The sequence below is a fragment of the Microtus pennsylvanicus genome, chromosome 1 (assembly GCF_037038515.1).
Source record: "Microtus pennsylvanicus isolate mMicPen1 chromosome 1, mMicPen1.hap1, whole genome shotgun sequence".
Classification (NCBI taxonomy): domain Eukaryota; kingdom Metazoa; phylum Chordata; class Mammalia; order Rodentia; family Cricetidae; genus Microtus; species Microtus pennsylvanicus.
This window is the reverse complement of record NC_134579.1, coordinates 92,516,508-92,659,163: the sequence shown is the minus strand read 5'-3', so window position 1 is coordinate 92,659,163 and position 142,656 is coordinate 92,516,508. Positions and strand designations below refer to the sequence as shown.

The window sequence follows — 142,656 nt, the reverse complement described above, 5'->3', positions numbered from 1 at the left end:
ACTTTCTAACTGCTGGGATTGCAGGACTGCACCGTCACATACAACTTACAATGTCTTAGGATATTATTGACATATTCTAAAGTTTTCTGGCTTGGGAGAGACTCCTCAACCCTAGACTAATCAATTTTGAGGAAGACAGAGTTTTCTAGCAGGAGTATGGCTTTCATCTACAAGCAAACCAATCCTGTTTATACTCCCAACAACTTCCTTACCTAACTCTCACATGCGAGGTGGTATTCTCTTCACTCGCGCTACCCAGGGTCCGGTACTGGACAGTTAGAATCACACCTACACTCAACCCAGCCGAATCACTCCAATCCCCAGTGCTAAGGAGCTTACACTTTCCTGGTTTGCTTTTCCAATTAAGTCTCTGTCTCGGGTTCTCCCCCTATTATACCCCTCTCTTTGAGAGCTCAGGTTAGACTAGAACTTCCTATAGAGCCAGGGAGACTGGGAACTCCTGACTCTCCTGTCTCAGCCTCTTGTGTGCATTTCCACTCGAGACTGCTTCATTCTTCTCTTCTCCTCTTTGAGCCAAAGCTGGGGCTTTCCCTTGGTCATGCCTGGCATTCAGCAACTTCCACGCTGCATGGAATACAAGTCTTCTTTCTAAGCCTCAACCTGGCACCCTCCAGACACTTTAAGGGCTAATAACAATTAATACTGACGGCCAATGTCTTGGAGACAAGTTCTAGGCATGCTTGTGAGGAATTATTAGATTAGCATAACAGAAGTGACACCTCTGACATGTGGTGACACCATTCCATGGGATGAGGTCCTAAAGTAAATAAGGAACAACCCGCACTGAGCATGAGCATCATTTCCTGACTGCAGACGCAGTGTGACTAGCTGTCTCAAACCCTTGTTACTATGATTTCCCCACCATGATGGACTTCCCTTGAACTATGAGCCAAAATAAGCCCTCCCTCATTTAAGGTACTTCTTGTCACCTATTTTTTTTAACAGAGCAATGAGGCTGAAACTAATACAGAAAATTGTATCAGGAGTGGAGATGCTGCTGTAATAAACCTGACCATGTGGTTCTTAGGCTTTTTCAACTGGTTTGTGGAAAGGACCTGGGAGAGTTTGTACCTGTGGGCCACAGAGGCATGGACTGCAGCAAGCATTCTGGTGGCAGCCTATAAAGCAAAAGTGCTAACAGAAACACAGATAAGCGGGGAGGAGAAGGACTCTATCAGGAACCGGGCTGAGGGGAATTTGTGTGGTATTGTGGTAAAGAATCTGTGTGCAATCTGCTCTTGTCCTGAGAACTTCCATGAGGCCAAATTTGAAGATGGACTAATTTGTTTGGCAGAAGAAATCTCAAGACAGGCTAGCATTCAGGCGACAGTATGGCCACTGTTAGCTACTCTCATCCAGGTCTTCAGTGAAAGAAAGCAAAAGCGATGAAGCAAGATATTAAAGATGTGCTGTTTGGAAAGGAAAGGAGTGTGAGAAAATCTAACCTCCTGGACAAAGTATGGCTAAAAGGGACTGTGACTGTTATGGAGATTATATCATTAATGAGAGACCAAGTGAGCCTGGTTTACAGAGTGAGTTCCAGGACATTGGCTACACAGACAAACCCTGTCTCAAAAAAATAAGACAGAGATAGATAGATAGATAGATAGATAGATAGATAGATAGATAGATAGATAGATAGATAGATAGAGAACAAGTTCTTTGTACTAGGAAAACCAAAGCACTGTCCTGAGGCAAGAAAGCAACAGTTGGAGGTTCCCTTGTGAAATTACAATCCATCTGAGAGACGAGCGCCCAAGCTGAAGTGCACACTGTGATCATCCAGGTCCCCTACTCCTAAAAAGCAGATACCTGGGGAAGTGTTTCCCCAAGGTCAACCTGCAGAAGCTGATGCTAGTGCCATCCTAGAGGACAAAGCTCCATCATGAGCTTGCAGAAGTTGGTAGCATCATTCATGTGGTACTGGTTTTACAGGCATGAAACATGCAAAACTGAAGGACACATTAGGTTTTGTATCAGTTCTAGAGAGTCACTAAAGCAGGCAATGTATGGCAGGATAGGATTCCTTTAAGGTAGTGGTTCTCAGATTTCCTGATGCTTTGACCCTTTAATACAGTTTAGTACTGTATTAAAGTATTTATGTAACCCCCACCATTAAATTATTGTTGTTGTTGCATCATAAATATCATAACTGTAATTTTGCTACTGTTATGAAGAACCATAATGTAAATATCTGTATTTTCTGATGGTCTTAGGTGACCCCTGTGAAAGGTTTGTTAGACCTCTAAATGGGTCAGGATCCACAGGTTGAGAACCGCTGCCTTAAGAAGACCTTTAGAATTCATTGTGTGGGAGGGAGAGATGGCTCAGTGGTTAAGAGCACCGGCTTGCCTTCTAGGGCACCCACATGGCCGCTCACAACTGTCTGTAACTCCAGGTCCAGGACCCAGCACCCTCACACAGACACACGTGCAGGCAAAACGCCAACGCACATGAAAGAAAGAAAGGAAGGAAGGAAGGAAGGAAGGAAGGAAGGAAGGAAGGAAGAAAGATAGATAGATAGATTGATAGATCATTGTGTGACACTGTGAAGCCAGAACATGAGAGAGGGTTTGATGCTGGAGGAAAAGCTTGAGGGAGTGTGGCTGCCTCAGTCTTTTGGAACTCAGATGATTCCGTCACAGTCCCAGAAGCCAGACACAGAGCTAGAGGGGTTGGAGTTTCTCTTCCTATGTTTTCGTCTTTCTTTGGTTGATCATTCATTGCTACATCCTGATTCTTCACTTAAAAAGGGAATGTCACTCTTTACCTTTATAGATCTTAACTAATTTTTGTTTTCTTGTGTGTGTGTGTGTGTGTGTGTGTGTGTGTGTGTGTGTGTGTGTTGTTGGGGGAATATTTCAGGTGTGTGACTTTTGTTTACACTGCCTTTGTTTAATTCTGTGAAGCTGTGTTTCTGTGCCTGTCTAAAACACTTGAGGGTCCTAATAAAGAGATGAATGGTCGGGGCTGGAGAGATGGCTCAGAGGTTAAGAGCATTGCCTGCTCTTCCAAAGGTCCTGAGTTCAATTCCCAGCAACCACATGGTGGCTCATAACCATCTGTAATGGGGTCTGGTGCCCTCTTCTGGCCTGCAGGCATACACACAGACAGAATATTGTATACATAATAAATAAATAAATAAATAAATAAATAAATAAATAAATAAATATTTTAAAAAAAGAGATGAATGGTCAATAGTGAGGCAGGAGCAAGGGTAGGCAGGGCTGATAGGCAGAGAGTATATATAGAAGGAGAACTCTGAGCAGAGGAGAATGAAGAGCAAGAGAACAAGGAGAGGAGGACATCAGGGGCCAGCCCAGCCAGGCACAGAGTAAGAAATAAAGAAAGGTATACAAACTCAGGCTCTCAGCATGCATGGCCAGCACTTTCTACCTAGGTCCTGGGATCCAAACTCAGGCTCTCAGCATGCATGGCCAGCACTTTACTCAAAATGTTGCTGCCAGTGTTTGTTTTATGCCATAGGCACACATATTTGGTCCTGACTTGGTCCCCAGTGAGTTGTGCTGTTTGGGAGAAGTTATAGAACTTTTAGAATGTGGAGCCTTGCTAGGGGAAGTGTGTAACTGGGGGAGAGCTTTGAGAGTCTGGCCATTTGCAGTGTCCCTCCCATTCTGGACTCTCCCTTTGTAACCCTAAGCCCCAAACACTCTTTCCTCCATAAGTTGCTTTTGGTCATACATGGTATCACTGCAACATAAAAGTTATTTTGTGTTTTTAAGGCATGGTTTCTCTGTAGCTTTGGAGCCTGTCCTGGAACTAGCTCTTGTAGACCAGGCTGGCCTTGAACTTATAGAGATCCACCTCCTCTGCCTCCCAAGTGCTGGGATTAAAGGTGTGTGCCACCACCACTTGATTTTGCAACAGAAAAGTAACTGACTGCAAGGTGTTGAGTTGACAAGGGACTGAGTTGTGATGGTCAAGACCATCAGATTGACAGTATCTACAATCATTTCGGAGACAAGCCATTCAGCTTGCATGGGAGGGATTATCTAGATCAGGTTAACCACTCTAAAGGTGGGGAGACTGACCTTAGCTGTGGGTGGCACCATTCAATGGACTGGGGTCCTCGGGTGAATAGAAATGAGAAAGTGAACTGAGCGTCACCATCCATCTCCCCTTGCTCACAGTGGATGAAATGTACCAGCTGTCTCAAGCTCCTGTCATCATAAACTGCCCGCCACAGCAAACTGCATCCTGGAACTATGGTTCAAAACAAACCACTGTTGTGTCAAGTTGGTTCTTGTTGGTATTTTGTGATTGGAAATGAGAAAATTAACCAATATGGCATCCTACCTCCAACATGGGCATTCTTCATATACTTCGGGTATCTAGGAAAGGGGCTGGTTGAATATGTGACAGAAGATAAGCCAAATGTCTAACTCACCTTGATGAAGAGTGGAAGACAGAAAATTAAATCCTCTCACCACTGAGCATGTCTTCCTGTTTGGGGAGACTCTTTTGGTGTGAGGATACTGAATGGACATGACCACTAGGGTTGAAGGTCTCGGTCAGCATTGCCCGGACAAAACAGCCACCTAAGAGCAAAGATGAGGCGCTGTCACTATGAAAGAGCACTGATGGCAGAAACCAGAGATCTGTTAGCATGTTGCAAGCCAGTCCTCCACATGATTAAGCTATTTTAAGTCGACTATATGCACGTCAAGACTAGGGAGTAGGTGTGAATTGGTTAGTTTTATGTCAGCTTGACACAGGCCAGAGATATTTGGGAACAAAGACTCTCCATTGAGAAAATGCTTCTATAAGATTTGCCTGTAGGCAAGTCTATGGTGCATTTTCTTGAGTAAATGATTGATGTGGGGGTGGGGGACAGATAACTGCAAGTAGAGCCACCCCTGGGCAGGTGGTCTTGTGTTGTGTCAGAAAGCAGGCTGAGCAAGCCATGGAAAGCCAGCCCATAAGCAGTCATTCTCCCACGGCTTCTACTTCAGTCTTGCCCTGCTTGACTTCCTGTCCTGACTTCTCTCAGTAATGGACTATTACCTGGAACCATAAGATGAAATAAATCTTTTCCTCTGCTTTTGGTCATGGTATTTTACTGCAGCAACAGAAAGCCTTAACTTAGACATGGTGCAGTTAGAAGGGCAGATTTAGAGCACACTGGTTAAGTGCAGTGTTACATGGGTGTCAGAGTACCTGCTCATCACGGCCGTAATGGCTGGAGGGTTTCTCTAAGCAGACTGAAAAGCATGTGGAAAAGCAAGTTCAAAAGGGAAGAAGTGAGCTAGGGATACAGCTGAATTGGTTGCCTATAATGTATGAGTTCCGGGTTCAGTCTTGTGCTGGCTAGCTTTATGTCAACTTGGCATGGCTAGAGTCGTCTGAGAGGAAGGAAGCTCATTTGAGAAAATGCCTTCTTAAGATTGAGCTGAAGACAAACCTGTAGGGCATTTTCTTAATTAGTGGTTGATGGAGGGGAGCCAAATCCATTGTGGGTGGTGCCACCCCTGGGTTGGTGATCTGAGTGCTACAAGAAAGCAGGTTGAGTGAGCCGTGAAGGCAAGCCAGTAAGCAGCACCCCTCCATGGTGTCTGCATCAGCCCCTGCCTCTAGGTTTCTGCCCTGCTTGAGTTCCTTCCCTGTCATACTTTGATTATGGACTATGATGTGAAACTATAAGCTGAAAAAATCCTATCTTCTCTAACTTGCTTTGGATCGTAGTGTTTTATAATAGCAATAGAAATCCTAAAATAAATCCCCAGGCCAAAAATTCTAAATGTAGTGGCCTATGCCTGGAATCCCACCACTTGAGGAGATGAGGCAGAAGAATTGGGAGTTTTGAGTGCAAAGATACATAAAGTCCTGACTTGAAATAAAAATAAAAATTAGGGCACTGGAGAAATGGCTCAGTGGTTAAGAGCACTTGACTGCTCTTCCAGAGGAACCAAGTTCAATTCTCAGCACCCACACGGCAGCTCACAACCATCTGTAACTCCAGTTTTAGGGATTTCAACAGCTGCACCAGGCATACTCATGATGTACGGATTTACATGCAGGCAAAACATCCATGTGCATTAAATAAATAAATATTAAAAACAAATAAGTTGGGCGGTGGTGGCACACACCTTTAATCCCAGCAGTCAGGAAGCAGAGGCAGGTAGATCTCTGAGCTCAAGGCCATCCTAGTCTACAGAGTGAGTTTCAAGATAGCCAGAGATACACAGAGAAACCCTGTCTTGAACAACCAAAATAAATAAATAAATAAATAAATAAGAAATAAATCACCATGTTAAGAATTTATAAAAACATCCATAGACTGATTTTCTTATTTAAAAAAAAATAAAAATTTAGGGAAGGGCTGGAGAGATGGCTCAGCGGTTAAGGGCATTGCCTGCTCTTCCAAAGGTCCTGAGTTCAATTCCCAGCAACCACATGGTGGCTCACAACCGTCTGTAATGAGAGCTGGTGCCCTCTTCTGGCATACACACAGACAGAATATTGTATACATAATAAATAAATAAATAAATAAATAAATAAATATTTAGGGAAATGTGAAGATGTGATTAAAGAGTAAACAGAAAATTTATATTGCTCTGAAAACTACTTGTTTAGGGTTAGTCTTGAAATCACATGCCTGTATCCCTAACCACTGAGAGGTGGAGGCAGGAGAACCAGGACTTGAAGGTCATCTTTGGCTACAAGTCAGCTTTAGCTCTATGAAACCATGTGTCAAAATCAACCATAAAATAAGATAAAAATAAAAAACAAAAAACAAACAACAAGCATTCACTACTAAAAGTTCTCTCTGTGGAGAGTCAAGCGGCCCTTTTACTGCCACCAGACTACACTGTCCTCATCATAGTCCTGCTGTTCTGGACATGTACAAACACAGGGAGGACGCTAGCAAATGCAGAGGACCACAGCCACGGTTACAGACCTGTTCCCATGCTGACCACTTCAGCCGGGATGCACTGGCCGAGGACCACAGCCACGGTTACAGACCTGTTCCCATGCTGACCACTTCAGCCGGGATGCACTGGCCGAGGACCACAGCCACGGTTACAGACCTGTTCCCATGCTGACCACTTCAGCCGGGATGCACTGGCCGAGGACCACAGCCACGGTTACAGACCTGTTCCCATGCTGACCACTTCAGCCGGGATGCACTGGCCGAGGACCACAGCCACGGTTACAGACCTGTTCCCATGCTGACCACTTCAGCCGGGATGCACTGGCCGAGGACCATAGCCACAGTTACAGACCTGTTCCCATACTGACCACTTCAGCCGGGATGCACTGGCCGAGGACCACAGCCACGGTTACAGACCTGTTCCCATGCTGACCACTTCAGCCGGGATGCACTGGCTGAGGACCACAACCATGGTTACAGACCTGTTCCCATGCTGACCATTGACCTTGGAAAGCATCTCCCCTAAACAAGACAGGACTGGTGAGATCTAGATGACTCTTCAGCCATTCTCACCTAGGCCAAAGCAGGAGGGAAGCCTTGGACTGGTACAAACACAATGACATATTTGCATGCAGATTTATGTTATGATTTGTGTAACATTCTTGGGACACTACACATTCTTCTACAGTCTAAATAATAAAGCCATATGATGGTGGCACACATCTTGGTCCCAGCACTCAGGAGGCAGAGGCAGGAGGATCTCTGTGAGTTCAAGATCAGCTTGGTTACATACCAAGTTTCAGGACAACCAGGGCTCTGTTGCACAGAAACTCTGTCTTGAAAAACCAAGCCAAAAATAAATAAATAATAAGAGAGCAGTTGGCATTTGGGGGAGTTGAGCCTCATATTATCCTGGTTGAACCCCCAGGAATCTCCTCCTATCCAGGTGTTGGGATTACATGTATGTGCCAACATGGTCAGATTTAGCTTTCTGGAGACAAAGCCCAAGCTGCCCAGAAATTCATAGCAATCCTTCTGCACGGGCCCACAGAATACTAGCCTTAAAGACATACACCACTACATTTGACATACTATTTGTATCTTCAGTTGTACGGCATGTTCTAAAGCTTGCAGGCCTGGGAGATACCCTCCCTCCTAAGGGAGGTGGCTTTGGGGGCTAGTAAAGAGCTCTCTTCTGGGGCTGGAGAGATGGCTCAGTGGTTAAGAGCATTGCCTGCTCTTCCAAAGGTCCTGAGTTCAATTCCCAGCAACCACATGGTGGCTCACAACCATCTGAAATGAGATCTGATGTTCTCTTCTGGCCTGCAGGCAGACACACAACAGAATATTGTATACATACATACATACATACATAAATAGCTCTCTTCCAAGGAAATGCTTCTTATCTAACCAACCCATCCTGAAAACACATACCCCCAAACTACCTCATTTTATTCTTTTTTATTCTTTTTTTTACATTTTCTATTGATATTTATTGAGCTCTACATTTTTTTTCTGCTCCCCTCCCTGCCTCTCCCCTTCTCCCTCAGTCCTCCCCCAAGGTCCCCATGCTCCCAATTTACTCAGGAGATCTTGTCTTTTTATACTTTCTACTTCCCATGTAGATTAGATCTATGTATGTCTCTCTTAGAGTCCTCATTGTTGTCTAAGTTCTCTGGGATTCTGGTTTGTAGGCTGGCTTTCTTTGCTTTATGTTTAAGAACCACCTATGAGTGAGTACATGTGATAATTGTCTTTCTGTGTCTGGGTTACCTCACTCAAAATACCTCATTTTATTCTTACATTTGAACCAGTATTATTCTTCCCCCAAACTATCCAGTACCAAATGCCAAACAATTAGACATGTCTCCTACAACAGAACCCAACCTCAATTATTTCAATTTTCCAAGGCTATGCAGCTTATCTACCTTCAGAAATGACAATAAAGGTTCTGCCTCAGAACTCCCTATCACCCCACTTCTTGTGAGACCCTAGGTTAACTTGAAATTTATATAACCCAGGCTGAACTTCACTTGCGATTCTCTTGCCTCCTCCTCCTGGGCAAAGGGACCCACACCACCCCATGTAGCCCTTATTTTACTTTTGACACCAATATGCATCGATTTCCTTCCAATTGAAAATTTTTTTTTTGGATTTTTTCGAGACAGGGTTTCTCCGTAGCTTTTTGGTTCCTGTCCTGGAACTAGCTCTTGTAGACCAGGCTGGCCTCGAACTCACAGAGATCCGCCTGCCTCTGCCTCCCAAGTGCTGGGATTAAAGGCGTGTGCCACCACTGCCCTGCCGTGCACCACCACCGCCCGGCTGAAATATTTTATACCAGAAAGAAGCTGCTTAAAACTCAGGAAGTTCTAAACGGAGGTTACAGCTCAGGAAGTAACTTGTGAGTCTCAGAAAGTCCCCGAAACTGAACAGATGCACAGCTGCCACCACTGTCTCCCCACCTCATCCCCAAGGTTATATAAGCAGTAATGACTGCTGAGGGGACTCCCACCAGATGAGGGTCAGGAAGAGGCTCTTTGACCTGGTAAGCTGTCTGCAAGTCTTGCAGAGAGTTCCAGAGTTCCAGCTTTCCTGAGTCAACCATGTAAGAATGGGCTTGTCTTTGAGTTATCCCTGCTCCTGTAAGTAATCCCTCACCTATACTCCTATAAGTAACCCCAATAAACTCATTGGTTCACCAAGTTGGACTTAGATGGTATTATTACTTTGGTTATTTATTAGATTTATAGTTCCCTATTAGATGAAGGGATGTTTGTGTAGAATTAAGTAACACCCACTTTATTCAACCTTGGGCTTACTCTTTGTCCTGCCTGACATGTAACACCCTCTTCTCTGGGTGGAATTTTGGACATTGTAGCCATTTTCATTCCGAATTTCGTTCTGTTACTCTCGTGGATATAAATTCTCCACCATTCACATCTTTAGAGATCTGAGGGTTATCAAGGAAATGAGCTGGGAAGGACTCAGATGGTGAAAAAAGCCAGGGGTTTTAACACGTATCAAGAAGCATGACAAAAACTCAAAGGTTATGGGGTCTTTTCTCTGAAGGAAGATCCTAAGGGTGAATGGTAATGAGGGGAAATGACCCCTAAGGTCAGAGGTCCTCTGAGAAGAACAACCTCAGTCAGCACAGGTAGCACAGCTCAGCCTCCCAAAAGCAAAGCTGCATAACTGTCCTTAGAAAAGATGTGAGGGGGACCCGGAGATGACTCAGAGGTGGCGTGCTTGCTGCTCTTCCAGAAGGTACCAAGTTTACTTCCCACCATCAAAATTAGAATGTTTACAACTCCTGCTGCAGAGGACCAGTGTCCTCTTCTGGCCTCTGCAAGCATCCACACATACAGGGCAAGCACAAAGATATGCATGCACATGTATGTTCATGTGTATACACACATTTTTAAAAAAAGACATGAAGGCCAGGGGTATAACTCAGGGCACAGTACTCATCTAGTCTGTCTAAAGCCATGGATTTGATACTTTAAATCAACCAAATAAACTAAGTATGGTGGCTCATACCTGTTTTCCCAGCTCCTGGGGAGGCGGAGGCAGGAGGAGCAGGTCATCCTGTGCTACACTGCAGGGTTGAGGTCAGCCAGGGACACCGAGTCCCAATCTCAGAAAAGTTTAAAGAAAAATCAACAAAACAAAGGGGATGGCAAAGGGGTGCTCAGGATAGTATCAGAACCCAGATCTTCTGGCTGCTGTCCCTCCCCCCAAAATCAGGCCACACCCCCAGCAGAGACCAGCTGTGACCTGACAACTCACAGAGAGTTTGGTTCTCTCTGCCCCCACTGCAGCTAGAAGTGCAACCCCTCTGATGCCCAGACAGCCTTGAATTATAATTTTACTTTTATCTAGTACCTTCCTGTCTTACGACTCATGCCACATAGACTAGGTCACATGATGTGGAATTTATCACACACACCCCCCGAAAACTTGTAAGACCCCACACTGATCTCTGGAACTGAACTGTCTGTCTCTCGCCCTTCAGGGTCCCCATCATGCTATACACGGTGGCCCTTATGCTCCTGCACCTTAGGGTGCCATCATAGCTGCCTCTGTCGATGATCCAGTAAATCTCTATGAATCTCCTGTGACCCTGTCTTTATCTGTTATTATTTACAACAGGTAGCTGTGTCTAAGAATTACTAGAGGCAATTCACAGCTCTCTGAAAAATGCTATTCTAATTTGGCAACACCTAATTCATTCTGCCCTGACTTGCTTTCGCTCAGAAATACCAACAAAACTCTCCCTCAGGCATGTCTCCCATTGTATTCTTTTCTTTTCTTTCATCTTTTAAGAATCTAGATTAACCTGGAATTTATGGTATTCTCCACGCTGAACTGGATTCATGATTCTCCTCACTCCAAGGCCCTCACTGCCACAAGCAGCTTTCTCATCTTTCTTTGTCTCGTTCCTGTTTTCTGCCGCTTGATCGAACCCTCCGGTGTTCTTTTGGCCCTGCCTGACAAACAGCAATTGTCTCTCTGGTTCTGTGTCCGTATAACCATCTTCTTTGCGAGATGCAGTCTGGTGTCCAGCTGGGCCTGTGATGTCTTTATCATCTCATCTCCATGCGGGAATCAAGGAAAGGGAAGGGAAGATAGTAAGATAACCCCTGTGTCTAACCTACCTTCCTGAAGACTGAATGAGTAAAGAAAAGTAAACACTCCGAAGAAATCTCCTTGGCAGGGGAGATCCTAAGGGTGATCAGCTTCGATTGGCCAATGCTAATGAAGGGGTGTGGCCACGAGGGTTGCAGGTCCTCTTATCCAAGTGACCTAGTTCAGTATGGCCAACAAAACATAAACCTAGGAGCAAAGAGGAGGGATTGTAATTGAGAAAGGTCATTAATGATGGGTGACATTAACAGGTATGTCACAAGCCATCTCCTGATATTTTAAATTAAGCATTTATAAGATTAAGATATTTTAAATTAAGTATTTATAAGCCCAAGGAGTGGCTATTAGGCTTTCTGATTATTCCTTACAGGTCAAGTCCATTGCTCACAATGACTGAGGGATCACACATTTGTTAGAGGTCTGTGGCTGGTGGGATTTTCTATGTGGACTGAAAAGGGCTGAGAAAGACAGATGTAAAATGGAAATAGTGGGTTAGTGATGTAATTGAGTTTAGAGTGGTTATTTAGAAAGGTCCAATTCCTGGATTCTATCCTTAACACCACATAAATTGGGCATAGTAGTGCACTCCGCACTGGGGAGATAAAGGCAGGAAGATCAGAAGGTCGAGCTTATTCTTGGCACATGGAGCATTGATGGTTGGCTACTGGAGACACCGGAAAACATTTTAAATGAGGCTGCTCAGAGAGCATCTTGTCTCTGTTGTTAGAAATCATGGCTACCTGAAAAAGTCTCTAGCCATTCATGTGTCAAATGTCTGTAATTCCAGCATTTCGGAGACGGAATGAAGAGAATCAGGAGTTCAATGTCGTCCTAAGTTATGGGCCTGCCTGGGTTACATGCATGAGACCCTACAACAAAAGATAAGCCAACCAAAATTAATTTCTTAAAAAAGTGTGTTTGAGTGCAAGCTGCCCTCATGGCAATCCTCTATTTTCATAGTTTACAATGACTGAGTGGACATTCCAGCATCTGCAGAGGACCACAAGACCTTGCTGAAGGTCTATCCAGACAGCCCGCACCGCGGGGAAAGCGGCACTGCCAAGAAGAAGATGATGACGTGTAGCCATTTTCATCCAGGCCAGAGGGGAGCCGTTCTTCCAGCTAACCCTGCTGGAGATTTGAGACTGACAGTCGCGAGGCTTCATTCCCACGAAGAACTTTGTAACAACAGCGCAATGCCCTTGGCTTACCCCCACCCATTCCATCAGCCCCCTCTCCCTGCTTAAGTTTTTGAGACAGGATGCAGTTTAGCACAAGCTGGTCCCACACAGTCTGTGTAAAATCACCAGAAACTCCTAATCCTTCTGTTTCTATCCACAAGTGCCATGATGACGGTGTGAGCCGGCACCCCAGGCTTGGCACACTTTTGGAGCCCCTGGTCTACTCCTTGGTGTTGCAAAATTGGGCCCACAAAAAAACTTCTCCCAAGCCGGGCGGTGGTGGCGCACGCCTTTAATCCCAGCACTTGGGAGGCAGAGGCAGGCGGATCTCTGTGAGTTTGAGGCCAGCCTGGTCTACAAGACCTAGTTCTAGGACAGGCTCCAAAGCCACCCTGTCTCGAAAAACCAAAAAAAAAAAAATTCTCCCAAATATATATATATATATTTTGCTTGTTTGTTTGCCTGTTCTTTCTTTTGATAAGTAGAGCAGGGCTAGCTTATAAATCAAAGAAGAGCTAGCACGGTCACGGCCTGGAGCAACAAGACCTTAGTTCTCTACATTTTGAGGTACAAGCCTTTGACACATGAATGTTTATTTCAGTCCCTGCTAGAAGAGCCATTCCCCACCCTACCCCACCCCACCCCCGCTCACGATTTTTTTCTCTTCCCTTGCCTCCTCCTCTTCTTCTTCCTTTTCTTAAAAAAAAAAAAAAGGCTCTTTGAGAAGGACTCCAGGCTGGCACTAAAGTGTCGTCCAAGGTGGCCTTGAGCTCTTCATTTCTTTCTTGTAAGTATTGGGCCCGCGCCACCCTTTTGGGCTCCTTACTTACGATTTCTGAGTTTCTGAGTAGGGCAAAAGGATCACAAACAGTTAATTATTATTAAATATATACTACATAAACATGTATGGATTGCTACGAAATCGAAGCCAGGACAACACCTAGTAGATAACGCTTACTTCTGGGTACAGCAGAAGGCCAAGATGGAAGTCATGGTCAAAAAAAGGAGGCTAGACTTTCTTGAGGACAGCCTGGAAGGGCTGCAGGAGCTGAGGCCTGACTCCATCATTGCTTGGGGCCACCCCAAGAAAACCCTACTAGAAAGCTGGCCCCTAAATTTGGGCCAATACCGCTCCACCTAACCTCCCCCCATGCTGAGCCTGCAGCAAAACTGCCACGTGGGGGGAGGAGTGCGCGTGGCTGTTAGGGGTTTTCCACGCGGCAAGAGACACTTCCGGTTATAGCTTCCATCTGGGAGTACGGGTGCCGAGTAGGGCCTTGTTGCCCAGGCCCAGACACTACATTAGATTTAGGAAATCAAGGAGAATGGTGAAGTCCTGACCTCGTTCCCAGGCTCCCTAAATTGCTAAATCCTGAGAGAAACCTGTTGGCGAATGTATGCCCAGACCCCACCCCTTCTTTCTACTCTTTGAACAGAAAATCCGTATCTGACAGAAGAGGCTCTCACATGGCAGAGTAAAGGATGCTAGAAGGGAAGATGCTGAAAGATGACATCAGTGCTTATCAGCTAACAACCAAGCTGCTTAAAGCCAAGATAAACAAAGTATCAGAGCTCAGGCCAAGAAAAGATGTGCGTTCTGTAACTCGAGGGAAAGCCGGAGATAGCTATATTGATTTACTTAATATAACTTGAATCTTGTAATTTAGGTAACATCAGAATCTTCTTTATAAATTAAGGAGATATTATATATGATATATAATAAAACATTAGGAAATTACTAAACCAACATCATTTGAGAACACGCTGTTATAAACTGTACTTCAATAATTGCACAAATAAAATTCATCTATAAAGGGGGAATATTTGGGGATTATGGGAATATGAGCGTGAAAGTAAAGCTTTCCCAGGAAATTCGGCCTTGAACTTGCAAAATATCTGAGGATGACTTTGAACTTTTGATTCTTTTGCCTCTATTTCAGAAGTTTCAAGTTCACAGGCACGTACCTCAACACCAAGTTTATGTGTTCTCAAGGGGCTGGGAATTGAACCTAGGAGTTCTTGCATGCAACTGGGCTACATCCCCCAGTCCCTCAGTTACATTTTAATTAGCAGTCTTCTGATTGCCAATGGTGTTGAACAGTTTTCCCTGTTTGCTCGTCATTTGTACTTCATAGTTTGAGCACCAGATGCAATCCTGTTTGTCAGTTGTTGGGGTAATGAATGGATAGGGCCCTTTTGGAAAGTCCTAGGCAAATGCCTGGATTTTGAAGTCTCCCCTACAATATTAACCTCCTCTTATAACAGTTTCAGGGTTTAAGCCATACATAGGTTTTTTTCCCCTTTTTTAAAAAAAATCCATTTTGAGTCGATTTTTCATACAGGGTGATAGATAGGGATCTGCTTTCATTTTTCTATTTCTACCAGTTTTCTCAACACTATTTGTTGAAAGAGGTAGAGCTAGGAGGCTCAAGACTTCAAGATTGTCTTTGGCTACCTAGAAAACTTGTGGCTAACTTGGACTACCTTAGACTGTCTAAAAAATAAATATCATAAGGTAAATAAAATCAAGACAAAACAATAAAGCCCAACCACATAATACTAATACTTCAAGATAAAAGAGCAAAGACTATGGAGAATATTGAAAAGAAAGACCATACCAATATTTCCGCACCCCAAGTCACCCGGTGATGTTGAATGTTACTGGTGGCTCTACTACAAGTTCTGTAGTGAATAACACACTACCACAGGCTGAGCACACCATCACAAAAAGAAGTTTATTTTAGTTCACAGTTGAAGTTTAAGTTACAGGAACAACATTTGGGGCCTTTGTGCTGGCAGAGTTCCAAGGCTCCACAGCCATCATAATGGTGAGAGTCAGGAACAGGAGCGAGACGGCGGAACTGTCTTTTACAGCAATCTCCTGGAAAAAAAAATCAAAAACTGCATTAGTCTATTAATTGCATAAGTGGTTTAATCCATTCACAAGAGTAGATAATTAATCTCCTCTTAAAGGTCTCACCAAGTCTCATCGTTTAATCTCATAACAAGGATTAAATTTCAGCATGCATTTCATAAAGGGAAAACCATACTTCAGCTATACCAATTACTTTTATTATAGAACTGATGATCACAGATGGAGCTGGATTCCAGCTGGATGCAAGCCTTTTAGAAATCACTCTCCTTACACCCTCTCAAGAGACAATTACTGTAAAGTCTGGGACTGTAGCTCAGTGTGCAGAGGGCTTGCTTAGCACGCATGAAACCCTGGGTTCAGTCTTTGGCACTACATGAAATTGAGCTTGTTGGTACAGTCCTGTCATCTAGGCACTTGGGAAGTGGAGGCAGGAATATCAGGAGTTCAAAGGTCATCTTCAGCTATGTACTGAGATCTAGGGCACCCTGGGATACACTGGATCATAGACTGTCTCCGCAGGAAAAAAAAAAGATAATCACTCTTATCATGTGTGTATACATGTGTGCTCCAGTGTGCATGTGTGTGTATAGGACGGAGAACACCTTTGGGTGCTGCTTCTCAGGCACTGTCCATCTTAGTAGATTAAATTGCACTTTGCTTGTTTGTTTATTTTGTTTGTGTGCACATGTGCATATGGTGCACGTGTGGAGTTCAGAGGACAACTCGCTGACGTCACTTCTTTCTTCCCACTGTGTGGGTCCCAGGGATTGAACGCAGGATATCAGGCTTGGAAGCAAGTACTTTGACCTGCTAAATCAGCCACACTTCGCTTTATGAGCCCCTCATTGGCCTGAACTCACCAAGTAGGCTATTCTCACTGTGAAATCCCCAGGAATCCCTTTCACCACAATGCTGAGGTTTTAAGTATGTTCTACCATGTCCAGCTTTTATAAATGGGTTCTGCGACATGCAAACACAGATCCTTGGCTACTGAACTCAGGTCTTTGTACATCAAAGGCAGGGACTTTCTCCAATTGAGTCATCTACCTAGCCCGGGAAATCACTCTTTTAAAGTCAGGAGCTGGGCATGTTGGTACTCCCTTGTAATTCCAGCACTCAGAATTCTGAGGTATGAGGATTGAAATGTCAAGACCAGTCTGGGTTACATACTGAGTTTTGGGCCAATGTGGAATATATGAAAATCATTTCTCGATGATGATGATGACGACAACGATGATGATGATGGTGGTGGTGGTGGCGGTGCAAGTGGGGCAGAACTCAGTGGTAGAGTTCATGGAACTCTGAGCTTAGTCCTTAGCATTGTGAAAAATAAAGTGAGAAGCTGGGCATAACAGCGGTGCATTCCTGTAATCCTAGTACTTGAGAGGTGAAGGCAGGAGGCTCAGGAGTTCAAGGCCAGTCTGGGCTACATTGGGAATTCAAGACTTGCTGCAGTTACATAAGATTTTTGTCTCAAAAAACCAAAATAATAATAGTAGTAGTAGTAATAATAATGTCAGTAATATTTCCATGTTATTTTAACATTTTAATATGACTATATGTGCATAAATAACATACAATTTTGGCATATGTAAAAATTTGCATATGTGACACCATGCTGTTCTCTCTAAAGCTAAATTTGGAGTCAAACTGCTTGGATTTCAATTAAGTCTGCTAAGGATCTGTCTCTTTGCAGGGTGATGAAAATGTCTAAAATTATCCATGATAGTTTCACATTTCTCTGAATATACTAAATTCATTTTACAAGAGTGAATCATATAATATACATTAATCACAAATTATATAATATATATTATAACATATATATGTAATATATTGTAAAATACGCTAATTTTATATATCATATAATATATAAATTATACCTTAACAAAACTATTATCAAATAGATGCAAGTTTTTAGATCCCCAGAACCCACATAAATGCTGGGTGTGCACAGTGGCCCAGATGTAATTTCTGAACCAGAAGGCAGAGATACTATTCTCAGCATGCTAGCTAGTTTGACTTTCCATATCAGGGAGCTTCAGGTTTGATTGAGAGCCCTGCTTCAGCGAATAAGAGGAAGGGAAATCAAGGATGAGTCCTACAATACCTCAGGGCTTTACAAACATGTGTACACATGTGCACCCTCCTCCCCAAATAGGCACACATGCAAATAAACACACACACACACACACCCCACAGAAAAGGGAAAAATGGAAAATGATATGTGAAAAATCGAGTTGTACAATGTAGAAGTCATATGTCCTTGGGCTGAGTATTTGGCCCTATGTTCTTGACTATAAAATAGGATAATCACACTATCTCTATAGCATGTTTGTTATGAGGAATCAATGAGTAAAAACACTTAGGACAAGACGAGGGAGTAGGGTTGACATGACAGTGCTCAATAAACATAAACAATGAACATAGTTCCTGTCTTAGTGTTTGTATTGCTGTGAGAGACACCATGACCACAGCAACTCTTTATTTTTTTTATTGATTATGTTGCACTATATACATTTTTCTCTGCTCTGCCCTTCCTTTCTCTTCCCCTTCTACCCTCTCCCATGGTCCCCATGCTCCCAATTTACTCAGGAGATCTTGTCTTTTTCTACTTTCCATGTAGATTAGATCCGTGTGTGTCTCTCTTAGAGTCCTCATTGTTGTCTAGGTTCTCTGGGATTGTGAGTTGTAGGCTGGATTTTCTTTGCTTTATGTCTAAAAGCCACTTATGAGTGATTACATATGATAATTTTTTTTTCTGGATCTGGGTTACCTCATTCAATATGATATTTTTTAGATTAACCCATTTGTTATTTTTTTTTCTGCTGTGTAGTACTCTTTTGTGTAAGTACATTTTCCTTATCCATTCTTCAGTCGAGGGGCATTTAGGTTGTTTCCAGGTTCTGGCTATGACAAACAATGTTGCTATGAACATAGTTGAGCACATGCCCTTGTGGTACGATTGAGCATTCTTTGGGTATATACCCAAAAGTGGTATTGCTGGGTCTTGAGGAAGGTTGTTTCCTAATTTTCTGAGAAATTGCCATACTGATATCCAAAGGGGCTGTACCAGCTTGCATTCCTACCAGCAATGCAGGAGTGTTCCCTTTTCCCCACAACTTCTCCAGTATAAGTTGTCATCAGTGTTTTTGATCTTGGCCATTCTTACAGGTATAAGATGGAATCTCAGAGTTGTTTTGATTTGCATTTCTCTGATGACTAATGATGTTGAGCATTTCCTTAAGTGTCTTTCAGCCATTGTAGATTCCTCTGCTGAGAGTTCTCTGTTTAGGTCTGTACTCCATTTTTTATTGGATTATTTGTTCTACTGATGAGCAATTATTTGAGTTCTTTGTGTATTTTGGAAATCAGACCTCTGTTTGATGTGGGGTTGGTGAAGATCTTTTCCCATTCTGTAGGCTGTTATTTTGTCTTGTTGACTGTATCCTTTGCTTTACAGAAGCTTTTCCGTTTCAGGAGGTCCCATTTATTAATATTTCTCTCAGTGTCTGTGCTTCTGGGGTTATACGTAGGAAGTGGTCTCCTGTGTCAATGTGTTCAAGTGTACTTCCCACTTTCTCTTCTATAAGGTTCAGTGTGGCTGGCTTTATGTTGAGGTTTTTGATCCATTTGGACTTGAGTTTTGTGCATGGTGATAGATATGGGTCTATTTTCATTTTTCTACATGTTGATATCCAGTTATGCCATCACCATTTGTTAAATATGCTTTCTTTTTTCCATTTTATATTTTTTGCCTCTTTGTCAAAAATAGGGTGTTCATAGATGTGTGGATCAATATCTGGGTCTTCAATTTGGTTCCATTTGTCCTCCTATCTGTTCTAATGCCAATACCAGGCTGTTTTCAGTACTGTAGCTCTGTAGTAGAGTTTGAAGTCAGTGATTGTGATGCCTCCAGAAGTTCTTTTATTGTACAGGATTGTTTTGACTATCCTGGGTTTTTGCTTTTCCATATGAAACTGAGTACCGTTCTTTCAAGGTCTGTGAAGAATTTTCCACAGCAACTCTTATGGAGGAAACCATTTAATTGGGTGGCTTACAGTTTCAGAGGTTCAGTCCATTATCATCATGGTGGGACATAGCTGTATACATGCAGACATGGTACTAGAGAAGGAGCTGAGAGTCCTACATCTTGATCCACAGGCAACAGGAAGTGAATTGAGTGTCACACTGAGAAAAGCTTGAGCAAAGGAGACCTCAAAGCCCACCCCTACAGTGACACACTTCTTCCAACAAGACCACACCTACTCTAACAAAGCCATACCTAATAATGCCACTCCCTATCAGCTCATATGGCCAATTATATTCGAACCACAGGTGCATTGTGTTTTAGGGTTTTCCCTGTACTGATTCAACAACGTCCCTGATGATATATCAGGACTCGATACCTCTAATTGCTCAATAATATTCATTTACATTCATGGTCTTTGTCCCTTTTGTGATGGACATTGTCTTGGTTTCTTTTTCTGCTGTGATAAAATACTCTCAACAAAAGCAACTTAAGTATGAAAGAGTTTTTTTTTTCTGGCTCACAGTTTTGAGGTAGAGTCCATCATGGCAGTGACATCATAACAGCAGAAGTTTGAGATCGTTTGGTCACCTGCATCCACAGCCAAGAAGCAAAGAACAGGTCCAGTGAGATGGCAGTATAAAAGAGTGGCTGGAGGCAAGCCACACAGCCCGAGTTCAAGCCCCAGGACTCACACGGTAAAAGAGAGAGAACCAACTCAGAGAGAACTGACTCCCACAAACTGTCCTCGGGCATGCTCTCTGGGGTCTATGCTCAAACATATACAGGCATGTGAACACACACATGAGACCCCAGTTTCGATCCTTGGCACTGAGAACAAGAAAAGAAAGTGTTGCAGCAGAGAGCCATGAACACCTGCACTCAGCTCGCTTTCTTCTTGTCGTACACTCCAGCAATCCAGCCCAGAGAAAATGGTGCCACTCACAGACTCACGACATGACTCATCTAGATCATCCCTTAAGGACAGTCTCAGAGGCTAACTTTAATCCAGACAATCCCTTGCACGTGTACCTGGAGGTATAACTCTGAGATGATTCTAGATCCCATCAAGTTGACAACATTAATCATTACAGATATTGGCCCTTAAAAATTTTTTATTATAATACCAACAATAAATATTGTTACTACACACCATTAACTGCATACCCTTGGGTACCTGTGTTTTCTTTTCTTTTTCTTTTCTTTCTTTCTTTCTTTCTTTCTTTCTTTCTTTCTTCCTTTCTTTTCTTCTTTTTATGTTTTTATTTTTGGAGACAGGATTTCTCTGTAGCTTTGGAGCCTGTCCTGGAACTCACTCTGCTCACTCTGTAGACCAGGCTGGCCTTAAACTCACAGAGGTCCACCTGCCTCTGCCTCCTGAGTGCTGGTATTATAGATGTGTGCTGCTACCACCTGTCGTGGGCACCTGTATTTGTAGGGTACGTTCTGAGACAAGCTCTCTTGTAGCTGACTATGACCTGCCTCCATCTCTGATGTGTTTGGATGATTATGGGCATGTGCCACCATGACTGGGGTGATATTGTAATGTATCACCTAAGTGAATTTGGAGACAGACAACATGAGTCCTGTGAAATTTATATATCTGGAGACAAAGATTCAATAACGGACACAGAGATGGAGGAATCAGTAAAATAGAAACCCCCCCAGAGGAGTGTGTTGTCATGGAAACAGAGAGAGAAACATGCCTTATCAGTTTTGCAGCGGCCTCATGGAGGCTCAGTTACACTGATGTGCTGTGACTGCTCTCCTGTTTTTCCTTCGTTGCTTGTATATTAAAAACCACACTTTGCAGACAAGTGAGATCACTCAGCCAATAATGGCTCTTGCTGAACAAACCTAACAAGATGAGTTTGATTTCAAGAATCATGGTGGGAAGAGAAACTAGACGAAACAAAATCATTTTCTGACCTCCGCATGTGTGCTGCGGCACTCTGACTCCTCCCCCCCCCCCCCCCCCCCGCGTACATCATGCACGGTCACAAAAATAATGAGAAAATAGCCTGGAGCTGGAGGGATGGCTCAGTGGTTAGAAACGCTGACTATGCTTCCAGAGGACCTGAGTTTGGTTCTTGGCATCCACATGGCAGCTCATAACCATCTGTAACTCCAGTCCCAGGAGGACGCAGTGCTTTCTTCTGATTAGTCTAGACTAGCTGGTCAGCAATCCCCCAGGCTACACCTGTCTCTGCCCTTGACAAGTTCTGATATAACACATATGGCTGTACCCAGTGGCTTCTGTGGGGGGCTGGGGTCTGAACTCAGGTCTTTGTGCTTGAGCGACAAGCAATCTTACCTCCTAAGACCCAGGGCGGATTTCTGAATCTGAACTTCAAGCCATGAGTCATCTCGGGTGGTTGTGGTGGGGGTTCACAAGGAATAAAAAACAACTCTGATTTGATAACAATTGTAAAGTTGTCTCAAAAGCCAGAGGAATTTCCTTGAGATTAGATTCTCTTTGGAATCTGGCCAGCATTTCCCATTTTGCTATGGTCTGCAATGGATCAAAGTAAATTCAGCTCTATCTAGTTGAGCCAGGTCATGTAGACGAGTTTATTTTCATTATTTAGTTCAGCCTACCTACTGGACTTGCACTCTTTGATCCTCTTGCCTCCACCTCTCCTCTCAAGTGTTCACATGTAGGAATTCAATGGATAAACCATTATGGTGGGTGTTATTCTTTTTTTAAATTATAAGTCATTGTATATGCAATAGATTATCACTTCTAAAATTAGATTCTTTTAGGTGGCTGATTTCTCAAATTTAACCTACAAAGGTAGATCCTGAATATATGGTTTAACAATTAAGAGCTCTTGCAGAGGACTTCGGTTCAATGCACAGCCCCCCCATCGCAGATACCAATCCTCTGTAACTCCAGTCCCAGGGAATTCGATGTCCTCTTCTGGCCTCCACAGGCACACACGAAGACAAAGTGACAAAGTTAGTTTAGTAGACCAAAATCGATTTTTTAAAAAAAATACCGCTTAAAAAAAAATACTGCCTCTTCTTCCTCACCGCTTTCCCAGTCTCTTCTGCCCCCCCCCCCGGTTTCTTTCCTCTGCCCGTTTACCCTGCTCTTTCCTCAATAACTCTTTTTACCCTCTCTTGGTCTCCTTTCTAGTTAGGCTTTACCCACACTTACTCCCATTATGTCCATTACAGACTAGGAGGATCTGCACCTGAGTGAGAAATATGCAGTCTTTGTTTTTCCGAGTTTGGATCACATCGCTTACTATACTTTCTAGATCGAAGCTGCAGGCGCGATTTTTGGGAGCTTACAGAAGTCTACAGGAATAACTTGGGATGGTCAGAGAAGGACAAAGAACTGTCCACCTGAGTCAGGGAGTAAAGGCTTCCTGCACCGGAGCGGCGCCTCGCAAGCCCACCCCTGCTCGTCACGCCCACTCGGGGCGCGCCCGCACTGGATCAGCCAATCGTGTTCTTGCCGGGAAAAGGGGGCGGGGCAAGGATAACCCTCCCCTAACAGAGGTTCCCCGGTCTCGAGACAGGACTTCCGTCTGTTCTAGGGTTACTTCCGGCTCGGGGGAAGTAATCGCGGCGGACAGCGTCAGCGGAGAAGCAGAGGACGGCTGCTGTCCGCTCGCGGCGGCGATGGCGGGGGATGGCGAGAGCGACGCAGACGACGACTCGGCGGGGGCGGTGGGCGCGCCCCCTGCCATCGACTTCCCCGCGGAGGTCTCGGACCCCAAGTATGATGGTGAGACGGGGATGGCTCGCGCAGTCCCAGGGCTCGCTGTCCGCCTGGGTTCCCCCGCGCTAGTGGTCCCCGAGAGCCACCTGAGGCCCCAGGCCGCCTCGGTGTTCGAACTCGGGCCCAGACCTGGAGGGCACCGGGAGGCTGCGGACGGGCTGTCAAGGGTTAGATCAATATTTATTCCAAGAGCGTCTATGATCTAACCGCTTGTGGGCATTTATAGTCCTTGGCCTCCGTTCTGCGCCACTGTCCAGAGGCCGCATTTCACTTCCACGCCTTGACTTGTTTTTTTCGCCTCTGATTGTAATCTTTGTTCACTGCTAGTGGGAGACCTGCTTCGCGGATAACTAATGATTTCTCCTAGCGAGGCAGTGTGGGAACGCTTACATTTTCTTGAGGCTTTTAACACACGTAAATCAAATTATGTAAGCTAAGGTAAGCGGTGTTAAAAACATCCACGTAGGTCAAAGTTCTAGTATTCTACGAAGAGTGCAGAGGGTTGCTACCAGTTGCTTTGGCAGTGTTAAAAATGAAGTTGTGCTCTCGATAGTGGATACAGTGAGTAGTGTGCACACTTGCAGTTCAAACAGTTAGAAGGTGAGGAAGGTAAGGCTGGAGGATCAGGAGTTAAAGGCCAGCCTGAGCTTCATGTTGGGTTCCAGGCCACATTGCAGTACCTAAGACTGCGGCTCTAACAAAAAAGAATGATTGCAGCGGAGCAGGGACTGTTGCTCAGTGACAGAGGGGTGTTTTAGGACGAGTGAGATTCTGGGTTCATCTTCCAGCATTCGAGGAGGTTTTAACTGTATACTATCTCATAGAATAATTGCAAAGATTTACATATTCGGTTGAAGCTTGAAATAAGTATGTTGTAGTGGAGTTAAAGGTGTAAACCAAATGCAGGTTTCCCCATTTTCATTCTTAAATACTTCCTGTAATTGACCACAATGAGAAACGAAAACAGACCGTGCTGGTGACTCGGGTAGGCTTTATAGAGGACAGTTTGTAAGGTAACTTTTAAAATGGATATGCAGATTTTCCCACACACCAAGTGGTATTTATTGTAACTCAGCAAAGAAAGCATATGTCATGGGACAGGTCTCAGCCGTAAACATGCAAGTCTGTCTTTTCTGTGTCATGGTGATAAGGGCTTCTGCAAACCAGAGATTATTCTGGAAGGGAGTGATCTTGAACATGCTTTAAAACTTTTTTTTCCTTCTTCTGCTTACATATTGTCATTTCTTCTACAGAGGCTTAGAGTGCCCAGACACAGTTAATTTTTTAAAAATATATAAAGGTCTGTGGAACGTGCAGTATCACCTTGAATAGATGTAAGGCCAGTAGTTAAATGGCATTTCACAGGTAGTCTGGACGATTTGAAGAGGTCACACTGCTGGTTAATGGGAGAGTCAGAAAATTAAAAACCTCAATGTATCTTTGGCAGCTCATTGTAGGAATTCTAGAACCAACAACAGTCTTGGACCTAGTTACTTTAGGTGCTGTGTATGGGACAGAATGTGTTAATGAGATTGTTTTCCAAGTCGTTTTCTTTCAGGCGTCACCAGTTTTTCAAAAGTATTCTCTTGGATTAATCTTTCAAGCTGGTTTACCCGCGCGTGCGCGCGCGCACACATACACACACACACACACACACACACACACACACACACTTTTTTTTTTTAGACTGGGGATTGAATGTAGGGTCTTGAACAAGCCAGTCAAGTGCTCTGCCACTGACTTACCCTCCCAGCCAGCCCTCTGTCATTAAGTTGCCTATTGAATTCACTGCTGCCGGTCTGGTTTTGAACTTGCCATAGCCTCCCAAGAAGCTGGCCTTAAAGGACTGTACCACCAGGCTTGGCCCTTCTCTTACCGATGGGCTGTGTGGAGCATGTTTTCCTGAGATTGAATCTGATTATCTCTTTCTTGTATGTTTACCGACATCCTGCTGGCGAATGTCTGGAACTCTTTAATTCAGCTGCACCTGCATCTGACTTCCTGCTACTTTTGAGAACTTGGAGTCATTTTCTGTTTTAGTTGTTTGCTCTTCTCCTTGGGACTGAGACCAGGAAGTTGGAGCTTTTTTTTAAGTTGGAACTTTTTGGCCTCCCCCCCCCCCCACTAAGTCTGTTGTTTATTGGCCTTTTAAAAGTTATTTTTAACTGCGTATATGTATGTGAATCTGTGCGGGTATGTGCATGTGCGTGCAGGTGCCTGCAGAGGCCAGAGGCATGGACTCCTCCTGGAGCCGGACTGACAAGCAGTTCCGAGTCTCCTGATGTGGGTGCTGGGAACCAAATCCTGTTTTCTTTTTAACTGCCAAGTCATCGTACTAGCCTATATAGACCTTTTAAAAGTTGTTATTTTCTTAAATTATTTTATAGTATTTTACTAGCATTAGGGTTTCATGTATTCTAAGCTAGCCTCTAACTTGCTAGGCAGCCAAAGATAACCTTAAACTTTATGCGCCTCTTGCCTCGACCTCCCCATTGCTGGAATCACAGGTACATAAGTGTGATTGTGTCTAGTTTTATGTGCTGCTGGGGGCTGAACCCAGGGCTTTGTGTATGCTAGGCGAGCACTCTATCAACTAAGCCAGAACCTCAGCCATTTCTTAAGTTCTTTGTGTATGGTGTATGTATTTTGTTTGGTTTTGTTTTTTAGTTTTTCAAGACAGCGTTTCTCTTTGTGGATCTGGCAGTCCTGGAACTCACTCTGTAGATGAGGTTGGCCTCGAACTCACAGAGATTTGCCTGCCTCTGCCTCCCAAGTGCTAGATTAAAGACATACACCACCACTGGCCAGGCCTCTTAAGTTCTTAAAAATTGACTTGGTTATTTTTTTTTCATATTCAAAAGTAGAATTTTTATTTAGGCTGGTTGTGTAGCTCAAGCAGTAAGAGCATTTCATATCATGTTTGCAGCCCTAGAGCTAATCTAATTCCCATTCCCCCCAAAAAGACCTGAAAAATTAGACTTTCTCATTGCAGAAAAGAGGAAATAAGAAGTATAAAGAAACCTGAAGGTCAGTGGTGGCACTAACTAATCCAGCACTGGAGACAGAGACAGGAGGACTGCTCTAAGTTTGAGGCCACCCTGGTCCTCCAGCTTTCAGCGTCAACTCAAATTCATCTCCAGAAAAATCTTACGTCTTTTTGTTGTTGTTTAAGTATCTATATGTATGTGGTATGTGCGTTTGTGCGCATTCTTGTTCAATTGTGTGTGGGCTCAAGTGTCTTCCTCGTCACTTTTCACGCTTCACTGAAGTGTGTGCTCCTTCACTGAACCTGGAACTTGCAGACTTGGCTAGTCTAGCTAGCTGGGTTTCCTCAGGGGACCCCTGTGTCCTATTTGAGGCACTGGGATTGCAGGGGGTGTTGCTGAACCTGCTTGACTTAATGTGGGTGCTGGGGACCCACACTCCGGACCTGACGCTTACACAGTAGGCACATTATCCACTGAGCCATCTCCCCAGCCCCAGGAAACCTTTCCTAACCTGACTCACCGCAACTACGCTTTGACTCTGTTATCTCCCTTGGTTACTTCATTCTGTTGTCTTAATTAAAGCATGCTATTTGTCATTATAAGACACACTTACCAGTAATGTTTCCCTCTTCTTTTATTTTTAGAGTCTGATGTCCCAGCAGAACTCCAAGTGTTAAAAGAACCCCTCCAGCAGCCCACGTTCCCTTTCATAGTGGCAAACCAGCTACTGCTCGTCTCCTTGCTGGAACACTTGAGCCACGTTCATGAGCCAAACCCGCTTCATTCACAACAGGTGTTTAAATGTGAGTAAGACTACATGGGTGTTGTTAAGTAAAGCTTGTAAAAAATACTGCCTTTAGCTGTGTTTCTGAGAAGCAGCGGGTGCAAAATAAGTGTGAATGATTCCCCATTCCTTAAATTCATTTCAACTTTCCTTTGCGTAATTCCTTGTAAATATAAAATTGCATGTGATCCAATACATTAAAAAATGGTTTTGCAGCAATAATATAATATTCTTCTCATTCTTTAGCTTCAGGTGCTAATAATGTATCAGAGGCTGACCTTGAACTCCAACTCCCTCCACCTCCCAAGTACTGGAAGACCGACAGTGTGCTAGCACACCTAATTTATATGATTCAACTCAGGACTTCTTGTATACAGGCAGAGAATCCACCACCAACCCCAGACACTGCCTCAGTCCCTGACTGGAAGACTGGAGGAGTTCCATACCACGTTCTTGAAAATGTTGAATTTTGTTTTTCCTGTTTAAGATATTTGTATTTTAGAAACGTGAGCTCCAAAGTTTGCAGAATTATATGTTATGTTCCGGTTTTGTGTTATTGACCAAGACCAGCTTCTTTATCCTCAGCTGTAGATTCAAGTTCCTTTCCAAGTCCTAGATGTCCTCACTAAAGATAGATGTCTTTACGTGGTCTTCGAAAGTGGCTCGTTTGCCGGGCGGTGGTGGCGCACACCTTTAATCCTAGCACTCGGGAGACAGAGACAGGTGGATCTCTGAGTTTGAGGCCAGCCTGGTCTACAAGAGCTAGTTCAGGACAGACTCCAAAGCTACAAAGAAACCCTGTCTCGAAAAACCAGAAAAAAAAGTGGCATGTTTTAGTAGTTGAGGATATAATGTCATTTGAATAAAGAAATGGACATGAAGAATGAGTAAAATATTTGCTAACAAATCTTTCATGGTGTGCTTGATGATGATGTTTGTGTGTGAGTGTGGGTACATGTGTGTTACTGCTTTCATGTGGAGGTCAGGGTGGCTTTCAGCCGTTGGTTCTTCCTTCAACTGGGGATCAAGCTGAGTTTGACAGGTGTGCATGGGCAGAGCCCTCATGGCAGTATCTTCTATCTTGAATAAAGAGATCTCATACTGGAGCATGTAAGCAGCTTTGTGTGTGGAGGATGAAGCTTACAAAGGGGTGCTTTTAGCTCCAAAGTACTGCACTGCTGTGTTAGGTTCGTGGCTTTGAAAAGTTAGAATTTTACTATGAGAATCTTAACTTATAAAAAGCAGATCTGTGTAGCATGAATAATAAAAACCCAGAGACAGATATTGGGGTTCAACCTCAAGATCAGAGAAGCAAAGCAGCCAAGCCACTAGAGAGCTCTTACTGCCGTGAAATCATCGGGCTGAAAGAGAAGCCAGTTCCTGTCTCAGCTATCCTTACATACCTCTCTAGTGTTGGGATTAAAGGCGTGCACTACCACCGCCTGGCCTCTGGCTAACTGGAGTGACTGCTAGGATTAAAGGTGTGTGCAACCACTGCCTGGCTGACTAGTGTGGCTAGCTTTGCACTGACCTTCAGGCAAGCTTTATTTATTAAAAAACAAATTAAATATCACTACAAATTTGTGTGCACAGAATTTTTGTTGCTGTTTTTCTTCTCTACACAGGGATCTTACTCAGGGTATTGTGCATTCAAAGCTGGTGCGATACCACTTAACTACACCCCCAGCCTGATGTTAGTGTAGTTTTGAATGCCATCTATTGAGCCTTTTTAGATGACTGAAATTTGAAACATGTATATTTTAGCTAGGTGTGGTGGTACATACCTGTAATCCGAGCGTTTGGGAGGTAGAAGCGGGAAGGTTACGAGTTCAAGGGTTAAGGCTCTCCTTTATTACATAACACGTTTGAGGTAAGCCTGAGCTAAATGAGACACTTTCTCACTGGGCAGGGTGCTATTTAATTTTTTTCTTTAAAAAAGACCCTAATTTAATTTAGTAGTATGTTTGTTAGTTTGCAAAATTTTCCAAGAAAATGTTTTTTGATGAGAGTTGGTTCATTGCCATGAGGATCCTCTACAGTTACCTGTATTCCTTTTGGTTTGTTTTCTTCTGATGGTGCTGAACATCAAACCCAGGGCTTCATAATGGTTAGCTTTTACTACTGAGGTACATCCTCAACCCTATCTGTTTCTCTTTTTATCTCCTCTTCCTCTTCCTTACCCCTTTCTTCTTCTTCCCTCCCTCTTCTATCTTCTGTCTGCTGATTCTCTTTTCCCTCTCTCCTCCCTTTCTCCTCTCTTTCCTTCTGTCCCCTCTTCTTTTCTCTCGCCTTTCTCTCTGTCCCTTCCACCCTCTTCTTTCTTTCCTTTTAAAAATAAAATTATTTTTTATGTTTAGGGTTTTGCCTACATATGTGTCTGTGCGACATGTGGGTGCCTAGTGCCTGCCTGCAGAGGCCAGAAGATGGGCTGGAATCGAACCTAAGTCCTATGGAAAAGCAACCAGCACTCTTAACCACTGAGCCGGCTCTCTAGCCCTCTTTCTCCTCCTCCTCTTCTTTCTTTTTTTTCCTTCTCCTTCTCGTTCTCCCACCTCTACCAATTCCTTCTCCTCCTTTTTCTTTTTGGTTTGTCCAAACAGGGTCTTTCTTTGGCTACTGTCCTAGAACTTGCTCTGTAGACCAGGCTGGCCTTTAACTCACAGAGATCTGTCTGCTTCTGCCTCCCAAATGCTGGGGTTAAAGGCATATTTTGTTTTTTTTTAATAGTCTCATTGTGTATTTTTGGCTGGCCTGGAACTCACTGTGCAGATATGTAGACCAGGATGGCCTCATACCTCTTACTCACAGAGATCCACCTTCCTCTGCCTCTTGTTTGAAAGGGTCAAAGATGTTCGCCAGCACACCTTCCCTACCCTTTCTTCTTTGTGCCTCTCCCTGGCTTCTCTCCATTTTTCTTGTTTTCTCCCTCTTCCCCTGTTCCCTCTCCATCTTGACTTCTTTTTTTTCCCTCTCCCTCCTGTTCCATTTCCGGTGTGGTGTGAGCCACCATACTTGGTCCTGTCTGTATTTATGTACAAATTAAGGACATCTCTAGAGAAGCAACTTTTTCTGAGGCACCTGGTGCACAGTCTGTATATCTATCTGCGATGTCCCTTTGAAACAGGGTCTTGTTTAGCCCAGGCTAGCCTCAGACTTTCTGGGTGCTGATAGGTGACTGTGGACTGCAGATCCTCCTTTCTTACCAGCCTGCATGCTAGAGTCATGGGTTTGTCCACCTTGCCCTGCCTGCTGTCAATTTTTCTAATAAGAGCTTATCATATTTTTTATAGTACTCTGCCAGACTTTTATTAAGATGGGGCTGCTGTCTTCATTTACCTGCAGTGATGAGTTTAGCTCTCTGAGACTACACCACAACCGAGCCATCACTCATTTAATGAGGTCTGCCAAAGAGAGAGTCCGGCAGGTAAGCCCTCCCACGTGTGCTCTGTGTGACAAGTCAACTTGAGTCTTCCAAGAACCATATGTGGGGGCTGATGAGATGGCTCAGCTCTTAGGAACACTTGCACAGGACCCAGGTTTGGTTTTTAGCATCTCCATGGTGGTTCACCATTGGTAACTCTGTGGAGTGACCACCATGGGCACCAGGCACCAAATAAGGTAAGTGCATGTAGGCAAAAACACTCATATGCGTAAAATACATTAGAGAAGGAAGGAAGGAAAGAACACTGTGCTTTGTAGGGTGTGTGGCTCAGTGGCAGGGCATTTGCCTATTGTGCCTAGTGCTGTGTTGTATTTCCAGGGCTAAAAACAAAACAAAACAAAAAAGCAGTAGAGAAAGAGAACTATATGTGTGTATATATATATTTGGGGGTGGTTCAAGATAGGGTTTCTCTGTATAGTCTTGGCTGTCCTGGAACTCGCTCTGTAGACCAGCTGGCCTCAAATTCACAGAGATTCACCGCCTCTGCCTCCTGAGTGCTGGGATTAAAGGTGTGTGCCACCACTGCCCAGTTAGACCTGTATTTTTTTAAGCATTACTTAATTTTAATTGTATGAGTTGGTTCTTAAAAATAGAAACTTGGTCACGTTGACAGTATTAGTTCTTATTACCATTTTATGGGTGCTGGGGGAAAAAATGGAAGAAAATAGCCAAAACCCTATAACCTCATGACGCTTATGTTCTGATGCAGGGGGCAGTAACAATAAGCAAAATGAAAACAAATGTGGATGGCACATAGGTAGTGAAGGCGATCATGTGACTGCCAGGTACAACAGCCATGGCAGTCCTGCCTGGGAAAGTGGTCAAGCCCAGAGCTGAGAGACAGTCACCTGCAGGCGGGAGGAGGGGAATTTCAGACAGAGGTACATGTTAGCAAGAACTCTTGCTGGGTGTGTGCTGGGGGTAGTGTGCTGCTCAGTTCTACAAGGCTGCCTTGCATCTAGGTGGAGCAGGTAAAGGGAGGAGTGGAAGAGCATGGGGAGGGACTGTGGGGGTGTGGGATTGTTCCCTCCCCTCTCCTTCCTCACTGAATCCATTACAGGGGGCAACAGGCGGGGCAGTAGCAGCAGTACTATTGCCTGCTACTGTTTCCGTCTTTACTCTTTTTTTTGGACAGAATCTCACCCTGTAGCCCAGACAGTTTTAGAACTCTGTGTAGCCCATGCTGGCCTCAAATTCTCCACACTTCGCTTGAAGCCTCCTAAGTGATGGGATTACAAATATGAGTCATCACGGCCAGCTTGGAGTAGGATCTCGAGACCATTTGAATGGACACAGGAGTGGATACTGGAAACATTGCAGGATTTTAAGCAGAAGAACATTTTAACATGTTCACACCTGCTACTGTGATGGAAATAGATGGAGAGGCTCAAGGGCAGGGAGGCAGGTGCAAGGATATGGGCAAAAAGATGGGGGTGGCAGCAAATGGGGTGGTAGCTGTGGGGATGAGAATAGTCGATTTCTATATAGATTTTTGAAGCGATTCGGTTTTTACTCATGGAGCTCCTTACAAAAACGTTCTCAGCTCTGAAATATTTTTAACCATAAACTGTTAAGTAATACTAAAATGTTTTCAAGCTGTACATGTGGCTCAGTCCTGTAATCCCAGGACTCAGGCAGAGGCAAGAGGATTGCTGCAAGTTTGAGACTAGCTTGGTTTACATGGTGACTTCTAGACTAGCCACGACTACATCAATACCCTGTATCAGAAACAACAACAAAAGCAAGGAAAGGTTATTCTTATCCTGATGGCTCTCGTTTGAAATTCAAGCACCCAACAAGTTGTGGCGAGAAGATTCAGTCCAAGGCCAAGTTTTGCTATATAGTAAACCAGTTTCACAAAAAGCATAGTAAATAAGTAAAATGCTAGACCATGGTCTTGTTTTAGGTATGTGAGCATTTGGATTATTGTGATGTTGAATTTGATTCCTTGCTTGTCAGATGTTTCAAATGGTTCTTAGAGATCATTGTTTTGGTTTTAGGATCCTTGTGAAGATAAATCTTACATGAAGAAAATCAGGTATGTATCCAATACTTTTCCACAAACTAAACTAAATTAAAAGAAATCAAAATATTTTATAAATATTTCTTGCTGGGTGGTGCACACACCTTTAATCCCAGCACTCAAGAGGCCGAGGCTATCGCTGTGAGTCATTAGTGAGCTTTCTCTTTCTTGCTGAGAGGCAGGGTCTTCAGTAGCGACTCCTTCTGTCCTGTTTCTGCTGTGTCTAAAGCCTTGCTGCCGATTGCTGCTGGGATGCTGATTACTAAATGCAGTGAGCCCTCTTGCTATTTTTATTACACCCTTAATTCACCTAGCCATTTCCTTCCTAGGGGAAATTAGAAATGTCCTTTTAGCTGATTCTGTCTACCTTGCAGTTTACTGATCAATGAGTCCCAGCAGGTTGGCAAAACAGTGTGTATGGTTGATGGACACATCTTCACATTGATGCTCTGTTTGTACTTTCCTTTTAGATCCAGGGAGATAGCTTTTGAAGCACAGACCTCACGCTACTTAAACGAATTTGAAGAGCTTGCCATCTTAGGAAAAGGAGGATATGGAAGAGTGTACAAGGTTTGTTTTATTTTTATTTATTTATTTATTTATTTATTGCTGTTAGCTCATTTTAACCTATTATGCAGTAAGTTGTGTATTTTGAGAAGTTATTTTCATTTATTATGATTAGAAGTACACATAGATTCCTAAACCCATGTGTTATCATTTCCATTTATCATTTATCATTTGCAGGAAGTTAATAGGGGTCACTGAAAACCAACCCATCTGGAGCCATCCTCACCCCAGGAGATCTGTCCCAGCCCTTGTCTGTTCTCTGGGCACACTCTCCCCTGTCTTAGCTGAGGTTTCTGTGGCTGCAACGAAATACCATGGCCAAAGAGCAAGTTGGGGAGGGAAGGGTTTATTTATTTGGCTTACACTTCAGCATTGCTGTTCATCACTGAAGGAAGTCAGGGCTGATACAGAGGCCGTGGAGGGGAGCTGCTTACTGACTTGCTTCTCATGGCTTGCTCAGCCCACCTTGTAGAACTCAGAACCAGCAGCCCAAGGATGGCACCATCCACAACGGTCTGGGCCCTCCCCCATTGATCACTAAAAGAGAAAATACCTTACTACTGGATCTCATTGGGCATTTCCTCAGCTGATGCTCCTTCCTCTCCAATGACTCTAGCTTGTGTCAAGTTAACACACAAAACCACCCAATACATATAACAACATTAAAGAACAAACTTAATAAAAATATAGTTTAAGAATATTTTCAATTTAGTGTTTTCAACCCATAGGTTAAAGATTATTCAGCAGAATGATAAGGAATTGGCCTTACTCAAATTAGAAGTTGAAACTTGAAAACAATGTGCTGAGCCGGGTGGTGGTAGCACACACCTTTAATCTCAGCTCTTGAGAGGAAGAGGCAGGCAGATCTCTGTGAGTTCGAGGCCAGCCTGGTCCATAGAGCGAGTTCCAGGACAGTCAGAGCTAAAAAAAACCAAAACCAAAAAGAAGCCGTGCTGCCGCAGATACACCGCAGTTGGTAGCGCTCTTGCCTGGCATGCTCAAATCCCTGGGCCTGACCACCAGCACCACACAAATCCACAGTGTTGTATGCCAGGACACACAACAGGAGGATCAGAAGTTCAGAGTCATCCTTGGCTACATATGAGCTTGAGGCCAGCCTGGGCCACCTGAGACCGGGCTCAGAAAGAATGAAAAAGTTTGCGTTACTGAAAACATGCTGCTCTTCCATCTGGGACTGTGCGTACAGCTGTGCTAGCCTTCCACATCTTAGGCCGCAGCCTGGGCTTGGACAGTTTAGTTTGCCAAGGTCCTGCTCCAGAAGACTAGGGCTGATTCCCCCTTGTGGGAAGAATGGCTTAAGCCTTATTTGATCTTTGGCGGTTTGGGTTATCAAAGTTCACATGATGTAAATTCCTTTATTCGCTTGGATTTGTGATGGAATTTAATACTTTTTCTTTCTTCTGGCTCTTTAGGTCCGGAACAAACTAGATGGTCAGCATTATGCAATTAAGAAAATCCTAATTAACAGTGCAACGAAAACAGACTGTATGAAGGTGCGATTTTGGACAAGTGTGTGCAGGTTCACACACAGTTTGTGTGTGAGGGTGCCAGTGCCATGTGTGCTTGTGAGTGATGGTCCTTAGGCAATTTCCAGTCAAGGTCTCCCACTATACTGCAGCTGCTCACTAAGTGAGCAGGATTGGTGGGCCAGTGAACCCAGGGATCCTCATCTCAACCTCCTCAGGGTTGGGATTACAGGCATGGGACGTGCCCAGTTCTTTTTTATTATTATTATTATTTATGTAAATTCTGACCATCAAACTCAAGTCTTCCTCCTCGGCATATTGAGCACTTTACTGGCCAAGCTATCTCCTTAACCCTGAAAGTGGAGTTTCAGAAAATGATTTGAGCTGGCCCAGGCATGGTGGTGCTAAGCAGAGGTAGGAGGATCGGTTCAAAGTCTGCCTGTGTTATGAAACAAGTTGCAGGCTATATTGGATGTCTCAGATCCAATCATAAAACCCATCAAAAAATAATATGATTTGAGCTGGACTTGCTACATGAACCAGAAGTCTAAACTCAACCGGGAAGGTGAGATGGGATGATCACTGAGACTAGCCAGGGCTATATAATAAAACCTCATTGTTAAAAAAAAAAAAATATGGGGGAGGATGCCTAGCAAGTTGGGAATGTAATCCCACTTCTCAGGGTGAAGCTGGAGAATGGAAAATTCCAGGTCTACCAGGGCTTCAGAGTGAATTCATGTCTAGGTACCTTAGTGTAAGACCTTTTCTCAAAAAGTAGTGGGGAGGCTGGGGATAGAGCGCGGAACAGGAGTGCTTGCCTCCGTGTAAAAGGCTCTCGTTCTGCTATAGTGAGAGAGGGCAGCCCAGGAGGGAGTTAGGAGGGACACAATAGTTGTGTGATTTGTTTTGAAAGAGTTAGATCTGCATTTATACATATTTATTTGCTATAGTAGGTTTTATCAGTAAACATGAAAACTAAATTTTTATTTGATGTAATTTTAAAAGTTTTATATTTTTCTATTTTATTTCATGTGTTTGTTTTATTTTTGAGATTATGTCTCACTACGTAGACCAGGCTCGCCTCAAACTCAGCCTGCCTCTGTCTCCCAAATGCTAAGAATAATTCATGTGACAGACTGTGTACATGACTGTACATGAATGTGTGCCCACAGTGCTTGTGTGGGGTCAGAGAACAACTCATGGGAGTTGGTTCTCTTCCTTCTACCATGTGGATCCCAGGCACCGGATCCAGGTTATCAGGCTTGGCAGCACAGTGCCTTTGTCTTCTGAGCTGTTTCACTGGTGAAAAATTAATTTTCTAAGTACTTGGTTACCATACTGTGCAGCTTTTTCCTTGAAAGAATAGGTCTCGTACAGGACCATCTCTTAGAGACATGCTGTGTGGTCCTGGATAAATTTCCTTCTCTTCCACCTCACGGTGTCTGTTTAAATAACAGTGACAACCCCATCATGGCACAGCTGTCACCCAGTGCTCAGAATACTGAGCAGGAGGAGCCGCCAGGCTGGCGGCATTGTGAGTCACTATCAAAACAAACATAGAAGCAAACAAAACCACTTCCCAGAGGCTGGGGTGAAGTTCAGTGGAGAGAAGTTTCGTAGCATGCTCAAGGCTCTTAGATTCTCAGCAGCATTTTAGAAAAGGAAAAAAGATGAAGATAAGACAATCGGAGGAAGACTGGTGGTCTTGCTTGGTTGCAGTGGGGAGGGATGCAGGAATCAAATGAAGTATCAGGACATGACGTAGATGTGGAGTTGCTGGAACAATTGCTGTTTGGCTGGGCATGATGGTGCCTGCCTTTAAGAGGCAGGATTCAGCCCATGAGAAGCAGAGGCAAGACTATCTCTGTGAATTTGAAGCCAGCCTGAGTTACACAGTGAGGTCCAGGACAGCCAGCACTGTATAGAGAGATCCTGTCTCAAAAATAACAAAAAATTACTGTTTGTCTTACACAGGATTGTTCCTATTATTTCTATGTAGTTCATTTTCTTTTCTAGAAGAGTTACTATTTTTCTTCCAGGGCGAGTTGTATTGGGTAACCAGTAGCCAATAAAAAGCAATTCTAGCCGGGCGGTGGTGGCGCACGCCTTTAATCCCAGCACTCGGGAGGCAGAGGCAGGCGGATCTCTGTGAGTTCGAGGCCAGCCTGGTCTACAAGAGCTAGTTCCAGGACAGGAACCAAAAGCTACAGAGAAACCCTGTCTCGAAAAATCAAAAAAAAAAAAAAAAGCAATTCTAATTTTGTTTAGGTGCTCCGAGAAGTAAAGGTTCTGGCAGGTCTCCAGCACCCCAACATTGTTGGCTATCACACTGCGTGGATAGAGCACGTTCATGTGGTTCAGCCACAAGGTAAGTTGCTTTTGATTTCATTTATGTATTTTTTTTTTCTTGGAGAGGGGTTGTTTTTTGAGACAGGGTTTCTCTGTATAGCCCTAGCTGTTTTAGAACTCCCTATGTAGAACAGACTGGTCTTGAACTCACAGAGGTCTACCTGCCTCTGCTTCCTGAGTGCTGGGACTAAAAAGATTGTGCCACTATACCCAGCTTTTTAAAAAAGACTCGTTTTTGTTGTTGTTGTTGTTTTGTTTTATTTTAGATGGGATTTCTCTATCTAAATGTCCTGGATGTCCTGGAACTCACTTTGTAGACCAGGCTGGCCTCAAACTTACAGAAATCCACCTGCCTCTGCCTCCCAAGTGCTGAGATTAAAGGCGTATGCCACCACTGCCTGGCTAACAAAGACTTTCTAAGTTTTACTTTACTTTTTTGAGACAGAATCAGTGTAGCCCTGGCTAACCTTGAACTCATGGAGACCTACCTGCCTCTACCGCCCAAGTGTGGGGGTTAAAGACAGTGCCACCACATCTACTGCCTAGCTTATTTACTTTTAATTGTGTGTATAAGTATGTTTCTTTGTGGGGGAATGTACACACATGCTTATTGGTGCCCTTAGAGTCCAGAAGAGGGTATTGGATCCCTAGATCTGGAATTAGGAAGTTGTCAGCTACCTGACGTGGGTGCAGGGAACAGAAGTTCGGTTGTCCTTTGCAAAAGCAATATATACTCTTAACTGTTGAGCTGTCTCTGCAGCCCCTGGGTTGGTTTTTTGAGAGAGGATTTTACTATGTAGTCCTAAGTAGCCTGGTATTCTCTCCATGCTGGTCTCTAACTTCCTGTAGTTTTTCTGCCTATGCTCCTAGAGTGCTAGGGTTGCTAGCATGCCAGCATGCTTGGCTAAGGGAAGTAATGTTTGTCGATCATCCCTAGGCTAAAACTTGAAAATCCAAAAAGTTCCCAAATCTGAAACTTTTAGAACCTCATAAAAGTTTTGATGAAAGTTTCTGTCCCACCAGGTCCCACAGCCATTCAGTCCTAAGTAAACACACAGAGGCTTATATTAATTATAAACTGTTTGGCCTATTGCTTAGGCTTATTACTTATTGGCTGTTACTACTTAAATTAACCCACAACTTTGATCTATATTTAGCCATGTGGCTTGGTAACTTTTCTTAGTGAGGCACTCTCATCTTGCTTCCTCTGCATCTGGCTTGCAACTGCATCTCTGCCTTTTCTCTTCTCAGAGAAGACCTAGTCTGGTCACCTGCCTGTACTTCCTGCCTGGCTACTGGCCAGTCAGCATTTTATTAAACCAATATGAGTGACAAATCTTTACAGTGTACAAGAACATTATCCCACAGCATAAAAGCACACTTTTTTTTTTTTTAAGTTTTAGGATGGGAAAGCCCTCTGGTATTCTGTACATACATTCTACAAAATCTGAAGAGCTTTGGTCTCTACCTACTACTATGTGTACTCAATCTGTGCATGAATATCTAGTGAGCTTCTGTTCTTGAGCCAAATCTGCCCTGTCCTTGCATACACAGGTGGAGAATGGTTTTGTTTTTATTTACTTTAAATTTTTTTTGAGACAAGGTCTATACTGTTAACAAGCCCAAATTAGTCTCAAAATTAATTAGCTCAAGTTGGCCTTTAAATCAAGATCTTATCTCAGTCTCCTGAGGACTGAGATTACAAGCATATGCTTGTACACACACAGCATTAATTTCTTCTTAGTTTTGGTTTTGCTTTTTTGTCAGTGCTGAGGATTAAAGATGCTAGGCAAACAGTCTCCTATTGAGCTGTGTCCCCAGCCCCAGGTTTTTTACTTTTAAATCATCAGAAGGAGGGGCTTGGAGATGGTTCAGTTGGTAAAAATGCCTGCCATGTCAGCAAAAGGACCTGAGTTTGGATCCCTAGAAATCATGCAAACACACTGCAGTGTGCATCCCCTGTCCTAGCACTGGGGATCCCTGGAGACCGTAGGCCGGCCAGCCTCTCCAAGTTGATGAGGTCCAGATTCAATGAGAGACTTTGAATCAAAAAAGAAGGTAACGAATGAAAGACAATAAATAAGACGTTGATCTCTGTTCTCCATAGGCAAGTATAGCACACATGCACACTAACACCCACATGCACAGGTGCATACACTCACATAAAGCCACGTATCACCATACAGACACAACACACGAATGCAAGGAGCTGGCAGAAGAATATTTTATGGAAAAAAGTATGAAATTCAAATTATAGTTTAATCAAATTTATTAGAACATGAACTTATTTTAAAGATTTATTTTGTGTGTATGTATGTGTTTGAGTATATGTATGTTTATCATGTGTATGCAGTGCCCATGGAAGCCCAAAGAGGACTTCAGATGTCCTGAAACTGGATGGAGTGACCAGTTTGTAAGCTGCCTGATGTGGGCACTGGGAACTGAATTCAAGTCCTCAGTGGGAGCAGCAAGTGCCCTTCATTGCTGAGCCATCGCTCTGGCCCCAGCTTACTCACCTCTTGCCTGGAGTTGCTTTTCACCACAGCAGAACTACGTCTGAGTCCATGAGTCCTTCAACCTACTGTTTACTCTCAGATCTCTAGAACCGTGGTGATCTCAGTTACTGGGACTGTCTCTGCCTTACTGCGGTTTCTCCATCTCTTAGACTCACTCTGCTCCTTTTGACTTGCAGCTTCATGGGTGCTGTCTGTCTGTTTTAGCTCTGAATTTGACTGTACATCGAACATCATGGCTGCTTACAGATGTGTACAGCTGTTTGTGTTTATTTCTGTTTGGCAGGCAGAGCTCCCATTCAGCTGCCCTCTCTTGAAGTGCTAGCGGAGCACGAAGGAGACAGGTATGTGGATTGATGTTACTTGTGCACATAAACCATTGTTTTCTGTCACCTGCAATGACTTGCTTTTGTCACTGCTACTAGGAACTTGGGAGGAGTGTTGACTTACTTTCTGCTTATTTTCTCTTTGCTTTCTTTTTTTTGGTGGGGGGGAGGGTGGGAAGGTTGTTTTGTTTTGTTTTTGTTTTTCGAGACAGGGTTTCTCTGTAGCTTTGGAGCCTGTCCTGGAACTAGCTCCCGTAGACCAGGCTGGCCTTGAACTCACAGATACCCACCTCCCTCTGCCTCCGAAGTGCTGGAATTAAAGGCCTGCACTGCCACCACCTGGTTTTCTTTTCTTTTTTTTATTCTTTTGTAATTGTGTTTATTTTCCCTACAAAATACTAAATTACTTTCTCCTGTGACAGTTGTATTGACTTGACTTGACTTATTTGGTACAGGGTCTTGCTGTGCAGCTTAGACTGCTCATTACTTTGTAGCCCAGGGTAGCTTCAAATCCTCCTTCCTCAGCTTCCTGGGTCTTGGGATTATAGGTGTGGACCACCATTTCTGACCCTCCATTAATACTTTAAATCATAGTTAATCCTAGACATATTTGATACTCTTTTTTAAAATTTAAGACAGAGTTTTATGTAGCCCAAGCTTGCCTAGAACTAGCTGAGGATGACCTTGAACTACTGATCTCCTTCCTTCAGTTCCCAGTGCTTTGATGCTGGGAACTGAGATTACAGGCTTATGCCAAAAAGACCTGCCTGGTGCTATTTATTTAGACATTTGAACGGTTCATCCTGCTTAAAAGAATGGTTTAGATACTCTCGCCATTTATGTTCACTTTTGTGTTACTGTATTTTTACTTCTAGAGATCAAGGTGTCAAAGATAATGAAAGCAGCTCATCCATTATCTTTGCTGAACTCACTTCAGAAAAAGAAAACCCTCTTGGCAAATCTGACATTAAAAATGAGAATAACAACCTGGTGAGCTACACTGCCGATTTAGTGATCAGGAACAGCAGTGAATTCGGGTCGTCCGTTGAGCTCCAAGATAATGGCTTGACCGATTTGTCTATCGGACCAATTGTCAAGCGTCATCTGCCGCCGGGGCATAACTCGGACTTGGAAGGGAATTCTACATCCACAGATGAGTCTTCTGAAGGCCATTTGAGCCTGCTGGAGCAGACAGAGGTAACATGCTTTCCCCACTCACCGCTGTGTCAGGAGTTTGCCTGTGTGTAGCCTCCTTCTTCCTCGGCTGACTTCTGGTGGTGCTCCATCTTTCCTTGTGGTTTTCTTCTGTTTATCTCATGGACTTACTGTGCTCCCGTTAGCTGTAAGGTATTTCTCAGGTTTGGGTCCCCCATCTCCTCCTGCACACAGGGTTTCACGTAGCCCAGTCTGACTTGGAATGAGCTGTGTAGTCACAGATGACCTTGGACTTCTGATCCTCCTGCCCCCACCTCTAGAATGCTGGAATTCCAGGTGTTAATGCCAATCTGAGAATCAAGCCCAGGGCTTTGTGCTTGCTGGCAAGAACACTACTAACCCATTCTGGCCCTGCTGTAGCCTCAGTAGTTAGCTTTCCTCATTCACTTAGCTGCTAGTAACCTTTTACTCATCTTCCCATTGACCAGTGCATCCCTACATATTCTCAATGGTGTGCCCTGCCTGAAGTTGGAAGCTTCATTCACCATCTCTTTCCAGTACATGCTAGCATTATACCATAAATATAACATATATTCATGCAGAACAATTTTATATTTTTGGAGTGTGACTTTTGGTGACTCCTGTAAGATTACTAGGTTAGTTGTCAGCAAACTTTTACTGTGGTAAGTTTGCTAATATGTGTGTCAGACTCTCATCAGTATTGTTAGTATTTAGAGAACCAGAACATTAGGAGCTGGAGGGATAGCTCAGTTGTAAAACGCTTGCCATGTAAGCCTGACCTGAGTTTGATCCCTAGAACTTTTGGGTGTGGTGGTGCATACTTGTAATCCCATACTTTTAATGCCAGCGCTGGGGAGGTGAAGAGAGGTGGATCCCTAGCCAGCTAGTCTGTCCTAACTGGTAAACCCTGCCACCCCGGTCGGAGACCCTGTCTCTAAGAACAAGATGGACAGCTCCCAAGAAACAACACCCGAGATTGAATTCTGGCCTTCACATAGAAATGCATATGGTATGCACACATGAACATCCACAGACCCCTTGCATGCACACACAAAACTCGAACATTAATGGAGTCTACATGACAGATTACAATCTGTCAGAGTAGGACTGAAAATCTGTGTGTGTGTGTGTGTGTGTGTGTGTGTGCGCGCGCGCGCGCACTACTTTTTTCTTAGTGGAACATTTTCCTTAATGCTGAATTCAGTCATCTGCCATCAGCTTAATGTTCTCTCTTTAGCCAGACACTGTGCTCAGCTTAACCTTAGCTTAGGCTTGTCCCACTAGCTCTTGAAACTTAAATACCTATTTATTTTAATCTATGTTCTTGTTACCTCATCTCTCCATACTGCTCACGCCGCTTCCTCCACTCTGGCTTGTGACTCTGCCTTCTTCCCAGAGTTTTCTCTCTGTCCAGAAGCTATTGGCTGTTCAGCTTTTTATTATATCAATCACAGTACATTTTCACACAGTGTACAAATATCTAACAACAAGACACAATGTAAAGAGGCCAGCCGTCTTAGTTACTCTTTCATTGCTGTGATAAGACACCCTGACCAAGGCAACTCACAGAAGAAAAAGTTATTTGGGGCAAACAGTTTTATGGGGTTAGAGTCCAGGACCTTCATGGCAGGGAGCTCAGCTTTTTTTTTTTTTTTAAATAGTTTTTTTTTATACACTATATTCTGATTACCATTTCCCCTCTGCCAACTCCACACCCACCCATATGCATACCCTTTCTCTTTCTCTCAGAATACAAACAGGCATCTAAAAAAATAATAATAGGATGGGTGGTGGTGGCACACACCTTTAATCCCAACACTCTGGAGGGAGAGGCAGGCGGATCTCTGTGAGTTTGAGCCCAGCCTGGTCTACAGGAGCTAGTGCAGGACAGGCACTAAAGCTACAGAGAAACCCTGTCTCGAAAAACCAAATAATAATAATGATGATGATAATGATGTAACAAAATGAAAATAAGCAAACCAGAATAGGTTACTTAGGTTTCCTGCATGCAAAGCAAGCACTTTACCCACTGAGCGGCATCTCCAGCCTCAAGCTACACTGTGACTCCTGTAGGAGACTCTAGGCTGCAGTTAGTCATGGTGTTTTACCTAGAGTGGGCCAGTATTTGTTGACAAATGAAGATGGTGCGACTTGGCAGATGGGCGTATGCTGTGTATCTTCCAGGTTCGGTACCACCTGATGGTGCACATCCAGATGCAGCTGTGTGAGCTCTCCCTGTGGGACTGGATAGCCGAGAGGAACAAGCGGAGCCGGGAGTATGTAGATGAAGCTGCCTGTAAGTACTGTCTGTAAATCTGTTTCTTTCTGTATTTTTCAAAACCAGCTGTGAGTTTGACAATTATCTGTGATAAGTTGTTTGTTTGTATTGATGATGGTTGACGTTAGTTGTCAGCTTGACAGGATTTAGAATCACCTGGATTTGTCCAGCCACACCGACTGTGAATTTGAACTTGATTTTTCTCCCTTGAGTTGCTTCTCTCAAGGTACTTTATGATGGCAGCAGGAAAAGAAACAAAGACCATATTTAAATAGTAATATAGAGTTTAGGCCAATGATTTTGGATAGACTATTTTTGGTATTTTATGTGCCAAAATGTACGTATTTGTGCGGGTGCATGCACATTTGCGTGTTGTGGAGACCAGAGGTTGATTTTAGGTGTCTTCCTCAGTCATCCCCTACCTTATTTTTGGGACTGTGTCTTCACTAACCCTACAGCTCACTGATTTGTCTGGGTTGGCTGGCCAATGAGCTCCAAAGCTCTGCCTGTTTCAGAAAAGTAACCGACAGGTCCTTCCAAAACAGTAGTGTCCTTAGAGATGAGAGAAAACTGAATAGTTGTGTCCAGCCAGAGGAATTATGGGAATGATGGTTGGGATTACAGACATAAACCAGCCATGCCTGCCCTTGCTTTGAGCTCTTACTGTAGCCGTTGTGGTTGGGGGCTCATACCTTCCAGCCCAGGACTCGGGTTGAAATCAAAGGCTGTCCTGAGTTCCAGGCTACAGTATGAGACTCAACAATGACAGAAAAAGGGTTGGTGAGGAGGCTCAGTGGTAAGTGGGCTTCTCCTCTAAGCCTGACAATCTGAGGTGGATCCCTTGGAGAAAACTGACTCCACAAGTTGTCTCTGACCTTCACACCTGCTTTTGTCCCAAATAACTTTTTCTTCTGTGAGTTGCCTTGGTCAGGGTGTCTTATCACAGCAATGAAAGAGTAACTAAGACGGCTGGCCTCTTTACATTGTGTCTTGTTGTTAGATATTTGTACACTGTGTGAAAATGTACTGTGATTGATATAATAAATACACATAATTTAATATATATGTGTGTGTGTGTTTATATGTGTGTGTGCACATAAGTAAGGATTTAAAAATTAAAAGCACAACCCCTCCTCCTATTACCATGTTATTGAACTTGTTAGGGAAAGTTTAGACTGTATTCTTCATTATCCAGTCATTTTTAGCAGATCTGACAAGTGATGGATAGAAACTTCTGCCTTGAACAGAATTTATCTTCCTCACTTCCTTTTTGAGACAGGGTCTCACTGTGTAGCTCAGGTTGGTCCTCTTGTTACAACCTCCAGGTGTTACAGGATTATAAACCTGAGCTGCCGTGCCTCGGTAATTTGTGTTTTCTTACTCCAGTGTTTGTAATAATGCCTTAATCCAGTATGGACTAGGACAGTAAATTAGCCTTTGACACCAGCGTGTTAAGAGCCAAAGAAGACTGAAGCTGTAATTTGGTCACTCAATGCCTGGTAATTGTTTAGAAAGTCGCTAACAGTTCCTGGCTGAGCTTAGTACCTTTTTGGAAACATGGTGTCAGCACTGACTTTCAGTCTGTGATGTTTCTTCTTTGCTAGCAAAGAATCCTTCTTCCTTAATTCTATGTTTTAGACCATTTTGGAGTGTTTGAATGTTGAAGTGTCTAAAATTAATTTGTTGAGAACATTTAACATTTAAATGTTAATGTCATTTAATGAGTTCAGAGAAATAGGGATGAGACCATTTGTTCTTAAATTCCAGGTCCCTATGTTATGGCCAGTGTTGCAACAAAAATTTTTCAAGAATTGGTGGAAGGTGTCTTTTACATACATAACATGGGCATTGTCCACAGAGATCTGAAGGTAAGCCAGACGACCACACCTGTGAGCACAGCAATGGTGTCTCACAGGGGTGACTCGATGTGAGTTCATGGAGTACAATGAGGTGATGTACTCTCATCCTTCTGTTTAGGAGGTTTGTCATTTATTGTTTTGCTGTCTTGTAAATTGTTATTCCAGAGGCTCAGAACTCTTGACTGGAAGATGACTCAGTCAATAAAGTGTTTATTGGGTAAACATGAGGACCTGCCTTTGTATCTCCAGGATCTGCATAGAAAGCTGCGTGCAGCAGCCTGTGCCCGTAACCTCAGTGCTGGGGAAGCAGAGACAGACACGAGGACTCCTGGGTTTTTCTGGCCAGCTAGTCCAGGGGATTAGTTAAGAAAGATGCCCAATGTTAACTTTTGCCTCTGAATGCATAAGCATACTCGTGTGTACACACACCCTTCCAAAACAGTCCCCCATGCTTAAAAAGAAATCCTAAATTGAATTTGATTTGGTGTCATTTGAACCTTGACTTTGAAGTGTGAACACAGTAAGGCGTAGGGATAGTGATTACTAATATAATTGGTGATGGTAAATACACTCAGTGTCGGTAGAAGTGCAGCCTTAGAAATTAAAGTCTGTTTCAGGAAATGGTTTGTTTTAGGTTTTGTTGCTGTTTGTTTTTTCGAGACAAGGTTTCTCTGTGGCTTGGAACTAGCTCTTGTAGACCAGGCTGGCCTCTAACTCACAGAGATCCACCTGCCTGTCTTCCGAGTGCTGGGATTAAAGGTGTTTGACACTACTGCCCAGCTCTTTTTTTTTTCCATATTAAAAAAAAAAAAGTTGCTGCTGCTGGTTGTGGTAGTGCACACACCTTGAAGCCTAGTGCTTGGGAGGCAGAGGCAGGTGGATCTCTGAGTTTCAGGCCAGTCTGGTATACAGAGCAAGTTCCTGGACAGTTGGAGCTACACAAAGAAAAACCCTTTCTCAAATAAAAACAAAAATAACAACAGCAGCAATTCTTTTAGCATACACCTTTTATTCCAGCGCAGGAGGCTTAGGCAAGTCTAGAGCTTTTCAGGGCTCTGTATTGAGTCATGTCTCAAGGACCCAAACTAAAATCAAAACCCCAGGTCCTTCAAACCAAACCACACTGAAAATACAACTCTAGCAGACAGGAGGATCAGTTAGCTTGAGGTTAGCCTGGACTACTACCTTGTTGGAGTGGGCAGGCCCACTTGTTTGTCCTGGCTGCCCGGCTAGCTTAGCCCCAAAATAACCACACAGAAACTGTATTAATTAAATCACTGCTTGGCCCGTTAGCTCTAGTTTCTTATTGACTAATTCTTACATCTTAATTTAACCTATTTCTATTAATCTGTGTATTGCCACATGACAGTAGCTTATTGGGAAATATTCAGCATGTCTGTCTCTGGTGGCTCCATGGCGGCTCTCTGACTCTGCCTTCTTCCTCCCAGCATTCCATTTAATTTTCCCCACCTACCTGAGTTCTGCCCTGTCAAGGGCCCAAAGCAGTTTCTTTATTAACCAGTGAAAGCAACACAATGACAAAAAGACCTCCTACACCACTACCTCATCTCATAAAACCAAAAATAAATCACCCCACAAAAAAAAGAGAAAGCCCCATAGGAACTGTTTTAGTTTTATTTCATAAAAGACTATCAAGAAAAGACAAAATATACTTTCTTTTATGGCTGATAAATCTTAAAGCAATTAGCCCACTTTTCAAGCCAAATTTAAATCATGGGAAAGGCATCTAAATGAAACTTTAGAAGACAATGAGAGTTAACGTGCTGGTCACTTTAATTTTTTGGAAAGGGATTAAGGACCAGTAGTTTGTTCATTGCAATGTAAAGTTAAGTTGAAGTGTTTTCTGGTCCACATCCAGCCAGAAAACACAGTTTGAGTTGCTGAGGCTCTCTGGCACAGAGGGTGTGGAGTTCTCATTTCAACAGGTAGTCAAAGTCATAAAAGACATATACGGATTTCCATAGCTTCTCAGGGAGATGCTGCTTCAGGTAGAACTTGTACTTCTCACCATAAATATTTCTGATATTTCTCTTACAGATGGCCTCTAGGGATAAAGGTTTTTTCATTAGTCTTATTAGAGTTTTCCTTAAGAGGTGGAATTCTGGTTGCATGATTCCTGCAGGTAGAAGCCCTTGTTTATTTCTCAGTCTTAAAGGGTAAGAGTAATAAAGTAGCCTAGCCAGAAGCGATGCATCTCTGATATTGGAACTGCGCTGAAGGTACATATATATTGCAGACTCCCCATTTCTTGTTAAGATGTTCACGTCTGCTTCAAATTCCAGCAAGAGATTGATTATTACCTCTCTGCCTCCAAAACATGCCTTGTGCAGAGCTGTTTGGCCTTTGTGGTCTTGGGCATTGACCTGGGCTCCATGATTTAGCAGCAGACGGATGCAGCCCACCCCCGCTGCCAGCAGCTGGCCAGCTTTGCTTGACGCGGTGCGCACGGCTAGCTTCAGAGCTGTGTTTCCAGTATTTGAGGTGGCGCAGTTCACATTGGCCCCGCAGGCAATGAGTGTCTCTATCATGTTTTTGTCCAGTATTTCTGCAGCCATGTGGAGGGGCGTCATGCTGGCTCTGTTCATAGCATTGACCCGGGCACCATTTTGGACCAAAAGGGCAAGAACTGGATAGGTCCCATGCTTTATGGCCAGGTGGAGGGGTGAATGTTTGTCGTCCTTGTCTGCCTGGGCATTCACTTGAACTCCGTGTTCACACAAAATGCGTAGACATGTGACAGCTTTGTTCTGAATGTCTGCCAGGAGCTTTTGGATCAGAGTGTTTGTTTTAGACCACGTGGTCAAAGTGACTGGCCAGTTTAGCAGCAGCTGGTGAAGAGTGTTGAAGCCTTGAGCATCTCTGGAAGGGATTTATCACAGGTTAAGCCAGTTACATTCCACAAAGGGACTCTTCCCCATGAAGAATTAATGCTCAGGAAGGCAACATTGACCGCAAGTAACCCCTTCTAATTCATCCCCCCCTGTGAGGATGCTGTAGATATAAATTGATGTGTGTGTGTGTACATGCTCAGATACATATGAACTCATGTACATGTGGAGGTCAGAGGTCAATAATAAGTGTATTTCTTGATTGTTCTCCACTTTAATTTTTTTTTTTTTTTTTTTTTGGTTTTTCGAGACAGGGTTTCTCTGTAGCTTTGGTGCCTGTCCTGGAACTAGCTCTTGTAGACCAGGCTGGCCTCGAACTCACAGAGATCCTCCTGCCTCTGCCTCCTGAGTGCTGGGATTAAAGACGTGCGCCACTACCACCCGGCTCCACTTTATTTTTTGAGACAAGGTCTCTTGACTGAATCTGGACCTCACTGACTCTGCTAGCCTGGCTAGCAAATGAGCTCTAGCGATCCATGTGTTCCCTCCCCCACACTTCCGCCAGGCACTTGTGCACTCGGCTTTTATATCAGTACTGGGGAGTGAACTCAGGTACTTTACTGACTCGGCTGTCTCCCTAAGCCCGTTAGTTAAAGAAGTGGTGGCAGTCTGTGTTGCTGGATGCCTGAAGGCTCTTTTTAGTCCCTGCTGAGTGGGTCTTAGGTTCTTAGAGAAGCCTATTTAAGCTTGGTTGCTCCATCTGGAACTGTGGTTCCTTTAAGGCTGTTCCTTGGTTGTTTCTCCTATATTCCCAGAATCATGCATGGCTCTGGGCTGGTTCCCTGGGTATTTAGTAAAAATGTGTGGACTTAGGTATGAGCTATGACTGTCCCAACAGTGAACGCTAACGGGCCAGAACTTCCATTCCCTCGGTTTCCTGCTTTTTGTCTGTCCTCTCCCTGACACATTCACTCACAAGTGGAGGAGAGTCAGTGGCACGACTTGAATCTGGACACCTGCATTTTTCTGAAGCCAGTGAAGCCACGCATCCTGCTTCAACCCAGGTGGAATGAGTGGGCCCTCATCTCAGGATTGCCTGCAAAATGTCTATGTTGTGGCAGTGAAAAGGGAAGGTTTATCCTGAGAACTAGACTGCTTCCCTGACATTAGGAGCTGCTGTTCAGTTTACCCAGACTTATCTGTGAGAAGGCCTAAGGCTGCGGTTTGGAGAAACAGCAGGGCATCTCGGCCTCCTGAGGGCATGCGTAGTCTGGCATGGAAAGCTGGCAGGCTAACTGAATGGTGCATGTGGGCAAGGTTCTGGATAGGTGCAGAACCTCATGAGGGGGTTCTAGGGCAGGAACATGCCTTTGAGGAGCCCCTGAAGAGACAGGATGAGATGGTGGCTCAGGCCGAGACGGGCCAGCCATGGAGAAGCTTTGCCAAACTGGAGCTGGTGGTGCCAGAAGAGGGTGCAAACACAAGATCTACTGGGTGGATTTTCTGAGCAGGATGAGGATTGTACCCTGAGTTGTATTATTTTTATATCGTATATATAATTGTTTGATTTATCCAAATGTATCCATTGGGCCATAGTGTTCAAGAATCAGAGATAAGAGGTGAGCAAGGTGGCCTCTCTTGGCTGAAGCGAAGGTCACTGGAGGGTCATGCGCAGGCAGCCCATCACCTGTTGTTTGTTTTCCCTTTCTTTTCCTCTTGTCCAGTGTCCTGAGTGCTGTAGTCCAGACTACAGCTTGAGCCCCCACTTCCTATGTGTTCATTTACCTGACTGGTTAGTATGCCTGTGCTTCATCCCAGCTGTTCAGTCTCTCACCCTGTCAGTAAAGTACAATCCATGCTAACATAGTCTGTACCCAGGGTGGGACACATATCTGAATCACACAGTGCACACCCTCACTTAGGCACGTTAAGTTAACTTACCTTACTTCTGGGTTAGCCCCATGTTGTAACAAGCAAAGCAAACTTTGTGGCTTGTGGTATTCGGCGGCCAGATGGATAGGGAAGATATCATGAGCGTGCTGTTGGGAAACCACAACAAACATGGCTTACATACACAGTGCCACTCAGCACGGCTAAGTACTAAGCATTTGATTGGCATTTCTTCAGTTTGTGCATGGTGATTTTTGCTTTTCTTTTCTTTTTTGGGGGGGTGGGGGTAGTCTCTCTATGTAGACCAACCTAGCCTGGATCTCACAGAGAAAGCCACCTGTCTCTGCCTCTCAAGTGCTGAGAGTAAAGCCACCATTCCTGGCTAAAGATTTCCCTTTTCTGTTGCCCTTTTTTTGTTTCTTTTTAAATATATAGTTTTTAATTTATTTATTTGTATTGTATGTACATTGGTGTTTTCCCTACATGTGTGTTTGTGTGAGAGTGTCAGATTCCCTGGAACTGGAGTTACAGACTGTTGTGCTGCCGTATGGGTGCTGGGAATTGAACCCAGGTCCTCTGAAAGAGCATCCAGTTCTCTGAACCACTGAGCCATCTCTCCATCCCCCTGTTGCTTGTTTTAAATGACCCATAGCTGGTGAATTTTAAATTACAGAATTTGTGTTTTAGAGCTAGGCATGTTGGTACACACCTGTAAATAGCACCTAGAAGGTAGAGGTGGGTCAAGAATGCAAGGCCATCTTTGTACATAGACTCTGTATCCTGCGCCCCCCACCCCCAGTGAATTCTCAGGGCAGTTGAAATAAAGCTTTGAAAATTAATTCTTATAAAGAATTCTTGGTTTAAAGCAAATTGCTTTGAAGTAATTTTGTCCTTAAATTAACCCACAAGTTGATTAACAAGAACATGTTATATTTTATGCTTCTTGCTAAAGCCTTTATCAGCTGTGAAACTTGCATTTCCAAGGTTTTCAGATAAGGCAGTGCATGTCTTACTGTGATTAAGCTTATACTAGGTCTTAAAATACATATGGAAGCTTTATGCCTGGACTGCGAGATGAGAGAGAGACCCCAAGTGAAAAAGGAGGGGCTGGGAAGAAAAAAGGAACACTAATTACAGAAGCAGTAATCAAGCAGCAACCTTGGCGCTTTATCCCTGCAATTCCAGCACGTGGGAGGCAGAGATCAAAGGATTGTTGTGTGCTTTAGGCCAGCTTGGGGAAGTTGGTGAGTTCTAGGCCAGCCTGGACTATAGAGTAAAACCCTGCCTCAAACAAGACAAAACATGTAGGAAAATGTGTTTGCATCAGAAGCGAAAACCCAGTCTACGGGGGCTGGAGAGATGGCTCAGTGGTTAAGAGCATTGCCTGCTCTCCCAAAGGTCCTGAGTTCAATTCCCAGCAACCACATGGTGGCTCACAACCATCTGTAATGAGGTCTGGTGCCCTCTTCTGGCCTGCAGACATACACACAGACAGAATATTGTATACATAATAAATAAATAAATATTAAAAAAAAAAAAAGAAAACCCAGTCTACGTGACGTAATCGCTGTGGGCGTATTTGGAGAGGATGGTGTGTTTTTCCCATCCATTTGTGTGGGGAGAGTGGAAGGGCCAGTTGCAGACTGGGGTGTATTGGACCTGGGTGCTGACCTATGTGTTGTGAAGCCATGAGGGGCTCAGGGAGTCCCCAGGGCACTGGCGGTAGTTCTTCCCAAAACTTCTGACTGGTTTTGGCGGGTTTTTTGTTCGTTTGCTTTGTTTTGTTTTGTTTTGTTCTTGAGACATGACCTCACACTATAGCTCAGGCAAACCTAGGATTTACTATGTATCCCACGCTAGCCTTGAACTTGAGGCCGTCCTCTTGCCTCAGCCGCCAAAGTGCTGGGATTAGAAGGGTTACTACCACTTCCAGCTCTGTTGTTTTAAAATGCCTGAGAGGGAGTACCTGGTTCAGAAGTAGTCTGCAGCTGGTGGGGTTGACCAGGATGTTCAAGGGCTGGTTGACAGGGTGGGTCCTGAGAAGTTTCTTGATTGTGTTACAGTCTTCCTTGATTATAGCCCCATAGAGTCTAGAGTGCAGTGTGGTGACCGAGGTGTCATCCTGCGGCGTGGCAGCGTCAGCCATGAGCTCTTTGCTTCCCCTCTTGGTTATGTTCCCCATGAGGGTGTCTCTAGAACAGGGGTTTACATGGTGAGCGGATACTGCTATGGAATTGGTCACTTTCTGTCTCTTATGACGATGACCCCCTCAGCTGAGTTCTAGAACTCTGTTAGAATTGTGTATGTCAGCAGAATCCCTTTCTATCCTGGAGCCAGCCCTCATGAGACTTGGTTCCCGGTGCTAAGAGCAAGCACAGTTTCTCCGCTTTTCTACTCAGTTATTAGCAAACAAAACAGAAACCTCCAAACTGGCATCTTATAGCTAAAATCATTTCCCCTTTTTTGCATCAGCTGCAACTAAATCTAACAGGGCCAGTGAGCTGGCTAGGGGTTAGATGTCTAGCACCAAGCATGACAACCTGAGCTGTATCCTGGGGATCCGCATGGTAAGAGTGCTGCAACTTGTCCTCTGGCCCCATCCTCATGCCTTGGTGTGCATGCACACACACAGATTTTTTTTACTTGATATTTATTGAGCTCTACATTTTTTTTTGCTCCCCTCTCTGCCTGTCCCCCCCCCCCCCAACCTTCCCCCAAGGTCCCCATGCTCCCATTTTACTCAGGAGATCTTGTCTTTTTCTACTTTCTACTTCCCATGTAGATTAGATCTGTGTAAGTCTCTCTTAGGGTCCTCATTGTTGTCTAAGTTCTCTGGGATTATGGTTTGTAGGCTGGCTTTCTTTGCTTTATGTTTTAAAGCCACCTATGAGTGAGTACATGTGATAATTGTCTTTCTGTGTCTGGGTTACCTCACTCAAAATAATGTTTTCTAGCGCCATCCATTTTCCTGCAAAATTCAAGATGTCATTATTTTTTTCTTCTGTGTAGTACTCCATTGTGTAAATTTTCCTTATCCATTCTTTGGCCTGCTTTTCATCCCACCCAGCTCCCAGCCACCGGCTAGCTTTACCCAAAATAATTACACGGAAACTATATTCATTTAGACACTGCCTGGCCCGTTAGTTCTAGCCTCTTCTTGGCTAACTCTCATATCTTGCCTAACCCATTTCTAATAATCTGTGTAGCACCATAAGGTGGTGTCTTACCCGGAAAGATTCAGCATGTCAGACCTGGCTCCATCACGTCTGTCCAGAGAGGAGAGGCATGGCGTCTGGCTCACTTCCCTTCTGCCCAGCATTCTGTTCTGTCCACTCTACCTACCTAATTTTCTGACCTATCAGGCCAAGCAGTTTTCTTTATTGATTAACCAATGAAACAACAGATTGACAAGTGACTGTCCCACATCAGCCGAGGGGCATTTAGGGTGTTTCCAGGTTCTGGCTATGACAATGCTGCTATTAACATAGCTGAGCACATGTCCTTGTGGCACAGTTGAGCATCCTTTGGGTATATACCCAAAAGTGGTATTACTGGGTCTTGAGGAAGGTTGTTTCCTAATTTTCTGAGAAATCACCACACTGACATCCAAAGGGGTTTTACCAGCTTGCATTCCCACCAGCAATGCAGAAGTGTTCCCTTTTCCCCACATCCTCTCCAGCATAAGTTGTCATCAGTGTTTTTGATCTTGGCTATTCTTACAGGTATAAGATGGAATCTCAGAGTTGTTTTGATTTGCATTTCTCTGATGACTAAGGATGTTGAACATTTTGCATTTCTCTGATGACTAAGGATGTTGAACATTTCCTTTAGATACCTCTGCTGAGAGTTCTCTGTTTAGGTCTGTACTCCATTTTTTTTTTTTTTTATTGGATTATGTGTTCTTTTAGTGTCCAATTTCTTGAGTTTTTTTTTTTTTTAAATATATTTTGGAGATCAGACCTCTGTCTGATGTGGGGTTAGTGAAGATCTTTTTCCATTCTGTAGGCTCTTGTTTTGTCTTGTTGACCGTGTCCTTTGCTTTACAAAAGCTTTTCAGATTTAGGAAGTCCCATTTATTAATTGTTTCTCTCAGTGCCTGATACACAGTTTTGTTTTTTTTTTTTAAGAAGCAGAACTCTTAGCAGGACCAAAACACAGTGGGTCATTTATTAACAAAAGTAAATTATACTTAGTGGAAGATTGCAACTTTTAATCTGTTTTCATTTTAGTAAACTTTTTTTCTCCCCGTTAGATGGTAATGCTGCTGCTGTTGTTATTTGAAGCAGGTAGCTCTGGCTTGCTTCAAACTGGCTAGGTAACTGAGGATGACCTTGAACTTGCGATCTTGCCTCCACCTCTAGTGCTGGGTTGCATATGCGCGTTACTTTATGCATTGCTGGAGTTAGAACACAGGGCTTTGTTATTCAGGCAAGCACTCTGCCAGCTGAACTACATCCCTGCCTCTTCTAAGTTTTATTTTTTTAAACTAAAACTGGTTCTTGAGTGGCCAGCTTTTTCAGTTTTGGGGGTGTGTATGTATGTATGTGGTGTGCTCAGCGTGTATGTACCAAAGAGGATTTTGGGTGTCCTGCTTCATCACTCTCTACTTTATTCCCTTGGTACAGTGTCTCTCGCTGAACCTGGAGCTAAGTGACTGATGGCCGACAAGCGCCAGTGCTCCTCTTGTATAATGCTGGGGTTAGGCACTCCTGCAGTCACACTCAACTTTTTACTTTAGTGCTGGGGACTTGAACTCAGCTCCTCTTGCCTGCACAGCCAACACTCTACTCAATGAGCCACCTACTTAGCCTTTTTAGAGAGAGAGAGTTTTGTCGTATGGTCCTTGATGACTTACAATGTAAACCCGATTGGCATTATATTCACATTTGGTCCTCCTGCCTCTGCCTCCCAAGTTCTTACATTCCAGGTATGAACCTGCATGCCTGGCAGCTCTTAACACAAGGTTCCATGTTTGTTTTAAGAACACTGAGTTGACTTTTCCTGTTTATTATAGCCTAGAAATATTTTCCTTCACGGTCCTGATCAGCAAGTAAAAATAGGAGACTTTGGTCTGGCCTGTGCAGACATCATACACAAGAGCTCAGATTGGACCGACCGAAATGGAAAGGGTAAGGATTTATTTGTTTACTTATGTTGTTTCTTTTTGCACTTAAAAATATATAGAGACATAGTTGAACATGGCCTTACATACAACAAATCAGAACTGTCATAGCAAAGCTCAGCTGAGGCCAAGAGGCAGCTATTCTTCCAGGAGCCGCAGTGCTCTGGTCACAACCATGGCTTAATGACCTTTTCCATCGCAGGAACAGCAGCACACACGTCCAGAGTGGGGACCTGTCTGTACGCGTCACCTGAACAGTTGGAAGGGTCCGAATATGATGCCAAGGTAGTGTTTGTTTCCCCCTTTCCTGAGCTTGTCAAGTAGAGCAGTGAGTGCAGTTCTGTGGGAGAGGTGCTCCAGGCGGGGATCTGTCACGTCAGACACACACACACACAAAACTAAATAATGAAATCAATAAAAGAGATTCCCTATTCAGCTAACTGCATGCGTGTTGCCTTTAGGCTACTTGACTATTTCAAAATCCATGGATGTCACTAAATGTTGAAGTCAGCCTTCCATTTAAAATGTCACCATTCGCCTCCGGAGGCTAGACTTCATGGAGGTCCCTTCAGCCTTTCGTTCCTCGGCTTTCCAGTTAGGTAAACAAATGGTATTGGGCAGTGTGCCACCTGACTGTCCTTGAAAGGGAATAGACACTGTAAACTTTTAACTCTTTGTTCCTTAAAAAGTGTTAAATGCCTTTTCAGTTTTATTTTAATTTTTAAAACATTCTATACTTTCCTCTGGTACTTTACTGGTTTTAGTTTTCATGGTGTTGAGGACTGAAACCAGGGCCTTACATTCCTAGCCACGTGAGCTATATTCCAAGGTCCTTTTTAATTTTTTTTTCCCCGAGGGTTTTTCTATGTAGCCCTAGCTGTCCTGGAACTAGCTCTGTAGAACATGCTGGAACTCACAGAGATCCACCTGCCTCTGCCTCCCTAGTGCTGGGATTAAAGGAGTATGCCACCTCCTCCGGCTCCTTTTTACTTTTTTAAGAAGTGGTCTGTATGGCCCAGGCTGACTTCTACCTCATGATCTTCCCACCGCAGCCTCCTAAATGCTGGCATTATTACAGGTGTGGGCTGCCATTTCTGGTTCTTACAACAAACCCGTTGTCAGTGTAGCCGCCTAGTCAATGATCCTTTTAATACATGAGTGACTGGAAGAGTTTCCGGAAAAATCCATTGCTATCCTTAAGATCCTGACTTCCTAATGAACTGCTTTAGGCAAAACAGAAGAGGTTTTTATGTGGTTTATAAATATTGACAAGAGTGCTTAGACTGGAGAGCTGACTTAGTGGCTAAGAGTTTTTGCTGCTCTTTCAGAAACAAAGTTTGGTTCCCAGCACCCACATCAGCTGCACAGTTGTGTGGATTCCACTTCCAAGGAATCTCACGCCCTCTTCTGGTCTTTGTGGCACCCTCACATATGTGGCACTCACATTAAAAAAAAAAAAGAGGTTCTTGAAAAGGAAAAGTACTGAATTATGAATAGAGGCAGAGGCTAGCCTTACTAGGACCTGGTGACAATCTCCTGTTGCTAATAGTAGGAGTTGTGAGTTTAGTCATTTTGCCCGGGTCACTCTATCAGGTCTGGATTATGGTGGGCTGGTGGGAAGATGTCCCTACTGTAGAGTAATGACTGCTGTGTCTGTTGGGAGATATCCCTGCCCTTTAGCTAGCTATTGTCCTCCAGGTTAATGGATGCCCTCTCTGGGTATAAACAGATGGACTTAGAAAAGTCCCAGATGTGTCGTACCTGAGCCAGATATCTGCTGTTGAGGCAGACTTCCTGCTGTGTTTTTCTTTGCTCATCCTGTAAAGCCTCACTCTTGGGCATCCTTACTTGGGAGGTTCTGCTGTCAGAAGTGCTCCCCTAACCTTGTAACAAACCTTTGCATGCCCATTTCCTCCTCTGCAGTCGGATATGTATAGCTTGGGTGTGATCCTGCTCGAGCTCTTTCAGCCTTTCGGGACAGAAATGGAGCGAGCAGCAGTCTTGACAGGCTTAAGGACTGGTCGGATACCTGAATCCCTTAGTAAAAGGTGTCCGGTGCAAGCCAAGTATATCCAGCTCCTAACTGGAAAGAATGCATCGCAGAGGCCGTCTGCTCTTCAGCTGCTGCAGAGTGAGCTTTTCCAGACAGCTGGAAATGTACGTAACTTTTTCTTTTTTAGTATTACTAATTTAATATTACTTTTAAAATATTACTAATATTATTTTTATAATGTTACTGAACATTCACTTTGGGTTGGGTATGGTCCCAAGAGCTTGCTTATATACTTATTTATCGATAGGGTCTCACACTGTAGCCCAGTCTGACCTTGAACTCACAGCAGTCCTGTTGGAGGCTCTTGAGTGCTAGGATTGCAGGTGTGAGTTATCAACTCCAAGAGCTTTAGATAAGCTTGTCTTTCAGGGGGCTCACAGCTGAGGCTGACATTGCTAATCTCCCTTTCACAGATGAGGAAGACTTAAGGAAGTAATTTGTCACATAAACAGTGACAGATATTATTACCAAGTGCAGTATGCTCGTTATTTAGAAACCTAGCTGTCCATCTTGAATCCTGTACACCCTTAGCTTCCAGGCTGTTCTGTATGTTGGAAATTCCTTGACAGAAGCCTTGCTCCGCAGGTAAAGGCAAGTCTGACACCCCAAGTTGGATTCCCTAAAACCCATAGAAAGGTGGAGAACACAGAGCACCCCCACAGAATTGTTCTCTGACACTGCCCCCAATATATGGTTTATGGCATGAGCACCTCCTCCAACCATAAACACACACCTAACAATAAATAGTCTGTCCTGTACTGGGGCAGATTATTTTACACCACAGAAGTACAGATCTTCAAACCAACATCTTTGTTTCGTGGTAGCCAGTGAAATCTAACATTTCTTTTTTTCATGCTGAAGAAAATATGAAACTCAAAATAGAATTTGTTTTAGTTGTGAATTCCACTTCACAAATATTTGAGTTTTAGGGTTTATGGCAACAGAATAGTTAAGTCTATACTCATAGTTCCCTAAGAGTTCAGGTACTGACTTTATACAAATCACAAAGGAATATCCATAGTCCAGGTACGCAAGGGCAAACTGCCAAGCAGCTGTTCTAATTGTAGCCTAGGCTATAGCTTCTTTTCTGTCCTCATCTTGCTAAGTCAGGAGTAGGTTCTAGTTTTTCCTTCCTAACCTGGGATTTTTAAGCAATTGTAATAAAAAGGGCAGTGGTTCTAAGCAGAAATGGACAGTAGTGGCAGGGATGCCCTCTGCATGTCTTTCAGCATGCCACCATCTCAAACTGGTTTTCTCCTGCCACATGGCTACGGTGCCAAGATAGTGTTTCCTCTACTTGTGGAAACAATAGGTGATTCATCCTTCTCTTGGTCTAGACACCTAAGGCTTCATTAAAGGTTGATTCAAGATATATTATTTAGCGAGCCTGGCCAGCTTTGACACTGCAACCGAAGTTCATGTACGAAGTTTACACTTGAGAACCACAGAACCAAGTGACAAATGTGTGTGTGATTGTATATATGCACATACACTCAAATTTTAATCAGGTTATAGTTCTGTGTTGAGCCACCACCACCTCATGTAATCAGTCACATGTGGCCTGTGGGCCCTAGGTTGGTCCTGGATGCCTAGTGCTACTCAGAGCATGACCTCTAAATCAGCAGCCAGCCTACCAAGAGTCAGAATCTGCATTGGAGCAGGATTTCCAGGATATGTTCAGTATTTGAATAGCACAAATATCAAGACTTTCCAGGTGTAGTCCCCAGGTCAGAATGTAGTGTGAGAATATGACAACATTCTCTGGCCTTCTCTTCTCCACTCCCCTAACCTACTAACAAATTCTGGGAAGACAAGGACTGGAAGTCTGTACTTTATGGATCCCAGAAGTGATTCTGATTGGCACTAGCTAGGAGGCTAGGAAAGTGGTTCATTAAGAAAGGTGCTGGCCTCAAACACATCAAGGTTGGCAAAACAGGTCAGTGGGTATGGGCACTTACTGCCAAGCCTGGTAGTCATTTCAATCCTTGGAACACTCACAGTGGAACTTTTGACCACCACACATGCATCATGGTACATGTGCACACCCACACACATAAATAAATGTTAAGATCTAATTTCTAAATATAAAAAAAATTTTAAATACCCAAGTTTGATGGCATGCACCTGTAATCTCAGTGATGTTGAGGTGAAGAGGCAGATCCCTGGCAGTTCACAAGCTAGCTGTTTTGGCAAATGAAGTTCCAAGTTAATGCCTTGTAAACTAGGAGATAGATGTCCCACCATCATGGACTGACAGACTTTGAAGGAAGACACCTGCATCTGTTAATGGAGCATTTGCATTTGTGATAGAAGTATCACATAATTATAGTCAGTACTGTGGCAACTTCACCCTTGCAGGGCTGACTAGTGATGACTGGGCTGTGATAGCTGCTGTTCAGGTACAGCCAGGATATATCAACACCTCAAAGGCCAGGCCATTTTGATGTAGCTTAAAATGTTTTCTTTCTAGGTTAATCTCACATTGCAGATGAAGATAATAGAACAAGAGAAGGAAATTGAAGAACTAAAGAGGCAACTAAGCGTCCTTTCCCAGGACAAAGGACTGCAGCGATGAGGGACATGAATTATGCTGTCCACCTGAGAGTGGGCTGACACTCTTAAAAAGTCAACAGGAATGTAATCTTCAACCTTTAGCTGGGGACAGATGGTGTTATTCCCAATTGTACTTAGCAAACTTGTGGAAAGATACAAAAGGACCCCCAGCTTCCTTTTCTTCAAGGAACCCTTTCATGACCCCAGAAAAATTGAGCCTGTTCCTCCTATCCTCTCCACGTTTTGAATCCTGAATTTCCTACTTAAATATTAAACTTAAGGTAAGGTACCATTCCGTTACTTTCTTTAAGCCCTGCCTGTTGACCATCCTGTCTTCCAGAAGGTTCTACTACAGAAATCAGTGCTCCCTTCCCCCACAGCTGCTTGTCTTCAGGCTGTATGCCAGCTGAGCTACTGTTACTGTGACAGCTGCAAGTCTTCCCTGGACCTTTCATACTGCTGCTGCTCAGGCCAGTTACCAAACACACACTTAATCACTCCTTGGCTCAAAACTCTGGGCTATGCACTGCCTGGAAGATCAGAGTTGAGCTTCTTTGCACAGGGCACCACCCCCAACCTTTCTGTTCCATCTTTCAACATGGCGTCACCCTCAGCTTGCTCCTCTCAAGCTTTGAACTCCTTGCCCTCAAGTGACCTAAGCAGCTGAGAATCTCATGTTTTCTGCCTTTATCTGACACTGTGTCCCATGATCCATTTCCTTTTTAAAGTCCTCAACTCCCCAACCACCTGAGCATTCTTCAGACAGCAGTCTCTGATGCCATAGAGTGCCTGCCCCTGGCTGGTGATCATCTCAGTGCATTGTACTTGGTTTTACTGATTTAAATAAAATAAAATCCACAGATTATGTTTATTGACTCTCGACAAATGGCTTAGTGACTGTGATTCTAGTGCAAGTCCCTCTCCTGACAATCAGTTTGAAGCCGTATCATTCTTTTATTGAACTCTGCAAGACAAGCTGCTGGAATTTACTTAAGGAGCTGGAGGGCAGTGCTGAAGGGGCCCAGGTTCCCACAGGACTTCAACCACCGCTGCACATTGGCAGGTGCTGTCCCGCTGCCACCCCCAGTCTGCTGGAGCACTGACCACAGCACCACATCTGCCACGGTGAGCTCGTTCCCAACAAGCCACGGGCTCTTCCCCAGAGCAGAGTTCATAGAGCGGAAAACGGCTGCCTTCTCTTTACTGCTCCCTTCTTTCAGCTGAAACATGGCAATGTCCACCCAGCTGTCGATGAGGGTTGAGGTGACAGTATTATGCTTCTGGCCGAACAGAGAGAACAAGAAACGTGCAATGTTCCCTTCTCCTTCGATGGGGCACATTGTCTGTACGCTGAACTTCATCTGTGTCTTGGGCACTGGAAAGGAAAAAAAAAAAGCACCATGTAGAGTCAAAGTGACAGCCTTGTGCTATGTGAAAGGGAGAATTCATGAATTGATGGCAAGACAATTTTCAAGAACCTTTAGCTTTTAGTTAATTTTTGTTGTTTTTGAGATAGGGTCTCAACTGTGTATCCTTGGCTGCCCTGGAGCTTGTTAGGTAGATCACGCTAGCCTGGACTTAGAGACCCACCTGCCTCTGCCTCAAGTGCTGAAATTAAAGGTGTACTCAACCACACTAGGCTTTCAAGAGTCTTTAAATGCAACTATTTCCTTAAAAAAGTAACTGAGGGCCGGGCGATGGTGGCGCACGCCTTTAATCCCAGCATTCGGGAGGCAGAGGCAGGTGGATCTCTGTGAGTTCGAGACCAGCCTGGTCTACAGAGCTAGTTCCAGGACAGGCTCCACAGCCACAGAGAAACCCTATCTCGAAAAACCAAAATAAAATAAAATAAAATAAAACAAAAAAAAAACCAAAAAACAAACAAACAAAAGAAAGTAACTGAGGGCTAGTGAGATGACTCAGTGGGTAAAGGCATCTGCCCCCATGTCCAGCACTTATCACAGCCCCCAGTACTTTCAGCAGAAGGTATAACTTCTACAGGTCAACTTCTGCACTTGTCCCTGACCTCTACAAGCATGTTCCCCTGCAACCACACGCACACACAGGTATGTTTTAAGAGAATTTAGAAGTAACCAAGTAGCCCTTTCCTTTTTGCTATTTTGTTTATAATGGTCATCAAGCTATTAAACCATCTATTCCAACCCCTTGACATTAAACTTGGAGGCTTCCAACCAGGAACCAGATGTTCCATTGTCCAGGCAAGGATCTCTCCTTTGAATGTGAAGCTGAAGGTCATTAAGGTGCTACTGGATGGCCAGGCATAGTGGCATGTGTCCGTAATTCTCTCTCTTCGGAAGATGAGACAAGAAAACCAAAGACTAGATTTGAAGCTAGCTTAGGCTACTTTCTCAACAGGTATCACTGGATGGATGGCATTAATGTGTTTTGGATGATGAATAAATGATCCCCTATTGCCTTGCAGGCCAAACAAAGATACTGTTAGTGTTCCCTGAATGAGTTTTTAGAGTGTCATGACCAGTGGGGATAGCCACTACTCTCTTGCTTTGCCAGGCTGCACAGGAGAACCCCTTCCTCCAAGGCTCAGTTCCCCTGTAATTATCTCACTGAAAAACCACAACCTCTCCAGAGGGTTAGCACTCTGGTGCCAATTCTTAACCTCCTTCTTAAATTGCCCGCTAAACTTGGAGAGGATTTCACTCAACAACAAACAGCTGTAGTCAGTGCTGTGGCCTGTCCCACCCCTTTGCAGCACAAGTAAGTTCAACCCAGGCCCACTATTTACCGTTCTTCCAAATCAAAGTGAAGCCCAGCTGATATTCATGGCGGGGCTGTTTTCTAGCCTGCTCCCCGAAGCACTTGAGAAGATTCTCTGGTACATTCTTGACTGACGAATGCGTGTGCACAGTGGACAGGACCCTGTATCGCTCACAGAGCAGCCTGTGCAGCACAAGTAGGGAGAGGGGTGGGGAGGCTGGGTTTGCATTGATCACGATATCTTTCAGTGCCCCGTAATCCTGAGGGAGAGACAAAAACACTGAAGCAAACAAGCCATCCAGCCCGGTATGGTGGCACACACCTTTAATCCTAGCACTTTGGAGGCAGAGGCCGGTGGATGAGGCCAGCCTGGTCTACATATAGCTCTAGAACAGCCAGGGCTATACAGAAAAACCTAGCTTGAAACAAAAGTGCCCTCTGTGTGTACAAATGGACCAGGTGCTCCCCCAAGAACTTTCCTGGGTCTGATTGATTCAACTCCCACTTAAAGATGCTGCTGTGACCCCTCTTACAGCTGGAAAAACTTGAGTCCTGGGGAGGCAAGCAGGTTATCCAAAGCCACTGAGCTCAGCAGGAAATACAGCTGGACACAAGCCTGTAATTCACTTTCTAAGGGGTAATTCACTTTCTAAGGGGTAAGAGGATCAGGAATTTGAAACATTCAGCTATAAAGGGTCTGGGGCCAGCCTGAGCCACATGAGAACCTATCTCATAAAAAGGAAAAAAAAAAACTCAAAAACAACAAATGGGAAGATAGCTCAGTCTGTAAACTGCTTGCCTTAAAACACAAGGACTCGAGTTCATTCTTCAAAACCCAGGTGCCAAGTGTGCTTTAGTCCCAGAATTGGCTCCAGGCTATTTGGTGAGCCCTGGGTCAGTGAGATCCTGTCTCAAAACAAAAGAGCATTGCCTGAGAAACTATTTCAGCTTGTTCTCTGGCCTTCACATGCACTTACACATGGTGCACATGAACCTGCACATACACACAAAGACACCAGAAAGTATGGGACATAGGCTACCTGTTCAGAGGCATGACTTCATCCTGAGCACCGTGTGTGCTGAAAAGCCTTCCAGCACATTAAGAAGTCGGCACCCTGGTTGTGCGTGTTTCCTGACTCACCTTGGATACTCAAGCTCTCTGGGGGCCTGGTCAGGTCTCAGTTGCTTCCTCAGTGAATGAAAGTAAGCAGGACATATGAGAGCTAAGGCAGGGGCTTCACGGTTACCAAAGCCCTGGAGAGTCACTACATGACACTTAGGCTTTTTAGGTCTTTCCAATGAGATTACTAGTGCAGGATCCTGGACGACTCCACTGCATCTTCAAGTAGCACCACCATTTATGAACAAACAGAACAGCCTTGCACATGGATTGATCCCCCAGGTAAGTGGAGATCATTTATTTTTTGTAGTAGTAACACAGTCAATGCTGCCCCATCTCTCCAGCCCCCACAGCTTACTCTTAATACAGCAAACTTACACAACGTACATTTGAAGTGCAAGACTGGAACTGGCTTGAGCAAAGAGTTTTGACGGGTGGTGAGATTTTTATCTGTGTGGCCAGGGCATTTTCTCAGCAAGAGTTGAGGAGACCTCTCCTCCGCCAAGTGGCATCTAGAATTAGCTGAGATGCCCTCCCCTTCCAGGGCTGAGAGGTTGCTGACACAGTTGGGACTACAGGAAACTGGGGCTCCCAACTCCTTTCCCCACCCACTCCTGTCCACCCCTCACCATAAGAAGAGGCTTTGGAGCTTACTTCACTCTTCACTCTGTAAATCTGACCTTTGATCCAGATATAATCATTCGTTTTATTTATTTTTTTGAAACAGGGTCCCTGTAGTCTGTAATTCGTGACCCTCTCTCTTAGCCCAGCCCCCAAGTGCTGGGATCACAGGAGTGAGCCACTACCCAGCTCTAGATGCAGTCATTTAGAGGGAGAATAAAGGAAACAAACTCTGCATCACCTCTGAAAACTAGAATGCCAAGCTACTGGAACCATAGACATCTGGTTTCTTACCTTTCCAAGCACCAAATTCAAGTCCAGTGCATTTGTGGTTAAAGGCGTGGGCTCATCAGCTTGCAGGATGTTGGTTACATCCAAGTCCGCATCCGGAGTGTGAATCATCTTTGAAAGGCCATCAACTGCTGCCTTCAACTCATACAGGCGCTTTAAAATATCATCTTGGCGGGATTCAAGGGCTTGCAAAGATGGCTCCGATGTTTCCTAAAGAAGCCAACATCTCAGCGGTCACTTCCTCTCACATTATAGAGCTCACCTTAATTTAGATCACTTAGCTTTTACTTTGCCAATCAAACTTTCACCTTCTAAAAACACGCCATGGGACCAGTGACAGATCAGGAATAGGCTTTATCCTATGTACATAACACACATCTGATCCATACGGCTCTAGCACAAGGTGATGCACAAATTGATCAATTATTGATTGGAAGCGTATTGCAGGCCTCTGAATTTCATAAAAAAAATCACATCAATAGCAAAGGTTTAAAGAAAGAGTTTTCTATTATATGGCAACAAGCTAAGAAGATTGATTATAAAGAGATGCCCTACTTACTCTTTCTATAACCAAACACCGCTACCTGCAGGGACTATCCCAAAGGGTACTCAAAGGAATGAAATCTGGCAGATGGATGTGTTCCACTTTGCAAATTAAAATATGTACACCACACCATTGACACTTATTCAGGTTTTCAGTGGGCAGCTGTTTTAAGCTCAGAAAAGGCTGCTGATTCAGTAATCACACATCTATTAGAAGTTATGGCTATCATAAGTATACCTGCACAAATAAAGACAGATAATGGCCCAGCTTATGTCTCTAGGAAAATGAAACGGTTTTTCGCCTATTATAATATTAAGCATGCTACAGGTATACCACACAATCCTATAGGTCAAGCAGTCATAGAAAGATCAAAACAAACAGAAAGGGGTGCAAAATGCCCCCAGAAATAGATTACATAATGCCTTATTAATCTTGAATTTTCTTAACGCTAATGAGAAAGGGACAACAGCAGCAGAGAGACACTGGATAATGGAAAAGTCTGCTGAATTAAATCAACTGGTGTATTTCAAGGATGCGCTGACCTTGTAATGGAAGCCAGGAGATGTGCTGCGTTGGGGAAGGGGTTTTGCTCTTATTTCCACAAGGGAATAAAAATTGCAGATACCACCAAAATTAATAAAGGTTCGGTTTGAAGAGGAGAAACCTCTTGGAAAGGAGAAATGGCAGCTCATCCACAATGATGATATTCATACAGGGGTAAGAAAAACATATAGGATGGGGGCAGGGTTCTGTTCTTATATCCGCAGGAAAACACTCATCTTTAAAAAATTCAAGGGTCCCTGCATGTTTGAATACTGACAGATGGAAAAAACTACTATCCAATAAGGATCAGCAAGAAAATCGAATAGGTTCCATAAGTAAAAATATTCCAAATATATGTTTATGTGTGTGTGTATACCACACACACACACACACACACAGAGAGAGAGAGAGAGCGAGAGAGAGCTATATATTCATAAATATATAGAGCTGGTTTTGAAGTTGGACTCTGGCTTGGTCCCTCTCTAATTCCAAGCCTGTTGTTAAGAGAAAACCCTGGAGTTTCTGTCTCATGTCAGGAGCCATGATATGGGACAGAAAAAGAATTTAGAAAAGATCTTTACTTTTCTTCATATCTGTTTTTGTCTTTATCATACCTTTCACTGAATATATATGTCTGTATATGTCTATATAAATAATGCTTTAAGTTTTCCACAAGGAGGCCGGGCGGTAGTGGCACACGCCTTTAATCCCAGCACTCGGGAGGCAGAGGCAGGCGGATCTCTGTGAATTCGAGACCAGCCTGGTCTACAAGAGCTAGTTCCAGGACAGGCTCCAAAACCACAGAGAAACCCTGTCTCGAAAAACCAAAATAAATAAATAAAAAAGTTTTCCACAAGGAGCGATGAATTTCTGAAGTTTCCAGGAAGAAGATGGAGCCCCATAATAACAACTTTACCTGGTTGATATGACGTCATGATAATGCTACTACAAGACCTGTTTTGGGTACCAGCTGCACAAGACGGTCCCAACTTGGTTAGCCGAAATGGTGCACATCTTTTACAACATTCTGGCCAGACCTCCACAAAATACTCAGAGACTATTTGCAATCTTACCAGACATTAATCTTGAAATTTAACCATTATTTTACTTTCACAGGATCCCCTAGAAAGAACATCACCCCCATAACAGCTGGAAGTAATTCTAGAGGACAACATCCCCTCTCCCAACAAAGTTTGTCCTCAGGCTTAGGGACATCATTTAGGGGTTGATTATAATTGGTATACAGTTGAGAGTTGGGGGAGTAATTTTATAAGCTCAGGGATCTTTTTGAAAAAGGGGGGGGGATTGGATGATGGGATAATAGATTGGTATTTGTGAGTTGTTTATGGATAATTACACTGGTATAGATTCTTGTATGTTGATACAAAGTTAAATTATATTGAATATTGTAGGCACGTATGCTTCTACCTCTGTTTAAACATTGTTTATGTATTGATATATTTACCATATTGCAGTGTACATTTCTACCTCTGATCAAGATACTTATACATTGTTTACATTTGGAGGTCATTGTCCTTATTTATTGCACAGTTGTTTATTGTCTTAGTCTTTAAGTTAGATAGGTATCAGGAATTGCAGATCAATAGTCATCTTTGTTTGTCATATTTATAGTTAGACTAATCAGGTTCTTTAGATACACAGAGATTATATTCTGTATAGATAGATAATCTTCAACCTCTTCAAAGAGCTGTAGAAAATAGCATTTAATTTAACTTAGAGTTCTGTGGTGGTGAGACACAATCGCTCCTGGCAACACTGATCTATTCCCGAGAGAATGTTGAGCACCAAAGACACTCCATTGGGAGCTTGTTTTCTTCTTGGCAGAACTGGCCTTTGGGCAAAGAAATGCCCATACCTCAACCACTGACAGAGATACAGAGTATCCGTAAATGGAAAAAACAGGACTGTCATATCCTACCAAGACAGGGTAAGATAGTTTTGAAAAGTTTCTTGCCTTTGAAAATGGTATGTCAGTTACATTAGGCCCTAGCCAAAGTTGGTTGCTTCAACATTGCAAATGAGACTTTGGGTGATTGCCCAGGCAGCCAGTTGTCTCTGTCATTTGTTGCACATTTTGGAAGTTTCTCGATTGCACTTCCTGTTTACTCAAGTAATATTGTTTCCCTTCTCAGATCTTCGATGGGGTTGAAGATTAGATAGTTGTAGTTACCTTCCTCATAATTTAGCCAAGCTTAATTTCAAGGTAAGATTTAGACTCCTTGAAAAGAATGTTTAGTAAAACTTTCGTTACACATTCCTTGCTTAATATTGTTTATTGTTTGTAATTTTATATTTGCTATCTGTTCCTATTGTATATAGTTGTATTGGGTTTGGATCAATCTTGTCTAGACAAAAGGGGGAGATGATAGAGAAGCTCTGTTAACCAATCACACCCAGTTAAGGCAATGGCTACCTGGAACCCAGGAAGAAAAACAGAGAGGGACCAGGTGTGCGCTCTCGCTGGGCGCCAGACAGAGCAAGTCGGGTTTCCCATTCTTGTGGCTTGAGTTTTCCCATTATAACAATTAAAAATATAATTGTTATCCTTAACCTGGCCTGGTTATTTCCCATATTGAGCTAATTTGCAACAGACCAGTAGGATGGCTCAGTATATAAGGTGCTGGCTGGCAATCCCGAAATTTGAGTTCTATCTCCCAACCCACATGGTAGAAAGAGAACCAGTTGTCCAGTGACCTCCATATGAATGCCATAGTAGGCACACTCCTCCCCACCAAAATAAATGGATTTAAATAATAAAAATTAAGACTCTCTGAAAGAACAAAACTAACACCTTTCCTCCAGGCCAAAGGGTCCTGCACAATGCTCTATAACAATGAAGAAACAAGACTGACCACGACTAAAATGGTCCTATTTGGGGGCTGGAAAGATGTCTCACCAGTTAGGAGTACTTGTTGCTCTTCCAAAGGGTTGTTTGGTTCCCAGCACCTACATCAGGAAGCTCATCACTGACTGTTAGTAACTCCAGGTCTAAGAGATTTGGCACCCTCTTCTGGCTTCTGCAGGTACTATACACATAGCATTCACTCATTCAGACATACACACATGCACATAAATAAGAATAAAATTAATCTTAAAGAAATAGTTGATTTCCTATTTCAGTTATTTAGGTAAGAAAATAAAAACAAAACATTATTCCTCCCCTAGTCCTTTTTTTTTTTTTCCCACTTTAAGACAGGGTTTCCAGACTGAACTGGCCTGGAATTCACAATCCTGTTTCAGTTTCCAGTGAGCTAGGATCACAGGTGTGCACCACCACGCCTAAAAGAAACAACAACAAAAAAAAAACCCAAACAAACAACTTTTTTTTAAATAAAAGGGTTTTTGCTGTGTTGTCCAGGATGGCCTTGAACTTCTGGGCTCACGTGAGCTTCTCGTAGCTGCACTTCTCATTGTAGTCAGAATCCTTTATTCTTAATAACAGCCATAGTGATGCACACCTGTAATTTCAACATCTGGGAGGTTGTGGCAGAAAGATGAGGAGTTTAAGGACAGCCTTAACTGTTACAAAACAAGTTTAAGGCTAGCATGGATTATATGAAAGGCTGTCTCAACCACATATTCCCAGAATACCCCCAAAGACCATGCCTGAATGAACAAAGAAATGATATGTAAAAAACAGAAAATAATTTATACAAATTAAGGGGAGAAAGGAACTCACTTTTTTAAGATTTATTATTTTTATGAGTATGGGTGTTGTGCTTGCATGTATTTCTGTGCATAGACACATACACACACATATATATATATATATGGAGAGAGAGCGCTAGAGAGTGACAGAGAGAAAGAACCACATGACCTTAAACACAATCTCCCAAATGTTGGGTAGTGGTGCCATGCCCCATGCTCAGCACTCAAATCTCCTTTAAAAGCTTGTAGCTGTGTGTGTGTGTGTGTGTGTGTGTGTGTGTGTGTGTGTGTGTGTGTGTATGTGCACGTGTGCGCAGTCTTACTTATTTTTAAAAACAGCAATAGGAATTATCCCACCAGGGCCAAATTAGCAGCTACTAGATCCAAAATTGAATCAGCCCTCACTGAAGACTGAGGTAGAAACTGTGAATCTAACGGGACTGTGATTTCTGAATTCTAGTCCAGCTTGATCTAGGTTCTCCTGAGTAACACCAAAATACTCAAGATCTGCTTTACACCTCATCACTACCTCCAATGCTGGCCTGCTGTCCCCTTGCTGAGAGTAATTGTGATCTAGTATCCACTGGCTTCATTTTATGTAAAGCAGTCAATTCTTTGTGTGGTTCTGATTTCTAATTACTTGTCCGTTCATGTTGTTCTCCTCTGCTGGAGGAGTTGGTCCTGCAGCAGGAAGTGTGTCATCTAAATCACAGTTCAGAGATGTTCATGAAGCTGAGCATGACATACTCTTGTCATCTTGCAGTCGGAGGGACCCCATACCCCATGGTATCCTCATAAGACTGGGTTCACTAGCACGGAAGGGGCAGAGGGCTTGTGAGGCTGAGCAGGAACACCCTCCCCTGAAGATATACAAGCAATTAATATTTGCTGGGCGTGTTTTCTATAGTGGTGTCGTTGCTTGTACTGCCCATAAATAACTGTGATTAAACTCAGGACTCACCAAGCTAGACTTTTGGTGGAATTCTTTTGGTCTGTTTTTCACTTCGCCCTGAGGCAAATAGATGTTTGTTCAGAGCTTCCCAGGAAAGACACTTGTCAAAGTTTAAAGGAAGTAAGGCAGACTTAGACTAGGCAGGGCTGGAGATGTAGCTCACTGGTAGTACTCACTTATCATAGGCAAGGGCCTGGATTCCATTTCCAGCACAGACAGACCTACGTGGGTGAACGACGTGACAACCCTACCCTGGGTTCTTTGTCGTTCCCAGGGAATACACGGCCGGAGGTGCATTTGAGCATGCCTCTATGACAGTCTCTAGTTGAAGGGCCGCTGAACCATGTCTGCTGTTATTTTCATAGCTCTGCAGTTAGCTGCTAAGATCACTAGGTTTGGGGTTAACTGCTTCTCTTCCAGGCTAGCTAAAATAAAGGATGACAGTAACAAGAAAGTGGACCACAACAGCACACATCTGTCCAGAATGCCAGAATTTCTGCCTGCTGGAAATTTGGGCTGTGTGTCATCATTAAGAGTAGAGAATTTGAATAAGTCTTTAGAAAAGAGATCAAAAAGTAGTGATAAAATAAACATGGTAAGATCATCACTTTGAATTAGGCAAAGAGGCATATCCTTCTAATCCCAGCACTTGGGAGGTGGAGGCCAAAGAAGGGGCTGAAGGCCATCTTTGGCTAAAGGAGTTCAGACAGCCCTGTTCAAAGGCCCGTTTCTGTCCCAACCCCGCCACCCCACCAGGAAACATGAAAAAGGACCTCAACTTACTTAGAAATTGGAGAAACCCAAATTAAAACTACATTAGGATGCCTACATTATCCTGCTAGTAACAGCATAAACCGGTATAACCACTTTAGAAAACCATTTATCCAGGTAAAGTGGAAGAAAGTCCTGCCCACTAGACCAGGAATTCCTCTACCGCCTATTTATACCAGTCTATAAATACCAGTGCCCATGGGTGGGGGCAGGGTAGATAAACAGGTGGAGTGCGGCCAGGCAGCGTAAAGAAACACTATCACTTTCGTTGTTGCAACAAAAAAGACTGAAACTCTTGTACAGCATGCCAGACAAGAGAACACATACGATCTGCTTCCAGTGCATCAAGATTACAGAGCTTGGGGATACATACTCGACAACCTAATCGCGAAAACCAACACCCAACTACAGCAAATGTCAGGACCTCTGAGGGAAAAGTTGCAATGGGAAGGATGGGTCATTAAAATTGTTACACTGAGTTATGGTGTCCCTGGGATCGCTCTGTCAATTCCTCGGAAGGATCATTTTTGGTGTTGCTCGCTTTTCAGTGTGGCTGGCCATCGCGACAGGAACCCACAGTAGCACTGGCCCAGCCTAAGAAGGGACCCACAGAACCGCAGCGCCGGCGCACTAGGCTGGACAAGGACTGGGACAGGGCGCGGCGCGCTGAGCGCCTGCGCACTAGGCCGGGGCCGCACGCTCCTACCTGCACGTGGCCCGCGTCGGTGGCGGGGCTGGCGGTCTTGCTGTGCACGTTGGGGAGCCGGTACATGCAGGTTGGAAGCTCTACACGCAGAGGTGCGCTGCCTCCATGATAGGACTTTACCTGGTACATCGGCATGGTGGGAACCAAAGGAAGGAAGGTATCGGGCCAGGGACACCCTCCTCAGACAGTAGCCACCTTCTTCCTGCCCCTGCTGCTGGCGCTCCGGAAAAATGAAGTCCGTGAGCCTTGATTGGCCGGGTGTCATGACGTCACCGACTCGACCTTTGAAGTAGCCAATCGATGGTAAGGAAGTCTTGGCACGCCTTCGCCATCCCTCCAGGAAGGGGCGTAGCTATATGTCAAAAGCAGCCAATGGATGTCCCAGAAGGTGCGTCTCCGCGAGAGCCGCGGCGCGAGCTCTCCCGCGGTGCCGGAGGCTGGAAGAGTGCTAAGTCCATGGAGCCAAGCGAGGGCGCGAGGTGAGCCGGGCTTGCGGTCTCCCCCTCGGGGCGCAGTCCCTGGAGTTCCCGGTATTCGGCCTCCGTGAGAGGACCGGAAGTGGCTGAGGCGCGGGCCAAGTTCGCGGACCCTGAGCGGCGTTCTGCTCGCGCTGGGCCTGCTGCTATCGGGAAGCTGAAAGCCACAGGCCGCGGACTTGAAACCGAGCGTGGAAATCCATTCTTGTCGACTGAATTCTGCTCTAGGCGGTTTTTCTTTTCTTTTTTTTTTTTTTGACTTTTTACAATTGAGGACTTAGCGAATGAGACAAAGGCTAATTTTATAGTCAATAGTGTTTATTTTATTTTTTTAGATTTTACTAAGTTGCCGTGTTTCTGTGTATTTGATATCTTGTTCACTTTTGGCTTTAAAGTCAGTGAAGCATATCTTCGAAAACCAGCACAGTTATGTCGATGCAAATTTGCTGTCTGTATTTAAATATTGTCATTTCCCCACACTCTAAGTTCCAGAAATAGACCTGTTGCAGAATAAACGAATTTTAGGTAGTTTGAATTTCATGTGAGATCCTCAGCAGTTAGATGTTACAGACAAGTGAAATGTTTTGTTTTGGTGAGGTAGGGCTTTGAACTCAGGCTCCTCCCTCAGACACCCCAGTGCTGTGATTAAACCTTCCATCCCCAGGCCGAACAAGTGAGATAGCAAGGTAGAATGAAAAGAATTGTTTATTTCATCCGGGTTTTTGGAAATCTAGTATGTGTCAGGCCCCAAGATCTGACAGATACCCAAAGATCTCTCCCCTCAAGGAAGAACCTCTGTTCCATTATACTTTACTGGAGCTTTTCATAGCCAGGTAGCCATTCTTTCCTGTGACTAAACCATAAGAGAATTAATGGTAAATTGGAACCTAGGCATGACTAGACTTTCATATGATAGACAATGGGCACCACTAAGAATTTAAGCTTAAAGATTGTTTGGCTGGATTTGCGATTACAAAAATAATTGATGGGAACCAAGCACACTGGCCCACACCTGTAATCCTAGCGCTGGTGGGGTAGAAACGGGCGGATCAGGAGTTCATAGTTACACTTGACTACGTAGGGAGTTTGAGGCCGGCAAAAGAAAAGAAAGCAAACCAAAAGGGGTGGTAACAAGGATAAACTGGAGGCAGGTCAGAACAAGCAGTAAGAACCTCGAACAGGTCCGGAATCCTATCATCCCAGAGGCCGAGATGAGCTTGAATTTTAGGCCAGTCTGGGCTATGTAGAGAGCCTTTATCTCAAACATGAGCTTTGAGGACTTTCCTAGCAACAGTGAAAGCAGCTTGGATTTGGATTCAATTTCCAAAAAACAACTGTAACTTTTTACAAATTGTATAAAGAGAAAAAAAAGTCGCTTTTCAAGAATGAAAATTTTTGTTGTAAAAGCTTATTGATCTATAACTTAAGGGATAGATCATGTCTCCTCCAGGTAGATCCATGTATTATTAGAATTTCAATATGATAGTTTTAAATATTGGTTAGCAGATTTTTGAAGATTGTAGAACATTCATATCTGCAAGTGTAATGAGTGTGTTCATATAAAGAATGAATGGGGACGGCCAGGCAGTGGTGGCACATGTATTTAATCCCAGCATTTAGGAAGAAGAAGCAGGTGAACTCTGTGAGTTCTAGGCCAAAATGCTCTACAAAGCCAGTTCCAGGACAGCCAGGGTTGTTACACAGAGAAACACTGTTTCAAAGAAAGAAAGGGAGGGGAGGGGAGGGATGAAAAGGAAGGAAGGTGAATGAATGGGTTAGGCTAACTAGTAACAGATAAATCATTTACCATAGTAAAAATAAATTCATCTGCTTTGTCTAAATATTTGCATTGTGTTTTGTATGACATTTTTTCAGTACAGAACTTGCTAAGGCCATCAAGCCCATTGATGGGAAGTCAGTCCATCAAATTTGCTCTGGGCAAGTGGTCCTCAGTTTAAGCACTGCTGTGAAGGAGTTGATAGAAAATAGCGTGGATGCTGGTGCTACCAGTATTGGTAAGTTTAGAAAAGTTTTAAGAAACATCCCTGGACTATGTTATTTAAAACAGTATATTGTTATCTTGACATGAATGGAAGAAACCTAAACAAATAACTAAAAAATTTATTCTGTGACGTCTTTGTAAAAAGACAAAAAAAAAAAAAAAGCAATCAAAACTGCCATACCAGTAATTGTTATTTTGAAGGTAGCACCTAGTTATTGTGTGAGAGAATTCTCCTGGGGGAATGCAACACATACAGGTCCACTCACCATTGTTAGGGACTCTGGCACACCAAAGCAATAGGTGTGTGGCATTCCAACTTGGTGAATCAATGAGTTTTTTATTGATGTTCCTAACAAATATAGGGGGGCGCTTATTTACAGGATCAGAATGATTCAAAAGCAGCTTTTATTTCCAAAACACCTGCCCCAGCTTGAGGGTGATCCCTGAAGTCTGCATCCTAGGAACTCTGCCAGCCTTGGAGTTTCAGCTTTCCCAGACTTGTGACATTTATTGACCTCTGGAATCTCTTGTGCCTCCTCCATCCTGGAGGGAATCTTTCAAACCAGAGAAAACTGTTATACAACAATTCCGTGTCTAATATTTAACTATGGAATAAGAATTAAATTATATTGTGTGTAGACATTGTGCTAAGAATTATAGTCTTATTTAGTATATAGACTATTATGATTTGGGAGTTACTATCTCTGTTATAGAGATGAGGAAAATGAAGTGCCAGGAATTTGGTTTTATTGAGGCTATAAAGCTCATAAAATATGATCTAGGAACTCTGATTGCAGAGCCTGTTATATTTTTTCGGTTGTGAGCCTAGCCTTGCTGAGCCATTTCTCCAACCTGAGCCTATTCATTGTGACAATATTAAAAAGCACTCCTTTTGAAATAATACTATAAACCAACTATTTAATCTGGGTTTACAAATAATCCAGAAGGACTTTCAAAAGTAAAACATGCTGGGCGGTGGTGGCACACGCTCTTAATCCCAGCACTAGGGAGGCAGAGGCAGGTGGATCTCTGTGAGTTTGAGGCTAACCTGGTCTACAAGAGCTAGTTCCAGGACAGGCTCCAAAAGCTACAGAGAAACTCTGTCTCAAAAAAACAATCAATCAATCAATAAATAAATAAATAAAGCAAGCATGCATAGCTAGGGTTGTGGCTCCATTGTAGAGTGCTTGCCTAGCATTTATAGGTTCCTAGGCTTGATCCTCAGTGCTGCATACACACATGTACACACATCCCTCAGAATGATAGCAATATCTTTAAGTAAAAGTGTAGACATAATTGCTAAGTTTGTATTCTGTGCTATGAATATTGTCAACATAAAAGCTTTTAGCATGGATTAATTATTGAGAAGTAAATATGTTGAATTTTTTAGATCTAAGGCTTAAAGACTATGGGGTGGACCTCATTGAAGTTTCAGACAATGGATGTGGGGTAGAAGAAGAAAACTTTGAAGGTCTAGGTAAGATGAATGTTCCAAATAATAAAGTAATCATTTTCGTGTATCTCAGAAGTTTGAGTAACACTGTTTTAAACCACATATTGTGATAGATATTTTATATGTCCTTTGGCCTATCACTTAAGACATTTTTAGTCTTCCTTTCCATTCTCTTTCAGCTCTGAAACATCACACTTCTAAGATCCAAGAATTTGCTGACCTGATTCACGTTGAAACTTTTGGCTTTCGGGGGGAAGCTCTGAGCTCACTCTGTGCACTGAGGTGATGTTTATTATACTCATCAATTTGATGCTCTATGTAAAAGCTTCTGAAAATTTATAAGCATGGTTAGAATCATTGTGGTTTTCACTTTACTATTGGAATATCAAGTTATCTTGACACTAACTTCTGAATGCTGTTTTATCTGACTACCAATCTAAGTAATATTATTTCTGAAATGTAAGAAATAAAGGAATTAAATAAAGAAAATAGTATTGTTTTAAAAAAAAGCCACTGCCTGTCTTAAAACAGTTATTAAAGTACCACAGAGGCTGGGGAGTGTGGCTTAGCAGCAGCCTACTTACCTATGAATCATGCTGCCTAGGGTCAACCAGAAGCACTGCAAAAAATAAAAAAAATAATGTAATGTAGTAGGAGCTGCGGGCTGCGTTCCTGTCACCCCAGCTCCTGGCCGCCTGGCTAGCTTATGTCCCGAAATAACAACACACACACTGTATTCTTTTAAACACTGCTTGGCCCATTAACTCTAGCCCTTACAGGCTAATTTTCATATCCCAATCAACCCGTCTCTAATAATCTGTGTAGCATCAGTCTTACCGGGAAAGATTCAGCATGTCTGACCTGGCAGCTTGCTTTATGGCGTCTGCCTGGGAGAGGGGAGCATGGCCTCTGAGCTCATGTTCTGTTTACTCCTCCCACCTATGTTTTAACCTATGAGGGCCAGCCAAGTAGTTTTTTTTATTTTTTTAACCAATGACCTTCCTCCATCAGATTTGTTTTTTTAAAAAATTGGATGTGGGGGCTGGAGAGATGGCTCAGAGGTTAAGAGCATTGCCTGCTCTACCAAAGGTCCTGAGTTCAATTCCCAGCAACCACATGGTGGCTCACAACCATCTGTAATGGGGTCTTGTGCCCTCTTCTGGCCAGCAGGCATACACACAGACAGAATATTGTATACATAATAAACAAATAAATATTTTTTTTTAAAAAAATTGGATGTGGAGCAGTGGTGGCGCACACCTTTAATCCCAGCACTTGGGAGGCAGAGGCAGGTGATCTCTGTGAGTTTGAGGCCATGCTCCCCTCTCCCGGGCAGACGCCATAAAGCAAGCTGCCAGGTCAGACATGCTGAATCTTTCCCTGTAAGACTGATACTACACAGATTATTAGAGATGGGTTGACCGGGATATGAAAATTAGCCTGTAAGGGCTAGAGTTAATGGGCCAAGCAGTGTTTAAAAGAATACAGTTTGTGTGTTGTTATTTTGGAACATAAGCTAGCCAGGCGACCGGGAGCTGGGGTGGCAGGAACACAGCCCGCAGCTCCTACAACAATGAAAGATGACAAATTGTGAGTACCATTAGTTTTAGTTTTTCAGTTTTTAAGAAAAGATCTAATGAACGCCCTACTTAATTACAGTAAAGTTATAAATTTTTATAATTATGTATTTGAATTATGTCTTTTGGATTCTTTGTGAAAGTTTTGTTAGTAACTAAATTGAGAAAGAAAGTTTTGGGAGTAAAACTGGAGATACTTCGTTGTTTTGCAACTCAGCCTAAAAACTGAAATCGTTCACAAGAACAAAGCATTTGTAAAACTGTCTCACCATCCTTTGGGGCCCCAACTTTAGATGATACGGTAGATGCCTTACTTATTGAAATCGTAAATTGTCTCAGAAGAATCACCTGCTCAAGAAAGTTCTGAGAGGCCGGGCGGTGGTGGCGCACGCCTTTAATCCCAGCACTCGGGAGGCAGAGGCAGGCGGATCTCTGTGAATTCGAGGCCAGCCTGGTCTACAAGAGCTAGTGCCAGGACAGGCTCCAAAGCTACAGAGAAACCCTGTCTCAAAAAAAAAAAAAAAAAAGAAAGAAAGAAAGTTCTGAGAGAAAGGAAAGTGGGAGAAGGTTTTCCATATCTAACCCTCGTGAGTTCCTTAGGTTTCTCCACACGCAGACCCCTTGCAGTGCTAGGGACTGAACTCCGAGTTCAAAACAAGTGCTAGGCAAGTGTTCTGCTCCGAGCTTCATCCCCGCAGCCCTGTGCATCTCTAACTGGACATGCTGTCCCTGGCATTCTCTTTCAGTGATGTCACTATATCCACCTGCCACGTGTCTGCAAGCATTGGCACCCGGCTGGTGTTGGACCACAGTGGGAAGATCACCCAGAGAACTCCCTACCCCCGGCCCAAAGGCACAACTGTCAGCGTGCAGCACTTATTTTACACACTCCCAGTGCGGCACAAGGAATTTCAAAGGAATATTAAAAAGGTATTGGTAAATTCACAATCCCAGCCTTCAGGAGTTTTTCTAATGTAGTATATGAGTACGAAATTAATTGAAGATGTTTTTCAGTTGATTTTCTTTCTTTAATTTAAAGATGTAAAAAAAGATAATTTTTTTTTTTTTGAGACTGGCCTCAATGTGTATGTTCTGGCCCTTACTTGTCAATTCCTACCTCCGTCTCCTGAGTGGCGGATTACAGGTGTGTGCCATCATGCCCAGCTATGGTTTATTGAAACATTTAGGATCATGCCATGTACACTCTTGTATAACTACTTTTCACATATTATAATTATCTTTTTTTCTCCTTTGGTTACTTTATACTACCTTTTCATCATTCTTCCATGATATAAATATACTTAATTAGCTCCTTGCTAATGGTTGCTTAAATTGTTCCCAAGGGTTTGTTTATTTGCTTTAGTTTTTTTTATTTTATGTGTATAAATATTTTACCTGCATATATGTCTGTGCACCACATATATGGCTGATGCCCTCTGAGGTCAGAAGGAAGCATTAGGTCTCCTGGGACTGAAGTTATAAAAGATTGTGAGAAGCCATGTAGGTCTCAACAAGTGCTCTTAACTGAGCCAACTCTTCAGCCCTGTTTCTAAGTCTTTAAAGTTACTTGTTATTTCAACAAACACTATTTTTTTTTTACTTTATATTTAGTTAACCTCTTTTTGGTTTAGTTTTAGTTTTTTGGTTTTTTCAAGTTTGAAACAGTATAGGCTGACCTGAAACTCACTCTGTAGCCCAGACTGGACTCAAACTCAAGATGGTCCCCTGGCTCAGCTTCCTAAAGGCTAGGATTTCAGATGTGGGCTACTGTCTTAATTAAGCTTTCTATTGCTGAGATAGAACACTATGATCAAAAACAACTTGGGGAGGAAAGGGTTTATTTCAGCTTATATGCCCTGATTAAGTCCATTATGAAGGGAAGTCAGCTCAGAAACTCAAGGAAGGAACCTGAAAGCAGAAACTAAAGCAAAGACCATGGAGGAATACTGCTTCCTGGCTTGGTCCCCATAGCTCGATCAGCCTGCTTTCTCATACCATCCAGCGCCACCTGCCCAGAGGTGGCACCATCCCCAGGGAGATGGGCCCTCGCACATCAATTATTAACCAAGAAAATGCTCCCACAGGCCAGTATGTTGGGGGCATTTTCTCAGTTGGAGTTGCCTCTTCCCAAATGCTTCTAGACTGTGTCAAGTCGACAGAGACCTTACAGAACAGAAGTCATTAGTATCCATGATAGCTAGCATGCCCAACTAGTGAATAATTTTTTTAATATGTCTTTGTTTATATTAGCCTTTATAAAAGAATAAAATTTCTTATAAAACAAGTTAAACAAAGGAACCAGGATAGTGGCACATGATTCAAGAGATGTGGAGAAAATTGAAGGCTATCTTGAATTACATAGGGAATGCATGTCTTAAAAAGCAAGAATAAATTTCTAAATGAAGCATTCTAAGTTCAGAGGACATGCACTTGTTTTAGTTTCTGAGAGAAGGTTCTACTTCATTGTCAAGGTTGGCCTGGACCACATGCTCTTCCCTTAACCCTCATGAATTTCTAAGATTATAGTCATGCACCCACCATACCTGGCTTAGAAATGTGTTTTGTATGTACGTGTTTATATACATGTGGAGGCCAGAGGTCAGCATCTTGTGTCTTCTGTCACGTTCTAGCTCATGTGTGTAGTCTAAGTCTTCTAGCCCTGGAGCTCACAAGTTTTACTAGACTTGCTGGCCAGAGATCCTCCCTTCCCCCCTTGCCAGTGCTGCAATTACAGGTGTGTGCCACCACACCGAGCTGTTTTACATTAGTTTGGGATTGTACACATGCTTGCCTAGAAAGCAATTTATCGAGTTAGCTCCCCAGCCCCTAGAATGTACTTCTTGATGGTGATTCACCAACACAAATGGGAGGCCAGTGGCTAGCGGCCTCTGTTTCATTTCACAGCATAGGTGGGGAGGATTCTTCCCCCTTGTTTTGTTTTCAAGGCTATGTAGAACCTTGAGTTGTATGTTTTTAAGAATACCATGCAATTCCTGTAGGATCAAAGTAATCTTGTATTTGTGTTTCTCAAACAGGAGTATGCCAAAATGGTCCAGGTCTTACAGGCATACTGTATCATTTCAACAGGCGTCCGTGTAAGTTGCACTAACCAGCTTGGACAAGGAAAACGGCAGCCTGTGGTGTGCACAAGTGGAAGTTCCAGCATGAAGGAAAACATCAGCTCTGTGTTTGGCCAGAAGCAGGTAGGGGCTGGCCAGCTGCTGAAAAATGTTTTGGTTTTTAGATTTATTGCTTTAATTATGTCTATGTGTGTAGGGAGTGGGTGTGCACACTGCTGGTGCCTGCCAGAGGTATAAAATCCTCCTGGAGCTGGAGTTACAGGTGGTTGTGAGCCACCTGACATGGGTGCTGGGAACTGAACCCAGGACTGCTGTGCTCTTAACCCCTGAGCCCCTGAGAAATGTTCTTTTGCTCTAGTGATTGCAGCAGGTTTTATTGTCATTCACAGAGACTAAAACTCAAAGCGAGATATTTCAGTACCCCATAGCTAAAGTTAATGTCTGGGAGCTGGAGATTTTTTAAATTTTATTCTTTTTTCCTTTTTTTTTTTTTTTTTTTTTTTGGTTTTTCAGGACAGGGTTTCTTTGTAGCTTTGGAGCCTGTAGACCAGGCTGGTCTTGAACCCATAGAGATCTGCCTGCCTTTGCCTCCCGAGTGCTGGGAGTGCCTGGCTTAAATTTTATTCTTAGAGAATGAAATACTGAATCCTTTAATATGCCTTGTCTCTCTTTCTGAAAAACATAATGTCATAAACTAGGAGCTCAGGTGATTTCTTTTTCTGGAAAACAAACTGCAGTCATTACAGCACTACAAAGTAGCTGTCAGCATTCATTGTTTCTTTTGTTGGTTTTGCTTTGGGGTTTTGTTGTTGTTATTTTGTGCTCTTAATGAGGCATGGCTTGACCTGGGAAGAAAATATTCTCTATTTTCCCTGAAGTTTGGTGCCTCTGTCTTAGGAAATACCCTTACTCTTGTCTCTTTCAGTTGCAGAGCCTCATTCCTTTTGTTCAGCTGCCCCCTAGTGACTCTGTTTGTGAAGAGTACGGCCTGAGCTCATCTAACAAGCCACATAATCTTTTCTGGTGAGTACACTGATTGCTGCCAGGAAAACTACAGCCAGTTTCCCTGAGGTCGTGATGTTTGTGTTTATTTGTTTGTTTGAATAGTGATTGTAAGGTGTAAAGTGATTGTGTGCTGCTAAGAAGAATGCATAAAAAAGACAGACAGACAGTGGCTTAACTTAATTCAAACAGCAGCTGGGTGACTGGGACCTTTAAGAGGGTTTTCTGTTAAATTACTCTACTTTAGTTAAAATAGTTTCTTAATTATTCTATGTCTAGTGTTTGACCTTTGGGATCTATTAAAGTTGCCCAGCTATGTTATATTTAGTGTATGAAATATAGAACTTCTGTAAGGAGGATTGCCCCATGAAGATCTGTATTGTTTATTTCTACACTTGTTTTTTTGGCTTATCATGAAATTGCTAGATGGTATTCTAGTTTGCTTTCTGTTGCTGTGATAAACAGCCTGGCCAAAAGCAGCCTGGAGAGGAAAGGACCTGTTTCTCCTTACAGCTTATGGTTATCCAGGGAAGCCAAGGCAGGAACTGAAGTGGAAACCACAGAGGAATGCTGCTTACTGGCTGGCTTCCCAAGGCTCAGTCAGTTCCCTTTACAACCCAGACCTACCTGCCTGGAGTGGCATTAACTGTAGTGGGCTGAGCCCTCCCATGTCAATCAAGAAGTGCCCCACAGACTTGCCCACAGGCCAATCTGATGGAAGCAGGTTCTCAACTGAGATTCCCTCTTTTCAAGTGATACGAATTTGTGTTAAATTGAGAAAAACTCCCTAGCACAGATGGACATGCCTATATATGAAGGTGTTCACAGTCCTGGGATGGGACTCGTGCTGAACAAGAAACTTACCAACAGCTTAAGTGCTTACATAAAAGTTCATGTGGAGGACAAAGATCCAACTCTAGTCATTGTTCATGTACCATCCACCTAGTTTTTGAGATAGGAGCTCTCTTGGTGGCCTGGAATTCCTCAAGTAGGCTAGGGTGACTAGCCAGTGAGCCCCAGATATATGCCTGTCTCTACGTCCCCTGCACTGGAATTTCCAAGTGTGTACCACAATGCTTGGATTTTATTTTTAAATTTGGATTCTGGTATCTAATCAGGTCTAAGTGCTTACAGCAAGCACTTTACCAACTGAGCTAACCTCCTTGCCCTGAGGATGATTTTTACAAGGACAGGATGTGTGGCTGGTTATCATGTGGAGTCACCACCAGCTGCTCTGTGCCCTGTGATAAGATGGGCACCATGGCATACATGCAGTCCTGGCAATCGGGACTGAGGCAAGAGGATCGTGAGATCATGAGACTCTGCCTCAAAAAGGAAGAAGAAAGTGTCCTGTGCTGTTAGAAACTTTTTCATGCCAGAACTGTCATTCCTGTATTCCTCTTGACAGCATTTCAGGCTTCATTTCACACTGTACACATGGTAGTGGGAGGAGCTCAACAGACAGACAGTTTTTCTTCATCAATCAGCGTCCTTGTGACCCAGCAAAGGTATTTTTCATTGTTTGCTTGTTTGCTTACTTGTTTTGAGACTCATGTAACCCTATATGGCCTCAAACTTCACTGTGTAGCCAGACTGGCCTTGAACATCCGCTGCCTCCACCTTCTGGGTGCTGGGATTACAGGTTTGGATCATCATGTCTGGCTTATGTGGTACTAGTATTTGAACCCTGTTGACAGAGGTTTCTGTCCCACCCGGTCCCACAGTTGTTCAGTCCCAAAGAAATACACAGAGATCTACATTAATTATAAGCTGGTTGGCCTATTAGCTCAGGCTTCTTATTAACTAATTCTTACATCTTATATTAACCCATTATTCTTGTCTGTGTTAGCCATGTGGCTTGGTACCTTTGTCAGCGAGGGATTCTCATCTTATTTCCTCTGTGTCTGGGTCATGACTACAGACTGCATCTTTCCTCTTCCCAGAATTCTGTTCTCGTTGCCCTGCCTCTACTTCCTGCCTGGTCACCCTGCCTATACTTCCTGCCTGGCTACTGGCCAATCAGCATTTTATTAAAATACAACTGACAGTGTACAGACCATTGTCCCATAGCAGAACCCAGGGCTTTATGCATGCAAGACAAACATTATACTGACTGAGCTATCTCCCTAAACCGTCATGACTAGCTGATACAGACAGTTTACATGAAACTTGGAGCTGACTCAGAAACATGCCTTTAAAATGATCTTACTTGAGGACTGGAGAGATGACTCAGTGGTTAAGAGCAGCCAGGGTTCAATTCCTAGGTTCATTTGGCCAAACCTACATAGCGGCTCAAAACTGTCTGTTCTTCAATCTCTAAGGATCTGGTGCCCTCTTCTGGCCTCTTCAGACAATAGGCATATATGTGATACATAGACATAATGCAGGCAAAACATCCATACACATGAAAATGATTGATAACTTTTTCAAATTAACTTATCTTACGAATTTAGGAAAACCTACAGTTATTTAAATTTCATGTGTGTATAAAAGTACTTATTAATATAGTTACTACCATTAAAACTATCTGTTACACAGAGAAACACTGCCTTGAAAAACCAGAAAGAAAAAAATTACTATCACTTCTGGAAGAAAGTAGACATTCTAAGACATTTATCTAAACTTATTGCAGACTGACAATATGCATTTGTTTGTGTGTTTTCTCTTCCTTTTGTCAATTTTACAGGAAAATAAGAGCCCAGGTTTAGCTGTGCCTTAGACTGAACCAATTATCCAATGTCCTTATGAGGCTTTAATGACTCAGCTCTGACTTTGCATCCTCAGCAGCAGGCAGCAGTGACCTTGGTGATGTTTTGTTTCCTAGTGACATCTTAAAATTTGATTGCATTCTTTTTGAGTGTGACCCAATATCTACATTTTAAAATTAGTGTGATTTGTCTCTAATTTATGTGATTTAATAATCATTATAATATCACATAACTGTGCACCTGAGTACATTTGAGCATGCTTTACACACATTGAATCGTGCTTGCCTTCTGTCTGTCCGTCTGTCCGTCCGTCTCACCTACCTACCTACCTCTCAGTCTTCCTGCCTCAACTTCTAAAGTACTGGAGTTCTAAGTGTCCACCACCAAACCTGGCACAAATTTTCTGAAGAACATCTTTGGATTGGAAAGATTCAGTTCTCAGAGTTTATTCATCTGGTCTCTTTACCTAGTGTTTGTGATTGCCTGAAATTCTAGTACGGGGAAGGTTGAGGTAAGAAGATCAAGAGTTTGAGAACAGCTTGAGCTACATAGCAAGCCCCTATACAAACAAATCCCTTTGAAGAAGACGAGGAAACTTTTCCAACAGCGCACATATTTGTTGTTTTGATTGTAGAATACCTTCACAAGTGTGCATATGTGTGTATGTCTATATTTGCACGTGTCTTAAGATATCAAATTGCAAAGTTTTTTGTTGTTTTATCAGTGCTGAATATTGAACCTCACAATTCCAGGCAGGGGTTGTGTCACTGAGCCATTTCCCCACCTCTCTTTTTCCATATTTTGTTTTTTCTGTGAAACTAGACAAGGTCTCGTTAAATTTTTCTTGTTGACATTGAACTTACACTGTAACCCAAGCTAGTCTTGAACTTTCCATCTTCCTACCTCAGCCTCTTGTTTGGGGGTCTGTATGTTAAGGTCTAGCTAAATTTTATAGTGAAGAATATGCAGCTTATTGCATACCATTCATACATTAATAAAGTTGTATAGAGAGCTGGGTTTATACCTCAGTTTATAGAGTGCTTGCCTGCCTGCACAAAGCCCTGGTTCTGTCTCTAGCCCTGCTTTAAACTGGGAGTGGTGGGATATGACTATAATCCCAGCACTTACAGTGAGGGCAGGAGGATCAGAGTTCAGAGGTCTCCTTAGGTAGGCAGCATGAAACCCTCTGTGGGAAAAAAGTGCTTTAATGCTGTGCGAGTTTAATAAAGCTTAATACAAATAGGTTGCTTCACTGATAGGTTAGAAGAGCATGTTGTTAGAACATTTATTCTTTTCTCTTCTTTGTTTCTTGTACAGGTCTCTAAACTTGTAAATGAGGTTTATCACGTGTATAATCGACATCAGTATCCATGTGTTGTTCTTAACATTTCTGTTGATTCAGGTAAGTTCTATTGAGGTTTCAATAAAAATTTTGGACTATTCCTAATAAAATGAAATTATAAAGCTCTGATATGACTAAATAGAAAACAACTGATAATCCTGTAATTTTACTTTCTATAATGACCATCCTGCATTCTGTTTGAAACAGTGTTATTGTATTATTAGGAAATGTAGCTTTAAACTTGAACAAAGGGAGAAAGTATAAGTAGACTTACAGGTTCTCCTTGATTTTGAAAAATTAATTTCATATGTATTTTTTTCTTTTTTACTGTCAAATTTTTACTTACTTAGATCCACATTTTCTAGATACTTTTACATATGTATAAGCCTTTCTTGAAATAGACATGTCCATGCTCACATGTGCAAATATGCACTCATACACATTAGCATTTGTGAAAGGAAATAATTTTTATTTGTAGATGTGAACATTTTATTTTTCCATGTCATTAAAAAGTATCTCAAAAAAAAAAAAAACCACCATAGTTTGTAGGACCGGAGAAAGTAGGTAGGAGCTCTTGCTGCCCTTCTAGAGCACTGGAGATTGGTCCACCACTGACATCAGTCAGCTCATAACTGCCTGTAACTTCAGCTCCAGGAAATCTAGCACCCTCTCCTGCCCCAATGGGCACATGTTTACATTTGCGTGTGCACACACATGATGCAGTTACCTACAGAGGTCAGAGGTGTTAGGTCTTGATGGAGCTCAAATTACAGGTGTCTTTGAATCACCTGATGTGGGTTCTGGAAGAGTACATGCTCTTAACCTCTAAACTTTCTCTTCAGCTTGAGGTAGTCTCTCGTTTCTGTTGCTGCACTTCATACTCCAGGATAGCTATCCCATAATCCTTAGCTACATAGTGGGTTCAAGGTTAGCCTGGGCTACGTGAGACTCTGTCTTAACATGATGATGATATATTAATAAAACTTTAAAAATAAAGATAAGGTTATTATTATTTTCCTCATTTATTTAAAAAGGTAACTTTATAGAATGAGGAGATGGCTCGGTAGGTGAAGTGCTTCATGGGCAAGTGTGAGGGCCATAGTTCAGCTCCCCAGTTCACATGTAAAGAGCTGAGTACAGCAGCGCATGCCTGTAATCCCAGTGCTGGGAGGCCGCAGGAGGATATCTGGGGGAGTGTAGCCAAATTGGTGAGCCACAGGTTCAGGCAGATCCCCTCCCTATCTTGAAAATAAGGTGGAGAAGCAATTGATGTCAACCTCTGGCCTCCATACACACACATGTATGTCTAGCCACATATTTTTGCACACACACATACACATGCATAGTCTCAAAGAAGTAATTTTATAATTTATGAATACTAATCTGGACACCATTATTTTAATCTTGACTGGTTTTAATTAATAGTACAAATGAATGAAATAGTTAATGGCTAAAATCTTATTGCTAAAGGCGAGCTCAAGTATGTGTGTTATTCTTTGTTTTAGAATGTGTTGATATTAATGTGACTCCAGATAAAAGACAGATTTTACTACAGGAGGAGAAGCTTTTGCTGGCGATTTTAAAGACCTCCTTGATAGGAATGTTCGACAATGACGCAACCAAGCTTACTGTCAGCCAGCAACCGCTGCTGGACATTGAAGGTAAGGAAAGCACAGTGATGTAACCTGAAAGTTTTAGTTGTTGTGATACCAACTATTTTTCCCTCACAGTGACTTTTGACATGAAGTGGAATCTTTCTGGTAAGAGAAAATGTCACAGTAGAAAATTAGAGGCTGTGAATGGTGACACACAATTTTAATCCCAGCACTCAGGAGGAAGAGACAGGCAGATCTCTGTGGGTTCAAGGCCAACCTGGTCTTCATAGCAAGTTCCACACCAACCAGGGAGACATAGTGAAGCCCAGTCTTAAAAGTCTTGAGCTATGCGGTGGTGGTGCACACCTTTAATCCTAGCACTCAGGAGGCAGAGGCAGGTGGATCTCTCTAAGTTAGAGGCCACCCTGGTCTACCAGAGGTAGTTCCAGGACAGCCAGGATTGTTACACAGGGAAACCCTGTCTTGAAAAACCAAACAATAAATGAATAAATGAAAGTCTCAAGTTAGAAGGTGAGGATTGTCACTTGAGGTTGTTCTGACCTCCTTACTCATAGCATGTGCACGCACACACTGTCACACAAACATTTTTTTTTAAGTTTATGAAGGCCAGGTGTAGTGACACATGCCTGTAATCCCAGCATTTGTGAAACTGAAGCAGGAAGATCTCCCACAGTTGCTGGTCTACACAGTAAATTCTATCTTAGCTATGGCTCCATATCGAGAGGAAGGAGGAGAGACAAACTGAGACTGGGAGACAGGAAGTCATCTAGTCTGTTCTGTCCTGTGATTATTGTATAGGGTCCATCAAAGTCATATGTGGCCATTCTTTCAATCATTCATTCTCATTGATATACAGTATTCCACTCAAGTCAAATATTAACAATTATTGTGTGTGCAGGGGGTATTCAAATTGCTTCCAGTGTGGGGCTGTGGTAAAGAGTTGTCATGAGCTTCCTCGGACATCTTCCTGTTGGTTTTTATGTTTTTTAAGATTAAAAAAAAATTTAAAAAAAAGATTTAAAAAAATTATCTGTGTGCATGTGTGTATGCCATGTTTGTGCAGATACGCAGAGAGTCCAGTAGAGTCTTCAGAGCTAGAATTACAGATGTTGTGAGATGCCCTCACAGTTGCTAGGAACTGAATTCAAATCCTCTAGAAAGTCAGCAAGCACTCTATATTGAACCATCTCTCTATCTTCTGATTTTGTTTCTCTGAGATAGAGTCTCTCTATATCCCACACAAAAGGCTGGAATTCTATGTCTTCTTACCGGAGCTGCCTCAGTGCAGAGATCATAGGTGTGGGGTATCATGCTCAGAGTGGGTAGACATTTCTGATGGAGGAACGGAGCTGGGTCACAGATGTGCATACATTTAGGTTTCTTTATATCCCCTTTAAGATGGGTTCTAGCCAGTGTTGCATTATTTTGTTTGTAGTTTGGCCTCTTCGTTTGTGAAATGCCTGTTCATATAAGAATAATCCTTTGTTCCTCTTGAGTACCCTCGCTGATACTCTTCTTTGTTCCCGTCTGCTTAGGTAACTTAGTAAAGATGCGCACAGCAGAAATAGAAAAGCCTGTGTCGGGAAAGCAAGACAGTTCAGCTTCATTGACGATCACAGCGCATGAGAAAAGGGCAGCATCCGTCTCCAGACTGAGAGAGGCCTTTTCTCTTCATCCCACCACAGAGCTCAAGCCTTGGGGCCCAGAGACCCCTGAACTGAGGCAGAATTATCCAAGTCAGAAAAGGGGTGTACCATCTTCTTGTCCTTCGAATCTCATCTCTCCTAGAGGTCTGTGTGGCTCTCAGGACAAAGTGGTGAGCCCTAAGGAAAGCCCTGATGACTGTATGGACAGAGTGAAACTAGAAAAAGACTCGGGGCTCAGCAACACCTCAGCCAGCTCTGAGGACGGGCTTAGCACCCCAGAAGTGGCCAGTAACTTTAGCAGTGACTATGCAGTGAGCTCTCCAGAAAACAGATCTTCACAGGAAAACATGGACTGCCCTCCTTCAGGTACAGGACACCATCTGAAGCAAGAAGGTACGGTTCTGCCTCCACCAAGTCCTCTCTCTTCCTCAAAGGCTAAGCGTGTCAAGACAGAAGAAAGACCTTTAAATACTGGCGTTACTCCAAAGTTGCTTGATGCTCAGAACACCTCAGCAGCTCAGGTTGATGTGGCTGTGAAGATTCATAAGAAAATAGTGCCCCTTGACTTTTCTATGAGTTCTTTAGCTAGCCGGGTGAGGCGGTTACAGCAACAGAAGCAGCGGAATGAAAGTGAGCAGAGCTACCGGAAATTTAGAGCCAAGATTTGCCCTGGAGAAAACCAAGCAGCAGAAGATGAACTCAGAAAAGAGATTAGGTACTGTTTGTTCTTAATGATGTTTTGGTAAGGCTTGTGGTTGGTTATTTTGACTGAGCCGATGGCTGATTTTATAGAGAGTCAGTGTTGGCTCCTCTCAGTATCTTGAATGTCTTGTTCCTTGCACTGTATAGATGATATCGCCCTTTTCTCTTTTTTTTGGGGGGGGGGGGACTGATTATTCTATTTTATTTATTTTTAATTAATTTGTTTATTATGTATACAGTGTTCTGTCTGCACGCCAGAAGAGGAAACCAGATCGAATTACAGATGGTTGTGAGCCACCATGTGGGTGCTGAGAATTGAACTCAGGACCTCTGGAAGAGCAGCCATTGCTCTTAACCTCTGAGCCATCTCTCCAGCCCGATATCATCCATTCTTGCACCAGGATCCGTCCTATGGCTTGAGATTCCTGTGGAGACAGTCCAACAACATGGGCTTCTCCACAATCACAGGCCCCCATAGATTGATCAGTGTTTCATTCTCTCTCTGCCTCCCTCCCTCCTCATTGCTCCCTTCCTCCAATTCTGATATTGAATTTGGGATTGATTTTGACCCCACAGATTTTTCTGTTCACTAACTTCTCCTTGCCTTTCATATATTTAATGTCAGTTTTCCTGCTTTTTGTGTTTTGAGACAGGGTCTCATATAATCTAGGCTGGCCCAAAACTCACTGTGTAGCTAAAGATGACCTTGAACTCCTGATTGTCTTGCTTTTGCCTCCCAATTGCTGGGTTTACAGGTGTGTGCTGTAAATTTTCTTTCTTGATTGGTTTTTTTTTTTCTTTTTTGTTCCCCATGGCATCTTGCTAGTCATTTGTTGATCAAGTGTTGATGCCACGTGACTATCCTCACTGTGGTTTGCTCTGAAAGCTGGACCATATGAGCATTTCTCCTGGGTTTTGTTGTCGCCTTGTACATATTATGAGATTAGAAACAATTAAATATCTTTCAGGAGAGAATTTGTAAGGTGAGCTATAGTACACACATACTGAACTCCAGTACAGTCATTGAGAATGAAGGACCGTGAAGCAGGAGGACTATGATGCTGCGGTCAGGATGAGTAACAGATGTAGATGTAAAGTTGGGGGTTGTTGGCATGCACCTGTAATTTCAGCTACTTGGCAGGCTGAAGAAGGAGAGTTCCAAAGCCTAGACAACACAGTCAGAACCATCTCGAGGAAAAAAATTGTAGAAACCTATGATGTATTAAGTGATAACAGTAGAGTGGAATGAAGATGCATAGTTCTATTTTCATTTTTAAAAATGAAATTCATGTACGAGCAAGAATGTAGAGGCACACATGTCAGATTATTAATAGATGTCACTAAGGCCATCTCTGGAACTCTGAACGTATGGATATTGATGTGATGTTTGTAAAGAAAGTACAGTTGTCACCTTTTCTATTTTATGCTTTTGTAGCACTTTTTAGTTAAATTGTTCTGTTTTATAATCAGAAATAATCTTCAAATAATGTTCTATATTGCAGTAAATCGATGTTTGCTGAGATGGAGATCCTGGGTCAGTTTAACCTGGGATTTATAATAACCAAACTGAAGGAGGACCTCTTCCTGGTGGACCAGCATGCTGCAGATGAGAAGTACAACTTTGAGATGCTGCAGCAGCACACTGTGCTCCAGATGCAAAGGCTCATCACGTGAGTTCACAGAGGCTCCGGGATTTCCAGTGCTGTTTCTCACATCCCTCCCGCCCTTTGAGATGAAATAGCTTTATACCATTATCTGTATGCGTGTATGTATAAATGTGGGGTTTCTGCTATAATCTGTGCAACACATTTTTATGCTTTTCACATAGTAATAGTCATGGCTCCCATTTATTGAGTACCTATTATGTGGTAAACTGTGTTGAAGCAAATTATTCATTTAAGCCAAGCAAATGTACAAGGAAGCTGTAGCTGCCATCACTAGCTCATCATAATAAGATGGCACACACCCAGAGATGTTAATCAACTTGCCTGAGCTCTCACACCTCAAATTTCTCTAGGTCTTAGCTCTTTTTAGCTTTATTAAATGGTGTTCACTGAGTGGCCAGAAAATCCTGTTGGTGAAGGGTAACTGAACATAGTTGGTCTGCTATAGAGTGGTGCACACTTATGAAGCCTTATATGTGTGGGCCTTTTTGTTTTACTGAGACAGAGTCTTACTATGAAGCCTTGACTGGCATCAGACTCACAAAAGTCTACTGGCCTCTGCCTCCTGAATGCTGGGATTAAAGGTTTGTGCACGTGTCTTGTCCATGTGGGCCTTTCTAAGGGGCAGCTTATAAGCCAAAAATAGTGCTTTTTGATTTCCTTTCTGCTCTGTAGGTAAATGTTTGCCTTGGATTATAGTTTGAGTCTCCTGTATTTCAGGCCCCAGACTCTGAACTTAACTGCTGTCAATGAAGCTGTGCTGATAGAAAATCTGGAAATATTCAGAAAGAATGGCTTTGATTTCATTATTGATGAGGAGGGTAAGTTAACCATTAGGACTATCGGACTGTATAATTTAACTTGGAAGTATTTATTCTTTCTCTTACTTTGAGTGTATGGGTCTTCCTTATAAATAGCCATAAACTAAAATGTTTTTCTCCAATAATGGATTTTCCTCCATTCTTTCTTCTTTTAGCTCCAGTCACTGAAAGGGCTAAATTGATTTCCTTGCCAACTAGTAAAAACTGGACCTTTGGACCCCAAGATATAGATGAACTGATCTTCATGCTAAGTGACAGCCCTGGGGTCATGTGCCGGCCCTCAAGAGTTAGGCAGATGTTTGCTTCCCGAGCCTGTCGGAAGTCTGTAAGTAAAATAAGCTCCTCTCCTGGGGTCTGGAGGGCCCAAGGGAGTTCTCAGTTCACCCTTGGTTTGGTTATGTTGTTAAGTACCTTCATGATGGCTGTAAAATACAGAGAGCCACTTGTCTGTTGGTATAACAAGACAGCCGGGTCTGCATGAGTCAGGCTTGCTGTTCATTCTCAGATGCCACAGTGTTTTAGCTCAGACTTTTCCTGAGCCTGGCAGTGAGCTTTGTGTACCTGCTTCATCCCTGGGCCTTACAGGTAACGCCAACCTGCACTGAGAAAGGTTTCCTTCCTCCAGGCTGAGACAACACTGTCAAAACTCCAGTGGAGTCATTTAGTCACAAGTGTCCCACAGAGACTGTTTGCTGTCACTCTGTATAGGAAATGGTAGTGATGGCTAGGTATTAGCCCAGTGTCCAAATAAAGTAAGCAACCCTGTCACCTGGCCACATTCCTATATTATCCAGCAATTCCTTGAGCCCATGTAGTAAGAACAGAACCTGTCCTGTTCTTTCCATGTATGGGAATACAGAAGTAAGGTGGATTAGAGAAATAGACATAAACAAAAAATGACCCTTTTGATGCCAGTAAGTGCAGAAACTCAAATAGCATGTGGCCACAGAAAAATGTGATGGCAAGGAGATGGGTACCATCTGAGCTCCCTTAACGGGTGAGATAAAGCCTCCATGGGTAAGAATTCTCTTGACAGAAAAAATAGTAACCACACAAACCTGAAGAACAGAACAGCACCCAGAGGACAGCCCATAGTCGTACTGCTTTATAGTGAGAGAGTGCAGACCTGGGTGCAGAATAGCATGGGGGGGGCAGTTCTGGGGAGCTAACAGGGTTAGGAGCTATGCTGTAGACTTGCTGTATGTGAGGCCCATTGTTCAGTGAGCAGTGTTGAAAAGCAGCACTTGACAGGGCTTCAGGAGATGTCTGGGCTGAAGTTATTTGCTAGACTTCTAATGTCAGCTTGAGACAAGCTAAAGTCATCTAAGAGAGAAATTAAGAAAATACCTCCATAATATCAGGCTGTAGGCAAGTCTGTGGGCATTTTTCAAATTAGTGATTGATGGGAGAGGGCCCAGTCCATTAGGGGTGGTGCTATCCCTGGGCTAGTGGTCCTGGGTTTATAAGAAAGCAGGCTGAGCAGGCCATGATGAGCAAGCCAGTAAGCAACACCACTCCGTGGCCTATGCATCAGCTCCTGCCTCCCGGTTCCTGCCTTGTTTGATTTCCTGCCCTCACTGCTTCTGATGATGAAGTTTTATATGGAACTGTGAGTGAAATAAACCCTTTCCTCTCCAAGTTGCTTTTGGTCATGGTACTTCATTACATCAGTGATAACCCCCCCTGACTAAGACAGTGTGAAATCACTCCAAGGACAAGTTTTGTTTTGTTATAGTATAGAACTGGGAGGAGGAGTGTGTACATGCCTTAGAGCTTCTATGGGGGTCAGAGGACAATATTATGGAGAGTTGGTTCTTCCTTTATGTGAGTTCTGAGGGTCAGACTCAGGTTGACAGGCTTGTGCAGCAAGCCCTTTACCCTCTGAGCCATTTAGCCAGCCCTCAGAAAAGAGTTTTGTTTGTGGACTGCTGGTGTGGCTTTAGTTGTAGAGCACTTGCCTAGTGTGTAAGCAGAAGCACGCACATGTGTACACACACACACAAACACAGCACAAGCGTGTGCTCAGGATCTTGTTGGCTCTGATTTCTAGTCACAAATCCTTGGTTGATGAAAACAATCCTGTCTTGTAGTGAAAGTGTCAGAGCAGGTGTGCCACAAGTCATGCCGACCTCTTTACCCTTCTGTGTACCTGTGATGTGGAGGCCTGTGGAGCCACAGAGTGCAGACACACTGTTATAGCTCCCCTGTCTCTAGCACTGACTGACCTTCATGGGATCTTCTGTCTCCTGCTGTTCATGTAATATATTCCCGTCCCAATTGTCTTTCCAGCCTTTTTTCCTTCACTTTGCTCCAGCCACAACCAAAGGGTTGCACTCACCATCTCCTGTCACCTCAGGCCCTTTCTACCTGCCCTTCCCCACCTGGATCCACCCTCACTGCTCTTTGCATGCCTGGCTCCCTCCAGTCTGCAATCACCTCATAAGTGACATTTGCTAACTTGCTTATTGTCTTTCTGCCCCTGTGTGACAGAGCACTGCTTTGTCCCTAGCTATAGGACTATGCTGACACCTAGTGGACACTTCATGTGCTACAATCGGAAGAAAGATTACAACAGAGGGGTTTAGGCCTCTCTGCATCCCCATCTCTACCTATTTCTCAGAATCTCAGAATATCGGGTATGCTATAGCATCTACTTGTCACATACATGTCACCAAGCTCTTCATGCTCTAGAAAGTGTGCTGTTTCACTGAGAGTACGCAGGGCATTTGAGCAGGAGCCTGAAGGAGGGAGCACTTGCGATAAAGATACAGGGAAAGCAAGTCCCAAGCACAGGGACAGCTAGTTCTCTGATTCTGAAACTTGGTTTGTGCATGTGCACACGGGGATGGTGTGCCGTTGTGGTAGAGAAGATGGTTGCAAACAAGGATGTTTACCTTAGTTATTATTGTATTGCTGTGACGAGACACAATGGTCAAGGCAATTTGTAAGAGAAAGTATTTAATTGGGGGCTTGTTTGAAGTTTGAGAGGATGAGTCTATGATCATCCTGGTGGGAAAATGGCATTGGAGCAGTAGCTAACAGCATACATCCAGATCTATAGGCCACAGAGAGAAGGTAGGGAGAGAGGAAAGAGGAGAGACTGGACCTGGCATGGGGAAAACTCAAAGCCCACCTCCAGAGACACACCTCCAATAACACCACACCTCCTAGTCCTTCCTGAACACCAACTGGGAACCAACCCTTCAAACATACGAGCCTACAAGAGCCATTCTCGTTCAAACCACCACAGATATGCTGGCACATTGGGCAAGGACCTAGGCTTTTACTTGGGTGAAGGAAGAACTGGAAGCAGTAGTGTGACCTGACAGACTTTTTAAAAGAACTGTTGTTCTGGCATGGTGACTCAAATCTGTAACCCCTGGACTCAGGAGGCAGAGGCAAGAGGTTCATTGCAAAGGCTGGCCTGGTCCATAGTGAGTTCCAGGCCAGCCAGGGTTAACTCTAGTAAGACCCTGTCTTCAAGGGAAAGTAAAAAATTAGGGATTGGAATGATGGCTCTGCACGTAAAGTACTTTCTGTACAAGCATGAGGGCCTGGATACAAATCTCCAGCACTCAAATTAAAAAGCAAGTTGTGGTGCATATTTGTAATCCCTGCTCTGGGGAAGTGGAGGCACCTATGAATCCCGGGGTCTCCCTGGCTGGCTAGTCTAGCCAAAATAATGAGGTACGGGTTCAATGAGAGAATCCTGTCTCAAAAACTAAGGTAGACCATGATAGACATCAGTGTATACTTTTGGCCTCCGTGCACTCAGACAGGAGCAAGCATGCACATGCATGCACACATATATGCTCACATGCAGTGTGCGCGCACACACACATACACACACACGAACACATGCATTCACATGCACACATGCGCATTAAAAGTAAAATAAGCAAGTAATAAGATTCCTGCTGAGTGGAGAGAGGTACTCTGGACCACTCTGCTTGCCAGTGTGAGAGGAGAGAAGTAAAGTCATGTGGAACTGTTGAGAGAAGGGGGTGCTGATCCACTTCTTGAGAGGTCAAGCCTGAGCCATGAAGGAGCATGTGGAGCACCGTGAGAAGGGACTCTGAGGGAAGATTCTTCAGGAAATGTTTTAAGCTGTGATCTTGTCTGGTCTCATCCTAGCGCTGTGCTTCTGAAGACTGTTGTGACAAAGTCTAGTTAAACTCCGCTGTTGTCTCGTACTCAGGTGATGATTGGAACCGCTCTCAACATAAGCGAGATGAAGAAGCTCATCGCTCACATGGGTGAGATGGACCACCCCTGGAACTGTCCCCATGGAAGGCCAACCATGAGGCACATTGCAAATCTGGACATCATTTCCCAGAACTGATGCTTGTAGGGTAGAGTTCACTGCAGATTATTCTCTGCTATTTTAATGCTTCAGATCCACTTGAAAACAGTGTTAAGCCAGGCATAGTGGCATGTGTGCCGCTAGCCCAGCTACTTGGGAGACCCAGGTGGGAGGCTCACTTGAGGCCAAGAGTTTGAGACCACCCTGAGCTACATTAATCAGACTCCATTCCAAAGAGAAAAGAAAATGAAGCCTTTTCATCATGTCTACTGTTATTGCCTTGAAATTTGAGTATGCATGTGGTGTATGTGTATGTGTGTGGTATATGTGTGTGGTATGTGTGTGTTTGGAAGTGGTGTGCAAAGATATGCCTTAGAAAAACAAGGAGAGCTGTTGTTAAATTTTTTTTATTCTAGCCCTACATTGGAATGCCAAAATGTTGTTGGTTGTTTTATTCTTTTGGGGGGCCGTCACCCAGCTCCCAAATAAATCACATGTTGTCTTACTGTTATTTATAAAAGCCCTGCCTTAGCTTGGTTTGTTTCTTGCCAGCTTTTCTTAAATTATCCCCAACTACCTTTGCCTCTGGGCTTTTTCCTTTTCTTCTGTAAATCTTACTTTCACTCTTACTCTGGCTGGCTGGGTGGGTGGGTGGACCCTGATGTCCTCCTCTCCTTGTTCTATCTTGCTCCTTCTTCCTCTCCTCCCAGATTTCTCCTACTTATTCTCTTTGCCTGCCTTGCTCTTGGCTGTTCAGCTCTTCATTAGCCCATCAGGTATTTTAGACAAAGAATCACAGCTTCACAGAGTTAAACAATCGTAACATAAAAGAATGCAGCACATCTTTGCATCATTAAAACAAATGTTCCACAATATAAACAAATGTAATACATCTTAAAATAATACTCCACAACAGAGAGCCCTTTGGAAGTTGGCAATCTTTCCCCTGACTGGGGGTATTATAGTCTGCAGCTTTCAGCCCTCAATGACAGTTGATTTCATGTTGTTTACTTTCTTGTTCTCTCCCACTCCTACCCCTTGTGTTTTGAGACAGTTTTATGAAACTCAGACTTGTCTTAAACTTGTTTTGTAGCCAAGGCTGCCCTTAAACTCATCTTGCCTCCACCTCCGAAGTGCTAGGATTACATGTGCGTCACACACCCAAATAAAAAATTATGGTCTTTTAAAATTAGTAGTTCTCAATCCTGACTCATATTAAATGAAGAAAAGGGGGGAGGGGTTATTCTTTACCTGGTTGGAAAGAATACTAAATAGTACTGGGGTCACTTTTGCAGGGTGGGAATGGGAAGGAATGAGCCCTGGCTGACCTGGACCTTGCTATATAGAGCAGGCTAGCCTTGAACTTACAGAGATTCTCCTGCCTCTGCCTCTTGAGTTCTGGGATTAAAGACATGCACCACCACCCTTACTGGGATCACTATTTTTAAGTGTTCCTTAGTGCAAGGAGAGTGGAAAGTAGAGGCTGGGGCAGGGAGTGAAATAAAAACATTTGAGTTTCTATGGCTCAGTGCTATAATTTGGTTTCCTTGGGGTGTGAACTATGGGTTTTTGTTTTTGGAATCTCTGCCACTTGGGCTGTGCTAAAAATAAAAACGCCTCCTTAGAGCCTAGCTGGTAGTTAGCACACGGTGATGACAGGTGTGGGCCTCCTGGAAAAGAGGTTTGCCTTGGCTCAGGTGCAGTGAGGTGGTGGAGGCACAGCTCTTCACCTTCAGTTGCTGGGCGAGGTAGCAAAGCAGAGGCAGGCTGATCTCTAAGTTTAAGGTCAGCCTGAGCTGATACATGGTTCCAGGCCAGCCAGGGCTACGTCTCCAAACAGACTGCTGCTGCAGGTCTGCAAGGTCTCATTTAAGGTTTGGACCAGTGCAAGTTGGGAGTTGTAGGAGGTACAGTAATGGCCCCTCAACAATGTCACCAGAACCTGTGCTTCACCTCCTACAGGACAAGGGGGACTCCAGAAGGGATTGCAGATCCTAGTGATAGGGAGATTGTCTTCTGCGGTATGGTAGGCTCTGTCACATAAGTTCTTCAATGGTAGGCTCTGTCACATAAGTTCTTCAATGTGGAGCACAAGTATGCAGACTCCCTGGAGGCCTCCAAGCCAGACCTGCAACTTACAGCTGTTAAGATTGTGTGACTTCAAACCATTGTTTGGGTTAAGGCAGTGGTGGAAAACAAAAGCCTGTATTATTCTGTTTTATTGTGAGAAAACCTCTTGAGAGGGGTCACGCACTTTGCAGTTATTGCTGGGGAAAGCCAGGCCAAGTATATCCAGCTCAAGTGCTCAGTTCCTCTTGAGAATAAGCATGGTAAAACTTGCTCTACAGCCTTGTATTTGCGTCGCGGCCCCTTTAAGACCTCAGGAGGCGGGGCTTATGGCAGTTGCTTGGAAACCACCTAGCTCTCAGGACGCAAGGTTTTCCTTCAATCAGCAGGCCTGACCAGAACAAGTGGGTGAGCACCCTAAGGTAGTCCTGTGTGTGCAGCAACAACTTAAAGTCTTGGACGAGTACCTTCCTTAGTCTTCCAAGACTTGAGCCGGTGCTTGATTGATGAGATGCAGGGGATCCTGCAGCTGGGTGGAGTGGTGCTGGGACCCATGCCCAGAGAAAAAGCCGGTTTGCAGTTTACTTGTGCAATAATACGGCGATTTTGTAAGAATGGGGGTCGGGATATCACTATAAGAAGCAAGTTAGTTTTAGCTGTAGTTTGAATTTCACTAGTAGAGGACCAAAAAAAAAAAAAAACAAAGGTAAGTAATTGCCTGTTCAAGTTGAGAGTGGAAGTGGAGGGCAGCTGATAGGCATCGGGTGCTTGGGCAAGTTGGGGGACCGCGGTGTTGGAGAAAGAAACTCTGAGGTGGGAAGAGGCATGGAGTGCCACTTGGCCCACCCCCAGGTGGACCAGACTTCTTTGCTCCCCAGGATTTCTATATGTCTTGCTTGGCTAACATAGTAGCGCACAATGAATGAGATCAGTATCAGAGTGGCGTGAAAATCGTGGCTTTGGAGCTTTGCTCTCAGCACTGCAGCTCACCCTCTCCCCTCTGACCCCCGTGGGGATGAGCGCCACCCAGCCATGAATCTTTACAACAGGGCTACTTGCACATTTGCCACTCCACCCCTTTCTGCCCAAGAAATTTTTTGCATGACTCAGGTTTTAGTATATAAAATAGGTGTGCACAACAAATATTTACTGATTGTAAATAATACTTTATTTCAAAACAATTTTGGGATACAGTTAAATTACCATTTGTTAAATTTTGTGTTTTTAAGATTTATTTATGTGTGAATATATATATATATATGTATATATATACACACTCATGGAGGCCAAAGGCAGTGTTGGATGCCCTAGAGTTGAAGTTACATGTGGCTGTGAGCCATCCAACATAAATGCTGGGGCCTGAATTCAGATCCTCTACAAGAGCAGCAAATGCTCTTAGTGCTTCAGTTTTTCCCATTTTATTTATGGAGGTCAGAAGACAGCTTGCAGAAATCAATTCTCTTTCATCCTGTGGATTTGGGGAGTTGAACTCAGGTCTTCAGGCTTTTGGACAAATGCCTTTTCCTGTGAAGTCATCTTGCTAGCCTGCTTGTTTATATCCATATAAAATTAGGTCTTGGGCTTTAGAGCTGGCTCAGCAGTTGAGTGCCTGCTATGTGATCATGATGACTCTCACGCACACACAAAATTAAAAATTATAAACATTCTAACACAATTCATACAAAGATATACACACTGAGGAATGACAATAGGAAAATATTGCCTTTTTCTGTAATTAAATCATAGTTTTATAAAAGTAGGAAACTGTATAGTGAAAACCCTACCATTCATATAATGTAATAGTCATATCTGAGCTGAGGTGTTCAAGTAGCATTGCATGGCATGATGGCATACACGGTACAAAGTGTACAGGTTGAGTGTTAAGAACCAAGATGGAGCTGGAGCAAAGGTTCCCGAGTTCAGTTCCCAACACACGTGTCAAGTGGCTCATAGCCACCTCTATCTCCAGATTCTGAGGATCCTCTTCTGAGGGCACCTGTGCTCACATGCACATACCCCCCCCACACATACACATAAATACACATAATTTTAAAACAAACCAAGAAACCTTAAAGGGCAAAGAACCAAGACAGTGGAGTTATCTGATACAACCCAGGAGAGTTATGCCAGAAATATGTTGGATTCATTATGCATTTGATTTTGAATTAATTTTTGGTAGTACATTCAGAAACCTTTTCCTGTTGTCAGATTTTCATGACCAGAGTTCAATTCCCAACATCCAAATGGCAGCCCACAACTGTCTTTAACTCCAATTCAGAAGGATCTGATGCCTCTTCTGGTCTTCCTGGGTACTGCATGCATTTGTTGCCCAGACATACATGCAGACAAAACACCCATAAACACAAAAATAGTGAAATGTTGGTACTGCATGCATGTGTTTCCCAGACATACATGCAGACAAAACACCCATAAACACAGAAATAATGAAATGTTCAAAAATATTTTTAAGCCGGGCAGTGGTGGCGCATGCCTTTAATCCCAGCACTCGGGAGGGAATCTCTGTGAGTTCGAGACCAGCCTGGTCTACAAGAGCTAGTGCCAGGACAGGCTCCAAAGCCACAGAGAAACCCTGTCTCAAAAAACAAAACAAAAGGGCTGGAGAGATGGCTCAGTGGTTAAGAGCATTGCCTGCTCTTCCAAAGGGCCTGAGTTCAATTCCCAGCAGCTACATGGTAGCTCACAACCATCTGTAAAGAGGTCTGGCGCCCTCTTCTGGCCTTCAGGCATACAGACAGAATATTGTATACATAATAAATAAATGAATGAATGAATAAATAAATAAATAAATACATATTTAAAAAAACAAAAATATTTTTAAATATTTTTAATGTGACATGCACCAATAATCCTAGTACTTGAGAAGCAAGCACAGGAGGCTCCCTGGGGCTCCCTGACTAGCTAGCTTTACCTGACTGGTGGCCTCAAAGTTGAGTGAGAAACCCTGACTCAAAAAAATAAGACGCAACGAGACAAAGGAAGACCCAGTGCTGAGCTCAGCCCTCCACATGCACATACCCTCACACACAAACATGTATGCACCACATGTACAACAGGAAGTTGCCATTGTGCTCTAGAGCCTACGCAGTCATAGATTTCAAATTCAAAAGCATGAAGTCACTCTGTATCTATTGATCTGCACTGCATACTTCTGGATTTTTTCCTGTCACCCGAATCTTGACATAAGATACTATTTCTGTTTGATATGTGAGGCAGAAAGCAGTTTGCTTCAGGATACAACATTGCTAACATGCAATAGCCTTTTGTTCTTATGGACGTGATGGTTTCATTTGTATTTTATTTTTAAATTATTATTCTGTGTGATGTATGTGTTGTTATTTATTATTTTTATTATGTATGGTGTGTGTGTGTGTGTGTGTGTGTGCAACTGCCATGGCTCACTGGTGGAGGTCAGAGGTCAACTTGCAGGAGTCAGTGCTCTCCTTCCTCCATGCAGGCTCAAAAGATTGAGCCCAGGTTGTCAGGCTTGTAGCAAGAACCTTTGCCTACAGAGTCCTCTCTCCCACGCCAACCTTATTTTCTTGGACAAGGTCCGCCGCTGAACCTGGAGCTCCTGTGTGATCTAAACTGTGAGTGAGCGGTAGGAATCCTCCTGTCTCCACCTCCCCGCTGCTGGCGTTACAGATGCATGCCATTGCATTAGCTTTGTACATGGGCGATGGTGATCTGAACTCGGGCCTACCTGCTTTACCTACTGAGGATTACCATTCCTAACTACAGCACTGTCTGAAAAGACAATGTTACATTGGCTGGCAAAAGTGGCTCAGTGGTTAAAGGTGCTTGCTGCCAAGCCAGACAAGCTGAGTTTGATTCCCAGGACACTCATTATGACGGGAGAAAAGCACCTGCAGAAAACTGTGGTTTAGGTCGGGCGGTGGTGGCGCACGCCTTTAATCCCAGCACTCAGGAGGCAGAGGCAGGCAGATCTCTGTGAGTTCGAGACCAGCCTGGTCTACAGAGCTAGTTCCAGGACAGGCTCCAAAGCCACAGAGAAACCCTATCTCGAAAAAACCAAAAAAAAAAAAAAAAAAAAAAAGAAAGAAAACTGTGGTTTATCTTCCACACACGTGCCATGGCACACAGGTACCCCCACACATACCCATATGCACAAAGTTAACAGATAAATAAATGCAATAAAATTGTAAATAAAATAAATAATGTTTTATAATGGTTCTAATATTAAACATGTTTAAACAGTCATGCAACATTGAAATTGAATTATTTACATAAATGAGTGATATTTGTTGTTACTCAGGCTTTAGTGGAATGATAATAATTTTTTATGATTGAAACAACCAAGTATTTATAGACATAATATTTCAGGTAAAACCCATCCATGCTTTGAAACAACACTTCAGCCTACCAAAGGAATCGTTGGCTAACTCTGTATCTAAGGTAAACTCTACCTCTTCCAAAGGCCATGGTGAAAGAAAAGAAAAAAGCAGACAAGAAAGGCGATAAGTCGGCCCGGTCTCCGTCCTCCAATTCGGAAAACCCAGAGGCTTTCAAAGATGGCGCTGGGAAGCAGGAAGTACCGGCTACTGCCCTCCCAGTATTGGAAATGCCACTCAAGCAGTTGGCTCCCAAAAAAGACTCTGCAAATATGTATCAGAATGAAGATGAAACCCAGTATGAAGAGCCCATCCTGACCAAACTCATTGTGGAAAGGTAACTTTCTTGGGGCTGACAGGGCCAGTCTCTGTTAGCCAAATGTCACATGGAAGTGTGTTTTGTTGTTGTTGTTGGTGGTGGTGGTGGTTTTGTCTGTTTGAGACATGGTTTCTCTGTGTAGCCCTGGTCATCCTGGAACTCACTCTGTAGACCAGACTGGCTTTGAACTCAGAGATTCGCCTGCCTCTGCCTCCTGAGTGCTGGGATTAAAGGCCTGCGCCTCTACCATCACCACCACCTGGCACATACAGTTTTATGATCCTGCAATTCTCTACCTCCAAAAACACTTTTGTGTGTGAGTGTGGAACTCACTGATTTGGTTGGATGGTCTGGCCAGCAAGCTCCAGAGATCCTTGTCTCTGTCTCCCCAGCACTGGGATGCTAGAATTACAAAGCTGTACCACAATGCCTAGCTTTTCTTTCCTTTCTTTCTTTTTTTAAAGTTTTTTAATATGGGTGTTGGTCTCTGAACTCGGTCATCATATTTTCGTGGTGTGTGTTTACTGACTGATGTGTGCTGCTGCACCTGCCTCGAAGCGGGCACACGGGATCTGAACTCTAGTCCTTAGGTTTATATGTCAGGTATTTTATCAACTGAGTCATTTTCCCAGCTCCCTAAAAACCTTTTTAAAAACAGTTCTTAAAGATGTATTTCTTTCCAGTCTTTATGTATATGAGCGTTTGCTTGCATGTCTGTCTGTGCACATGTGTGCAGTGCCCACAGAAGCCAGAAGAGAGCGTCAGATCCCCTAGAACTGGAGTTACAGGTGGTTGTGAGCCACCACCTGGGAATCCAACCCAGGTTCTCTGCAAGAGCAACCACTGAACCATCACTCCAGTCCTTCAAGAATGTTTTTATCATGGTAAAATGTAGAAAAATCTTTTTGTATACTGTGAAAATGTATCTTTGCCAAGGCACCTTCTGCTTGGTTTAATAAAGAGCTGATAGCCGGGTGGTGGTGGCACACGCCTTTAATCCCAGCACTCGGGAGGCAGAGACAGGCGGATCTCTGTGAGTTCGAGACCAGCCTGGTCTACAAGAGCTAGTTCCAGGACAGGAACCAAAAAGCTACAGAGAAACCCTGTCTCGAAAATAAAAATAAATAAATAAATAGCTGAATGGCCAATAACTAGGCAGGAAGAGGTTAGGTGGGACTTCCAGGCAGAGATAGGTAGATAGATAGATAGATAGATAGATAGATAGATAGATAGATAGATATGAATCTAAGCAGCAAGAGAGATGCCAGAGGACACAGAGAAGAAACAGGAGGTGCAAGATGAAATAGAGATAAAAAGCCGCAAATCAAAATGTAGATAAATACAAATGGGTTAGTTTAAGTTATAAGGGCTAATGGGACATGCCTTAGCTATAGATTGAGCTTTTCATAATTAATTCATGTCATTTTTTGTGAGCTAGCAGCCCAAAGAACAATTTGTTTTCAGTAAAAATACATAAAATTTGCTATTTTGACCATTTGAAATGTATAATTCAGGGACTGATAAGATGGCCCAGTAGCTGAATTGCTGACCATACAAACGTAAGGACCAAAGTCAGATCCTAGAAACTTAGGTAAACGCCAGGTGAACATGTGGTCCACCAGTCTATAATTCAGGCTTTGGAAGATAGAGACAGGGAATCCCTAGAGCAAACTGGCTAGGAAGACTAGCCATACTGGCAAGCTCATGGTTTGACTGAGAGACCCCGCCTCAGTGGGTGAAGTGGAAGAGCAGTAAAGGATGAGTCCAGATCACTTTCATGTGCACACATAAACCATCTCTCCGTAAAAACAGAGAGATTTTTTTTTAAAAAATTGAAATAAATAAGATGTATAGTTTGGGGTATTAAATTCATTCACAGTGTTGTTTTTTGTTTTTGTTTTTGTTTTTTCGAGACAGGGTTTCTCTGTGGTTTTGGAGCCTGTCCTGGAACTAGCTCTTGTAGACCAGGCTGGTCTCGAACTCACAGAGATCCGCTTGCCTCTGCCTCCTCAGTGCTGGGATTAAAGGCGTGTGCCACCACCGCCCGGCCACTCACAGTGTTTTAAAGCTAGCATTGGATTCTGTCTCCAGAATATCCTGTCCCTCTTCCCAGACAGAACCCATGTATCACACCGACAGCTGTGTGACCCTGATGTACCATGTGCTTCACTCACACCACTTATGAGTTTGAACTCTATTTCTTTGTAGCTATGAAGGAGAGAAAATCCGAGGACTATATGAGGGAGAAGGCTTCGCTGTCTTTCAAGGTGGAAACACCTACCATGTAAGTCATAATTACTGGAGCCAGGAGGGCTGGGGGAAGGGAGAGCTGAAAGTCTTAGATTTTCAGGGCTTGAGTGAATTCCTCTGATTCCTCTAAAACCATCAGAACTACCACAGACTGTTTTTATTCTGAACCCCTCCCTCCTGCCTAAGGTAAAGTATGACTCAGTATAACTGACTACTTTAGGGTGTTTTCCCTGATTTTCAACTATTGGCAAGGCATAGATATGTCACTAGGTAAAAAACTATCATCCATAGGCTCAATGCCAAAGTTGGATGCTTAAGTCCCCCCCACAAAATGCTGTCGTGTTTGCATAGACCCTGCACATACCACTGGGGCTAGAGAGGTGGCTCAACAGTTAAGAACGTTTGTTGCTCTTGTAGAAGAGGACCAGTGTTTGGTTCCCAGCAACAGAATGACAGCTCACAACTGCCTGTACCTCCAAATCCAGGGGATGTGATTCTCCCTTCTGGCTTCTGGAAGCACTGCGCTTTCTGTGTGCCACACATGCACACAGATAAAAATAAATCTTGGCCGGGCGGTGGTGGCGCACACCTTTAATCCCAGCACTCGGGAGGCAGAGGCAGGCGGATCTCTGTGAGTTCGAGGCCAGCCTGGTCTACAAGAGCTAGTTCCAGGACAGGCTCCAAAACCACAGAGAAACCCTGTCTTGAAAAAACAAAACAAAAAAAATCTTTTAAAAAAAAAAAGAGCCTATGCATATCCTCCCAAGTATTTTGTTGTCGCTTGTCCTTGTGGTGTACTGAGCATGGAATCCAGGGCCTAGAGTGACCTGGGTGTGCTACCCAAGTGCTCTGTCACCAACCTGCACCCACTGCCCTCACATATTCCTTGTCAATGTCTGCACAATTTACAATACTGAATATAATCCAGATTCTATGGAAATAGTTGTTAGACTGTACCTTTTAGGGGAGATGATCTTTTTTAAAAAAAGTACGTGTCTAGTACAGATGCAGTTGTTGTAGTCCTAACTTACATAGTACAGTCTAACTTCTTCCCCCCAAATGTCTTTTATCTGTATTTGGTTTGGTCTACAGATTTAACACAGAGGTTGCTCTAGTTTTAATTGTTAACTTGACATAGCCTAGAGTCACCTAAGAAAGGAGTCTCAGTTGAGGGATCATCCAGATCAATTTGGCTTATAGGCATGTATGTGGGGGATTGTGTTGATCGTTGACTGATGTAGGAGGGACCATATATTTGATATATTAGGTGGTGTTATCCCCTAGGCAGGTGGTCCTGGGTGGTATAAGAAAGCTAGATAATCCAGGAGATGGTGGCACATGCCTTTAATCCCAGCACTCAGGAGGCAGAGGCAGGCAGATCTCTGTAAGTTCGAGGCCAGCCTGGTCTACAAGAGCTAGTTCCAAGACAGGCTCCAAAGCTACAAAGAATCCCTGTCTCTTAAAAACAGAAAATAAAGGAAGCTAGATAAGTAAAAGCCATCAGCATTCATTCGTGGTTTCTGCTTCAAGTTCCCTCTCGAGTTCCTGTCCTGACTCAGTGGACTGTGAGCTGGAAGTGTGAGCCAAATCAATCCTCTCTCCAAGTTGCTTTATCACAACAACAGAGATGGAACTCAGGCCTACTGCGATGAGCAGAGCCTCAGGCCTGGGGTAGGGTAGCACAATGGTAGAGCACTTGCCGAACATGCACAAACCCCTGGCTCGATGCCTTGCACTGCGAAAATAAAAACTGACGAACCCTAAAGAGCACCCTCAGTCTCACTGTCATTTTGCTATAAACACACTCAATTAGCATGGTTTCTTCTGTTCTTTGAACAGGTACATCGATTTTTACATGTTAACCACGCAATGATAGAGTACAGTTGGAACTGCTTTCACTTATAAATTTTTTTTAAATTTATTTATTTATTATGTATACAACATTCCTTCCCTGTATGCTTGCATGCCAGAAGAGGGCACCAGATCTCATTATAGATGGCTCTGAGCCACCACGTGGTTGCTGGGAATTGAACTCAGGACCTCTGGAAGAGCAGTCAGTGCTCTTAACCTCTGAGCCATCTCTCCAGCCCCACTTATAAATTTTTATGTATTACTCTATGACTTTCATCATTGTATGACCCACACCAAAATACAAGACAAATTTTTAAAAAACTTGAAGCATACCCAACATTTGTTATTTTAACTCTTTTAAGTAGACAGTCTAGTGGCCTTGAACATATCCACATTATTTGTAGGACACAATTAAGATATTCGTTTATTCATTCATTCAGATTATCAGAAATATGTGTTTATTATGGTAGAATGCTTCTTAAAGATTTTTAAATCTTATGTGTATGTGAACAGATGCCCATGGAGGCCAAAAGAGAGCACTGGATCCCCTTGAGCCTAAATTATACACACGTACATACATAGCCATACATGTATGTGTCTGTCAGGACATAGACATGTGCACATGAACACTGATCATTTCCAGTAAGAGTATATGTATGTAATATATATAAATTACATATATATATATATATATATATATATATATATATGGCTTCGGTTTGTTTGTTTGTTTTTTTTTTTTGGTTTTTCGAGACAGGGTTTCTCTGTGGCTTTGGAGCCTGTCCTGGCACTAGCTCTTGTAGACCAGGCTGGTCTCGAACTCACAGAAATCCGCCTGCCTCTGCCTCCCAAGTGCTGGGATTAAAGGCGTGCGCCACCACCGCCTGGCTATGGCTTCGGTTTGGTTTTATTTTTACAATGTAGGGGATAGGGCCCAGGGCCTTGAACATGCTAGTCAGTCATTCAACCACTGAACTTATCCTCAGCCCCAATCCTGGGGATCAAAGGTATTTGGATTCTTTTGGGCCACAGTTCAGATATTTTCCAGGCACTTACTTAGGAGAAAATACCTCTGGTGATCAGATCTGAGTTTTAAGAGTGTTTTAAACGCCTCCTGGGATCCTTCCTGGCTGGGCTGGGTCACCATGCGGTGTATGCTCAGAGCAGTCACCCTGCTGCTGTCCCAGGCAGCCAGCACACTCCCGTGGGTAAAGGGGTGAACAGGATTCCAGTCTCCGATGAGCCGCAGCTCCCGTCTAAGGTCCACTGTTGTTTCTTTCTTAGGGTATGTTTTCAGAAGGGCTGATGCATGGACAAGGGACTTATATCTGGGCTGACGGACTGAAATACGAGGTAAAGCAGCATCATGGGTTAGAGTCAACTGTAGAGTTTAATGGTCAATGTATTACACTATTTTTAAAGAATTCACTTTTATTTTTTAAATTGTGTGTGTGTGTGTGTGTGTGTGTGTGTGTGTGTGTGAGAGAGAGAGAGAGAGAGAGAGAGAGAGAGAGAGAGAGAGAGAGAGAGCGAGCTTGTCTGCATGTTGCTATGTCCAGTGAGTTCAAGTCCTCTCAGAGGCCAGAAGAGGGTATTGATTCCTCTGGAGGTGGAGTCACGTGCAATTGGGATGATATGATATGAATACTGGTAACTGCACTCATGTTCTCTAAAAGAGCAATACATGCTCTTAACTGTTGAACTATCTCTCTAGCCATCTAGATAATACTATTTTTACAAAAGTAACTTAGGCCAGGCAGTGGTGGTGCATGCCTTTAATCCCAACACTCAGGAGACAGAGGCAGGTAGATCTCTGTGAGTTCAAGGCCAGCTTGGTCTACAGAGTGAGTTCCAGGACAGCTAAGGCTACACAGGGAAACCCTGTTTCAAAAAGCAAAACAAACAAACAAACAAAAAGTAAGTTAGGTTAGGCATGTTGGTGCACACCTTTAATTCCAGTGTTTGGAAGGCAGGCAGATATCTGTGGGTTTGAGGTCAGCCTGGTCTACATAGTGAGTTCCAGGACAGCTAGAACTATATAATGAGACCCTGTCACAAAAAAAGCCAACAAACAAAACAAGTAAGTTAGCACAGACAGAACTGGTGTCATGTAATTCCAGCACTTGGGAAGTTGAGGTAGGAGATTTTGAATTCCATGCCATCCTGAGTCTGCACAGTAAGACCCTATTTCAGAAAAAGAAAAACAAATGAGAAGGTTAGGGTTAACCCAGAACCAAAGTGCAGAGCACAGAAGGGTACAGAGACTAACCTGGGTGTTCAGTGTAGTGACTTAATGACTGCATCAGGTGTCTGGAAATCACTGTAGCTGGTTATTTGTTGTTCTAGAGGTGTCCTGTGTGTGTGCAACACACATGGATGGAGTTTGGTGGTAATCTATATGTTCTCCGCATGTATAGCCCACAGATGTATGTTTAATTCCCTTATGCTTTGTATAAGCACAGTTTATATAGTCTCTTTTATTCCTTTATTCTTTCCTAAGTAAGCCATACCCATCCACAGAGATCTGTTTATACTGACTGCACGTATTCCATTATGGGGGTTTCACAAAGACCATCTGGGTTGCTGGGCTGAGGAGAAGTGGCTATTTTTAAACTGACCGTGAGAACTGAGAACAGATTTGCCCTCCAAGATACAGTGCCAGTTTCAGCTCCCACCTACAAAGCCTGTGAGTGCCTGAAGTGCTGTTCTAGAAATGTCTACCGCAGAGTTACTAATGTCATGGTGCTCGTAAATGGTAGCAGAGACATTTAAGGCACATGCATATAGCACATGCATTCAAATGACAGCTGGGCAGTGGGACAGGAGCTGCACAGCGAGGGCAGGAGAGCCTGAGGATCCAGCCCCAGCAGTGTGTTAGGGCCACGCTTTCTGAGAGAACTCCCTTTCCATGACACACCCACCTAGCCTGCAACCAGCACTCAAGGTTTCTGAGCCCTGAGTGGTGGTTTTGCCAGGCAGGTCCTTCTGCTTCACGGTCTCTGGAAGTTCTCTGGAGGTTGAGGGTTCTCCTTTGCAAGCACAGAATCCTCCACGATCAGCCCAGCAAAGGGAGTTCATGGGTGAGATGGTGGCTCTTGAGACATTCTCAGGTTTGTTGAGCCAGGGAGCACCAATATGCTATTTGGCCAATGGCCAACGCCAATGGCTGTATCCTCTGGTGACTGATGATTATCTAGTGAATTCCTAGTCTTAGAGTTGTGGCAGAGCACCAGCTTAGCACGTGGGGAGCCCACGTTCATTCCCAGCACCACTACCAACATTACCAACAGAACCGCTCTGGGAGAGAACTTCACATCTTTGGGCCATGGCACACATCACCATGAGCTGCTCACAATGAGGTACCCTCCACCAGCACACAGTGAGGTCTTCAGAAGATGCCCGTAAGGTGGGCCCTTGACGAACACATCTGCAGGATGTTTTGGTGAACCATGGTGAGACAGAGGTTTTCCACGGGTGATCAATACCTGGATGGTCATCCAGACCTCTCCAAGGTGGATCCTGACAGACTAAAGTTAAGGTCAGGATTGGCAGCCACCACATTACCAGGTCACCTGCTTGCTTCTCAGAGCTTTCTTCTTCCTGAACATCCATGCACTGAAAGAACAGGGTGAGAGAGGATGGGGAACACGGAGAAGAGGATGTGAAGGCCACACCCACCACTTCCACAGAAGAACCAGGGGCAGTCAGTAGTGGTCAGGAGACTCTCAAACAGCCCCTGGGTGTGGAGTCCCTTCATTGTCCTCTCCTGTCACTCTGGTGGCCATTTTGTTTTAGGGGGACTTTGTGAAGAATATCCCCATGAACCATGGCGTGTACACATGGCCAGATGGCAGCACGTACGAAGGAGAAGTGATCAACGGCATGAGGAATGGATTTGGTATGTTCAAGTGTGGCACACAGCCTGTGTCCTACATCGGCCACTGGTGTCACGGCAAGAGACATGGGAAGGTAGGTAAGGTGTACCCGTGAAAGAATCCTGTCCATGTAAATGTCTACGTGATGTAAACTTAACCATTCGTAGCATTGTACAACCATAATCACTAAAAACATTTTCAGCACCATGAAATGAGACATATACATTAGGAAGTCATCCTTCATCCCTCCCACTCCACACCCCTAGCAATTGCTTACCAATCTACTTGCTATATAGTATGGGTTTACCTCTTAGACATTGTGTCAGTCAGACGTTTTGGCACTGTGACACAAACCCTTGACAGGCATGGTGGCACACCTTTATTTTATTTATTTATTTATTTATTTAAGATTTCTGCCTCCTCCCCGCCACCATCTCCCATTTTCCTCCCCCTCCCCCAATCAAGTCCCCCTCCCTCAGCAGCCCGAACAGCAATCAGGGTTCCCTGCCCTGTGGGAAGTCCAAGGACCACCCACCTCCATCCAGGTCTAGTAAGGTGAGCATCCAAACTGCCTAAGCTCCCACAAAGCCAGTACGTGCAGTAGGATCAAAAACCCATTGCCATTGTTCTTGAGTTCTCAGTAGTCCTCATTATCCGCTATGTTCAGTGAGTCCGGTTTTATCCCATGCTTTTTCAGACCCAGGCCAGCTGGCCTTGGTGAGTTCCCGATAGAACATCCCCATTGTCTCAGTGTGTGGGTGTACCCCTCGCTGTCCTGAGTTCCTTGCTCGGGTGGCACACCTTTAATCCCAGCATTTGTGAGGCAAAGGCAGGTGTATGTCTGTGAGTTTGAGGTCAACCTGATCTACAGAGCGAGTTCCAGGCCAGCCAAAGGACATAGGGAAACCTTGTCTCAAAAGAAAACAAAACAACCCACCACTACTACCAGCAATAACAACTTAACAGAATCAACCGAGAAAGGAAAAGATAGCTTTTGGCTCACAGTTTCAGAGGGTTCAGTCCATGCCCATTGGTGCTGTTCCTGGCCTATCACATATGACAGTGGTGGAAGCCTGTAGAGACTGCTGCCTCTTGGTAGACAGGAGGAAAAGAGATGGAGCCAGCACAAAATGCAACAGCCCCCAAGAATGCACCCCTCAGTGACCTACTCCTCCCCATAGGCCCCAATCTTCTAAAGTTTCCAGAACCTTCCAAAATAACACTGGCAGCTGGAAACTAAGTATTAAGCACTGAACTTGTCGGGGACATTTTATATCCAAACTATAACAGTCATTTTTGTATAAATGGAATCAAATAACATGTGACCTTTTGTGCCTAGCTGTTTCACTAAGCATAATATTTTCAAGATTCATCTAAATTGTGACATGTGTTGGTAATAGTTGATTGTAAATATGTACTATAATTTGTCTATTCATCTATTAATGGACATTTGAGCTATTTTCATCTTTTTATTACATTTAATTATATGTGTGTGTACACATGTGCAAGTACACACACAGACACACATACGCACTCCATGATGTGCATGTGGAGGTCGGAAGACAGTTTGTAGACGTTGATTCTCTCTACCATGTGGGTCTAAGGTCACAGGACTAGGAGGAAAGCACCTTTTCCCTGATGAGTTACCTTTGTTTGTTTTGAAACAGGCTCTTACCCTGTATCTCAGGCTGGTCTCCAACTTGGGGGGTGATCTTTCTGCCTCACTGCCTAAGTGTGGGGATTATAGGTATGAGCCACCATGTCTAACTGAAGATGGGATTCTCCATCTGATCCATGCCTTCTTAGGACATTTTATTATTCAGACATGTATTGGTGTGACTAGGAAATGTTCCTCATAGGCTCATGTGTGAGGGACTTGGCCTCTGGCTGATGGTCCTAATTGGGAGTTTCTGGAAAACAGGCATGGTCAATGTGTGAACTTTGAGCCCTATTTATCCTCAGATACCATGAATAAGACCTAACATACTTATAGATAGCAATATCAAGTCTCAACGTCAAAGGGTTGGATGGCCCTGAGAGGAGGTGAGACCTAGCTTGAGACAGCAGGTACTGGGAGCTGGCCATCTGGGAACTAGCTTGTCCCCGGCCCCTTCCTGCTCCTCTGTACTTCCTGTCTGTCACAGATGAGCTGCTCCTGCCAAATGATTACTGCCATGACACTCTGCCTCTCTACTGGCCCCTGACTAACAGAACTGAGGCAGATGGACTGAAATCTCTGAAACCACAAACCAAAATAAGTAATCCCTCCATTGAGTTGTTTCTGCAAGGTGTTTCTCCCCTAAAAACATATGTCTGACTCGCACAAGAAGTGGCTGACTTGTGATGTTGGTGTACACACTTTGTGAGTGTTCGTGTGCTTCTTCATGGTGTGCATATGAAGGTCAGAGGACAACCTCGGGTGCATGTCCTCCTCTTTCACCTCGTTTGCAGCAGGTCTCTTGTTATTCACGGCTGTGTACAGAGTGCTAGCTGCAGCCCTGTGCTCCTGGAGGGTCCCCTGTCTCCATCTCCCATTTCCTAGCAGGAGTGCTGGGATGGCAGTTGTTTACACTGGGTGTCCAGCTTGTTTCTGTGGATTCTGGAATCTGAACTCAGATCCTCCTGCTTGCATAAGAAGCACTTTTACCCACATTTCCCTAGCTCACTTGGTCTGCAAAACCAAAGCATTATGGGTTATGTGTCTTGGCAACTGTGATATTGACTTCTGCATAGTTTATAGTTCTTAGATTTGCATGTCTGATCTTTATGTTTCCAAGAGGATTTGCATCATGAGGCTTGATTTCTCCTAATATTGTTTGTTTTAGGGCTCCATCTATTACAATCAAGAGGGAACCTCTTGGTATGAGGGAGACTGGGTATACAACATCAAAAAGGGCTGGGGAATAAGATGGTAGGTGCAACCTTTCCCTCCACATTTGGGTTGTGGGCGAAAAGCTTTTAGAGGCTCACTTCATTCTCACCCAGGCTAAAGATAAGGTGCAGAAACAATGGAGAACATATTTTCCGTCCAAGTACAGTGGAGTTTTCAATTACTCCAGGGAGACTCTCCATAATAATGAAAACGTCCTGTGGGAAACTCGTAAAAACATACTAAGCATCTGATGGTACATTTCACTTAGTTATAAGTAGAAATTGCCTTCCTCTGTCCTCTGCATTCATCACAGATCACATTCCTGAATGTTTTCTGAGGAACAGCAATATTTTTTGCTTGGTTTTGGAGTGAGCTGATAGTCATTTGTTGTTGTTATTTTCATTTTGGCAATGCTAGGGATTGAACCCAAGGCCCGGACATGCTGAGCAAGCCCTCTACCACTGAGCTACAGCCCCTGCTCTGTTGGCTCTTTATGTACAAGTTCTTGCTGACCGTGAACTCCAGAGTCTCCTTTTTCTGCCTCCCAAGGGTTGTAATTATAAACCTGTACCTCATGCCCAGCAGGGCTATATGTTTTTTTTAAGATTTTTTATTTATGTGTATATGTGTGTGCACATATGTATTGGTGCCTTTGAATCCAGAGGGATGTGTCAGGTCTCCTCAAGCTGGAATTACAGGTGGTTGTGAATTGTCCATCGTGGATGCTGGGGAATGGAACGCTGGTCCTGTAGAAGAGTAGCAAGTGCTCTTAATTACTGGGCTAGGGAGGTGCATCAGTTGGTAATGGTCATGCCAGGAAAGCATGGGGTCTAACAAATCCCCAGCACTCACATAAGATGCAGGGAATAGCCAGGCAGTGATGGCACACACCTTTAATCCAAGCACTCGGAAGGCAGAGGCAGGTGCATCTCTGAGCTCGAGGCTAGCCTGGTCTACAGAGTGAGTTCGAGGCTAGCCAGGGCTACACAGTGAAACCCTGTCTCAAAGGAAAGTGGGAGAGGGGGAGGGAGAGAATAACTCAGCAGTCAAGAGCACTGGCTGCTCTTCCAGGGGTCCTGAGTTCAATTCCCAGCACCCACATGATGGCTCATAACCATCCATAGTGGGATCTGATGTTCTCTTCTGGCATAGAGTCATACATGGAGACAGAGCACTCATACACATGAATAAATAAATAAATCTTTAAAAAAATGCTGGGTATAGTAGCATGTGCCTGTAACCTCAGCACAGGGGAGCAGAGGAGGATCCTTAAAACTTATTAAAAACACCCTATCCCACCAAATTGGTGAGCTTCAGGTTCAGCGAGAGACCCTGTCTCAAAGCATAAAGATGAAAAACAACGGAGGAAATACACCTGGTGTCAGCCTTGGGTCTCCACTCGCACACATGCACATACCACATACGTGCTCAAAATTGATAGTATTTAGTGATGAAATGTTAATTAATCACAACACAATAAGAGTTGTTTCTAAAAGATGTAAATCCTCACTCTTTAATAAAGGGAATCATTTCACTCCCTAATATGAATATTTTTTGCCAACCAGGTACTGCTAGTTGTCAGTACTGAGAACAGTGTCCTGGGTTGTATTTTCTGAGAAGTGGTTTTAGGGGTGAGTTGAAGGGCATTAAAGGCAAATGTTGTCTGTGTGAGCTAACTAGTTGTTCATCATTGGCTTCTTTGGTCCCAGCTACAAGTCAGGAAACATATATGAAGGCCAGTGGGAAAACAATATGCGTCACGGGGAAGGCAAAATGAGGTGGCTGACCACAAACGAGGAGTACACTGGCCACTGGGAGAAGGGGATCCAGGTAGGCACCTGCCCATCGCCTGGGTCGCAGCCTGAGGTGGGCGGGGCTGACCGGAGTCATACCGTGTGGCAGCTGACATTTAAACACAGCTTCTCTAAGAAACTCATAATGGATAGTGTTAACTGCTTGCTGGCTCGCAGGATCTAGAGTCAGTCACCTGTGAGATGGGCCTCTGGCAGAGCCTGGGATACACTATTTTGATACTTTCATTGATGTGGGAACACCCATCTTAATTGTGGAAGGGACCGTTCCCTAGCCAAGGATCTGCACTCTATTAACTGGAGAAAGCTAGCTGCGCACGCATCCATTGCGCTCTGCCTTGACTATGGATGCAGTGTGACCAGCTGTCTCAAGCTTCTGCCACTGTAGCCTCCCTGAAGTGACGTCGTCCAAACCCTCCTCCTCCCCCAGGTTGCTTTTGTCGGGGTGTTTTATCTCAGCAACAGAGGAGAAGCTAGAACAAAACCCAAAGTTGCGATTTACTGCCCTCCGCCACACTTGGTAGTGGCTGTTCTATCTATTATTTAGTCTTCTGTAATGGTCTCATGCAGCTTTGATCCAGCCTACAAGATAGATGCTATTTCCGTTTTACAGTTTTATAAAGGGCTCAAACCATTTGCCATAGGTCTAAAGACAGCTAGTAGTTGGCTGAGCTGAAGCTGAGCCCAGCCCTGGTTCTAGGTCCGTGTGCTCTACCCCTTCAAATTATCAGTGTCTTTGCCATAATCTGAGTGTAGGTAAAGGGGGGGGGGCATTCTGAGGATTGTATGCTGACAAGGTGTTTCCTTTTCAGAACGGCTTTGGAACATACACATGGTTTCTAAAGAGAATCCCCAACTCTCAGTATCCTTTGAGAAACGAATACATAGGAGCATTTGTAAACGGATTCCGTCACGGACATGGGAAGTTTTACTATGCCAGTGGAGCAATGTATGAGGGAGAATGGGTTTCCAACAAGAAGCATGGCAGGGTGAGCATAGCTGGTGAAATATGGTGAGGGTGTGTCTGGTAAGCTGCGTTTCGTTTGTAAAGATAGCTATTTTAGTTAGGTGATGACATGCATTTAGAGCTATTTATAACACCTACTTCCTGGGTATCAGAAATGAATTAATCAGTTTTTGTTATATGTGTATACAAATAAATGAGGGTGCTAGTTGCAATTTACCATCTAGCTTAAATTTTCATATATAATGGCAAGGTGGGCTTTGGGGCTGGCTTGCACTGTTAACTTAGTGACGTCAGCACTTCCTTCCTATCTACCCACTTGACAGCTTTACCCTTGTGTTGCTCCTCTCCCATGATTCCAGGCTTCACATTGCACACCCACTAAGAAAAGGAAAAGCAACTCATTTCCCAGAGCTGAACTGGGTCGTCTGTCCACCTCACTCAGTGCTTACCATCCTGGGGTTGACAGTTAGCAGGGAAGTTGGTACCTACTGAGATGGGCCCTCTGCTGGCCGTTCAGAAAGTTAATAAGTTTATTCTGTGGCCTGGGGGTGATTAAACTTGGGGAGAGATTGGAAAAAGAGGAAGAGGAGGAGAGAAGGAGGAACCCTGATATGAAACCCAATGGACGATGATTCTTCGTGATCTAAGTACATATCTTCAAAACATCCAAACCCTTGAAAACTCCCCTGATGAACACTGAATAATACCTCTCCCACACCATCTGACATTGTGTTCCATAGGGCAGGATAACTTTCAAGAACGGACGAGTGTATGAAGGTCTATTTTCTAATGACCACATTGCACAGTACCTTGAAACTGAAATCGATTACACACGCAACCTGGACCGTCGGTCAGATGTCTCCCAAAGGAGCTGGCTGCCTCGGGGATCTTCTGCCAGTGCTGATAGGGAGCCTGGTGGGTGAAAGTAAACTAATATCTTTTATTTATGTATTTATTTGTTTGCTTTTCTTTTTGAGACAGAGTTTCTCTGTGTAACAGTCCTGGCTATCCTGGAAGTCACTTTTGTAGTCCAGGCTGGCCTTGAACTCACTGACTAGCCAAGAATGACCTTGAACTCCTGACCCTCCATCCTCCACCTCCCAAGTGCTAGGATGGCAGGAGTGCACCACTGTGCCCAGTTTATGTGGTGCTGGAGATGGCACCAGGGCTTTATGTGTGTGAGCCAAGCCCTCTACCAGCTGAGCTGCATTACCGTGGGAACTGCTAGTGCTCTAACACTGAACTGTTTCCACGCCCTCCTTTTGAACTTTTAATCTAAAAATGTCTCTATTTGTTGTTTGTGTGTATGCATGTGGTCATCAGAGGACAACTTGGGGAAGCCCATTTGTCCTTTCACCTCGTAGGTCCCAGGGATCAAACACAGGTCATTCACTTTGGCAGCAAACACCTTTCCTTACTGAGCCATCACAGTGACCCTTAGTTTTTAATTTTGAAAAGGAGTATAAGCTGTCCAGACTGTCCTTAAAGTCTCTCTGTAGCTCAGGCTGGTCTTGAACATAGAATCCTCCTACCTCAGCTTCCTCGGCGGCTGGTGCATAGCCTGTGCCACAATGCATGGTTGTTGAGCACTCTTCAATCACATTTTGATAAACAACCATTCTGATGTGACAACGAAAGGATTTCTTTGAAAGATTTATTTATATTTATGTACATGTCCATGTCTGTGGTGCTCTCAGAGACCAGAAGAAATTGCTGGACCCCCTAGAGCTGGAGCTACAGACAGTCATGAGTGGCCTGTCATGGGTGCTAGGAACTAAACTCAGGTCCTCCGAAGAGCAGCCAAATCCTTGAGCTGCCTTCTTTCCAGCCCACAATATCATTGCTTTTCACAGTCTTCCCCCATATTTGCTTCATTCATTAGAGACCCTGCGAAAGTTGGACGGCAGCGAAAGCCATTCTGTGTTAGGATCCAGTATTGAACTGGACTTAAATTTGTTGCTGGACATGTACCCTGAGGAAACCCAAGAAGAAGAAAAGAAGCAGGTAAAATCCCCTTTACCATTATACATTTTAGGCACTGTTTCTGTCTGCTGTGTTCCTGGGGGATGCTCTCTCTAGACCATCTCAATCTGCATGGGAACCCTGTAGTGAGCAGGTTTTGTGAGAGGGAAGCACTCAGTGGCATTGCCTAGGGCCTCAGAGCCAACTGAAGCCCAGGGCTGTGATCACCTCCCGTTCATGGAAGGTGGGGTCAGAAAATTCTGGACTCCCTAGGAATCAAGAAACCCATTGTGGGACTGGAGAGATGGCTCTGTTAGGAGTATTTGTTGCTTTTGGAGAAAACCTGGCTTTGGTTCCTAGCACTAACATGGTGGCTCATAACCATCTGTAACTCAGTTCCAGGGGATTCTGTGCCTTTGGACTAGTCACATACATGTTACACATAGGTACATGCAGGCAAAACACTTAATACATGGAAAATAGAATAAATAAATCTAAAAATAATAAAAGAGGCAGGAGAAAGAAGCCTACTATGTTGGATATGAGAGATAGCCCAGTGGTTAAGAGATGCTCTTCCAGAAGCCCCAGATTCAATTCTCAGCACCCACACAGTAGCTAACAAGCAGCTGTAACTCCAGTTACAGGGGCTCCAATACCTTCTAGCTCCACTGGTGCTGTGTGCTTATGGTGTACTGACATATGTTCAGGAAAACATCTATACACGTAAACATTTAAAAATCTAAAAAAGAAAAGAGACCCACTGTGCATGATGGCAAATACTGTAATCCCAGCCAATGTGGGTGCTAGGAACTGAGCTCAGGACCCCTTACCCTCTGAGCCATCTCTCCAGCCTCTTAGTTTTGTTCTAATGAGGCACAGTTGGGTCCCATGCGCGACCTTCTTTTCAGGTGGAATACGCAGTCCTGAGGAACATTTCCGAGTTAAGGAGAATCTACTGCTTCTACAGTGGCCTCGGGTGTGACCACTCTCTGGATAACACCTTTCTCATGACCAAGCTTCACTTCTGGAGATTTCTGAAAGACTGTAGATTTCACCATCACAATATCACCCTTGCAGATATGGACAGGGTGCTAAGTGGTGAGTATCCCAGGTTCTCGTCCTCTCTCGGTTACTGCTACCTGGAAACAAGCCAAGAAGTGGTGAGAGAGAATATGGGGAGATGGCTCAGTGTGAGGAACAAACACGTCTGCCCAAACCCAAACCAATAGACATAGAGACAAAAGGATACAGTGGACATGAGGCTTTTAATAACAATCTTGCAAGATTGGGTATCTGTTCTTATGGGTCATTGTAAAAGAGGGAATGGAAAGATTCCGAGAGCCAACGGTAGTGGACATCTATAGTGAAAAGGAATTTGCCAGGCATGATAGGGCCACTGCACATACAAACTCACAGCAGCTGCAACTGCATGACAAGACTTGCATAAGGTCAAGCCAGCCCAGATTCCAACACAGATGGGGAGGGGCTCATGAAATCTCACCCCTAGCTGAAGAGCCGTTAGCAACTGATGGCTGCTGTGGGAGGGAGAGTCAGTTTGCTTCAGGGATGTGGTCTTTGACCAGCTAACCATAGTCAAGTAGATGGTCTTATTCCCACTCACATAGAGGCAGCATTAAGGGAACTCAGTGGGTTTTAAAAAGAAGCACATGAAGTTGGTGATGGGGATAATAGGAGAGGAATTGGAGGGCAGGAAATAAGGGTGTGTGTTTGATGAAGCACATTATATACATGTATGAAATTATCTTTTGGAGGAGTCTTTCAAGACAGGGTTTTTCTGTGTAACAGCCCTGTCTGGCCTGGAACTCCCTGAGATCCACCTGCCTCTTGTAAATGTCTCATGATGTAACTGGAGCTCTTCTGCACAGTAGCGACCTCACCAGCATTTTTCTTCCAGTCTATAATGGCATACCAATCGAAGAAATCCACTCTCCGTTCAGAACTATACTCTTAAGAACATTCCTCAATTACCTCCTGCAGTTGGCTCACCACATCCATCACAAAGAGTTCCAGTAAGTGCCATGTCTGTGTCTCTGCATATCCTTGCATGGGGACCCAGTAAATGCCACTTCTGCATTCCTGCACGGGGACCCAGTAAGTGCCACATTTGCATCCCTTCACATCCTTGCAGGGGACCCAGTAAGTGCCATATCTGCACATCCCTGCACGTTCCTGCACTGCATAGGGACCCAGTAAGTGCCACATCTGTGTTCCTGCCAGGGGACCCAGTGGATACTCTTTTCAACAGTAGCCATGGTCGTTTTCACAAAGCTTTTCTACAGAGTTCAACCGCAATGCCTGGGTCCTGGATGGAGTTGGGAACCCCCATCTGAGTTGTTTTAGTTCTGTAAATGTAGCACAAATAATAAAAACCAGAGACAGATATTGGTGTTCAACCTAAAGATCAGAAAAGCAAAACAGCTAGCCACTGGCTCTTACCTCTACCTCAGACAGGAGTGGGCGAGATCCTGTCTCCAGGAATCCTGAGGACTCCATGCTCAGTTCCTGTCTCTTCCCCTTTATACTTTTCTCTCTGCCCAGCCATGTCACTCCTGTCGCCACCTCCCTAGTGCTGAGATTATAAAGGCATGTGACTCCCAAACACTGGGATTAAAGGTGTGAGCCACTGTCCCCCACATGGCAGCTCACAACTGTCTGTAACTCCAGTCCCACGGAATCAAAAATCTTCACACAGGCATACCATTAAGCAAAACACCAATCACTGCTCATAAAAATAATTTTTTTTATTTTTTCGAGACAAGGTTTTTCTGTAGCTTTGGTGCCTGTCCTGGAACTAGCTCTTGTAGACCAGGCTGGCCTCGAACTCACAGAGATCCACCTGCCTCTGCCTCCCGAGTGCTGGGATTAAAGGCATGAGCCACCACCACCCGGCAAAATAAATTATTTAAAAAAAAAGAAATTAAGATCATCCTTAATGAGTTCAAGGCCAGCCTGAGCTACATAAGAGCCTGTCTCTCTTTCTTGGTCTTTCTATGTGTTTGTATGTATATTAACATAGCCTTATAACTACATAACTAGATTTTCAGAAACGTTGGCATTAAGTACATTGAATTCCTATGTATCCTGCACCCGGGTTTCCCTAGCACCAACCTCTTACCATAGTCGATGCATCCAGAGCAAGGACCCAGCACTGCACAGTGTCATTGAACTCAGAGCCTCCTCTCAAACATGATGGAAGGTGAGGACTGAAACCTGAGACCACGCATGCTAGGCAGAATTCTACTATTGAGCTGCATCCCCAGCCCCTTTTCCATGGTCCCTTTTCTATCCCAGGAGCTCACACTACATTTTGCCTCCAAAGTATCTCAGTATGTCAGTCTGTGACAGTTACACAGTCTCTGTTTTTCACAACCTCCCCATCTTAAAAAAAAATGCTCATTGGTTATTTTGTGAAGCGTCTCACAGTTTGGGTTTGCACTCTGATGTTTTCCCACAATTACACTGAAGTGAGGTGAAAGATTTGGGGCAGAATACTAGGTTTGAACTTTTTAGATCATTTTGTGCATGTTTATGGTATGTGTGTAGTGTGTGTGTGCGCGTGTGTGTGTGTGCAGACATGAGTGTGCCAAGGCATGCATGTGACAGTCAGAGGACCATCTCATGTACCAGTCCTCACTTCCCATCTTGTTTGACACAGATCCCTTTGTCATTGCCAGTGTGTACACACACTAGCTGGCCTGCAGGATTCTGGGGATCCTCCTGTTACTGTCCCCCATCTGTAGAGCTCTGGAATTTCAGACACATGCTTTTACATCAGCTCTGTACATTCCAGGTCCTTGGGCTTGCACAGCAAGTGCTTTTCCAACCGAGCCTTCTCCTCACAAAACAGTATTGGCAGCACCTAACTTCACTATGGCTTATGACTAGTGCTCACAGAGTGAGGTGTTGCCAGTAGACTTCTCTGCTATAAACTTATTCTATTTCCCTTTCTTAATTCTATTTGTTAGAATCCAGTTTTGTCACGTCTATCCCACTCTTCAGAAGAGGGAAGGTAAGCTCCATCTCCTGTAATAATTAATTATGGTATCCTTTTCATCATAGGAACAGAAGCCCATCACTCTTTTTGTGTTTTACAAAACTGATGACTGAGAACATTCATCCACATGCCTGCCAGGTAAAAGGTAAATACAAAAATAATAGGATTATATTTATCCTAATCTAGCTAGCCAGCTTGCCCGAGAGTCCCATCTGCCTCTAGGGTTATAGGCAGGTTTCTATGTCATATGCTTTTTGGGTACTAGGGTCCTCATGTTTGCACAACAGAGTTTTTTTCCGCTGAGCCATCTCCCCAGCCCTGTAATCACTTCTGGATGTTGTATTTTTAGGTCATTTATTCAGTGAGCAACAGCGGACGCTCTACTCAATGAATTATATTGATAAGTGTTGGGAGATTTACACGACCTACTGCAGACAAAACGAAGCCCCGCCCTATGAGCTAACAATGAAGATGAGGTATTTCCTCTGGATGCTGAAAGTGAGCTTAATAACTCTTAGGGTTGATGTTGCCTTTATGTTGATAGGCACTTTGATTTTAATTAAAATAAATCAATGCTGCATAAATAAAGAGGTGAAGGGTGACGGTTCAGGGCCACCAAATGTTTACAAGTCTCCTTTCACAGAAGGGGACAGATAGCAAAGGTAAGGGCAGGGGAGAGGAAGTCCTGAGCACATGTGGCCATGCAGAGGAAGAGACAAAAAGCATCGTATCTACTATTGATTCAGGGTGTGTGTGTGTGTGTGTGTGTGTGTGTGTGTGTTAGCAAGCACACTGACCACTCAGGCATCTTGTCAGCCCTAAATATCACTAAAGAGACAACACTAGGGCTGTAGATATAGCTCAGTGACAGAGCACTGGCTGCTTCTGCAGAGGGGCCTGAGTTCAGTTCTCAGCACTCACACAGCAGCTCACAATCATCTGTAGCTCCAGTTCCATGGGATCTGATGCCTTCTCCCTGGGCATCAGGTGTGACTATGGTGCAATACATTCATGCAGACAAAACACTCATATACAGAAAATAAAATAAATATAAAAATTTTAGCTGGTCAGAACTGGAATGTACCTTGTCCATGGAGTATTTGCCTATGGCAAAACAGTTCCCAGCACTGCAAAACAAAAATTGTTGCTCATCAAATAGTGGTTTTAAAATGTATTACTTTGGAAGCCAAGCATGGTGTTAAATTCCTATAATCTCAGCACTTGGGAGGCCAAGGCAGGAAGATCAGGAGTTCAAGATCAGTCTATACTACCTAGTAAGATCCTGTGTCAAAACAACAAAAAACAAAGTCATTAGTTTGAAAAACAATTGACATGTTTTATATACATGTTCTCAAACTGACTGCTGCTAGCTTCGTTCCAAAATATTTTAAATTTGTACTTGTGGGAATACAAATAATGAGTTGGAAATAAATGTTAGAGAGAGAGTATTTAGGAACTTAACAGAATTATATATATATGAAAAGTGACAAAATCCTATTGTCTAAATTTAGGGAAATGTGTTTAAAATATATGTTTTGGGGTAAAATATTATACTGCTGTTTGTTCCCTTCTTTCCTGTGTTCATTTATTTCTGAAGAAGCAGTCATTCGTCCCTGCAGAGGTGGGCACGCTGGCTTGATGACTGTGTCCTCATAGTCAGGTTCAGCATCTTCTTTTCCCCACAAGTCCACGAAAGTGGCAGCTAGAAACAGAGACTTGGTTAGGTTCAGATGTTTGTGTTCTGCAAAGCCACAGGGGTTACTAGTCTTTCCCATTATGTTTCCTGTTAGTGCTGGGAGATTCATCAGTGGCTCATGTGGCACCAGCCTGATCCTTTGTTTTCCATAAACCTTTACTGGTGGCCTTCGCAGCCCCCGTGGTCATACCCCACTGGCTAAATAATGTCCACTGTTTCGCTAGAGACAGTACAATGATAACTTTCTGTATCATTTCTTTTACATTGGTTAAGAATTTTTTAGATTTAGGTATATATGTGTGTACCTGTGTGTGAGTATATGACATTGCATGCATGTGCCCTTGAAGGCCAAAAGACTGGAGCTGGAGTCACAAGTGATTAAGCCATGTAATATGGGTGCCGGCCAGCAAGCCTCAGGGATCTACCCTCCTCCATGTCCCTACACTGGGATTATATGCCGCTGTGTGCTGGCTTTTTACATGGATGGTAGAGATGGAACTCAGGTCCTCACGCTTGCCCAGCAAGCATGTTACTGACAGAGCCATCTCCCCAGCCTCCCTATGATTCTTATCTAAAAAAGGGTCTTTCTTTGTACCCCAGGCTGGCCTCAGATCCTCCTACCTCAACCTCCAAAAGAATCAGTTTTTAAGCTACTGACTTCTGATACATTTTTCTCAAGGTGTTATGTTGCTGTCATGGACATTAAAATCTATACCCACGTGCACTTACAGGCATCTGTTTGGTGCCATCTTTTCACAGGACTTTAGGATGATAAACAAGGACTTAACCGCGACCAAATTTATGACTGTGATAGCAGAGGACAGCCCTTTTGTGTATGACGGAACTGACAGCAACTTTGAACTTGAGGTTTGTAAACCATTGCTACAAATGGTGCAGATCCAGTTTAAGCTGCATGTTTCTTATGCTTTATGTATATTAAAAAAGTGGGATATACGTATATACAGTTACCTTTTCAAAAACCAGAGACTAATATTAGAAAGGGCCTGGGGAGACGGCTGCATTGGTGCCGTGCTTGCCGTGCAAGCGTGAGGGCCTGAGTTCAGATCCTGTCTCCAGCGCCCACATAAAAAGGCCAGGTGTGGTGGTGCATGCTTGTGATACTAGTGTTGGGGAGGGGGAGACAGGAGGATCCCTAGCTCTTGCTGCTCAGCCAGCCTAACTGAATCAGCGAGCCAGTGAGAGACCCCATTTCAAAGAGCAAGGTGGGGAGCAGTAAAGAAAGACACCCAGTGTCATCCTCTGGCCTTCCCATTCATCTATGTGTTGTTGTACACATATGCACATATGCAGAAGGAATAACAAATAAGAAATCGCCAGTCAATCCCTGGTGCACTCTGGAGTGTCAGAGTCAATGAGACCTCCCTATGCTTCCTATCGTTGCAGCTGGTTTTCCTGGAATTCTTTGAAGCTCTCTTATGCTTCTCACTCTGCTGCATTTTTGACCGGATGACTAGATCCTATTTAAAAGTTCCATATGATGATGCTACTGGAAACCGATATGGCAGCATTCACACAATACTCAACCAGGTGACAGACAATATGGTAGAGTTTATAAAGCAGGGGATGACTTCAACCTGGAGCAGCTAGACTCTCACCAAAACTGTCTCAAGTTTCTAATATATATACTTCCCAGAGATAACTGAGGACTGGGAACATGTACATTGTCTTTCACTGTTGGAAGGAGTGTGTGGTTTTGTTGTCAAGTTAGCATAAATCTGTTTCTTGGTGTTAGCCACAGCAGTGGAAATAGCACAGTGAAGGTCAGTATGGAAAGCAGCTGGACAGCTGAGAAAATCTGAGGCAAGCTTGGTGTGCCGAGGGGGAAGCCCACCCGACAACAAAGATGCCAAGAAACAGGTCCTGGGTGTGCATGTAACACTGAGCAACCTCCTGAGCATGGGGACATCCGTGGAAATTGAGATATAACAGATATTTCTTTCTTTCTTTTTTTTTTTTTTTGGTTTTTCGAGACAGGGTTTCTCTGTAGCTTTGAAGCCTATCCTGGAACTCACTCTGTAGACCAGGTTAGCCTCGAACTCACAGAGATCCACCTGCCTCTGCCTCCTGAGTGCTGGAATTTAAGGCATGCACCACCACTGCCCAGCGATATAACATATTTTTAGTGGGGGTTGCATGTTAGTGGACTTGAAGGGTTTCTGACATTTGAGACATTCACTTGGAGCCACAAGAGACAGTCTAGTGGTTCCCTGAGCCCACTAGAGTCTTTTATTTATTTATTTTGAGACATGGTCTCACTATGTATCCTGGCTGACTCGACCTCACACAACTCCCCCTGCTCTGCCTCCCCGGTGGTGGGATTAAAGATATTCACCACCACACCCAGCTTGGAAGAGAGAATCTCAAGCACTGAAGATACAGTAGAGGAAACAGACTCATCAATCAAAGAAAACTTAAATCTAACAAAAGCTTACCACAAAATATCCAGGAAATATGGAACACTATGAAAATACAAAACCTAAGAATAATAGGGATAGAAGAAGGAGAAGTCCAACTCAAAAGCACAGAAAATTTATTTAACAAAATCATAGAAGAAAACTTTCTCAAACTAAAGAAAGAATGCATATGAAGATACAAGAAGATTACAGAACACCAAATAGACTGGATCAAAAATAAAGTCCCCTTGCCACATAATAATCAAAACACAGAATAAAGAAAGAATATTAAGAGCTGCAAAGGAAAAAGGCCAAGTAATATATAAAGGCAGACCTATCAGAATTACACCTTATTTCTCAATGGAAATAGTCAAAGCCAGAAGGTCATGGTCAGGCGTTATGCAGACATTAAGAGACCAGGGATGCCGCCCAGACGACTATACCCAGCAAAACTTTTAATTACCATAGACAGACAAAACAAGATATTCTGTAACAGAACCAGATTTAACCAATACCTAGCCACTAACCCAGCCCTACACAAAGTATTAGAAGAAAAACTCCAACCCAAGGAAGTTGGCTACATTCACAAAAACACAAACAACAGCAGCAAATCCCAAAGAAAAGAAAAACACATGCAATAACATCACCAACAATGAAAATTAAAATAACAGGAAGTAACAATCACTGGTCATTAATATCCCTTAACATAAATGGACTCAACTCACCTATTAAAAGACACAGGCTAACAGATTGGATATGAAAACAGAATCCATCCTTCTGCTGCATACAAGAAACATACCTTAACCTCAAAGACAGGTATCATCCAGAGTAAAGGGTTGGGGGAAAAAATTCCAATCAAATGGACCTAAGAAACAAGCTGATGTAGCGATCCTAATATCTAACAAAATAAACTTCAAACTAAAATAAATTAAAAGAGACAAAGAAGGACATTTCATATTAGTCAGAAGAAAAATCCAAGAGGAAATCTCAATACTGATCATCTATGCCCCAAATACAAGGGCACCCTCATATGTAAAAGAAACACTTCTAAAGCTTAAATCACACATTAAACCCCACATACTATAATAGTGGGAGACTTCAACACTCCCCTCTCACCACTGGGCAGGTCAGGCAGACAGAAAATTAACAGTGGAATAAGGGGACTAACAGATGTTATGACTCAACAGACATTTATAGAACATTCCATCCAAACATAAAAGAATATACCTTCTTCTCAGCACCTCATGGAACCTTCTCAAAAATTGACCACATACTAGGTAACAAAACAAACCTCAACAGATACAAAACAATTGGAATAACTCGTGTGTCCTATCAAATCATCATAGCTTAAAATTAGAATTCAACAGCAACACTGATTCCAGAAAGCCCAGAAACACACAGAAATTAAACAGTGCTCACCTGAATCATCAATGGGTCAAGGAAGAAATAAAGGAAGAAATCAAAGACTTCCTAAAATCAATGAAAATGATCACAAAACATACCTAAATTTATGGGACAAAATAAAAGCAGTGTTAAGAGGAAAATTCATAGTACTAAATACCTACATAAAGAAGCTGGAAAAAATCCCACACTAGTGAGTTAACAGAACAGCTGAAAACTCTAGAACAAAAAGAAGCAAACTCACCCAGGAGGACTAGACGGCAGGAAATAATCAAATTGAGAGCTGAAATCAACAAAATAGAAACAAAAGAAACAATACAATCAGTGAGACAAAGAGTTGGTTCTTCGAGAAAATCAACAAAATAGACAAACCTTTGTCCAAAGTAACCAAAAGGCAGAGAGAGAATATCCAAATTAACAAAATCAGGAATGAAAAGGGGGACATAACAACAGACTGGAGGAAATCCAGAGAATCATCAGGTCATACTTCGAAAACCTGTACTCCACAAAATTGGAAAACTTAAAGGAAATGGACAACTTTCTGGATAAATATCACTTCTGAAAATTAAATCAAGACCAGATAAGCAAATTAAATAAACCTATAATTGCTAAAGAAATAGAAATAGTCATCAAAAGTCTCCCTCCAAAAACAAAGCCCAGGATGAGATGGTTTCAGTGCAGAATTCTATAAGATTTTCAAAAAGAACTAATACCAATATTCCCCAAATTGTTCCATACAATAGAACAGAAGGAAAATTACCCAACTCTTCTTACGAGGCTACAATTACCCTGGCACCCAAACCACATAACAACATTACTAAGAAAGAGAATTACAGACCAATATCTGTAACACTGATGCAAAACCACTCAATAAAATACTGGCAAACTGAATCCAAGAACCCTTCAGAAAAATCATTTACCGTGACCAAGTAGGCTTCATCCCAGAAATGCAAGGATGGTTCAACATCCAAAAATCTGTCAATGTAATCCACCACATAAACAAACTGAAACACACACACACATGATCATTTCATTAGATGCTTAAAAAGCTTTCAACAAAATACAATATCCCTTCATGATAAAGGTATTGGAGAGAGCAGGGATACAAGGAACATACCTAAACATAATAAAGACAATATACAACAAGCCAACAGCCAACATCAAACTAAATAGAGAGAAATTTAAAGTGATCCCACTAAAATCAGGAACGAGACTAGGTTGTCCACTCTCTCCATACCTATTCAATATAATTCTTGAGGTCCTAGCTAGAGCAATAAGACACCAAAGGGAGATCAAGGGGATACAAATTGGAAAAGAAGAAGTCAAACTCTCACTGTTTGCTGATGATATGATAGTTTACATAAGTGATCCCAAAAATTCTACCTAGGAACTTCTACAACTCATAAACACTTTCAGCAATGTAGCAGGATACAAGATTAATTCAGAAAAAAAATCAGTAGCCCTCCTTTACACGGATGATAAATGGGCTGAGAAAGAAATCAGAGAAACATAACACTTCACAATAGCCACAAATAACATAAAATATCTTGGAGTAGCTAACCAAACAAGAGGAAGACCTGTATGACAAGAACTTTAAATCTTTGAAGAAAGAAATTGAAGAAGACACCAGAAAATGGAAAGATCTCCCATGCTCTTGGGTAGGTAGAATTAACATAGTAAAAATGGCAATCTTGCCAAAGGCAATCTACAGATTCCCATCAAATACCCATCAAAATCCCAGCAAACTTCTTCACAGACCTCGAAAGAACAATACTCAACTTCATATGGAAAAGCCATGTCGTAAAGAACTGTGGATTCCTCTGTTTCCAAACATCTCTTCAAAGGATAATTGACAGTCCAAAGCAACAGTAACATACTCATGAGAAAGATGAGCACAGCCTGAGGGTTGGAAAAGAGGAGCTGGGAATAGAATATTAAAGTTCTAGCACAGGCCCGCTGAGATGGCTCCGCAGTTAAAGGCACTTGCCACCAAGCCTAATGACCTGAGGTCTTTGATCCTTAGAACCCATACGTGTCATATATGTGCACAAATAAAAAGTAACAATTATTAAAGTTCTATCACTTTAAGTGGCATGATATACCTTGATGGTAGATTTGCCAAATTAAAGAACCCTACTGTAAACCACCCTAATAACAACGACCTGTAATTAAAACCAGAAGGGTATGGGGCTGGAGAGATGGCTCCATGGACAAGAGCACTAGCTGCTCTTCCAGAAGACCCAAGTTCAATTCCCAGCAACCACATGCCAGCTCATACCTGTCTGTAACCCCAGTTCCAGGGCTTCTGACACCCTCACACAGACATACCTGCAGGCAAAACACCAATGAAGGTAAAGTAAAAATAAGGGAGATAAAGCAGAGTTTTTTTTTTTTTTAAAAAAAAAAAAAAGCCCAGGGGTTGAAGAGATGGACCCAGAGGTTAAGAATGTCTGCTGCTCTTGCAGAGAACCTGGGCTCTCAGACCCATGACAGGCAGCTCACAGCCACTTGTAACTCCAGTTCCAGGGGATCCCACTCCTTCTTCTGATGGAGGAAGGTCATTGGTTAAAAAATAAAGAAACTGCTTGGATGGCCCTCATAGGTTAAAACATAGGTGGGAGGAGTAAACAGAACAGAGTGCTGGGAGGAAGAGGAAGTGAGCTCAGAGGCCATGCTCCCCTCTCCCGGGCAGACGCACGCGATGAAGCAAGCCGCCAGGTCAGACATGCTGAATCTTTCCCGGTAAGACTGGTGCTACACAGTTTATTAAAGATGGGTTGATCGGGATATCAGAATTAGCCAGTAAGGGCTAGAGCTAATGGGCCAAGCAGTGTTTAAAAGAATACAGTGTCCGTGTAATTATTTTGGGGCATAAGCTAACAGGCGGCCGGGGTGCTGGGGACACAGCCCCGCCGCTCCTATTACAACATTCTTCTGGTTTCATAGACACAGCACATACAAACACAGACACGTACACACATGCTTGAAAATAAATCTTCTAAAAAAATGCTTCATCTAAAAAGATGGGGGGCTGGAGAGATGGCTCAGCAGTTGGGAGCACTGGCTGTTCTTCCAGAGGACCCAGGTTCAATTCCCAGCACCCACATGACAGCTAACAACTGTCTGTAACTCCAGTTTCTGGGAATCCAGATACCTTCACGACAATCCACATAAAATAAAGTTAAATAAATTATAAAAAAAAAAAGATGGCAAGGAAAGAAAATGAAAATCAAGACCAGAACAAACAGCGGAATGTAGTTAATCACCGCAAATGCCTATGAGCTACATCCCAGACAGAGGCACGCACCAGCCTTGTCAGATGCTGCAGCGAGCCAGCCATAAATATTAAGATGTGGATAGGTGAAAGGGGAAGCAGAGGGCTTGGTGTCCCATGCTGACAGCACTTTCTATTACCCGACATGGTGGAGCATGACTATTCCCAACATTCAGGAGAATCAGAACTTCAGGGTTCTCCTCTGCTATATATTGAGTCCAAGATCAGCCTGGGCTACATGAGATCCTGCCTCAAAAGGAAGAGCGTGCATAACGTACGATCACATTTATATAAAAGTAGAGTGCCAATGGATTGAGGAGTGAGGTCCAGGAAGTTGGATGTGGTGGGTGTGTTCACTGTCTTGTCTGAGGTGATGTTTCCCAGATGTGGATACATGCTCAGAGTGAGCTTGTGGTGCATCAGTGACACCTCACTAAAGGATCACACGTGTATGTGTGCACTTGTGTGCACGCGTCCAGGGAAGCTATAAGCTCACAAGCTTCTCCTCCCTCAGAGCAACCACAGGAGCCCAAGTGCAATCACGAGCCATGATTCCGAAGTCCACTTCAGCAGCACCAAGTCGTCTTCTGACAAGACAGGAGTTTTGCCTGACAGTAAAATCAGGAAGTCAGAGGTATTTACAGTTTGCCATGTCCTGACCACATGGCCATTATGTGAAGAGCACCCTTCTGTGTTTTGAGGACAACCCTGGGCAGGAATTCCATCTTCCGCTGACCTCACAGGCTGCTGTTGAGTAGAGGAAGTGAATAGCAGCAACCCTCATTTTCAGGGCCCTGCCAGCTGCCCAACACTTCCTAGGGACCAGCTCACTTAGAAGCCTCAGATGAACCTCTGGACTGGTTGTTACTTCTAGGAATGAAAAAGGTTACATCATTGCCTGTGGTCGCAGCCCCAGCAAGCTGTGGAGCTGGGGGCTTGTGCCTCAGCAGTTTGATTCTAGAATCTGTATCTGTCATTGTGAGCCTGATGGCTCCCACTCAGGAGTATGTAAAGGTCTGGCTAGGTCAGCGTGAGATGTGTGGGAAGCCATTGGAGGAGCACAGCCTTTAGCAGACTCTTTGGCTTCCCCGTTGACACACCAGTTGGGAAGCTCTCAGAAGCATCATGGTAAAGGATGGGAGGAGGGCTCGGGACCAAGGGGCTTCGGAGGGAAAGGGAAGGTGAGGGTGAGCTGCGAGCTTTGGCTTGCATGCCTAGAAGAATAAAGTTACGCTTTAGTATAATGTTGAAGACCAGACTCTTCAGAGCTGAGATTGGAGGGGGAAGTTACAGCTTGATTATGGCATGCTTCAAGTGCCTGGTAAAACACGCAAGCGACCACAGCAGCAAGCAAGGGGCAGGGGTGAATTTTAGATGGAGACAAAAGCATGTGTGCTCCCACACGTATGTGACCGCTAACACTCTGGGGAGCGGGTGCTCAGCAGGGACAGTGCTGCAGCCAAGCCGACTGCCTGAGCTGCCCGAGTCCCACATGGTGGGAGGAGGCAAGATTCCTACCAGGCGTCTTCTGGTCTCTACCCACGTGCACACAACTTTCCAGTAGGTGCTGGAACTGAGCTTGTTCCTTCAAAGATACAAATTGAGCTGTTGTTTGGTTGGTCGGTGTGGTTGTCTTAAACACTTCACTTTACCTAATTATTTGTTGATGCTTTTTATATTCATTTTGTGGTGCTGGCACTTGAACGCAGGCCTAGTCCATGCTAGCAAGCACTCTGCCACTGAGCTATATTATATAGGGGTGGGTGTAACATGAATTCTAATTGGCCTTAATAAATAAAACCAGAGTCAGATATTAGGTGGTGAAAGCTGAAGGATCAGAAAAGGGTGCGGCCAGCCACTAGAAAGACCTTTCACCTCTACCAATGCTCATACCGAAGGGGCAATCCTGTCCTCAAACTGCACTGAGCTCTTGTCTCCGCCCGCCTTATACTCCTCTCTCCACCCAACCATATCACTCCTGTCTCCCTAGTGCTGGGATTAAAGGTGTGTGTCACCATCACCTGGCCTCTAGTGGTTTAACTCTGCACTCTGATCTTCAGGTAAGCTTTATTTGTTAAAATACAAACAAAACATCACCACAGGTGAGTAGGTATGTTTGGTTTTCTCAAGAAGGTCTGTCCCAGGGTGGCCTCAAGTTCCCTATGTGAGAAAGGATGGCTGTGAACTCATGGTCTTTCTGCCTCTACCTCCCAAATAAATGCTTAGAGTCCAGGCATGTACCACCACACCTGCCCAAACTGAAATTTTTTAATTTATTTTTATGTGTATGAGTATTTCACCTGCATGTGTGTTTGTATGTTCTCGGTGCCTACACAAGCCAGAAGAGGGAACTGGAGTCCTAGGTCTGAAGTTATAGATGTTATGAGCACCAAGTGTGTGCTCAGTCCTTTGAAAGACTCACAAGTGCTGTTCTATCTCTCCAACCCCCACCCCAAAATGCACTATTTTAAAATTATGTGTGTGTGTGCACTTGTGAGTGTGGGTGCCCACGGAAGGCCAGAAGAGGGTGCTGGATGTCCTATAGCTAATATGATGCTCAGAACTAAACTCAGATCCTCCACAAGAGCCGCAAGTACTCCTGACCTTTGGGTCAGCTCTCTGACTCCAAACCACAATATTTTATTCAGTGAAAAAATTGCCAAATTAGCTCCTTGTCCCTCACCATGTGATGCCCAGGCCATCTTAAGACTCTGTCAACAAGCAGACTATTGCCAGGTTGAACCTTGACCTTGGTATAGAGCCCACGCCCAAATAAGATACTTTATAATTTCAGAAACAAAAGATGAAGCAGGTGTGGTGATACGCACCTTTAACTCCAGTACCTGGGAGGCAGAGAGGAGTGGTTTGCACAGAGATTTCAAGGCCAGCCGGGGCTACACACTGAGATTTTGCCTCAAAAAATAAAAGTTAAGTTAGCTCAACACAGAAACAAGATTAGCCTCGCCCTAGCGTGGGCTGTCGTATTGAGTTGGAGAAAGCAAACAAATGAGACTAAAACTCTACAGCTGTGCGAGTTGGTGCCTACCTGAAGCCCAGCTCTCTGCGAGCTGTGGCAGGAGGATTGCAAGTCTAGGGCTAGTCTGGAATGCCTCTAAACACAGCAGAAGCAAAAGAGGAAGAGCCTCTCAACAGTCTCCTGAATATGTACAACATAGAAGACTGGTTTTAGTGTATAATGCTGCAGAATAACTTTTTCCTAGTTTTTCTTTCTTTCTCTCTCTTTTTTTTTAAAGCCCAAGCCCAAGAAATCCCTAAGTGAGGACAAAGACAAAGACTCCAAAATGAACCTCAAGAATCAAGGAAGAGGGCTGGTGTTTATGTCCCCACACGGTGAGTGCTGCAACCGAGCACATTGCGCTCACTACCCATTGCTCCCGGTTGCACCATTATGGCAGCTTCTGGCTCTGGGGGGCAGGGGACAATACTCAGGATTGAACCTTGAGCTTCACGTGAACTGGACACATACTCTAACACAAGCTACAGTGCCGGCTCTATGGTTCTGGTTCAGCTCCCTCCCGGCCTCCTCAGGCCTGAGAAGCTCCCTCTTAGCCCAGGGCTGCACTGCTGGCTACACCACAGCGGTCAGCTTGTCTCCCTAGACACAGTCTCATCCCATTCCCGCTCTGAGACAGAGTTCAACTGTGCAGCCCAGGCTGGCCTCAGACTCACTGAGAGCCACCTGCTTCTGCCTCCTGAGTGCTCTGATTAAGGTTGTTTGCCCCCACAGCCTCCTGCACCCTCTTTAAAATGTACTTATTGAGAGTTGGTTTTGTGTACCCCAGGCTGGTATCTAACCTTATAGTTAGCTAAGGATGACTTTGAATTTCTGACCCTTCTTCCTCCTCCATCTCTCAATTCATAGGCTAAGAGGCATATGCCACTATACCTGTTTTATGTGGCACTGAGAATCAAACTCAGGGCTTCGTGCATGCTGGACAAGCACTCTTGGGGGTTTCCAGCCTCCTCCTCCCTAGCTCTGTTGTGTGGACACAGCTCTGAGGATTTTCTTCCACTGTGTCCTTGAGCCACACAGCTGCCTCTAGCCTAGGTCCCATGACACCGCAGGCCCTGCGGTCCCTCCCTTCCTGACTGTACTCTGTAGCAGACTGCACACCTCATGGAACTCTCTTATGGCTCTGTCCTCTTGGTATATGGCTTTGCATATGTGGAGATCAGGCTGTCTCTTCCTTCATCAATGACTCATTCCCAGCCATGTGCACTCACGCATCTCCCCTGCTACAAGTCACACGTGCTCTCTTTTGTCCAGTAAGTGTTTCCCCCAGACTCAGGTGCTGCCTCTGTGTTTGCTGATGCAAGGCTGCTGCGTCTCCTCCCGTGCTCTCCCTTAGGTCACGGCTGCTCACCTGCTGCTGGCCCTCATGGTGGCTGTTCTGTGCCTCCATCAAGCCTGTGTTCGGGATGGAGCAGTCTCCAGAAATCTGCCCTCTGGGCATCACCCCCTCTTTGTTTCCTTTGTCTTTGGGATGAACCAGAAAGGCCAGCAAACGTTTCTCCTATGGTGGTCACCATCCTCTCTGAGGACTATACCTAGCGAGAACCTTTTCCAGACCAAGAAACAATTCCAGAACAGAAAGTTCTAAAGGGAAACATAATTAATGCCTTTTTAAAAATTTTGTCTTGTGTCTATCTTGTGTATGTAGGCCTGAGTGTTTCACAGTGTGTGTGGAGGTCAGGATGACTTATCTCTCTCCTTCCGTGTAGGTTCCAGGGATTAATCGGAAGTTGTCTGGCTAGGTGGCAAACATCTTTGCCCTTGTCATATCTACTTTGGTTTTTCGTCTTTGAAACGGTGTCTCTGCTCTGTACTGCTATAGTACTTGTTGGCAACTGGTCTTCAGCTCTAGCTGTGTCTTGGTTTGCCCTGCACCTCTGCCCACTGTGTGCCGGCTCCTGTATGGCTACTGGTTTGTCTGCTGTCAAAGCAGTCTCTTGGCCCACATAATCCCACTTCATCTAATGACCTCATTTGCATGTTTGTGACTAATGTTTGCAAGCTAGGCTTCTCAGTTGAGTGGGAATATAAGAAGCAATAATTCTTCATTTTCAGACTTGTTTTGACTTTAGTAATTGGATAATTCCATTCTCTGCATTATCTTTTAGTTTTTGCCACTCTTGGGATGGGATCAAGCTGCCATGTGAGCTATCAAATGCCTACTATTGCACTGAGCCATAAGCCCAGCACCAACTCTTTAAATTTTAAAATTTGCCAACTGACAAGTTAGGATTGTTTCAAAGCTATGAAAGTGATCAGGTATGGCGGGGCACACCTGTGGTCTCGGCCCTCGGTAGATGTGGGCAGGAAAACCAGGACTTCATAGTCCTTGGCAGCACCACGCTGAGTTTGCAACCAGCCTGGCCTACACAACCATCTCAACCCCACACTAAAAAGACCAGAAAAATTATGATGATCGGAAAGAATCAGACATTATTTTAGAAAGAAAGGGAAGAAAGATGTCTGGTCCTGGGAAGCGTTTGGTTTGCAGTTCTCTAGAAGCCAGAGCTCACTTGGAAACAAAGCTGTTCCTATCTTAGTGGCACTCAGGCTCTGAATAAGCAGGAACCAGATGGTATCATGAACTTGTCCCAGGTATCTAAATGCCAGTCTGGCTGAGAATGGAGGTGCCCCTAGAGAGCCTCTCGCAGTTCTGCCTGTCCAGCCCGCTCACTTCATGAGGGCTGAGGAGTGCTGTCTGGGAATCTGATTTCTTCTCACATGTTTTACATGTCTGAGGAAATCATAAGATAACGCTAACTTGATAGGTCTTCATTTCAATAGATGATACAAAAAATGGCATTCATGTTGTCAAAAGAATGCATTGTTATTCTTGAGTAACACAATAATTTCATAAATATGAAACTTACTAAGTCGTAACCTGAAGTATGCATTTGCATTTGGTGCAAACTCAGGTCTGGAAAGTTTTTGGAAAGTCTCAAAAGTGAATGTGAAAAGTGATCCGGCCACACGTTGATGAAGACATTCTTACCAAAGAGCAGGGGAGCGGCAGGGAGAGCTCCTGGGTTAAAAGCACACATCTCAGGATTGGAGAGATGGCTCAATGGTGAAGAACACTTGTTGCGGTTACAGAGGATCCGAGTTCAATTCCCAGCATCCACATGGTGGTTCACAGTCACCTGTAACTCCAGCCCCACGGATGCAAAGCCCTCTTCAGACCTCTGTGGACACCACACACTCATGTGGTGCACATACGTTCAGATAAAACACTTACACATAAAACAAATAAATCTAATAGGAATTAAGTCTTTTAAAAAAAAGTATTAAAGCATATATTGCTCTGCCAGAGGACCAGAGTAGAGTTCCACAAACAGCTGCCTGTAACTCCAGCTCCAGGGATTGTTACACCCTATTCTGTATGCTGCAGGCCCCTCACATGTGCACACACCCCTCCCCCGTATAGATCGTGTGTGTGTGTGTGTGTGTGTGTGTGTTTGGCATGGTGATACATACCTTTAATACCACAGCACTTGGGAGGCAGAGGCAGGCAGAGGCAGGCAGATCCCTGTGAGTTTAAGGCCAGCCTGGTCTACAGAGTGAGTTCCGGACAAGCCAGCGCTACACAGTAAAACCCGATCTCAAACAAAACAAAATAAACAACAACAACACATTTCTGCTGTTCAAGAAAAAGAAAGACGCGGGAGGTGGCGGAAAAGCAGGACTGACAGTCGCCCTGGGCCGCTGTGCACTTGACTTGCTCCCTCCAGCTATTGCGGATGCGTTCTGCAGTTTCCTCGGTGCCGTGGTCCTGCATCGCCACACATCCTGATGTCTATATTAACTCACTCCATTGCAGAGAAATATGAAAAACCCAAAGATGAACAGAAAGAGAAACTCAACATATGGGTGAACAACCTCTATGTCTTCTTTGTGAGTGTGCTTTTCAGCGCCTACAAACGTGAAGAGATCCTCAAGGGGAAGATAAAGGAGAACCGGCTGGAGCAAGCAGCACTGGCTCAGCAGAGGCAGATAGAGGATGAAGAGCTGGAAGCCAGGTAGGACATGGTCCCGCCTGTCCTCCATGGGGCGTGCTAGGGTTTCTTTCAAGTCTCAGGAGCTACCCAAGGCAGTACCACAGGCTTACAGTGAGACACAGTATCCTAGGACCACGGGCTTACAGTGAGACACAGTATCCTAGGACCACGGGCTTACAGTGAGACACAGTATCCTAGGACCACGGGCTTACAGTGAGACACAGTATCCTAGGACCACGGGCTTACAGTGAGACACACTATCCTTGGACCACAGGTTGACTGTGAAACTTACAATGCCCCAGTCTCCAATGGCACAAAAGGGAAAGACCTGGGGGCTGGAGATGTAGCTTAGTGGTAGACGCTTGCCTAATACGTGAGGCTTGAGTTTGGTCCCTAGCACTGAGAAAATATTTTTAAAAAAGACTTCTGCTCTTCCCAGAGCTTTGAAAACTTTTGTGTATTGTGCAGCTGAGTATGATGAAGCCTACAAGCTCAACACTCAGGTGGGACAGGAGATATCATGACCTCATCAACAGGCTGCTTTCTAGCTGCTCAGCTATCACAGCCCAGAAGAACAGCTTCCAGGCTGCAGACAGGGCTGAGGGAAAGTCCACAGCACAGCGCAAACTGAGACCTTTTTATCTGAGGGGATTATGGGGAAAGATACTCACACACTTTCCTGATGGATTCCTTCTTTATTCTCTCAAATTGTTCTCACGATGTTCCATCTTTCTCCGTTCTTTGCAGCTTAAAATACCCAGCAAAAACTTTCAGGCAGTATAGGAGTCACATTTTAAGGTCACATTTCATTTCTTAAGTAAATGATGATGATGATGATGATGATAATAATAACAGAGTCACCCTGACAACTCACATGCAATAAGTCTTAAGTAACTTGTCTCAGAGCAAGGAACAAACAACTTTTTCTCAGTCAGTTGCACAGAAAGAATCAGTCATTTTGTTATCTATCTAGAGAGGGAGTCTATAAAGGTTCAAAGGAGCTATAGAACTAGACCAGCAAGGCGTCTAAGAAAAATAAGGAATTGTGTACTGTGTCCTATACGCCTGAGGCTTCCCCTGAGCAATTTCAGGACCCAACATAAGCGGCTGAGCACTGTGTCTTCAGGTTACATATCTGTATCATAGAACTGAGGTGCAGAGAATTAATCACTGTCCCAGGTTATTGGCTAGACCTAGCAAGAAAGGCTGGCACAGCAGTTAGGCAGCTTTGCACCTTTAGCCTTAGTTCAACAAATCCAACAGCTGGCTATTATGTCCTTGTGAGGTGGGAATAATTTATCTTTAAAACCATTAGCAATAAATAAAACTAAAAAAACAATAAAATAAAACCATTAGCAAGGTACCTGGTCTAATCTAAAGCTACTTTGAAGATAGGGCACAGCTGTCCTGGCAGTGGGACTATGTAGCATTGCTTTGTATTAATTTTTATTAAATATTAAATATTAAAACTGTAGAAGGTAAGATTCTTGATATCAATTAGACAGTACAGTTTAAGAAGGAGTCACCTTCTAGACAATCCACAAATGCCCAGTAGATCGGGGTGTATCCATGAGATAAACACACTACAACACAGGCAGAGGGGAACTCCCCATAGCCACTAAGGGAAATCTGCATAGCAAACGTGAAGTTACAGACCGAAGCAAAAGATATTCCAGAGTCTATAGTTTCATTGCCTTTCCTTAGCGAGGTTTCCCATCAGAGAGTTTTCCTCCTGGTGGGCTGACACCTTAAATATTAATTGTCATCTGCTGTTCCTATGACATGGCTTCCAACATTTAGCTGCAGAGAAAAGCACCCCCTGGTCACATGATCATCATGAAATGTTACCTGGAGCACTCTCAATACAATAGACCATTTTATTACAAGCACTGCTGAAACAGCAGGAAAACTGGCTTTAGAGCTAGCTAGATACTTTAGGGGATAAAGGTGTGTACTGCTCTAACAGAAGACCTGAGTTCAATGCCTAGAAACCATGTCAGGTGGCTCACAAGCACCTGCAATTTGTGCTCCAGGGGATCAGACACTTTTTGGACTCCAAAGGTGCCTTCACACGTGTGTACATAACCTCCCACACCATGCACACAAGTAAACATAATTTTGCTTGTTTCTTGAGACAGAGTCTCACTGTATAGCTCTCTGGCTGGTTTGGGACTCACTATATAGACCAGGCTGGCCTTGAACTCAGAAGGATACACCTGCCACTGTTCCCAAGTGCTGGGATTAAAAGTGTGCACCAACACATCCAGCTATCACATAATTTTTTTAAAAGTAAACAAATAAATAACTAAAACTGGTTTCAGCCAGGCAGTGGTGGTGCACACCTTTAATTCCAGCACTTAGGAGGCAGAGGTGGGTGGATCTCTGTGAGTTCGAGGCCAGCCTGGTCTACAGAGTGAGTTCCAGAACAGCAAACTGAGCCGGGCGGTGGTGGCGCACGCCTTTAATCCCAGCACTCGGGAGGCAGAGGCAGGTGGATCTCTGTGAGTTCGAGACCAGCCTGGTCTACAGAGCTAGTTCCAGGACAGGCTCCAAAGCCACAGAGAAACCCTGTCTCGAAAAACAAAAACAAAAAACAAAAAACAAAACAGAACAGCAAACTGTTGCACAGAGAAACCCTGTCTCACAAGTGTCACAGAAAAAAATAGCTAAGTTCCCATTTTGATTTTTAGGCTGAACATCCTACGGGAAGAAGAGGCCAAGAGACAAGACTTCGATATTGACATCACTGTGTTAAAGGAGCCATTGGAAGCTCCATCTTCGCTGCCACTCACACCCAGCCCTCCTAAAGAGGACTTAGTTTCCACCCAGACCAGCAAGACCAGCCCTGGCAAGAAGAAGAAGAAGTGAAGGTACTGGGAGTCATGGCTGAGCTGCAAGGACAGCAGACATATGAGCTCTATGATGAGTGTCCCATAAAATAAAGGGTTTGAGCTTAGCTTCTGATAGAGTTTCTGAGGTGCTCTACTTGGGTCCACATGTGAAGTTTCTTGTATGGCTGCATTTGCAAAAACTAAACTAAATGACTATGCAGACATGCATATATTAGTAAATGTGTACTAAATATATTTTTGTAAATCAACGTTAGCTGAACCAAGAGGCCCATCCCAGTACTCGGGAGATACAGGCAGGAGACTGCTGCAAGAACAAGTCAGCCAGATGACATAGCAAGACCCTATCTCAAAGAAACAAAAATAGGGGTTAGAGAGCTCACTCGGTGCTTCAAAGCACGTGCTGCTTTTGCAGAGGACCCAAGTTTGGTTCCCAGCACTCACAATGGGGCAGCTTACGATAGTCTGTAACTGCAGCTCCAAGGGATCTGGAACCATCTTCTGGAATTTGTGGATATGAGAAACATGTACATACAAAAATAAATAAATGAATAAATAAAAACAAGGTAGTGAGTGATAGAAGACATCCAAGATCTATCCCTGGCTTCCATGTGAGCATACACAGGTAAGCACACCCATCCACATGTAGACACATGCATACCACACACATATGCACAGACATACACCCAAGCACCATAAGCACACACAAGGATGGAGAGAAATATAGGAAGATAGCAATGTTGACCTCTGACCTTCATACTCATACACTCGTATGTGCTTTGCACACCTGCACACACATTTGCATAAACATAAATACATACCCATGATTATAACCCACCCACACACACAAAGTAAGATAATGGCAAAGGAGTCAAGACCCAAAGGAAGTATTCCATATTTGAATCTACATATTAGCCCTGCAAAACTGACAGAGTTCCGGGGAAGATTACCATCTTGACCAGAGAAACAAAAGACCTGAAATTAGCAAAATAACAAAACAACTCAACTAGAAGTCCGAATTAATACACAGACTCTGGAGCCAGAATGCAACAGAGAATAAATGCTGACTGAAACAAACATGTGCAACTCGAAATAACACGTCACAGACAACCACGATCTAATTGAGATGCAACCGCAATCTCATCAGGGACACTCAGGAAAGCCCAGTGTGGTGGGGAACTAAAACCCACAGTCTCAGGCTATGCTTGGGCAGAGAAAAACAGTCATAATGGCAACTGTGAATTATTCTGAACCGAGGAACAATGAGGCCAGTACAAACTGATGAAGCTGCTTCCTCACCCCGGACACAGCAGGTTCATGGAGGTTATAAGCTGATTGCAGAGTTGCTTTGGGGGCTGGGAAAGATTATGTTTTTCAGACCACTCAAATTCAGCCATATTTCACTCCAGCTGTGCGGAGATGCAGGGTGTCATGGCTTTTAGGGGGGGGCCTCATGACAAAGAGGAACAGTTTCTGGCTAGGCCACTCTGGGGTGATCAGTACCTAACTGTTCTGAACAGGCAGACCCCAGTGCTGAGCATCCCACACTGTCAGAATACTGACTTGTTTCTGTTAAGACTTTTGCTTTTAACTGTCTATGTGCACATATGTACATGTGAGTTCAGGTACCCCAGGAGACCAAAACCACCCTAGGACAG

The 142,656-nt window shown here is 43.7% G+C and overlaps 5 protein-coding genes across 10 annotated transcripts; 3 read left to right on the top strand and 2 right to left on the bottom strand.

Moving 5' to 3' along the window:
• Window positions 1–23,179: 23,179 nt before the first annotated feature.
• On the top strand, window positions 23,180–60,497 carry Eif2ak1 (eukaryotic translation initiation factor 2 alpha kinase 1). Of its 2 annotated transcripts, none has more exons than XM_075973582.1 (15): window positions 23,180–23,371; window positions 27,005–27,163; window positions 30,435–30,568; window positions 32,587–32,624; window positions 33,080–33,179; window positions 34,610–34,690; window positions 36,932–37,031; window positions 39,812–39,869; window positions 40,727–41,048; window positions 43,212–43,323; window positions 45,073–45,173; window positions 54,918–55,032; window positions 55,228–55,310; window positions 56,949–57,182; window positions 59,549–60,497. In XM_075973582.1, exons 1-15 carry the CDS (start codon window positions 23,284–23,286, stop codon window positions 59,651–59,653), a joined length of 1,830 nt encoding a protein of 609 aa, XP_075829697.1. In that variant the 5' UTR covers window positions 23,180–23,283; the 3' UTR covers window positions 59,654–60,497. The 2 variants fall into 2 exon arrangements, with proteins under 2 accessions (XP_075829697.1, XP_075829691.1); XM_075973576.1 differs by having other exon boundaries at window positions 23,180–23,379.
• Window positions 47,099–52,085, bottom strand: Ankrd61 (ankyrin repeat domain 61). Its single transcript, XM_075973619.1, has 3 exons — window positions 51,870–52,085; window positions 49,955–50,052; window positions 47,099–48,044 (listed from the first exon to the last, which is right to left on the bottom strand). Exons 1-3 carry the CDS (start codon window positions 52,083–52,085, stop codon window positions 47,099–47,101), a joined length of 1,260 nt encoding a protein of 419 aa, XP_075829734.1.
• Window positions 60,498–60,565: 68 nt separating the features above from the next.
• On the bottom strand, window positions 60,566–71,794 carry Aimp2 (aminoacyl tRNA synthetase complex interacting multifunctional protein 2). 2 transcript variants are annotated; one of them, XM_075973605.1, is made up of 4 exons: window positions 71,705–71,794; window positions 64,403–64,609; window positions 62,396–62,627; window positions 60,566–61,006 (listed from the first exon to the last, which is right to left on the bottom strand). In XM_075973605.1, the coding sequence occupies exons 1-4, from the start codon at window positions 71,717–71,719 to the stop codon at window positions 60,618–60,620; spliced, it is 843 nt and encodes a 280-aa protein (XP_075829720.1). In that variant the 5' UTR covers window positions 71,720–71,794; the 3' UTR covers window positions 60,566–60,617. The 2 variants fall into 2 exon arrangements, with proteins under 2 accessions (XP_075829720.1, XP_075829710.1); XM_075973595.1 differs by having other exon boundaries at window positions 71,585–71,719.
• On the top strand, window positions 71,783–98,729 carry Pms2 (PMS1 homolog 2, mismatch repair system component). Of its 3 annotated transcripts, none has more exons than XM_075973555.1 (15): window positions 71,783–72,063; window positions 73,941–74,075; window positions 75,453–75,539; window positions 75,695–75,797; window positions 77,839–78,022; window positions 80,128–80,295; window positions 81,098–81,195; window positions 82,583–82,682; window positions 85,200–85,284; window positions 86,730–86,885; window positions 88,376–89,201; window positions 90,691–90,858; window positions 91,573–91,673; window positions 91,829–91,998; window positions 95,872–97,161. In XM_075973555.1, exons 1-15 carry the CDS (start codon window positions 71,961–71,963, stop codon window positions 96,013–96,015), a joined length of 2,628 nt encoding a protein of 875 aa, XP_075829670.1. In that variant the 5' UTR covers window positions 71,783–71,960; the 3' UTR covers window positions 96,016–97,161. The 3 variants fall into 3 exon arrangements, with proteins under 3 accessions (XP_075829670.1, XP_075829662.1, XP_075829678.1); XM_075973547.1 differs by having other exon boundaries at window positions 71,912–72,063; window positions 73,936–74,075; window positions 95,872–98,729; XM_075973563.1 differs by lacking the exons at window positions 71,783–72,063; window positions 73,941–74,075; window positions 75,453–75,539; window positions 75,695–75,797 and having other exon boundaries at window positions 77,918–78,022; window positions 80,180–80,295; window positions 95,872–96,492.
• Window positions 98,730–102,405: 3,676 nt separating this feature from the next.
• Rsph10b (radial spoke head 10 homolog B) lies at window positions 102,406–141,104 on the top strand. 2 transcript variants are annotated; one of them, XM_075973528.1, is made up of 19 exons: window positions 102,406–102,750; window positions 104,941–105,016; window positions 108,118–108,186; window positions 110,629–110,802; window positions 113,534–113,619; window positions 115,290–115,410; window positions 116,204–116,380; window positions 117,099–117,273; window positions 118,241–118,362; window positions 119,229–119,418; window positions 120,236–120,350; window positions 122,401–122,480; window positions 122,685–122,833; window positions 124,791–124,898; window positions 125,436–125,579; window positions 131,635–131,754; window positions 134,375–134,471; window positions 137,972–138,170; window positions 140,840–141,104. In XM_075973528.1, exons 1-19 carry the CDS (start codon window positions 102,503–102,505, stop codon window positions 141,015–141,017), a joined length of 2,628 nt encoding a protein of 875 aa, XP_075829643.1. In that variant the 5' UTR covers window positions 102,406–102,502; the 3' UTR covers window positions 141,018–141,104. The 2 variants fall into 2 exon arrangements, with proteins under 2 accessions (XP_075829643.1, XP_075829651.1); XM_075973536.1 differs by lacking the exon at window positions 131,635–131,754.
• Window positions 141,105–142,656: the final 1,552 nt, after the last annotated feature.

Coding starts and splice junctions, on each gene's coding strand:
- Rsph10b (XM_075973528.1), top strand. CDS start 102,503: ATGGTGAAAGAAAAGAAAAAAGCAGACAAGAAAGGCGATAAGTCGGCC. Junction 105,017..108,117: donor AAGGTGGAAACACCTACCAT/GTAAGTCATAAT, acceptor TTTCTTTCTTAG/GGTATGTTTTCAGAAGGGCT. Junction 131,755..134,374: donor GTAAAATCAGGAAGTCAGAG/GTATTTACAGTT, acceptor TTTTTTTTAAAG/CCCAAGCCCAAGAAATCCCT.
- Eif2ak1 (XM_075973576.1), top strand. CDS start 23,274: ATGGCGGGGGATGGCGAGAGCGACGCAGACGACGACTCGGCGGGGGCG. Junction 34,691..36,931: donor CGAAAACAGACTGTATGAAG/GTGCGATTTTGG, acceptor AATTTTGTTTAG/GTGCTCCGAGAAGTAAAGGT. Junction 39,870..40,726: donor GCGGAGCACGAAGGAGACAG/GTATGTGGATTG, acceptor TTTTACTTCTAG/AGATCAAGGTGTCAAAGATA.
- Aimp2 (XM_075973595.1), bottom strand. CDS start 71,719: ATGCCGATGTACCAGGTAAAGTCCTATCATGGAGGCAGCGCACCTCTG. Junction 64,610..71,584: donor CCGACGCGGGCCACGTGCAG/GTAGGAGCGTGC, acceptor TGGCTTCTTTAG/GAAACATCGGAGCCATCTTT. Junction 62,628..64,402: donor TGAATTTGGTGCTTGGAAAG/GTAAGAAACCAG, acceptor TCTCTCCCTCAG/GATTACGGGGCACTGAAAGA.
- Ankrd61 (XM_075973619.1), bottom strand. CDS start 52,085: ATGGGGAACATAACCAAGAGGGGAAGCAAAGAGCTCATGGCTGACGCT. Junction 50,053..51,869: donor GCAGACTACTTCTGAACCAG/GTACTCCCTCTC, acceptor GTTTCCCAACAG/CACGCTCATGATATCTTCCC. Junction 48,045..49,954: donor GGGGCTAACCCAGAAGTAAG/GTAAGTTAACTT, acceptor AATCCCTTCCAG/AGATGCTCAAGGCTTCAACA.
- Pms2 (XM_075973547.1), top strand. CDS start 71,957: ATGGATGTCCCAGAAGGTGCGTCTCCGCGAGAGCCGCGGCGCGAGCTC. Junction 86,886..88,375: donor ACCGCTGCTGGACATTGAAG/GTAAGGAAAGCA, acceptor CCGTCTGCTTAG/GTAACTTAGTAAAGATGCGC. Junction 91,674..91,828: donor TTTCATTATTGATGAGGAGG/GTAAGTTAACCA, acceptor TTCTTCTTTTAG/CTCCAGTCACTGAAAGGGCT.